General features: G+C 37.0%; 4 protein-coding genes and 1 long non-coding RNA gene across 9 annotated transcripts; 3 read left to right on the top strand and 2 right to left on the bottom strand.

Moving 5' to 3' along the window:
* Nucleotides 1-393: 393 nt before the first annotated feature.
* LOC138322895 (annexin A13-like) lies at nucleotides 394-29164 on the top strand. Its single transcript, XM_069267104.1, has 16 exons — nucleotides 394-510; nucleotides 6716-6753; nucleotides 7535-7613; nucleotides 8012-8064; nucleotides 8475-8576; nucleotides 8757-8882; nucleotides 10155-10416; nucleotides 14813-14907; nucleotides 15541-15654; nucleotides 16121-16211; nucleotides 16385-16485; nucleotides 17367-17621; nucleotides 17960-18025; nucleotides 18290-18308; nucleotides 24061-24173; nucleotides 24696-29164. Exons 2-16 carry the CDS (start codon nucleotides 6745-6747, stop codon nucleotides 24819-24821), a joined length of 1611 nt encoding a protein of 536 aa, XP_069123205.1. The 5' UTR covers nucleotides 394-510; nucleotides 6716-6744; the 3' UTR covers nucleotides 24822-29164.
* A 617-nt stretch (nucleotides 29165-29781) lies between these two features.
* LOC138322893 (protein N-terminal asparagine amidohydrolase-like) lies at nucleotides 29782-54913 on the bottom strand. The gene is made up of 6 exons (XM_069267098.1): nucleotides 54819-54913; nucleotides 52506-52559; nucleotides 51977-52054; nucleotides 51295-51395; nucleotides 50916-51029; nucleotides 29782-34817 (listed from the first exon to the last, which is right to left on the bottom strand). Exons 1-6 carry the CDS (start codon nucleotides 54841-54843, stop codon nucleotides 34647-34649), a joined length of 543 nt encoding a protein of 180 aa, XP_069123199.1. The 5' UTR covers nucleotides 54844-54913; the 3' UTR covers nucleotides 29782-34646.
* A 20691-nt stretch (nucleotides 54914-75604) lies between these two features.
* On the bottom strand, nucleotides 75605-84891 carry LOC138322896 (uncharacterized). The gene is made up of 3 exons (XR_011208500.1): nucleotides 84695-84891; nucleotides 79671-79717; nucleotides 75605-75742 (listed from the first exon to the last, which is right to left on the bottom strand). It is a non-coding gene; the product is annotated as an uncharacterized lncRNA (long non-coding RNA).
* A 4396-nt stretch (nucleotides 84892-89287) lies between these two features.
* Nucleotides 89288-114374, top strand: LOC138322894 (uncharacterized). Of its 5 annotated transcripts, none has more exons than XR_011208499.1 (8): nucleotides 89288-89431; nucleotides 98077-98169; nucleotides 99178-102300; nucleotides 102975-103112; nucleotides 106023-106153; nucleotides 107973-109117; nucleotides 109780-109842; nucleotides 113980-114374. XR_011208499.1 is itself a non-coding variant. In XM_069267100.1 (8 exons), exons 1-3 carry the CDS (start codon nucleotides 91591-91593, stop codon nucleotides 99340-99342), a joined length of 336 nt encoding a protein of 111 aa, XP_069123201.1. In that variant the 5' UTR covers nucleotides 91550-91590; the 3' UTR covers nucleotides 99343-102300; nucleotides 102975-103112; nucleotides 106023-106153; nucleotides 107977-109117; nucleotides 109780-109842; nucleotides 113980-114374. The 5 variants fall into 5 exon arrangements, 4 of the variants coding, with proteins under 4 accessions (XP_069123201.1, XP_069123204.1, XP_069123200.1 ...); XM_069267100.1 differs by lacking the exon at nucleotides 89288-89431 and adding an exon at nucleotides 91550-91668 and having other exon boundaries at nucleotides 107977-109117; XM_069267103.1 differs by lacking the exon at nucleotides 89288-89431 and adding an exon at nucleotides 91550-91668 and having other exon boundaries at nucleotides 109784-109842.
* Nucleotides 114375-125695: 11321 nt separating this feature from the next.
* LOC138324267 (uncharacterized) lies at nucleotides 125696-135801 on the top strand. Its single transcript, XM_069269346.1, has 7 exons — nucleotides 125696-125852; nucleotides 126923-128481; nucleotides 128746-128917; nucleotides 132183-132237; nucleotides 132332-132393; nucleotides 132976-134534; nucleotides 135426-135801. Exons 2-7 carry the CDS (start codon nucleotides 126941-126943, stop codon nucleotides 135598-135600), a joined length of 3564 nt encoding a protein of 1187 aa, XP_069125447.1. The 5' UTR covers nucleotides 125696-125852; nucleotides 126923-126940; the 3' UTR covers nucleotides 135601-135801.
* Nucleotides 135802-136051: the final 250 nt, after the last annotated feature.

The raw sequence follows: 136051 nt of genomic DNA, 5'->3' as shown, positions 1-136051 counted from the left end.
ATGCTACATTTATTTATGTTTATTTATAGGCCTGTACACATGTATGCTACATGTAGACTATACGAAATAAGTTGAAAACTAAATGTTTAGTTTTGAAAGAAAAGGTATTTAATTATAATCAATTGTAAACTGGTAAACTCATTATCTATCATAATTGGCAATGATAACGAGGTTAATGCGAATATGATAATTTTACATTTTGTGTATAAATAAATATTCAATCTAACCGTTACATCAGTAGGTACAATGTATATAAAGGAACTGTTGATATATATGGATTGACCACAGCTTTAATTAAGGTTTATTCTATGTCATAAAAGTTTCTTATACGCATTATTAACATAACGTCTTTGTAAGCACCGTGTACTTATTTAGCCTGTCGTCTTAGCGCAGCTCCTTAGCGACATATAAACAACGGACGAGCACATGCTGGTCATCTGGATGTTTGCATCGAACGTTGGTTTGACTTATCAAGCGTATTGAAGATAAGAACCCGGTGGTCCACGGAAGGTAGGAATGTTTAATGAGTTAGGCCTATCACTAATTAGCACACATTGATACACTTCTATGTCATATCGAGGACAAACTTAAATTGATATCAATTCATGTTTCTATTCATTTCAAAATGACAGATGTAGAGTCTAGTATGCATTATTGTCAGTGCATGTTGCTATGGACGCTAGACGCTGCATGCTGTATTTTTTTTTAATCTTTAAATTGTTTTCCCTTTTTATCTTGATTTTTCCTACTTTTAAGTATTAGGCTTACTGAGAATGTTTTGATTCGAATGATATGGGAACAGTCAACATATTTTAGGTAGATCTATTATTGATTTAATCACGAAGAGGAAAAATTATAATTGATGTTGTACATATTAATAACTGAAAACATACAAACCTCTAAGAAAAGTACCGTGACAACATGATCTTATAAAAATATGTCCATTTTCTGTTTCAATGGTATACTTTTTACCTACACACTGACCTTTATCAGCTGAACTTTTCATACCTGAAGGATTACTCAGTTATACATTTGTACATGTATACACATTGTACATGTGCTAGCTTTGCTAGGCCACTCTAATCTTCTTAGCATTGGATCCAATTCGCTTCAAAAACTAATACCAGTGTCTATAAATGGTTCCTAAGTCCTAAGATGGATTTTTATGCAAATGAGAGTTTTTTCCCTTTTGATTAGCAGTCCAGGTTAGGGGTCACAGGTGGGATGAGGTGGGGTAGGAGGGGTGGAGCAGTGCAGGTTAGGGAGTGGGGGTAAAGTGGAATAGGAGAATGTAGCAGTCCAGGTTAGGGCTGAGGACGAGTTCAGGTGGAAGGAATGTACAAATGTAGCAGTCCATGTTAGGGTGTGGAGGTGAGGTGGAAGGGGTGTAGTAGTCCAGGTTAGGGGTTGGGGGTGAGGTTGGGTGGGAGGGATGTAGTAGTCCAGGTTAGGGTGTGGGGGTGAGGTGAGGTGGGAGGGGTGTAGTAGTCCATGTTAGGGTGTGGGGGTGAGGTTGGGTGGGAGGGGTGTAGTAGTCCAGGTTAGGATGTAGGAGTGAGGTGGGGTGGGAGGGGTGTAGCAGTCCATGTTAGGGAGTGGGGGTGAAGTGGGGTAGGAGGGATGTAGCAGTGCAGGTTAGGGAGTGGGGGTAAAGTGGAATGGGAGAATGTAGCAGTCCAGGTTAGGGCTGAGGAAGAGTTCAGGTGGAAGGAATGTACAAATGTAGCAGTCCATGTTAGGGTGTGGAGGTGAGGTGGAAGGGGTGTAGTAGTCCAGGTTAGGGGTTGGGGGTGAGGTTGGGTGGGAGGGATGTAGTGGTCCAGGTTAGGGTGTGGGGCTGAGGTGGGGTGGGAGGGATATAGTAGTCAAGGTAAGGGAGTGGGGGTGAAGTGGGATGGGAGGGATGTAGCAGTCCAGGTTAGGGGTTGGGGGTGAAGTAAGGTAGGAGGGATGTAGAAGTCCAGGTTAGGGTGTGGGGGTGAGGTGGGGTGGGAGGGATGTTGTAGTCCAGGTTAGGGTGTGGGGGTGAGGTTGGATGGGAGGGGTGTAGCTGTCCGTGTTAGGGTGTGGGGGGTGAGGTGGGGTGGGAAGGAAGGATGTGGTAGTCCAGGTTACGGTGTGGGGATGTGGTGGGGTGGGAGGGGTGAAGCTGTCTGTGTTAGGGTGTGGGGGTGAGGTGGGGTGGGAGGGATGTTGTCTGTCCAGGTTAGGGTGTCGGGATGAGGTTGGGTGGGAGGGGTGTAGTAGTCCAGGTTAGGATGTAGAAGTGAGGTGGGGTGGGAGGGTGTAGCAGTCCATGTTAGGGAGTGGGGGTGAAGTGGGGTAGGAGGGATGTAGCAGTGCAGGTTAGGGAGTGGGGGTAAAGTGGAATGGGAGATTGTAAGCAGTCCAGGTTAGGGCTGAGGAAGAGTTCAGGTGGAAGGAATGTACAAATGTAGCAGTCCATGTTAGGGTGTGGGGTGGGTGGAAGGGGTGTAGTAGTCCAGGTTAGGGGGGGGGTGGGGGGGGGGGGGATGTAGTAGGGGTTAGGGGGGGGGGGGGGGGGGGGGGGGGGGGGGTGTAGTAGGGTTAGGGGGGGGGGGGGTGGGGGGGGGGGGGGTAGTCCAGGTTAGGGGGTAGGGGTGAGGGGGGGGGGATGTAGGTCCAGGTTAGGGTGGGGGGGGGTGGGGGGGGGGGGGGGGGGGTAGGGTCCAGGGGGGGGGGGGGGGGGGGGGGGGGGGGGGGGGGGGGGGGGGGGGGGGGGGGGGGGGGGGGGGGGGGGGGGGGGGGGGGGGGGGGGGGGGGGGAGGGGGGGGGGGGGGGGGGGGGGGGGGGGGGGGGGGGGGGGGGGGGGGGGGGGGGGGGGGGGGGGGGGGGGGGGGGGGGGGGGGGGGGGGGGGGGGGGGGGGGGGGGGGGGGGGGGGGGGGGGGGGGGGGGGGGGGGGGGGGGGGGGGGGGGGGGGGGGGGGGGGGGGGGGGGGGGGGGGGGGGGGGGGGGGGGGGGGGGGGGGGGGGGGGGGGGGGGGGGGGGGGGGGGGGGGGGGGGGGGGGGGGGGGGGGGGGGGGGGGGGGGGGGGGGGGGGGGGGGGGGGGGGGGGGGGGGGGGGGGGGGGGGGGGGGGGGGGGGGGGGGGGGGGGGGGGGGGGGGGGGGGGGGGGGGGGGGGGGGGGGGGGGGGGGGGGGGGGGGGGGGGGGGGGGGGGGGGGGGGGGGGGGGGGGGGGGGGGGGGGGGGGGGGGGGGGGGGGGGGGGGGGGGGGGGGGGGGGGGGGGGGGGGGGGGGGGGGGGGGGGGGGGGGGGGGGGGGGGGGGGGGGGGGGGGGGGGGGGGGGGGGGGGGGGGGGGGGGGGGGGGGGGGGGGGGGGGGGGGGGGGGGGGGGGGGGGGGGGGGGGGGGGGGGGGGGGGGGGGGGGGGGGGGGGGGGGGGGGGGGGGGGGGGGGGGGGGGGGGGGGGGGGGGGGGGGGGGGGGGGGGGGGGGGGGGGGGGGGGGGGGGGGGGGGGGGGGGGGGGGGGGGGGGGGGGGGGGGGGGGGGGGGGGGGGGGGGGGGGGGGGGGGGGGGGGGGGGGGGGGGGGGGGGGGGGGGGGGGGGGGGGGGGGGGGGGGGGGGGGGGGGGGGGGGGGGGGGGGGGGGGGGGGGGGGGGGGGGGGGGGGGGGGGGGGGGGGGGGGGGGGGGGGGGGGGGGGGGGGGGGGGGGGGGGGGGGGGGGGGGGGGGGGGGGGGGGGGGGGGGGGGGGGGGGGGGGGGGGGGGGGGGGGGGGGGGGGGGGGGGGGGGGGGGGGGGGGGGGGGGGGGGGGGGGGGGGGGGGGGGGGGGGGGGGGGGGGGGGGGGGGGGGGGGGGGGGGGGGGGGGGGGGGGGGGGGGGGGGGGGGGGGGGGGGGGGGGGGGGGGGGGGGGGGGGGGGGGGGGGGGGGGGGGGGGGGGGGGGGGGGGGGGGGGGGGGGGGGGGGGGGGGGGGGGGGGGGGGGGGGGGGGGGGGGGGGTGGGGGGGGGTGTAGCTGTCCGTGTTAGGGTGGGGGGGTGGGGGGGTGGGAAGGATGTGGTAGTCCAGGTTATGGTGTGGGGATGAGGTGGGGGGGGGGGGGGTGAAGCTGTCTGTGTTAGGGTGGGGGGTGAGATGGGGTGGGAGGGATGTTGTAGTCCAGGTTAGGGTGTCGGGGATGAGGTTGGGGGGGGGGTGTAGGTCCGTGTTAGGGTGTGGGGGGGAGGTGGGATGGAAGGGGTGTAGTAGTCCAGGTTAGGGTGTGGGGGTGGGGTGGGGGGGGGAGGGGTGTAGTTAGTCCATGTAAGGGTGTGGAGGTGAGGTGGGGTGGGGGGGGGTTGTAGTAGGGGGTAAGGGTGTTGGGGTGAGATTGGGTGGGAGGGGTCGTGGTGTGGGGGGGGTTTGGGTGTGGGGGGGGTGGGGGGGGGGGGGGGGGTGGGGGGGGGGGGGGGGGAGGGGGGGGGGGGGGGGGGGGGGGGGGGGGGGGGGGGATGGGGGGGGGGTCCATGTTAGGGGGGGGGGGGGAGGGGGGGGGGGGGGGGGGGTGGGGGGGGGGGGGGGGGGGAGGGATGGTGGGGGGGGGGGGTGGGGGGGGGGTTAGGGTGGGGGGGGGGGGGGGGGGGGGGGGGAGGGGGGGGGGGGGGGGGGGGGGGGGTGGGGGGGGGGGGGGGGGGTTAGGGTGGGTTGGGGGGGGGGGTTGGGGGGGGGGGGGGGGGGGGGGGTGGGGGGGGGGGGGGGGGGGGGGTAGGGGTCCAGGTTAGGGGGGGGGGGGGGGGTGGGGTGGGAGGGGTGTCGGGGGGGGTGGGGGGGGGGGGGGGGGGGGGTGGGGGGGGGGGGGGGGGGGGGGGGGGGGGGGGGGGGGGGGGGGGGGGGGGGGGGGGGGGGGGGGGGGGGGGGGGGGGGGGGGGGGGGGGGGGGGGGGGGGGGGGGGGGGGGGGGGGGGGGTGGGGTGGGGGTGTGGGGGGGGGGGGGGTGGGGGGGGGGGGGGGGGTGGGGGGGGGGGGGGTGGGGGGTCCAGGTTAGGGTGTGGGGGTGAGGTGGGGTGGGAGGGGTGTAGTAGTCCATGTAAGGGTGTGGAGGTGAGGTGGGGTGGGAGGGGTGTAGTAGTCCATGTAAGGGTGTTGGGGTGAGATGGGGTGGGAGGGGTCGTGGTAGTCCAGGTTAGGGTGTTGGGGTGAGATGGGGTGGGAGGGGTCGTGGTAGTCCAGGTTAGGGTGTGGGGGTGAGGTTGGATGGGAGGGGTGAAGCTGTCTGTGTTAGGGTGTGGGGGTGAGGTGGGGTGGGAGGGATGTTGTAGTCCAGGTTAGGGTGTGGGGGTGAGGTGGGGTGTGAGGGGTGTAGCTGTCTGAGTTAGGGTGTGGGGATGAGGTTGAGTGGGAGGGGTGTAGCTGTCCGTGTTAGGGTGTGGGGGTGAGGTGGGATGGGAGGGATGTAGCAGTCCATGTTAGGGTGTGGAGGTGGGTGTGGAGGTATGAGTCAAGGTTAGGGTGTGGGGCTGAGGGAATTGTGTCAAGGTTAGGGTGTGGGGCTGAGGTGGGGTTGGAGGGATGTAGTAGTCCAGGTGAGGTGTGGGGTGAGTGGGGTTGGAGGGATGTAGTAGTCCAGGTTAGGGTGTGGGGCTGAGGTGGGGTTGGAGGGATGTAGTAGTCCAGGTTAGGGTGTGGGGCTGAGGTGGGGTTGGAGGGATGTAGTAGTCCAGGTTAGGGTGTGGGGCTGAGGTGGGGTTGGAGGGATGTAGTAGTCCAGGTTAGGGTTTGGGGGTGAAGTGAGGTGGGAGGGGTTTATATGCTTTTATGAATTTTATGCGTACCAAACAAACTCTATAGTCATAACAATTGCTCACTAAACATCATCGATTATGGCACAAAGGACATGTTTACGATAAATTTGAAGCAGTAGATAGTTTTTGTTCTTTTCTAATTTTTTATTCAACAACTTACCTTATTGAAATGCACCAGATATCTTCGGATATTTTCATATTTTCACACATTTTTCTGTTTTGTACAGAAATACGATCCAAGTTACATGTTTGAATACAAAAAAGGAGACTTTATTTTCATTTTCACATACAGTTGTTGCATATATTAAAATTATAAGTTTTCACTATTCTAATTTTCCATAGGTTTTGATTAACAAATGAATAATATCAAGTTTTTGAGCGATTTAGCACGCGCGCATACTACATACCCCTCTCATATTTTTGGGTAAAATTTTTCTGGAAGTAGATACCAGACAGCCGGGTCCAGATCCCGTTACCATACAGTGGATATGGTGCAAAATATTTGACTTGTCGTAATGTGTGGTCTTGACCTTGGCACATAATGTTTGACATTGACCTTGAACAATATATCTAAGTGACCATAACCATACATGCTTTGTATGTGTAGTAATATCTGTGTGACTTTAACCTTCAATTGACACAGGCCTTGTCAATTTATACCTGTGTACATTTCATTCATATGACATTGATTATCACACTGACCTAATAACTCTGTATCAACATGACCTAATATGTATTTTCATTGACCTTGGTAAGGTATTGTATATGTGACTTTGTATGTAATATTGATACATGTACATGTATAACATTGTAGTGTTTGAGTATCTGAATGTTCTACATTAGGGTTTGTACATGGTAATAAGTTTTTACTAGAATCAATCTACAAAGAAACAGAATACAATGAAGACAGATTTAATTTCTGTTAGACTATAGTATATGTTACTTATGTATATACATGTTTACTTATTATGACAGGTTGCTGTGAAGAGAGACTTCCATCCAACATGGCGTTTGTAAGTAAAACATATTTTCTGACTTTTTACTACCTCGGTATGTATAATGATTGAAGCAAATAATCTGTAAGAACATTGATTATATTGCAGTCTGACATTTTCTTTTTCTCCCATACTTCACAAGGATATCCTGTGGTTGCTAGGGTAAAGATAACTCTATCTTACACATATTGTATTTCAGTATGACATTTTATCACTTCATGTGTTACATTGTATTTCAGTAAGACATTTTATCATTTTAACTATTATATTGTATTTCAGTAAGACATTTTATCCTTTCACCTGTTATATTGTATTTCAGTATGACATTTTATCCTTTCACTTGTTACATTGAATTTCAGTATGACATTTTATCATTTCACATGTTGTATTGTATTTCAGTATGGCATTTTATCATTTCACCTGTTATATTGTATTTCAGTATGACATTTTATCATTTCACATGTTGTATTGTATTTCAGTATGGCATTTTATCATTTCACCTGTTATATTGTATTTCAGTATGACATTTTATCATTTCACCTGTTATATTGTATTTCAGTATGACATTTTATCATTTCACCTGTTACATTGTATTTTAGTATGACATTTTATCCTTTCACCTGTTACATTTTATTTCAGTAAGACATTTTATCCTTTCATCTGTTACATTGTATTTCAGTAAGACATTTTATCATTTCACCTGTTATGTTGTATTTCAGTATGACATTTTATCATTTCACCTGTTACATTGTATTTCAGTATGACATTTTAGCCTTTCACATGTTATATTGTATTTCAGTATGGCAATCCGTACCAGCAGAGTAACTATTATGGAGGGGGATATACCTACAATAACGCTGCCTATACAGTCAATGCTGGTATGTACACTGTATATAAGTAACTGGTAAAGTGAAGGTTAAATTTTTATATAATATCTTCAATCTGTAACACAAAAACATATACTTTTAATCCAATGCATTATTGTAAATTACCTTCAATCAGAAACTTCACCCCCATATATATATTTAAATTTAAGGTTTTAGTATAATGTAATCTAATTGTAGCATGCATCAATGAAGGATTTTGAATTTTTTTTTAAATGAATGACCTTAACCTTCATTCTAGGTTATGGAGACCACATAGGCTAAATTTTAAATCTTAAATAACAACTTCTCTGTAGAAAGTACTAGGGTTGCCTGGTAGTAGATTAGCTAATCAGGCCAAATTGACAAGGTAGAATCAATCTTTACTAATACCTGTTGTCCTTACATTGCAGGTCCAAATCCAGCACAGATGTATCATCAGATGATGATGAATCCATTCGCCGGGGTCAGTATATATCAGAAAGATGTCTTTGTTGACTGAACACTGCACTTGGCTTCTGCCATTCTGTAAACAATAAGGTTCACATTCATGATGTTTATGAATTTAAAGTATTTTCAGACATTGTGTTAAATTGCGACCTTCGATGACCTTGTCCGTTGTTACCCAGTATGTAGGTGTCATATGCATTTAAGGATCCTTGATGACCTCAAACTTCTGTTTTTACTTTCTCTATAGATGCTATGCCCTATGTGCTCTTTGTTTACATTTGACCTTTTGTTGTGACCTTTGCTTACCTTTGACCTTCTGTTGTGACCTTTGTTTACCTTTGACCTTCTATTGTGACCTTTGTTTACCTTTGACCTTCTGTTGTGACATTTTTTTACCTTTGACCTTCTGATTTCCTTTCGGTATAGATGCCATGTCCAATGCAGCAGATGCCACCCACAATACAAACCAACATCAACATCAACAATACATGGAGTACAGACAGTGCTTTTATGGATGTAGCTCAGGAGGTAGGTGTCATTCAGGATTCCAGTAACTACCCCCTCACCCATGCTAACTGCTAAAAACTATTGAGAATCAACACAAACATATTTACTAAGAGTTTAACTTCATTATTGGTTATTGATCCTCTAACACCACCAAAATAAAAGCCTTAGCGTGAGTGATTTACAGTGGGTACTGTTTTATAGGCTGGTCTTATGGATGACGAGGAAGAGGAGGAGGAGGATGAGCAGGAGTATGAAGAGGATGAGGAAGAGGAAGAAGAAGTTAAAAAGTCACGCAAGAAGATCCGCAAGAAGGCTAAAAAGAAGGCTGTAAGTAATACGCAGAAACTGAATCTAGTGTAGGTAACTGTAGTCACCTACCATTAAATAACAGAAATAGTATCTATATAATGGTAGGTAACTGCAATCACCTACCATTTATATAACAGAAGCAGTATCTATATAATGGTAGGTAACTATAGTCACCTCCCATCAAATAACAGAAGCAGTATCTATATAATGGTAGGTAACTATAGTCACCTCCCATTAAATAACAGAAACAGTGTCTATATAATGGTAGGTAACTGAAATCATCCACCATCAAATAACAGAAACAGTATCTATATACTGGTAGGTAACTGGAGTCGCCCACAATCTAATAACAGAAGCTGTTCTATATAATGGTAGGTAACTGCAGTCACCCACAATCAAATTACAGAAACAGTATCTATATAATGGTATGTAACTGCAATTCTCACCAACAAAAAACAGAAACAGAATCTATATAATGGTAGGTAACTGAAATCATCCACCATCAAATAACAAAAGCATTATCTATATAATGGTAGGTAACTGCAGCCACCCACAATCAAATTACAGAAACAGTATCTATATAATGGTAGGTAACTGTAATCACCCACCATCAAAAAACAGAAGCAGTATCTATATAATGGTAGGAAACTGCAATTGTCAACCATCAAAAAACAAAAGCAGTATCTATATAATGGTAGGTAACTGAAATCCTCCACCATCAAATAACAGAAGCAGTATCTATATAATGGTAGGTAACTGCAGTCACGTACCCCGCAAATAACAGAAACAGTATCTGTATAATGGTAGGTAACTGAAATCATCCACCATCAAATAACAGAAATAGGATCTATATAATGGTAAGTAACTGCAGTCACCCACCCCACAAATAACAGAAACAGTATCTATGGTAGGTGAGTGCAAGTTTTCACATGCCACAAATTGCAAGAACAACACGTAATTTTATATGTAGCTACTGAAGAAGTCCCATAAATTATTGGAACAAAATTAGTACTCTACAGCTTACAGTATTCACCTATATCCACGAATTAATTCTCTTTTAATGTTTACATGATTATATAATTCAACTGAATTAAGTCAATGGCTAACCCAAGCATTGGAGAAATGTTTTTGCATTGATTCTGTACTTAGCACTTCTTACAATGAAAATGAAAAAGTTTTGTAGTTCTGGAAAATGTTCCATGGGTTTTTTTCAAAAGATACAAAGTAAAAAAAATTCAATTTGAATTCTTATTAGCTTATATCAGTTTATTTTGATTATGGTTATTATAGAAAATAGCAGAGAAGATAGCTGGTTTGAGTGACGAACAGCGAGAGGAACTGAAGAAGAAGTATGTGGCTAGACTGAAGGATCACTTAGATAAATACAACAGTCTCGAGCCAACTACCGGTACAGTGAAGGCTTACCTCAAATATACAGAGGATGATCCCGTGGTACCTTTTATAGATGAGTTTGATGGTACAAAAGCCGCAGGAGAATCATGGGATTCAGAATATGACTGTATATACCTGAAAGAGGCCATGGATGGTTTAGGTATTTCTCCATTTTTGTATGCTTTGGTGTGTTTGTATTTGTCATCAAGTGAATATTTAAATTGATGTGAAATATGATAGTATACTAAATCTTGCTGAAGCAAACTGTGTTTTAAAAAGTCACCTTAAATGACAGCATATATTCACAGTCAAAGTTTTACTCACACTCAAGTTTTACTCACAGGCAAGTTATACTCACACTCAAGTTATTCTCACAGTCAAGTTATACTTACACTCAAGTTATACTCACACTCAAGTTATACTCACACTCAAGTTATACTCACACTCAAGTTATACTCACACTCAAGTTATACTCACAGTCAAGTTATACTCACACTCAAGTTATACTCACACTCAAGTTATACTTACACTCAAGTTATACTCACAGTCAAGTTATACTTACAGTCAAGTTAACTTACTCACAGTCAAGTTATACTCACAGTCAAGTTATACTCACACTCAAGTTATACTTACAGTCAAGTTATACTTACAGTCAAGTTATACTTACAGTCAAGTTATACTTACAGTCAAGTTATACTTACAGTCAAGTTATACTTACAGTCAAGTTATACTTACACTCAAGTTATACTCACAGTCAAGTTATACTCACAGTCAAGTTATACTTACAGTCAAGTTATACTCACAGTCAAGTTATACTCACACTCAAGTTATACTCACAGTCAAGTTATACTCACAGTCAAGTTATACTCACACTCAAGTTATACTCACACTCAAATTATACTCACACTCAAGTTATACTCACAGTCAAGTTATACTCACACTCAAGTTATACTCACAGTCAAGTTATACTCACAGTCAAGTTATACTCACAGTCAAGTTATACTCACAGTCAAGTTATACTCACACTCAAGTTATACTCACACTCAAGTTATACTCACACTCAAGTTATACTCACACTCAAGTTATACTCACACTCAAGTTATACTCACAGTCAAGTTATACTCACAGTCAAGTTATACTCACACTCAAGTTATACTCACACTCAAGTTATACTCACACTCAAGTTATACTCACAGTCAAGTTATACTCACAGTCAAGTTATTCTCACACTCAAGTTATTCTCACACTCAAGTTATACTCACACTCAAGTTATACTCACAGCCAAGTTATACTCAAACAAGTTATACTTACAGTCAAGTTATACTCACAGTCAAGTTATTCTCACACTCAAGTTATACTCACACTCAAGTTATTCTCACAGTCAAGTTATACTCACAGTCAAGTTATACTCACACTCAAGTTATACTCACAGTCAAGTTATTCTCACACTCAAGTTATTCTCACACTCAAGTTATACTCACACTCAAGTTATACTCACAGTCGTTATACTCACAGTCAAGTTATACTCACTCAAGTTATACTCACAGTCAAGTTATACTCACACTCAAGTTATACTCACACTCAAGTTATACTCACACTCAAGTTATACTCACACTCAAGTTATACTCACAGTCAAGTTATACTCACAGTCAAGTTATACTCACACTCAAGTTATACTCACACTCAAGTTATACTCACACTCAAGTTATACTCACAGTCAAGTTATTCTCACACTCAAGTTATACTCACACTCAAGTTATACTCACAGTCAAGTTATACTCACACTCAAGTTATACTCACACTCAAGTTATACTCACAGTCAAGTTATACTCACAGTCAAGTTATACTCACAGTCAAGTTATACTCACAGTCAAGTTATACTCACAGTCAAGTTATACTCACACTCAAGTTATACTCACACTCAAGTTATACTCACAGTCAAGTTATACTCACAGTCAAGTTATACTCAAGTTATACTCACAGTCAAGTTATACTCACACTCAAGTTATACTCACAGTCAAGTTATACTCACAGTCAAGTTATACTCACAGTCAAGTTATACTCACTCACATACTCAAGTTATACTTACACTCAAGTTATACTCACAGTCAAGTTATACTCACAGTCAAGTTATACTCACAGTCAAGTTATACTCACACTCAAGTTATACTCATAGTCACACTCAAGTTATACTCACAGTCAAGTTATACTCACAGTCAAGTTATACTCACAGTCAAGTTATACTCACAGTCAAGTTATACTCACACTCAAGTTATACTCACAGTCAAGTTATACTCACAGTCAAGTTATACTCACAGTCAAGTTATACTCACAGTCAAGTTATACTCACAGTCAAGTTATACTCACAGTCAAGTTATACTCACACTCAAGTTATACTCACAGTCAAGTTATACTCACAGTCAAGTTATACTCACACTCAAGTTATACTCACAGTCAAGTTATACTCACACTCAAGTTATACTCACAGTCAAGTTATACTCACACTCAAGTTATACTCACACTCAAGTTATACTCACAGTCAAGTTATACTTACAGTCAAGTTATACTCACACTCAAGTTATACTCACAGTCAAGTTATACTCACACTCAAGTTATACTCACACTCAAGTTATACTCACAGTCAAGTTATACTCACAGTCAAGTTATACTCACAGTCAAGTTATACTCACAGTCAAGTTATACTCAAGTTATACTCACACTCAAGTTATACTCACAGTCAAGTTATACTCACAGTCAAGTTATACTCACAGTTATACTCACAGTCAAGTTATACTCACACTCAAGTTATTCTCACACTCAAGTTATGCTTACACTCAAGTTATACTCACACTCAAGTTATACTCACAGTCAAGTTATACTCACACTCAAGTTATACTCACAGTCAAGTTATACTCACACTCATACTAGTTATACTCACTCAAGTTATACTCACACTCAAGTTATTACACTCAAGTTATACTTACACTCAAGTTATACTCACACTCAAGTTATACTCACACTCAAGTTATACTTACAGTCAAGTTATACTCACAGTTATACTCACACTCAAGTTATACTCACAGTCAAGTTATACTCACACTCAAGTTATACTCACACTCAAGTTATACTCACAGTCAAGTTATACTCACAGTCAAGTTATACTCACAGTCAAGTTATCTCACACTCAAGTTATACTCAAGTATATACAAGTTATACACAGTCAAGTTATACTCACACAAGTTATACTCAAGTTATACTCACAGTCAAGTTATACTCACACTCAAGTTATACTCACACTCAAGTTATAATTACACTCAAGTTATACTCACACTCAAGTTATACTCACACTCAAGTTATACTCACAGTCAAGTTATACTCACAGTCAAGTTATACTCAAGTTATATCACAGTCAAGTTATACTCACACTCAAGTTATACTCACACTCAAGTTATACTCACACTCAAGTTATACTCACACTCAAGTTATACTCACACTCAAGTTATACTTACACTCAAGTTATACTCACACTCAAGTTATACTCACAGTCAAGTTATACTTACAGTCAAGTTATACTCACACTCAAGTTATACTCAGTCAAGTTATACTCACACTCAAGTTATACTCACACTCAAGTTATACTCACAGTCAAGTTATACTCACAGTCAAGTTATACTTACACTCAAGTTATACTTACACTCAAGTTATACTCACACTCAAGTTATACTCACAGTCAAGTTATACTCACACTCAAGTTATACTCACACTCAAGTTATACTCACACTCAAGTTATACTCACAGTCAAGTTATACTTACACTCAAGTTATACTCACACTCAAGTTATACTCACACTCAAGTTATACTCACAGTCAAGTTATACTCACAGTCAAGTTATACTTCAAGTTATACTCACACTCAAATTATACTCACACTCAAGTTATACTCACACTCAAGTTTAACTTACACTCAAGTTATACTTACAGTCAAGTTATACTTACAGTCAAGTTATACTCACAGTCAAGTTATACTTACAGTCAAGTTATAGTCACAGTCAAGTTATACTCACACTCAAATTATTCTCACGATATAGTGCTATCCTACTGAACCACCAAGGACTCCAAGCTGTCTGTCTCACTTTGTTACATTATATTGGTACTGAGCCATGTTGCCAATAACACTCATGGCGAGATACCTTAACAGGTCACACTATACTGACAATAATTATAAACCAGTTGTTACACCTCCAAAAAACCATATGTTTTCTTCAGTCAGCACTTAGCAAATTTTATATGAAATAGATAGTTTAGGATGTAAAACAAATTTTTAGTTTGATGGCATCTATCGTATTGCAATAACTTTGTATTTTATGACAAGATCTTTACCTCTGTGTTAAGAGTTTGAAAGCCATGTGGGGCAGTTGCCAGGTACTGACCACTGGTCGGTGGTATTTCTCTGGATACTCTGGCTTTCCTCCACTAACAAATATGGCAGGTCCTTAAATGACCCTAGGACATTAAACTAATATAACGAAAACCTAATTGCATTTTATTCTTACAAAGGTACAAATGAGGATGCGATCATACATGTTGTGACAACTCGTAACAATGAACAGAGACAGGAACTCAAGTCAAAGTTTAAGACTGCTTATGGCTTGGTAAGTTCAAGGATGAACAATGAAATAAATCATTTTAATTAATTATTGAGGATGACAGACTATTAGTAAACACAATGGAACATACATTAATTATGAAGGACAGTATAGAGAGTATGATGTTTACTTCTGAAGTACAGAAAATCAAATACAAATGTATAAAATTTCACTGTTATACAGGTGTAGTTTTTAGGTCATCTGAGGGTCAGGATGACCTACAGTCATCATGTTTCGTACATCATCATCCTCCCTGTGTTGTTCATCGTATGCAAAATTTTCACATTTTGAACTTCTTTTCAAGTTTTACCGGTAAGATTTGGCTGAAACTTGCCTGAAATGATCCTGACATGGTCCTGACACAGTGTTTTCATTTTTTGGGTCAATCTGAAATCCAAGATTGTCGCCACAGCCTCCGTCTTGAAATCACATTTTGAAATTCTTCTTAAATTATCTCAGTGCGATTTGGCTAAAACTTGCCTGAAATTAATTGTTAAGGTACATTTTAAGTTGATCCCAAATCAAAGATGGCCACCACGGCACCATGTCTAATTAATTTCCTATGCAACTGTTTCCAAGATAGTCAGATGACCAATATAATTAAGGCCCTTGGGCCTCTTGTTTGTTTTCTACGTACAGGATCTGATTGATGAGCTAAAATCGGAACTGAGTGGGGACCTGAAGGAATGTGTTATGGCTCTGTTTGTCAAACCCGCAGAGTATGATGCTTGGTGTGTCCGAAACTCTATTTATGTAAGTACAAGCATATGTCTCATAAAGTAACCTATCCATCGACACCTGTGCAGATTATAATGTTAAGATAAACATACATGCAGTGGTGTTGTAACTTTTCAAGAAATTCTAGTTTATGGTAACATCTGATATCAACAGCCAGTTATTTAAGAAAATGTCAGGTTTTGGAAATGAAAGAAAGTTAGAGTACTCAGAGAAAAATCTATCAACCTATGGTAACTTGTAGTGACTTAGCTATGGCCAGTCCCTAGCAAGAGAGGTGGAGATTAGTTGTAATATGATACACCTGTACCACACAGCCACAGTGCCTCCCCACCTTCCCTCCCCATTTAAGCAATGGGCTTGATGAAAAAAATAACACATTTGCCTGTTTAAAACTGAAACTCTTGAAGGAAAATAAAATGCATTAAAACTCCTTAAAAGCTGAATTAATACTAATTGTTACATTTTCTTTCATTCTTTCTAGGGTTTAGGAACGGACGATTCTGTGCTGTGTGAGATTATGTTTTCCAGAACCAACCCTCAGATCCAGGCTATGGTGGAAGCATACAAAGATGGTAAGCATGTTCCAAGTCCTGATAGATACTGCAGGGAATCTTTGTCACCTGTCAGAGAAAATAGTGATAAATGTAGTCTGCGTCATTAAATGCCAGGTGAACTGCACAATGTGCTCCATATATATTAACAAGATTATGCATTACAATACATTTGGCCTGTTTTGTTTCCGTAGTTACTTTTCCTGATCAGAAAGCCCCAGAATGTGCACTTGAGGAAGATATTGAGAGCGATACATCTGGAGACTACAAGCGCTTACTAATCTCAGCCTGTCAGGTATTACTTACTTGTGTATAGCATGAGTAAAGTCTCTGACTCAAAGGAAAATTCTCTAATAACACCCATTGTTATATCTATTCTTTAATCCTTTCCACCACTGTGGTTTTGAAGAATTAAATGCCTTTTCAAAAAATGTTTTCTTCCTATCTACCACATGATTTGATATTGCTTGAGCAATCTTACCTGGTAACTAAAATTCCCCTTATACCTATTAATTAATTTTTTTGTTTTCTACAATTGGGTAACATATGAAAAAAATCCGAAATGGCGCAAACCCGAGTTTCGTGACGTCACATAGGACTTGAGTGCGTATGATTCGAAAATCCCTGAAAACACTATAAGTTAATTAACATCTTTTTCAAAAAGAAATTCCCTATTTTTTATATCGGGTTATGACCTTTTGAGATATACGCGGATTCACACAGTTTGCAAACAATTTTTTTTTCATACCCCGATAAAATTAAAAAATAGTGACATCAATGCTTAAATATATATATATATATGGGTGTATTATACTGGTTTATCCCATGCAATACACTCATGTCGCAAAATTACTATTCTCTCAATGAATATTAACATTATTTTTAGAAATTATGCTGGTTTTTCTATAAAGAATGAAAAAAACAAAATTTCCGTTAAAAAACATCACACGATTTTCAATTTGGAGAATTTACATGTAGGCCAGTTGAGGTTTTCTTCAAATTCACTTCCCAAAAGGCTATTATAATTAAAATGTTGAGGTATGAGATAACAATACTCTTTCACATGTGGATATGAAGAGGCTCACAAAATGTTGTAAAACCTGAGCTTATTTAAACCCTCACCACAGTGAATATCTCAATACATACAATTATCCACAATGCTTGCATTTCCTGTAGGGTAACCGTGACACCATTGACTTTGAGAGGTTGGACGAAGCTGTTGAGGAAGTAAAGAACGATTTGGGCATGCCAACTGGAATGTTCGCAGTCAACCATGACAAGTTAGTTAATGTGGACAAAGCACAGCGTGAGGCCCAGAAGTTGTTTGAAGCAGGACAGGACAGTTGGGGTACAGATGAAGAAACCTTCAACAGGATCTTCTCCATTCGGGATCCGTACCAACTGAGGAGGACTTACGCGGAATATGTCAAGGTCAGTACTGTTGTGTGTGAGGACTCTTGTTAACAACTGATATCAATTATCTTTGAGCAGCAATAGACAATGCTTAACCATCTATTTGTAAACCATCAGCCAAAGTAATAAGTAAGGCACAGGGTCATTGTCTTGATAATCTTATTGATAAGTAGCATCATACATCTGTATCTTTGATTATCACAACATAATTATTGAAAAATCTAAACTCAATACCATGGCAAAGAGCAGAAACGAGTTTAAATTAATTTGTGGATGATAAGACAAGGTAATCCCTCCATGTGTTAAAGTTATATCTGTACATCTGACTGCCATAACTATTGATATTGTGTTACTAGCTATCGCAGTGCGACATTGAGAATGCTGTGGATGATGAAACTTCAGGCGACTTTAAGATGGCCACTGTTATTTCAGCCTTTACACTCTGGGTAAGTTATTAGCCTGCCTTGGGTATATTCAGCCTGTACTGGGTAAGTTAGTTAAGCCTTGTACACTCTGGGTAAGTTAGTTTCAGCCTTGTACACTCTGGGTAAGTTATTAACACCTGGTAAGTTACAGCCTGTACACTCTGGGTAAGTTAGTTAAGCCTTGTACACTCTGGGTAAGTTAGTTCAGCCTTGTACACTCTGGGTAAGTTAGTTCAGCCTTGTACACTCTGGGTAAGTTAGTTAGCCTTGTACACTCTGGGTAAGTTAGTTCAGCCTTGTACACTCTGGGTAAGTTAGTTTAAGCCTTGTACACTCTGGGTAAGTTAGTTAAGCCTTGTACACTCTGGGTAAGTTAGTTCAGCCTTGTACACTCTGGGTAAGTTAGTTAAGCCTTGTACACTCTGGGTAAGTTAGTTAAGCCTTGTACACTCTGGGTAAGTTAGTTCAGCCTTGTACACTCTGGGTAAGTTAGTTCAGCCTTGTACACTCTGGGTAAGTTAGTTAAGCCTTGTACACTCTGGGTAAGTTAGTTAAGCCTTGTACACTCTGGGTAAGTTAGTTCAAGCCTTGTACACTCTGGGTAAGTTATTTCAGCCTTGTACACTCTGGGTAAGTTAGTTAAGCCTTGTACACTCTGGGTAAGTTAGTTTCAGCCTTGTACACTCTGGGTAAGTTAGTTCAAGCCTTGTACACTCTGGGTAAGTTAGTTTCAGCCTTGTACACTCTGGGTAAGTTAGTTAAGCCTTGTACACTCTGGGTAAGTTACTTTTAAGCCTTGTACACTCTGGGTAAGTTAGTTAAGCCTTGTACACTCTGGGTAAGTTATTTCAGCCTTGTACACTCTGGGTAAGTTAGTTAAGCCTTGTACACTCTGGGTAAGTTAGTTCAGCCTTGTACACTCTGGGTAAGTTAGTTAAGCCTTGTACACTCTGGGTAAGTTAGTTAAGCCTTGTACACTCTGGGTAAGTTAGTTCAGCCTTGTACACTCTGGGTAAGTTAGTTCAGCCTTGTACACTCTGGGTAAGTTAGTTCAGCCTTGTACACTCTGGGTAAGTTAGTTAAGCCTTGTACACTCTGGGTAAGTTATTTCAGCCTTGTACACTCTGGGTAAGTTAGTTAAGCCTTGTACACTCTGGGTAAGTTAGTTCAGCCTTGTACACTCTGGGTAAGTTAGTTAAGCCTTGTACACTCTGGGTAAGTTATTTAGCCTTTACACTCTGGGTAAGTTAGTTAAGCCTTGTACACTCTGGGTAAGTTAGTTAGCCTTGTACACTCTGGGTAAGTTAGTTAAGCCTTGTACACTCTGGGTAAGTTAGTTCAGCCTTGTACACTCTGGGTAAGTTTAGTTCAGCCTTGTACACTCTGGGTAAGTTAGCCTTTGGTAAGTTAAGCCTTGTACACTCTGGGTAAGTTAGTTAAGCCTTGTACACTCTGGGTAAGTTATTTCAGCCTTGTACACTCTGGGTAAGTTAGTTAAGCCTTGTACACTCTGGGTAAGTTAGTTCAGCCTTGTACACTCTGGGTAAGTTAGTTAAGCCTTGTACACTCTGGGTAAGTTAGTTCAGCCTTGTACACTCTGGGTAAGTTAGTTAAGCCTTGTACACTCTGGGTAAGTTAGTTCAGCCTTGTACACTTGGGTAAGTTAGTTAGCCTTGTACACTCTGGGTAAGTTAGTTAAGCCTTGTACACTCTGGGTAAGTTAGTTACCTTGGTAGTTTCAGCCTTGTACACTCTGGGTAAGTTAGTTAAGCCTTGTACACTCTGGGTAAGTTAGTTAAGCCTTGTACACTCTGGGTAAGTTAGTTCAGCCTTGTATTGGTAAGTTAGTTAGCCTTGTACACTCTGGGTAAGTTAGTTAAGCCTTGTACACTCTGGGTAAGTTAGTTAAGCCTTGTACACTCTGGGTAAGTTTAGTTCAGCCTTGTACACTCTGGGTAAGTTAGTTCAGCCTTGTACACTCTGGGTAAGTTAGTTCAGCCTTGTACACTCTGGGTAAGTTAGTTAAGCCTTGTACACTCTGGGTAAGTTAGTTAAGCCTTGTACACTCTGGGTAAGTTAGTTCAGCCTTGTACACTCTGGGTAAGTTAGTAAGCCTTGTACACTCTGGGTAAGTTAGTTAAGCCTTGTACACTCTGGATAAGTTAGTTAAGCCTTGTACACTCTGGGTAAGTTAGTTCAGCCTTGTACACTCTGGGTAAGTTAGTTAGCCTTGTACACTCTGGGTAAGTTAGTTAGCCTTGTACACTCTGGGTAAGTTAGTTAAGCCTTGTACACTCTGGGTAAGTTAGTTCAGCCTTGTACACTCTGGGTAAGTTAGTTCAGCCTTGTACACTCTGGGTAAGTTAGTTAAGCCTTGTACACTCTGGATAAGTTAGTTCAGCCTTGTACACTCTGGGTAAGTTAGTTAAGCCCTGTACACTCTGGTGTAAGTTAGTTCAGCCTTGTACACTCTGGGTAAGTTAGTTCAGCCTTGTACACTCTGGGTTAAGTAAGTAGTTCAGCCTTGTACACTCTGGGTAAGTTAGTTCAGCCTTGTACACTCTGGGTAAGTTAGTTCAGCCTTGTACACTCTGGGTAAGTTAGTTAAGCCTTGTACACTCTGGGTAAGTTAGTTCAGCCTTGTACACTCTGGGAAAGTTAGTTAAGCCTTGTACACTCTGGGTAAAGATTTTTATACTGGTGACCGTTATATACATATATTTATATAGACATGGATTTTTATCCAGTTGATGTTTTAAGATAGGTTTATGTTATGTTTATAAGACTTTAAAGGCCCACTACCTTTTGGAAACAAAAGTAAAAGTTTCTTAAAAAACAGTTATGATGTACATTTGTATGAAAACGTATATCAATGGCGTAAGAGGATGTTATAACACCAACCATATGCAAGATTCCAAGCATTAGCTGTGTTAACAGTGAAGATTCATTTCCGCATTACTTTTGTTGTTAATACAGTGATGTATATCAAGTTCCCACATGTTACATTTTGTTGTTAATTAATACAGTGATGTGTATCAAGTTCCCACTTCATTACTTTTATTGTTAATACAGTGATGTGTATCAAGTTCCCACCTCGTTACTTTTATTGTTACTACAGTGATGTGTATCAAGTTCCCACTTCGTTACTTTTATTGTTAATACAGTGATGTGTATCAAGTTCCCACCTCGTTACTTTTATTGTTAATACAGTGATGTGTATCAAGTTCCCACTTCGTTACTTTTATTGTTAATACAGTGATGTGTATCAAGTTCCCACCTCGTTACTTTTATTGTTAATACAGTGATGTGTATCAAGTTCCCACTCGTTACTTTTATTGTTAATACAGTGATGTGTATCAAGTTCCCACCTCATTACTTTTATTGTTAATACAGTGATGTGTATCAAGTTCCCACCTCGTTACTTTTATTGTTAATACAGTGATGTGTATCAAGTTCCCACCTCGTTACTTTTATTGTTAATACAGTGATGTGTATCAAGTTCCCACCTCGTTACTTTTATTGTTAATACAGTGATGTGTATCAAGTTCCCACCTCGTTACTTTTATTGTTAATACAGTGATGTGTATCAAGTTCCCACTTCGTTACTTTTATTGTTAATACAGTGATGTGTATCAAGTTCCCACCTCGTTACTTTTATTGTTAATACAGTGATGTGTATCAAGTTCCCACCTCGTTACTTTTATTGTTAATACAGTGATGTGTATCAAGTTCCCACCTCGTTACTTTTATTGTTAATACAGTGATGTGTATCAAGTTCCCACCTCGTTACTTTTATTGTTAATACAGTGATGTGTATCAAGTTCCCACCTCGTTACTTTTGTTGTTAATACAGTGATGTGTATCAAGTTCCCACCTCGTTACTTTTATTGTTAATACAGTGATGTGTATCAAGTTCCCACTTCGTTACTTTTATTGTTAATACAGTGATGTGTATCAAGTTCCCACCTCGTTACTTTTATTGTTAATACAGTGATGTGTATCAAGTTCCCACTTCGTTACTTTTATTGTTAATACAGTGATGTGTATCATGTTCCCACCTCGTTACTTTTATTGTTAATACAGTGATGTGTATCAAGTTCCCACCTCATTACTTTTATTGTTAATACAGTGATGTGTATCAAGTTCCCACCTCGTTACTTTTATTGTTAATACAGTGATGTGTATCAAGTTCCCACCTCATTAGTTTTATTAATATAGTGATGTGTATCAAGTTCCCACCTTGTTACTTTTTTTGTTAATACAGTGATGTGTATCAAGTTCCCACTTCGTTACTTTTATTGTTAATACAGTGATGTGTATCAAGTTCCCACCTCATTAGTTTTATTGTTAATACAGTGATGTGTTTTAAGTCCCACCTCATTACTTTTATTGTTAATACAGTGATGTGTATCAAGTTCCCACCTCGTTACTTTTATTGTTAATACAGTGATGTGTATCAAGTTCCCACCTCATTACTTTTATTGTTAATACAGTGATGTGTATCAAGTTCCCACTTCGTTACTTTTATTGTTAATACAGTGATGTGTATCAAGTTCCCACTTCGTTACTTTTATTGTTAATACAGTGATGTGTATCAAGTTCCCACCTCATTACTTTTATTGTTAATACAGTGATGTGTATCAAGTTCCCACCTCATTACTTGTATTGTTAATACAGTTATGTCTATCAAGTTCCCACCTCGTTACTTTTATTGTTAATACAGTGATGTGTATCAAGTTCCCACCTCGTTACTTTTATTGTTAATACAGTGATGTGTATCAAGTTCCCACCTCGTTACTTTTATTGTTAATACAGTGATGTGTATCAAGTTCCCACCTCGTTACTTTTATTGTTAATACAGTGATGTGTATCAAGTTCCCACCTCGTTACTTTTATTGTTAATACAGTGATGTGTATCAAGTTCCCACCTCGTTACTTTTATTGTTAATACAGTGATGTGTATCAAGTTCCCACCTCGTTACTTTTATTGTTAATACAGTGATGTGTATCAAGTTCCCACCTCGTTACTTTTATTGTTAATACAGTGATGTGTATCAAGTTCCCACCTCGTTACTTTTATTGTTAATACAGTGATGTGTATCAAGTTCCCACCTCGTTACTTTTATTGTTAATACAGTGATGTGTATCAAGTTCCCACCTCGTTACTTTTATTGTTAATACAGTGATGTGTATCAAGTTCCCACCTCGTTACTTTTATTGTTAATACAGTGATGTGTATCAAGTTCCCACCTCGTTACTTTTATTGTTAATACAGTGATGTGTATCAAGTTCCCACCTCGTTACTTTGCCAATTGTTAATACAGTGATGTGTATCAAGTTCCCACCTCGTTACTTTTATTGTTACTACAGTGATGTGTATCAAGTTCCCACCTCGTTACTTTTATTGTTACTACAGTGATGTGTATTACAAGTTCCCACCTCGTTACTTTTATTGTTAATACAGTGATGTGTACAGTTCCCACCTCGTTACTTTTGTTGTTAATACAGTGATGTGTATCAAGTTCCCACCTCGTTACTTGTATGTTAATACAGTGATGTGTATCAAGTTCCCACCTCGTTACTTTTATTGTTAATACAGTGATGTGTATCAAGTTCCCACCTCGTTACTTTTATTGTTAATACAGTGATGTGTATCAAGTTCCCACCTCGTTACTTTAATTGTTAATACAGTGATGTGTATCAAGTTCCCACCTCGTTACTTTTATTGTTAATACAGTGATGTGTATCAAGTTCCCACCTCGTTACTTTTGTTGTTAATACAGTGATGTGTACCATGTTCCCACCTCGTTACTTTTATTGTTAATATAGTGATGTGTATCAAGTTCGCACCTCGTTACTTTTATTGTTAATATAGTGATGTGTATCAAGTTCCCACCTCGTTACTTTTATTGTTAATACAGTGATGTGTATCAAGTTCCCACCTCGTTAGTATCTTCGCACCTCGTTACTTTTATTGTTAATATAGTGATGTGTATCAAGTTCCCACCTCGTTACTTTTATTGTTAATACAGTGATGTGTATCAAGTTCCCACCTCGTTACTTTGCCAAGAGGTTGACAATGATGATGAAGGGACTGGGCACTGCAGACTCTGACCTCATTAGAGTTATCGTTTCACGGTCCGAGGTAGGTTTGTATACAGGATCTGTATTTCTTCATTAACTCAATATAATGACAAATGCCATTCACGTGCTGAAATTCATAAATTACTCCTTCATGAAAATTTACCTACCAGATATTAAAAGTTATCATTTGAGAGAAATATTTCATAGTTCTAAGGCTCCTAATAGATGCGCATTTGAGGAATTATTACCTTCGTAATAGTGTTTTTAAAGATACAATGTTACACAATGTTCTGATTATTTCTGTGGAAATGCAATAAGATTTACTTATTCAGTCACATAAAATCTCATGTTCTTTCTGCAATTATGAGCCAGCATGGCCTCTCTTTAACCACTTGTTGTATAGCTCTTTCTTATAACAAATGAGTGTCTCCATTCCTGACATAACTTGTAGTTACTGAACTGTTCATTATCAGACAAAATGGCTTCTGAATCAGGATCCGAAACTTTATATGGTAAATGTGTACACTGAGATATGCTAATTTAAGTGAATTATTCTTGAAGTATCAATCATTTTTGTCATTAGATTGACATGGAGCAAATTAAGGCTTCCTTCCTGGAGGAGAACAAACAGACCCTTTGGCAATGGATTAATGATGACTGCAGCGGTGACTACAGAAAACTGCTCCAGGCCATCGTAGGAAGAGACTAGAGACTATGGTTGTGAGCCTAGCAATCTAAAAACAGCATAATATTGAAGCGTTCATTTGGAACATGCAATTTTTATAATTTAATGGTATACATAAACTTAACACTCTATCAGCATTAATGCTTTGTTTTTGACACTTTTTATGTCATAGGTATATTGTACACACAATTTCTCCTTTTTTCAATTTTTTTTTGTATATATGTAGGTGTATTATAGTACACTATATCAATTATTTATATTTTTTCTATCTCAAGTAAAGCAATATTTACTGACATTGACTGTAATTTATCCTTTACCTGTTGTTATTAGCTATTTGATCATTTTACAGTAATACATCCAGCTACAGTGATCTCAGTGTTGGGTGTGTGTTAATTCTGGGAATGAAAGACATTCAATTTAATTTTGCTTCTGAACTAATGAATAATTATTTGGCAGATTAAAGGGTTTACGTCACTTTGGATGATCTCTCCTAGTATTCAGATATTGGTCGTGACTAATAAAATCTGTTACCTGTAAGTGAACGAGATCGGGTTATCTCAGTCGAGGGCTAAGATTTTGTAACATAATCCCAACCGAGGCGTTAGCCGAGGCTGGGATGTTACAAAATCTTAGCCCTCGACTGAGATAACCCGATCTCGATCACTTAAAGGTAATAGATTTTTTTTCTCGCACCTCTAAGATATAACAAAACACATCTATATACATGTTCAGAGTGTAAAACTATCCCGTCATGGGCCTCCTTGTTCAAAGCTGGTTAACCATTTCATCTGCGCTTCGATTTCAGTCATTCCGCATAAAACTGTAGTTCGGTTGTATCAAAGACAAACGATGATCAATCGGTACATACTGTTTTCATAAATAAAAACAACAATCAAACAATGCATGGTAAATGACTGAATGCACATATTTCTAATAATATTGATTATCTGACGCTTGTGACGTCACCGGTTTGAGAGTTTGACGTCACATGCGCGGACCGTTACATGAATGGTGTAAATTCCGCCAAAATTCGCGTAAAAGTACCAGACAGATCGGAAGAGATAGAAAAATCTAGCACCGGGTATCATGTGAGATTTCCCTGTCCGAAGTGCGAGAAATCATTTTCTAGAGAGAAAGCAATGTTAGTGAAGCTTCTTCCACAAAGTGATATGAACAACACATAACCTTCAAGGGTAGATAAATCTGTAAGACAGTTGATGTAACAGGGAATGGCCTTAAAACAAGCATATATTAAGTATTACAGCTGTATATTGAATCAATTGAGCACTCATGTCCCTATTGATTTAAAGGGCCACTACCTTTCCGAAACGGCTTTTAATTTTTAAAATAGGAATGTAAAACGAGATCAATAATTTTGTAGAGTTGCAGAAGTTATTAACTATACGTTTACTAGCACACTTATCATCACCTTCAGAACTGTTTAATTAGAATAAATAAAATGTTAATTTTCATAACGCGGGTCGTTTTATGTTTCCCACCGTTGTCCTAAATGCCGCGCGGTAGTTGACTATCACTGCGCCAGACGGCAAAACAGCGAAATGAATCTCCACTGTTATCGTACATTAGACAGGAAATCTTGCATATGTTTGGTGTTGTAACCTCATCTTAAGCCATTGATATATATTTTCTTTTGTTATTAATGTTTTTAAGAAACCTTTAAATTTTGCTCCGGAAAGGTAGTGGGCCTTTAAGACTGCCTTTAATTTTTAGGTCATCTGACCCGCACCGTCCGTCGTCGTGCGCCGTGCGCCGTGCGCCGTGCGTAAACTTTTTATTCAAACGACTTCTTCTCAATAACCGGAAGGCCCAGGGTACTCATATTTGGCCTGTAGGTTGCTGGGATGGAGGGCTACCAAGTTTGTTCAAATGAATGACCTTGACCTTCATTCAAGGTCACAGGGGTCAACAAGGCTAAAATCTTTAAACAACTTCTTCTCAAAAACCAGAAGGCCCAGGGTACTGATATTTGGCCTGTAGGATGCTGGGATGAAGGGCTACCAAGTTTGTTCAAATAAATGACCTTGACCTTCATTCAAGGTCACAGGGGTCAAATAGGCTAAAATCCTTTAAACAACTTTTTGTGAATAACTAAGAGGCCTAGAGACCTGATATTAGGCCTGTGGCATGCTGGGATGAAGGGCTACCAAGTTTGTTCAAATAAATGACCTTGACCTTCATTCAAGGTCACGAGGGTCAAAAAGGCTTAAATCTTTAAACAACTTCTTCTCAAGAACCAGAAGGCCCAGGGTACTGATATTTGGCCTGTAGGATGCTGGGATGAAGGGCTACCAAGTTTGTTCAAATAAATGACCTTGACCTTCATTCAAGGTCACAGGGGTCAAATAGGCTAAAATCCTTTAAACAACTTCTTGTGAATAACTAAGAGGCCTAGAGACCTGATATTAGGCCTGTGGCATGCTGGGATGAAGGGCTACCAAGTTTGTTCAAATAAATGACCTTGACCTTCATTCAAGGTCACGAGGGTCAAATAGGCTAAAATCTTTAAACGACTTCTTCTCAAGAACCAGAAGGCCCAGGGTACTGATATTGGGCCTGTGACATGCTTGGATGAAGGGCTACCAAGTTTGTTCAAATGAATGACCTTAACCTTCATTCAAGGTCACGGGGGTCAAAAAGGCTAAAATATTTAAACGACTTCTTCTCAAGAACCAGAAGGCCCAGGGTACTGATATTTGGCCTGTAGGATGCTGGGATGAAGGGCTACCAAGTTTGTTCAAATAAATGACCTTGACCTTCATTCAAGGTCACAGGGGTCAAATAGGCTAAAATCATTTAAACAAATTCTTGTGAATAACTAAGAGGCCTAGAGACCTGATATTAGGCTGTGGCATGCTAGGATAAAGGGCTACCAAGTTTGTTCAAATGAATGACCTTGATCTTCATTCAAGGTCACAGGGGTCAAATAGGCTAAAATCTTTAAATGACTTCTTTTCAAGAACCAGAAGGCCCAGGGTACTGATATTGGGCATGTAGCATGCTGGGATGAAGGGATACCAAGTTTGTTCAAATAAATGACCTTGACCTTCATTTAAGGTCACAGGGGTCAAATAGGCTAAAATCTTTAAATGACTTCTTTTCAAGAACTAGAAGGCCAAGGCTACTGATATTGGGCATGTAGCATGCTTGGATGAAGGGCTACCAAGTTTGTTCAAATGAATTACCTTGACCTTCAATCAAGGTCACAGAGGTCAAATAGGCTAAAATCTTTAAACGACTATGTTGTATTGTACTAATTGTCAGATGACCGTTAAGGCCCATGGGCCTCTTGTTTGTTCAGTAAAACACCTTCCAATTGCTACCCTATGATAACACACTAATCAAGCCAGAAGTCTGGGAAGCTTTACTTTCAGTGGGCAGTTATTTAAAGAGGTTGAAGGTTTTACATATTACTGAATAAAATATATCATAAAATACTGTTCAAACCAAATATTCTACTTCCCAAAGATAATGAAGTCCTTGATCAGTTCTAGTCAGAATGACTAACATTGTAATCACTAATCAATGAATATAATATACCTAGTTTTATTGTGATACTGTTCCTCAATTCTAAGTCAAATGTTTTTTGAAGCATCAATATATTTTAAGTATTATATATATGGCATTTTGATTTGCCAAAGTATTCAATATTTTCTAAATGAATTTGTTGTATTTAACATTGATTAATTTGTAATGTTTACAAAAAGTATCTCATGAGATTATCTTACAGATTAACTTCATGGAATGATTTTCCATTAGGAAGTATTATTGGAGTTAAGGGAAGTTCCTTAAGATTTTCTCAAATTATCTTCTGTTAAGGTATTCTGTGGAGAATATTAAGTTAAAGAATTATTTAGAAATAAAGAATGTTGATGAGACTTGGGGCCCATAGAATTGGTCTGATAGATTTGGATACCCTAGGTACTATAAACACACATACTGTACATATCTTAGCAGTATTCCTATTTTATAGCTTTTCACACCAGAAATCCTGTGCTAATTGCATTTTCTCTGTATCCTATTTATAGCTGTGGTGATTGCCCATTTAGCTCTAAAATGTTCAAGATCATTTTTACGCTAATTATGTAATTGTGTAAAAAAAAAGTACATTTCGAGTTCATCACTCTATAAAGTGCTACCAGTAAAGTAAAAGGAATGGCTCTATAAAAATCATACTGTGATAAGGCTTATTATTGATTGTGTACCCGTATTCTCAATGCTCCTCTCTTTTTGATGTACGTATAAAACAGTACTGACAGTACAAAGGCCTACGTTAAAAAACAGATATTAGCAACACTTAGACTTGCTGTCGTATTGTTGTCACATTTAATAAATACATATCATTTAGACTTCATTGTTTATTTATATTTTTAGCCCATATTATGGTGGAGAGTCTCCCACTGATACAAGCATCCCATGTGAAATACAAATTTTAGAAACAAAATAAAAATACTGGTACCCAGAACAAACTAGAAAACTGATACAATTAAAAACAGAGACGTCCCTGTATCATGTGCAAGTGAATGACAAAAGAGCACAGAGAGATACGCTGCTGTGCCTTTTATAGGGTGACCTATGAGCACACGTGTAGTTTGGCCTCGCACACCTTATTAAGCACCAACTGATGATGTAACCGGACAGCCGTAGGGCTGAATGGAAGAGAAATTCCAACCTCCTGCAGTCTCTCCACCTTTTTGTGACATAGAACTTGGGTGACTAGCAGCTATCTTGGATTTTCATAGTAAGCATTTAGTTTGATTCAAAAAGTACAAATACATTTCTCGCATTTCATTTGTAAGCTCTCCTTGCAAAACCTGGTATAGTCATAAATCATCTTACAATAACATTGGGATGGAAATCTACTGGACTTCAAAGGATGGGAAATCTTAATTACATAGACTTGGTTAAGGTTGGCAAGTTATTAAGATACTGTATCTGAAAAGATATTCCAAGGCACTCAAAGCACTTGAGCTATTTAAAAAGTTATTTATTTCACAACAATAAATAGTGCACTTATACACCAGTCATGACAAGCCATATTACTGAACATGTAGTTACTTGGTTCACCCAGCTTGGGACTATTTCTATAGAACTCTAATATCTAGAGAATCATGTGTTACATTGTTTTCCTTTCTGTAAACCAACTTTTGCGATTAATAAATTGTAAAAAATTGAATGAAAATTCTTATCAAAATGAATGTAAATGATTTATATATATCAATTCGCCGATATAAAACTTTCATGAATTTACTAAGATTGAAAAATTCACAACAGTACATTGTACGCCCACAGAAAGTTGGTTTACAGTATTATCTAGATTGTTTTAGAATTCCAGCTGTGGTCAATACTTTGCTGAAATGTTCAGACAGGCCTTTAGATTTATCATAAACACAAACAGACATCTGAAATTGGATGTTGGTCGACCACATCGTGTATATTCACCAGATAACTTAAATTACCAATTCCACTTTATATTATGGTATTGGAACAAATAACAAGAGTTTCAACATAGACTTTGATTTAGATACAAAATTAACATTTCCTGAAAGTCAAGTCGACCAGGTTCTGAATTCTCGAAACAAACTTTATGTCAAAATCTGACTTAAGTCATAATTTTTTATATAAGTTACAGAAGGAGACAAACTTAAATTTTGACTTATTAAAAAAGTCTGTATTTTTGTTTTAAGAAACTGGAACCTGATAGTTATTTACCTGATTTATCAGAGTTACTCCCCTTTGTTTCATTCCGTTAGTAACTTCTGGGAGATCAGTTTAGTTGGATTTGATTGGTTTAATGTATGCAGTGGCGTCGCTAGCAGCAATTTAATGTGCATGCAAAGTGGAGTCCGAGCACCGTAGGCGCAAGAAAATCGTTGTTTGGGGGGTCAAGGGGTGTTCCCCCCATGGAAAAAAAATACGATTTAGAATGACAGAGATGAGTTTTACGATGTATTTTTATGATTTTAAAACGTTCTTAACGAGAAAGTCATTGTTTGTGGGGGTCAGGGGGGTTCCCCCCCCTGAAAAAAAAAAAAAAAGATTTAGAATGACAGAGATGAGTTTACGATGTATTTTTATGATTTAAAAGCTTTCTTAACGTGGTAAAGTTGCGAAGAAAAAATAACACTGAAAAGGATTAATTCATATTATAGATTGAAAATTACCTATATTTAGAAATCATTATTGTAAATGTTGCCGAAGGCGTGGGAACTTTTGTGTTTTGGGGGGTCCCAAGTCCAACAATTTTTTTTTGAGAATTCATTGATGTGCACACAGTTGCGTTTTTGCGTCAATGGTAGCTACGCCACTGGTATGTGTCAGATTTAGGAGGTAGCCAGAGTACCCGAGACAAACCACTGACCAGCGGTCAGTACTTGATATCTGCCTAACACTGAAATCGAACTTGCGACCAAAAGGTGACAGTTTTGTGGTATTATGTCGGCCACTGTGGCTCTTTTATATATCAGAATGGCTATTAACTATAGCTTTAGTAGCTAGTTTACGGATGACTTGTGTACTAGATGTATAGGTGTGTGTCAAAGTTTGTGTCTATACCACAAGATTAAGGATGTTAGAATCCGCTACAGCGTACAGGGTATTACATAATCAATTTAATTAGAATATACTGATTAGTAGATATATTAAATTCAGTAACTTTATTGAAATTAACACTTTTGATTGAACTAAACCTGACAAGAGGCCCAGAGGGCCTGTATCGCTCACCTGGTTGGTAATGCCAAGTAATGTTCTGAATACAAGTTCATTGTTTATTTTCTGAAGGAATTTGAATATTAACCTCTAATTCCCCTATTGGGCCCAACTTTTTCTGCTCAAGGGGGTCAAAGCCAAAATTTATACGAATTCTGTTAACCCCAAGGATGTTTCTGGCCAAATATGGTTACAATCCATGCAGAACTCTAGGACAAGTAGCGATTTTTACGATTTACCTCTATTTCCCTTATCGGGCCCCGCCCCTCCTGCCCCCCGGGGGTCAGAGCCAAAATTTATACAAGTTCTGGTCCCCTTCCTCCAAGGATGTTTCCCAGGCCAAATTTGGTTTCAATCCATGCAGAACTCTAGGACAAGTAGCGATTTATAGAATTTACCTCTATTTCCCCTATTGGGCCCCGCCCCTCCTGCCCCCCGAGGGTCAGAGCCAAAATTTATACAAGTTCTGGTCCCCTTCCCCCAAGGATGTTTCTGGCCAAATTTGGTTACAATCCATGCAGAACTCTAGGACAAGTAGCGATTTATAGGATTTACCTCTATTTCCCCTATTGGGCCCCGCCCCTCCTGCCCCCGGGGGGTCAGAGCCAAAATTTATACAAGTTCTGTTCCCCTTCCCCCAAGGATGTTTCTGGCCAAATTTGGTTACAATCCATGCAGAACTCTAGGACAAGTAGCGATTTATAGAATTTACCTCTATTTCCCCTATTGGGCCCCGCCCCTCCTGCCCCCTTGGGGTCAGAGCCAAAATTTATACAAGTTCTGTTCCCCTTCCCCCATGGATGTTTCTGGCCAAATTTGGTTACAATCCATGCAGAACTCTAGGACAAGTAGCGATTTATAGGATTTACCTCTATTTCCCCTATTGGGCCCCGCCCCTCCTGCCCCCCCGAGGGTCAGAGCCAAAATTTATACAAGTTCTGTTCCCCTTCCCCCAAGGATGTTTCTGGCCAAATTTGGTTACAATCCATGCAGAACTCTAGGACAAGTAGCGATTTATAGGATTTACCTCTATTTCCCCTATTGGGCCCCGCCCCTCCTGCCCCCTTGGGGTCAGAGCCAAAATTTATACAAGTTCTGTTCCCCTTCCCCCAAGGATGTTTCTGGCTAAAATTTGGTTACAATCCATGCAGAACTCTAGGACAAGTAGCGATTTATAGGATTTACCTCTATTTCCCCTATTGGGCCCCGCCCCTCCTGCCCCCGGGGGGTCAGAGCCAAAATTTATACAAGTTCTGTTCCCCTTCCCCAAAGGTTGTTTCTGGCCAAATTTGGTTACAATCCATGCAGAACTCTAGGACAAGTAGCGATTTATAGGATTTACCTCTATTTCCCTATTGGACCCCGCCCCTCCTGCCCCCGGGGGGTCAGAGCCAAAATTTATACAAGTTCTGTTCCCCTTCCCCCAAGGATGTGCCTGGCCAAATTTGGTTACAATCCATGCAGAACTCTAGGACAAGTAGCGATTTATAGGATTTACCTCCATTTCCCCTATTGGGCCCCGCCCCTCCTGCCCCCGAGGGGTCAGAGCCAAAATTTATACAAGTTCTGTTCCCCTTCCCCCAAGGATGTTTCTGGCCAAATTTGGTTACAATCCATGCAGAACTCTAGGACAAGTAGCGATTTATAGGATTTACCTCTATTTCCCCTATTGGGCCCCGCCCCTCCTGCCCCCGGGGGGTCAGAGCCAAAATTTATACAAGTTCTGTTCCCCTTCCCCCAAGGATGTGCCTGGCCAAATTTGGTTACAATCCATGCAGAACTCTAGGACAAGTAGCGATTTATAGAATTTACCTCTATTTCCCCTATTGGGCCCCGCCCCTCCTGCCCCCGGGGGGTCAGAGCCAAAATTTATACAAGTTCTGTTCTCCTTCCCCCAAGGATGTTTGTGGCCAAATTTGGTTACAATCCATCCAGAACTCTATGACTAGTAGCAATTTAAAGGAAATGTTGACGGACGGACGGACGACGGACGACGGACGACGGACGACGGACGCCGCGCCATGACATAAGCTCACCGGCCCTTCGGGCCAGGTGAGCTAAAAATGACTAAATCATTCATATAGATTTTACATCCAATATTTAATGTATCATACAAATCCACACATTCCAATTGTACAGTGTATATATAGGGTTAATCTCACAGGAAACTATAAAAGATTCCCATATGGTCTAGTAAACTAGCATCAACTGGAGCTGTCTACATTTCCTAATGTAAGTTTTTGTAATCATGATTAAATGTATGTTCTATCATACACAAAGGGATAAACATGTCAAATCAATAAATTACATAGCATATTTTGATTTGTAAGTTACAAGAGACCATGTTAAAGATGAATTTCATAATTTTAAATTAAAACAAAATGGAAGTTTATGTACACATGTAACAAAATAAATGTATCATTCATTCATAAATTAATAAGTGTAGGACGGATCATTAAAACACCCATGACCATGAATATTTCTTTGACTTTTTCACACTGGAATTGTTATACCTTCCACCAAATGTTTTACTTAAATCATTATTCTATCTTATTTCACCATTTTATCTTATCTCACCATTCTGTATGGGGAAAAATAGCTTATATTAAAGTTGTTATTATAAAAACAAAGTACCCTGGTGTTCATATTTAGTGTAAGTTGCCATTTTTTTTGCATCATGTTGAAATTTCAAGACAAGGGGAGATAACAACAATTACATGCATAACTAAATCTGTATTACCTACTTCAAAGGTAAACTGTTAACTATTATAGTTAAGCTTTCCAATAAATGAAATTATGTATTCATAACAATTGCATGTCATATTTCCAAATAAGTCAGCAATCCACAAATGAAATATGGTTGCAATAAAACATATAGTTTACATCTTTCATAACTGTCATTTTCAACTAGACATTCATAATGATGGAACATCTTGTATGTGATCTAAGCATGATCAAAGTGAGTTGGCTACTACTTTAATCTATAGACACTGTAATATCAAATGCTCCAAGTAGGCCTAAATGTTGCTATATCTTATAGTAGTCCAAGATTTTGAGACAATGGAACTGCTATGTGCTTGATAATAACGATAGTAATTCTCATACACACATATTCTGATTTAATCACGAGTTGGGCACAGGTTTCCATTTTTTGTTCTCTAGTTTATAACAGTGAGGCTTGCCATCCTTAAATACTGTCTTCATGGGGTCCGGATGGTCCTTAATCTGTAACAAAGCGGCCCGCACTTGGTCCTCAAAATGTGGAGGTTCCTGTGCTGGGGATGTTGACAGATGCTGAAAAATTATGGGATAATATTAGAATGATTAACTCTAAAATCTCTAATAATGGCTGAAACGGCATAATATGTTACAGGATATAAAGCATCATACTACATGTCTATGTACTATGACTGGGATAAAACATCATACTAACATGTCTATGTACTATGACTGGGATAAAACATCATACTACATGTCTATGTACTATGACTGGGATAAAACATCATACTACATGTCTATGTACTATGACTGGGATAAAACATCATACTACATGTCTATGTACTATGACTGGGATAAAACATCATACTACATGTCTATGTACTATGACTGGGATAAAACATCATACTACATGTCTATGTACTATGACTGGGATAAAACATCATACTACATGTCTATGTACTATGACTGGGATAAAACATCACACTTGTCTATGTACTATGACTGGGATAAAACATCATACTACATGTCTATGTACTATGACTGGGATAAAACATCATACTACATGTCTATGTACTATGACTGGGATAAAACATCATACTACATGTCTATGTACTATGACTGGGATAAAACATCATACTACATGTCTATGTACTATGACTGGGATAAAACATCATACTACATGTCTATGTACTATGACTGGGATAAAACATCATACTACATGTCTATGTACTATGACTGGGATAAAACATCATACTACATGTCTATGTACTATGACTGGGATAAAACATCATACTACATGTCTATGTACTATGACTGGGATAAAACATCATACTACATGTCTATGTACTATGACTGGGATAAAACATCATACTACATGTCTATGTACTATGACTGGGATAAAACATCATACTACATGTCTATGTACTATGACTGGGATAAAACATCATACTACATGTCTATGTACTATGACTGGGATAAAACATCATACTACATGTCTATGTACTATGACTGGGATAAAACATCATACTACATGTCTATGTACTATGACTGGGATAAAACATCATACTACATGTCTATGTACTATGACTGGGATAAAACATCATACTACATGTCTATGTACTATGACTGGGATAAAACATCATACTACATGTCTATGTACTATGACTGGGATAAAACATCATACTACATGTCTATGTACTATGACTGGGATAAAACATCATACTACATGTCTATGTACTATGACTGGGATAAAACATCATACTACATGTCTATGTACTATGACTGGGATAAAACATCACACTACATGTCTATGTACTATGACTGGGATAAAACATCATACTACATGTCTATGTACTATGACTGGGATAAAACATCATACTACATGTCTATGTACTATGACTGGGATAAAACATCATACTACATGTCTATGTACTATGACTGGGATAAAACATCATACTACATGTCTATGTACTATGACTGGGATAAAACATCATACTACATGTCTATGTACTATGACTGGGATAAAACATCATACTACATGTCTATGTACTATGACTGGGATAAAACATCATACTACATGTCTATGTACTATGACTGGGATAAAACATCATACTACATGTCTATGTACTATGACTGGGATAAAACATCATACTACATGTCTATGTACTATGACTGGGATAAAACATCACACTACATGTCTATGTACTATGACTGGGATAAAACATCTCACTACATGTCTATGTACTATGACTGGGATAAAACATCATACTACATGTCTATGTACTATGACTGGGATAAAACATCATACTACATGTCTATGTACTATGACTGGGATAAAACATCATACTACATGTCTATGTACTATGACTGGGATAAAACATCATACTACATGTCTATGTACTATGACTGGGATAAAAAACATCATACTACATGTCTATGTACTATGACTGGGATAAAACATCATACTACATGTCTATGTACTATGACTGGGATAAAACATCATACTACATGTCTATGTACTATGACTGGGATAAAACATCATACTACATGTCTATGTACTATGACTGGGATAAAACATCATACTACATGTCTATGTACTATGACTGGGATAAAACATCATACTACATGTCTATGTACTATGACTGGGATAAAACATCATACTACATGTCTATGTACTATGACTGGGATAAAACATCATACTACATGTCTATGTACTATGACTGGGATAAAACATCATACTACATGTCTATGTACTATGACTGGGATAAAACATCATACTACATGTCTATGTACTATGACTGGGATAAAACATCATACTACATGTCTATGTACTATGACTGGGATAAAACATCATACTACATGTCTATGTACTATGACTGGGATAAAACATCATACTACATGTCTATGTACTATGACTGGGATAAAACATCATACTACATGTCTATGTACTATGACTGGGATAAAACATCATACTACATGTCTATGTACTATGACTGGGATAAAACATCATACTACATGTCTATGTACTATGACTGGGATAAAACATCATACTACATGTCTATGTACTATGACTGGGATAAAACATCATACTACATGTCTATGTACTATGACTGGGATAAAACATCATACTACATGTCTATGTACTATGACTGGGATAAAACATCATACTACATGTCTATGTACTATGACTGGGATAAAACATCATACTACATGTCTATGTACTATGACTGGGATAAAACATCATACTACATGTCTATGTACTATGACTGGGATAAAACATCATACTACATGTCTATGTACTATGACTGGGATAAAACATCATACTACATGTCTATGTACTATGACTGGGATAAAACATCATACTACATGTCTATGTACTATGACTGGGATAAAACATCATACTACTACATGTCTATGTACTATGACTGGGATAAAACATCATACTACATGTCTATGTACTATGACTGGGATAAAACATCATACTACATGTCTATGTACTATGACTGGGATAAAACATCATACTACATGTCTATGTACTATGACTGGGATAAAACATCATACTACATGTCTATGTACTATGACTGGGATAAAACATCATACTACATGTCTATGTACTATGACTGGGATAAAACATCATACTACATGTCTATGTACTATGACTGGGATAAAACATCATACTACATGTCTATGTACTATGACTGGGATAAAACACCATACTACATGTCTATGTACTATGACTGGGATAAAAACATCACACTACATGTCTATGTACTATGACTGGGATAAAACATCATACTACATGTCTATGTACTATGACTGGGATAAAACACCATACTACATGTCTATGTACTATGACTGGGATAAAAACATCATACTACATGTCTATTTACTATGACTGGGATAAAAACATCATACTACATGTCTATGTACTATGACTGGGATAAAACATCATACTACATGTCTATGTACTATGACTGGGATAAAACATCATACTACTTGTCTATGTACTATGACTGGGATAAAACATCATACTACATGTCTATGTACTATGACTGGGATAAAACATCATACTACATGTCTATGTACTATGACTGGGATAAAACATCATACTACATGTCTATGTACTATGACTGGGATAAAACATCATACTACATGTCTATGTACTATGACTGGGATAAAACATCATACTACATGTCTATGTACTATGACTGGGATAAAACATCATACTACATGTCTATGTACTATGACTGGGATAAAACATCATACTACATGTCTATGTACTATGACTGGGATAAAACATCATACTACATGTCTATGTACTATGACTGGGATAAAACATCATACTACATGTCTATGTACTATGACTGGGATAAAACATCATACTACATGTCTATGTACTATGACTGGGATAAAACATCATACTACATGTCTATGTACTATGACTGGGATAAAACATCATACTACATGTCTATGTACTATGACTGGGATAAAACATCATACTACATGTCTATGTACTATGACTGGGATAAAACATCATACTACATGTCTATGTACTATGACTGGGATAAAACATCATACTACATGTCTATGTACTATGACTGGGATAAAAACATCACACTACATGTCTATGTACTATGACTGGGATAAAACATCATACTACATGTCTATGTACTATGACTGGGATAAAACATCATACTACATGTCTATGTACTATACTACATATCTATGTACTATGACTGGGATAAAACATCATACTACATGTCTATGTACTATGACTGGGATAAAACATCATACTACATGTCTATGTACTATGACTGGGATAAAACATCATACTACATGTCTATGTACTATGACTGGGATAAAACATCATACTACATGTCTATGTACTATGACTGGGATAAAACATCAAACTATCTATGACTGGGATAAAACATCATACTACATGTCTATGTACTATGACTGGGATAAAACATCATACTACATGTCTATGTACTATGACTGGGATAAAACATCATACTACATGTCTATGTACTATGACTGGGATAAAACATCATACTACATGTCTATGTACTATGACTGGGATAAAACATCATACTACATGTCTATGTACTATGACTGGGATAAAACATCATACTACATGTCTATGTACTATGACTGGGATAAAACATCATGACTACATGTCTATGTACTATGACTATGATGGATAAAACATCATACTACATGTCTATGTACTATGACTGGGATAAAACATCATACTACATGTCTATGTACTATGACTGGGATAAAACATCATACTACATGTCTATGTACTATACTACATGTCCATGTACTATGACTGGGATAAAACATCATACTACATGTCTATGTACTATGACTGGGATAAAACATCATACTACATGTCTATGTACTATGACTGGGATAAAACATCATACTACATGTCTATGTACTATGACTGGGATAAAACATCATACTACATGTCTATGTACTATGACTGGGATAAAACATCATACTACATGTCTATGTACTATGACTGGGATAAAACATCATACTACATGTCTATGTACTATGACTGGGATAAAACATCATACTACATGTCTATGTACTATGACTGGGATAAAACATCATACTACATGTCTATGTACTATGACTAAGATAAAACATCACACTACATGTCTATGTACTATGACTGGGATAAAACATCATACTACATGTCTATGTACTATGACTGGGATAAAACATCATACTACATGTCTATGTACTATGACTGGGATAAAACATCATACTACATGTCTATGTACTATGACTGGGATAAAACATCATACTACATGTCTATGTACTATGACTGGGATAAAACATCATACTACATGTCTATGTACTATGACTGGGATAAAACATCATACTACATGTCTATGTACTATGACTGGGATAAAACATCATACTACATGTCTATGTACTATGACTGGGATAAAACATCATACTACATGTCTATGTACTATGACTGGGATAAAACATCATACTACATGTCTATGTACTATGACTGGGATAAAACATCATACTACATGTCTATGTACTATGACTGGGATAAAACATCATACTACATGTCTATGTACTATGACTGGGATAAAACATCATACTACATGTCTATGTACTATGACTGGGATAAAACATCATACTACATGTCTATGTACTATGACTGGGATAAAACATCATACTACATGTCTATGTACTATGACTGGGATAAAACACCATACTACATGTCTATGTACTATGACTGGGATAAAACATCATACTACATGTCTATGTACTATGACTGGGATAAAACATCATACTACATGTCTATGTACTATGACTGGGATAAAACATCATACTACATGTCTATGTACTATGACTGGGATAAAACATCATACTACATGTCTATGTACTATGACTGGGATAAAACATCATACTACATGTCTATGTACTATGACTGGGATAAAACATCATACTACATGTCTATGTACTATGACTGGGATAAAACATCATACTACATGTCTATGTACTATGACTGGGATAAAACATCATACTACATGTCTATGTACTATGACTGGGATAAAACATCATACTACATGTCTATGTACTATGACTGGGATAAAACTCCATATCATACATGTCTATGTACTATGACTGGGATAAAACATCATACTACATGTCTATGTACTATGACTGGGATAAAACATCATACTACATGTCTATGTACTATGACTGGGATAAAACATCATACTACATGTCTATGTACTATGACTGGGATAAAACATCATACTACATGTCTATGTACTATGACTGGGATAAAACATCATACTACATGTCTATGTACTATGACTGGGATAAAACATCATACTACATGTCTATGTACTATGACTGGGATAAAACATCATACTACATGTCTATGTACTATGACTGGGATAAAACATCATACTACATGTCTATGTACTATACTACATGTCTATGTACTATGACTGGGATAAAACATCATACTACATGTCTATGTACTATGACTGGGATAAAACATCATACTACATGTCTATGTACTATGACTGGGATAAAACATCATACTACATGTCTATGTACTATGACTGGGATAAAACATCATACTACATGTCTATGTACTATGACTGGGATAAAACATCATACTACATGTCTATGTACTATGACTGGGATAAAACATCATACTACATGTCTATGTACTATGACTGGGATAAAACATCACACTACATGTCTATGTACTATGACTGGGATAAAACATCATACTACATGTCTATGTACTATGACTGGGATAAAACATCATACTACATGTCTATGTACTATGACTGGGATAAAACATCATACTACATGTCTATGTACTATGACTGGGATAAAACATCATACTACATGTCTATGTACTATGACTGGGATAAAACATCATACTACATGTCTATGTACTATGACTGGGATAAAACATCATACTACATGTCTATGTACTATGACTGGGATAAAACATCATACTACATGTCTATGTACTATGACTGGGATAAAACATCATACTACATGTCTATGTACTATGACTGGGATAAAACATCATACTACATGTCTATGTACTATGACTGGGATAAAACATCATACTACATGTCTATGTACTATGACTGGGATAAAACATCATACTACATGTCTATGTACTATGACTGGGATAAAACATCATACTACATGTCTATGTACTATGACTGGGATAAAACATCATACTACATGTCTATGTACTATGACTGGGATAAAACATCATACTACATGTCTATGTACTATGACTGGGATAAAACATCATACTACATGTCTATGTACTATGACTGGGATAAAACATCATACTACATGTCTATGTACTATGTACTACATGTCCATGTACTATGACTGGGATAAAACATCATACTACATGTCTATGTACTATGACTGGGATAAAACATCATACTACATGTCTATGTACTATGACTGGGATAAAACATCATACTACATGTCTATGTACTATGACTGGGATAAAACATCATACTACATGTCTATGTACTATGACTGGGATAAAACATCATACTACATGTCTATGTACTATGACTGGGATAAAACATCATACTACATGTCTATGTACTATGACTGGGATAAAACATCATACTACATGTCTATGTACTATGACTGGGATAAAACATCATACTACATGTCTATGTACTATGACTGGGATAAAACATCATACTACATGTCTATGTACTATGACTGGGATAAAAACATCACACTACATGTCTATGTACTATGACTGGGATAAAACATCATACTACATGTCTATGTACTATGACTGGGATAAAACATCATACTACATGTCTATGTACTATGACTGGGATAAAACATCATACTACATGTCTATGTACTATGACTGGGATAAAACATCATACTACATGTCTATGTACTATGACTGGGATAAAACACCATACTACATGTCTATGTACTATGACTGGGATAAAAACATCATACTACATGTCTATGTACTATGACTGGGATAAAACATCACACTACATGTCATCTATGTACTATGACTGGGATAAAACATCATACTACATGTCTATGTACTATGACTGGGATAAAAACATCATACTACATGTCTATGTACTATGACTGGGATAAAACATCATACTACATGTCTATGTACTATGACTGGGATAAAACATCATACTACATGTCTATGTACTATGACTGGGATAAAACATCATACTACATGTCTATGTACTATGACTGGGATAAAACATCATACTACATGTCTATGTACTATGACTGGGATAAAACATCATACTACATGTCTATGTACTATGACTGGGATAAAACATCATACTACATGTCTATGTACTATGACTGGGATAAAACATCATACTACATGTCTATGTACTATGACTGGGATAAAACATCATACTACATGTCTATGTACTATGACTGGGATAAAACATCATACTACATGTCTATGTACTATGACTGGGATAAAACATCATACTACATGTCTATGTACTATGACTGGGATAAAACATCATACTACATGTCTATGTACTATGACTGGGATAAAACATCATACTACATGTCTATGTACTATGACTGGGATAAAACATCATACTACATGTCTATGTACTATGACTGGGATAAAACATCATACTACATGTCTATGTACTATGACTGGGATAAAACATCACACTACATGTCTATGTACTATGACTGGGATAAAACATCATACTACATGTCTATGTACTATGACTGGGATAAAACATCATACTACATGTCTATGTACTATGACTGGGATAAAACATCATACTACATGTCTATGTACTATGACTGGGATAAAACATCATACTACATGTCTATGTACTATGACTGGGATAAAAACATCATACTACATGTCTATGTACTATGACTGGGATAAAACATCATACTACATGTCTATGTACTATGACTGGGATAAAACATCATACTACATGTCTATGTACTATGACTGGGATAAAACATCATAACTACATGTCTATGTACTATGACTGGGATAAAACATCATACTACATGTCTATGTACTATGACTGGGATAAAACATCATACTACATGTCTATGTACTATGACTGGGATAAAACATCATACTACATGTTCTATGTACTATACTACATGTCCATACTACATATCTGAACTATGACTGGGATAAAACATCATACTACATGTCTATGTACTATGACTGGGATAAAACATCATACTACATGTCTATGTACTATGACTGGGATAAAACATCATACTACATGTCTATGTACTATGACTGGGATAAAACATCATACTACATGTCTATGTACTATGACTGGGATAAAACATCATACTACATGTCTATGTACTATGACTGGGATAAAACATCATACTACATGTCTATGTACTATGACTGGGATAAAACATCATACTACATGTCTATGTACTATGACTGGGATAAAACATCATACTACATGTCTATGTACTATGACTGGGATAAAACATCATACTACATGTCTATGTACTATGACTGGGATAAAACATCATACTACATGTCTATGTACTATGACTGGGATAAAACATCATACTACATGTCTATGTACTATGACTGGGATAAAACATCATACTACATGTCTATGTACTATGACTGGGATAAAACATCATACTACATGTCTATGTACTATGACTGGGATAAAACATCATACTACATGTCTATGTACTATGACTGGGATAAAACATCATACTACATGTCTATGTACTATGACTGGGATAAAACATCATACTACATGTCTATGTACTATGACTGGGATAAAACATCATACTACATGTCTATGTACTATGACTGGGATAAAACATCATACTACATGTCTATGTACTATGACTGGGATAAAACATCATACTACATGTCTATGTACTATGACTGGGATAAAACATCATACTACATGTCTATGTACTATGACTGGGATAAAACATCATACTACATGTCTATGTACTATGACTGGGATAAAACATCATACTACATGTCTATGTACTATGACTGGGATAAAACATCATACTACATGTCTATGTACTATGACTGGGATAAAACATCATACTACATGTCTATGTACTATGACTGGGATAAAACATCATACTACATGTCTATGTACTATGACTGGGATAAAACATCATACTACATGTCTATGTACTATGACTGGGATAAAACATCATACTACATGTCTATGTACTATGACTGGGATAAAACATCATACTACATGTCTATGTACTATGACTGGGATAAAACATCATACTACATGTCTATGTACTATGACTGGGATAAAACATCATACTACATGTCTATGTACTATGACTGGGATAAAACATCATACTACATGTCTATGTACTATGACTGGGATAAAACATCATACTACATGTATATGTACTATGACTGGGATAAAACATCATACTACATGTCTATGTACTATGACTGGGATAAAACATCATACTACATGTCTATGTACTATGACTGGGATAAAACATCATACTACATGTCTATGTACTATGACTGGGATAAAACATCATACTACATGTCTATGTACTATGACTGGGATAAAACATCATACTACATGTCTATGTACTATGACTGGGATAAAACATCATACTACATGTCTATGTACTATGACTGGGATAAAACATCATACTACATGTCATGTACTATGACTGGATAAAACATCATACTACATGGATAAATGACATAAAACATCATACTACATGTCTATGTACTATGACTGGGATAAAACATCATACTACATGTCTATGTACTATGACTGGGATAAAACATCATACTACATGTCTATGTACTATGACTGGGATAAAACATCATACTACATGTCTATGTACTATGACTGGGATAAAACATCATACTACATGTCTATGTACTATGACTGGGATAAAACATCATACTACATGTCTATGTACTATGACTGGGATAAAACATCATACTACATGTCTATGTACTATGACTGGGATAAAACATCATACTACATGTCTATGTACTATGACTGGGATAAAACATCATACTACATGTCTATGTACTATGACTGGGATAAAACATCATACTACATGTCTATGTACTATGACTGGGATAAAACATCATACTACATGTCTATGTACTATGACTGGGATAAAACATCATACTACATGTCTATGTACTATGACTGGGATAAAACATCATACTACATGTCTATGTACTATGACTGGGATAAAACATCATACTACATGTCTATGTACTATGACTGGGATAAAACATCATACTACATGTCTATGTACTATGACTGGGATAAAACATCATACTACATGTCTATGTACTATGACTGGGATAAAACATCATACTACATGTCTATGTACTATGACTGGGATAAAACATCATACTACATGTCTATGTACTATGACTGGGATAAAACATCATACTACATGTCTATGTACTATGACTGGGATAAAACATCATACTACTTGTCTATGTACTATGACTGGGATAAAACATCATACTACATGTCTATGTACTATGACTGGGATAAAACATCATACTACATGTCTATGTACTATGACTGGGATAAAACATCATACTACATGTCTATGTACTATGACTGGGATAAAACAACATACTACATGTCTATGTACTATGACTGGGATAAAACATCATACTACATGTCTATGTACTATGACTGGGATAAAACATCATACTACATGTCTATGTACTATGACTGGGATAAAACATCATACTACATGTCTATGTACTATGACTGGGATAAAACATCATACTACATGTCTATGTACTATGACTGGGATAAAACATCATACTACATGTCTATGTACTATGACTGGGATAAAACATCATACTACATGTCTATGTACTATGACTGGGATAAAACATCATACTACATGTCTATGTACTATGACTGGGATAAAACATCATACTACATGTCTATGTACTATGACTGGGATAAAACACCATACTACATGTCTATGTACTATGACTGGGATAAAAACATCACACTACATGTCTATGTACTATGACTGGGATAAAACATCATACTACATGTCTATGTACTATGACTGGGATAAAACATCACACTACATGTCTATGTACTATGACTGGGATAAAACATCATACTACATGTCTATGTACTATGACTGGGATAAAACATCATACTACATGTCTATGTACTATGACTGGGATAAAACATCATACTACATGTCTATGTACTATGACTGGGATAAAACATCATACTACATCTATGTCTATGTACTATGACTGGGATAAAACATCATACTACATGTCTATGTACTATGACTGGGATAAAACATCATACTACATGTCTATGTACTATGACTGGGATAAAACATCATACTACATGTCTATGTACTATGACTGGGATAAAACATCATACTACATGTCTATGTACTATGACTGGGATAAAACATCATACTACATGTCTATGTACTATGACTGGGATAAAACATCATACTACATGTCTATGTACTATGACTGGGATAAAACATCATACTACATGTCTATGTACTATGACTGGGATAAAACACCATACTACATGTCTATGTACTATGACTGGGATAAAAACATCACACTACATGTCTATGTACTATGACTGGGATAAAACATCATACTACATGTCTATGTACTATGACTGGGATAAAACATCATACTACATGTCTATGTACTATGACTGGGATAAAACATCATACTACATGTCTATGTACTATGACTGGGATAAAACATCATACTACATGTCTATGTACTATGACTGGGATAAAACATCATACTACATGTCTATGTACTATGACTGGGATAAAACATCATACTACATCTATGTCTATGTACTATGACTGGGATAAAACATCATACTACATGTCTATGTACTATGACTGGGATAAAACATCATACTACATGTCTATGTACTATGACTGGGATAAAACATCATACTACATGTCTATGTACTATGACTGGGATAAAACATCATACTACATGTCTATGTACTATGACTGGGATAAAACATCATACTACATGTCTATGTACTATGATGGATAAACTATATACAGAGTACTATGACTGGGATAAAACATCATACTACATGTCTATGTACTATGACTGGGATAAAACATCATACTACATGTCTATGTACTATGACTGGGATAAAACATCATACTACATGTCTATGTACTATGACTGGGATAAAACATCATACTACATGTCTATGTACTATGACTGGGATAAAACATCATACTACATGTCTATGTACTATGACTGGGATAAAACATCATACTACATGTCTATGTACTATGACTGGGATAAAACATCATACTACATGTCTATGTACTATGACTGGGATAAAACATCATACTACATGTCTATGTACTATGACTGGGATAAAACATCATACTACATGTCTATGTACTATGACTAAGGGTTAAAACATCATATTACACTAAGGGTTTACACAATGTACTATCTAAGGGTTTAAAAATTCACTGTCTACATGTCTATGTACACAAATTACTGTCTTAAAACATCAAATTACATGTCTAAGGGTTTACACAAATTACCTGTCTAGGGTTTACACAAATTACCTCTAAGGTCTATGTTACTATACTGGTTTAATCAACCTGTCTAAGGGTTTACACAATGTCTATGTACTATGTCTAAGGGTTTACACATCAATACATGTCTTGGGTTTACATCAAATTACCTGTCTAAGGGTTTACATCAAATTACCTGTCTAAGGGTTTACATCAAATTACCTGTCTAAGGGTTTACATCAAATTACCTGTCTAAGGGTTTACACAAATTACCTGTCTTAAGGGTTAACATCAATTACCTGTCTAAGGGTTTTACATCAAATTACCTGTCTAAGGGTTTACACAAATTACCTGTCTAAGGGTTTACATCAAATTACCTGTCTAAGGGTTTACATCAAATTACCTGTCTAAGGGTTTACATCAAATTACCTGTCTAAGGGTTTACATCCAAATTACCTGTCTAAGGTTTACATCAAATTACCTGTCTAAGGGTTTACACCAAATTACCTGTCTAAGGGTTTACACAAATTACCTGTCTAAGGGTTTACACCAAATTACCTGTCTAAGGGTTTACACCAAATTACCTGTCTAAGGGTTTACATCAAATTACCTGTCTAAGGGTTTACACCAAATTACCTGTCTAAGGGTTTACATCAAATTACCTGTCTAAGGGTTTACATCAAATTACCTGTCTAAGGGTTTACACCAAATTACCTGTCTAAGGGTTTACATCAAATTACCTGTCTAAGGGTTTACACCAAATTACCTGTCTAAGGGTTTACACCAAATTACCTGTCTAAGGGTTTACATCACCTTAATTTACCTGTCTAAGGGTTTACATCAAATTACCTGTCTAAGGGTTTACATCAAATTACCTGTCTAAGGGTTTACACCAAATTACCTGTCTAAGGGTTTACATCAAATTACCTGTCTAAGGGTTTACACCAAATTACCTGTCTAAGGGTTTACACCAAATTACCTGTCTAAGGGTTTACACCAAATTACCTGTCTAAGGGTTTACATCAAATTACCTGTCTAAGGGTTTACATCAAATTACCTGTCTAAGGGTTTACATCAAATTACCTGTCTAAGGGTTTACACCAAATTACCTGTCTAAGGGTTTACACCAAATTACCTGTCTAAGGGTTTACACCAAATTACCTGTCTAAGGGTTTACATCAAATACCTGTCTAAGGGTTTACATCATCAAGGGTTTACATCAAATTACCTGTCTAAGGGTTTACACCAAATTACCTGTCTAAGGGTTTACACCAATTACCTGTCTAAGGGTTTACACAAATTACCTGTCTAAGGGTTTACATCAAATTACCTGTCTAAGGGTTTACATCAAATTACCTGTCTAAGGGTTTACACCAAATTACCTGTCTAAGGGTTTACACCAAATTACCTGTCTAAGGGTTTACACCAAATTACCTGTCTAAGGGTTTACACCAAATTACCTGTCTAAGGGTTTACACCAAATTACCTGTCTAAGGGTTTACACCAAATTACCTGCCTAAGGGTTTACACCAAATTACCTGTCTAAGGGTTTACATCAAATTACCTGTCTAAGGTTTTATACCAAACTTCCTGTCTAAGAGTTTACACAAAATTATCAAGTTTTGAGCAGCTCTGCTTTTATATTTAAAAGTTCTCCTTACAATATTTGTAATGTTCTGTTGAACCAATGGTTTCACCTCAAGTATTTTAGTTAGGAAGGACCTTACATGAGTGGCAGTATGAAATCTTATCATACAAATAATTTGATATATCACAAGCCTTTAGGTAAGAGGCATATCAAATTATTGAACAAGCTCCACATACTTATAGCGGAGTATTCTGATATTGATATATTATGCATATGCGAGACATACCTCAGTACCATCTTATCCGATATTGCATTAGAGGCACTATGGTTATGTATAAAGGAGGGATAGAGATAACAACTTTGGTGGTGTACTTTTATATATGCTAAACATTAGACGCAGGTGAAATCTTGAATGTACCTAATAGTCTTGAACTAATATGGTCTGAAATCACAACACAAAATAAAACTATTCTACTTGTCTTTTTATATCGACCCCCTAATTCCTTAGTTATTTACTGGGACCTACTTGATAATAATATTGATAAAGTTATAGAAACACAAAAAGACATTATTCTTGAAGGTGATCCAAGATCTATCCAAAGTTAGTCTACATACAAAGTTTCATTAAGCTCTGTGCATATTTAATCAAGTTATCATGTTCACAAGGTCCAATAGCAATTTTATAAGATTCTATTTATCACATACACATGTAACTATAAGTATTTTACAAGTTAGGATTTGCTGTTTTCGTCAACCAAGCCACTTGTGTGATGTACGTATGATATTTTGATTATGATGTCATTTTTACCTGTCAGAATAGTGTTATGACAGTATGACATGGCAGAATGGACCATTATGTGATAACGTTAGTTAATCATACATGTCCACAATGTTAATGAGTCTGAATGTACTAGCTGTACCACAAATATCTACTATAGGTTGATCTTATGGTCAGCTATTACAAAACCTTCATCAAATATTACCTCTCGGAGGAACTCTTTGGGCAGTCCACATAAAAGACCAATCTCATCACTGGTAGAGTAGTTAAAGGGCCCAATGGTAAGCGTGTTACTCTTTGAATCGTATATGTTAAGGACCTGTAATGCAATCGGATGGAATTTATACCACGAATAAGGACTTCTAATCAAGTCACTGAATATCATATATTTTAGGTATTGTATTTCCACACATTCCTGGTGTTCAAACATCGATCATGAAAATATCACATTTTCAGTTCTATATCATATCATCAAAACTTTAAATGAAAACCTCTTTTTTTAAAACGGATACTGATACCAGTTTACAAAGGTCAAAATCTGGATCTTAAAAACATACAAAGGAGTTTTCATTCAAATCTTTTACCTCCTCTGTGCCTGTGAAGTGTCGAGCACATCTCAGTGACTGTTCAGGACCATGATCAATGAAATTTGCTTTACATATCTCCCCGGTCTTAACGTCGACAGCTGTAGATATAACTACATTGTTACTATCACACAAAATAATGAGACATATCAAATACCATAGTTTTACAAGGTTTCCCATCAAAGACATGTGTTGGGGAACTTGTTTATCCCGTAACTTTAACACTATATTTATAACATGGTAATTATCAGTTGCTTCTGACATCACATTCAGGGAAGGTAGCCACCACATATCGCATCATAATATATTTCAACCATAAATTATTAAATACAATGAATTACCCAAATATAGAGTCAAAATTCTGTTTTTTTTTATACTTTAAACAAGCAAATTTAATGCAATTTAAAAGAAAATGCATTATAAACAGTAGTCCAAAGTTAAATGCAAATTGGAATCAAGAGATATTGGAATTAACCAGAGAGAGTTGCCACAGGTGTTTTACACACTGGAGTGTGTACGTTTAACATACCCAATAATCAACTGCTATGGAATTTATCACATATTTTACCCTTGTGAAACATACATAGTTTTGGGATAAAAGCATTTAATATATAATTTAATTCCAGCAGTCATAGCATCATCCTTCATCTGAGAGAAAAATGGTATCAATAAGTTTACTTACCGATACCATATATATTTGGAAACGGAAGAGATATTGCCCTGCCTTTGTCTTTGACTGTTTTTCTAATATTGTTCATATCTGCAAGAAAAAAAAAGTTTATAAAACAATCTTCTGTATATCCATCACTTCAACATACATTATGAAATCAAATTTTAAATTTATACAATAGAAAAAAAGTGCAAAAGTCACAGAATTCAGCTTTAGGATGCAGAGAACTGAAGGATGAGTTAACAGCTTTGACATTGACTTACAATATATGTGGTAACAATTTATACATTTCACTGTAATGGTATTTTGACCCTGTGGTCATAATTCGATCCATACACTGGTAACTTATCTTACAGTAGTTTGTTCACCTACTAAAATGTATGTGATATAACCTTTATGAAAGATCTAACTTTTTTTCCCTTAATATTTCATTGTCATGGGCACTTTTTGTTTGAATACAGTAATTAAGGATTAAGTATAAACAGAGCCGTTATATGTACGTGGATATGTGTGGTAAACAATGGATTACACGTAGTTTTACCTGTGATACAGCAAGTTTCCAGGTAGAGATCCTCCTGTATGTCATGGAATGCCTCTGTCAAATACAGATTCAGTATATTAGTCAGAGTGTATATGATATAAAAAAATATCCTTGTACTTTTATCATACAACTAGTAGTTCAGAAGACTTGCATACTAACAAAGATCGCAGCAATAACACGAAGACCACATGTACCTCCCACTCCTGAACATTCTGTTGGAAGCATGTTCATATCAATATAACTGAGATGTCAGTCAGAAATGTCCTGCTCCCTGCTTTAAGTTGACCCTTGAGCTACAGTACATGAGGCATACCAAGTCTTTCCAGACATCTTCAAAACTATAACCATGGTATTCAGTGACACACCCCACCCCCCCATAAAAAAACAAGAGATCCCAGAGGGATCTTGGCGCCCACCAAAGAAAGATCTGTCTGACAACAGAAAGAGGGATCTTTTCCCTGCTTTTCAAACTTTTACTACATACTATATATGAAACTTGAGAAAGATCCTTTCAGTACTTCCTGAGTTATGTAGCAGTAACAAACTTCAATTATCAAAATCCAAGATGGCTACCTGTCAATCATCTTGCTGACCGATAAGTTCGAAAATGCACGAGACCCCTTCAGGAACCTGCACATGAAATTTGAGAAAGATCCCTTCAGTACTTTCTGAGAAATAGCGGAAACAAACTTTAACTATCAAAATCCAAGAGGGCCGTCATTCGGCCATCTTGTTGACCGATCTGTCCCAAAATGCAATATGCACAACAAGGGTCCTAGGGGAACCTACATTTGAAATTTGAGAAAGATTCCTTCAGTACTTTCTGAGAAATAGCGGTAACAAACTATCGAAATCCAAGATGGCCGCCAGTCGGCCATCTTGTTGACCGTTTGGTCCCAAAATGCAATATGCACAACTAGGGCCTTAGGGGAACCTACATGTGAAATTTGAGAAAGATCCCTTCTGCACTTTCTGAGAAATAACGGTAACAAACTTTAACTATCAAAATCCAAGATGGCCGCCAGTCGGCCATCTTGTTGACCGATTGGTCCCAAAATGCAGTTTGCACAACTAGGGCCCTAGGGGAACCTACATGTGAAATTTGAGAAAGATCCCTTCAGTACTTTCTGAGAAATAGCAGTAACAAACTTAAACTATCAAAATCCAAGATGGCCGACTGGCGGTCATCTTGTTGACCGATTGGTCCCAAAATGCAATATGCAGAACTAGGGCCCTAGGGGAACCTACATGTGAAATTTGAGAAAGATCCCTTCTGCTCTTTCTGAGAAATAGCGGTAACAAACTTTAACTATCAAAATCCAAGATGGCCGACTGGCGGCTATCTTGTAGACCGATTGGTCCCAAAATGCAATATGCACAACTAGGGCCCTGGGGGAACCTACATGTGAAATTTGAGAAAGATCCCTTCTGCTCTTTCTGAGAAATAGCGGTAACAAACTTTAACTATCAAAATCCAAGATGGCCGACTGGCGGCCATCTTGTTGACCGATTGGTCCCAAAATGCAATATGCACAACTATGGCCCTAGGGGAACCTACATGTGAAATTTGAGAAAGATCCCTTCAGTACTTTTTGAGAAATAGCGGTAACAAGAATTGTTAACAGACGGACGGACGGATGGACTGAAGAACGGAATGACGGACGGAAGGACGGAAGGACGGACGGACGGACCACGGACCACGGACGAAAGGCGATTTGAATAGCCCACCATCTGATGATGGTGGGCTAAAAAGAAAAAAAAAACTAAAAAAATTCCAATTGAAATCAAATAATTTTTTAATTTGACCTTATAAAGTCATGCTGGTGGCCATTTCAGAAGAAAAAAATTACCCTCTAATGCATATTGATATATTTCCAACTATTGTCATGTAATTTCAAAACAGCTTCAGAAATCAAAAACTTGAAACCAACTTTTATTCGCGGCCACTATATTTCGCAATCTCCATTTCAAAACAAGTTCGCAAGATTTACATTTGCAGATTTAAAAAAAAATCCTATCAGAATCAATTATATACATGCTAATTCACGGAGATAAACTTTTGCAAATTTACTTGGATTGCGATAATTTGCAAAAGTAAATTGCACACAAAAGAAAATTGGTTTACAGAGACAGACGGACAGACAGAAGAGACAGGCGGACAGATGGAAGAGAGACAGACAGACACTGATTACTATAGGGCTTCCACACCACAGATGCTCTGAGATGAGGGTCATAATAAACACAACTTATAATATTTCAAGGAGTTGAACGAATTTAAGATGATATATAAGTAAGATGTTTATAATAACTTACGTAGTGTTTTCATAGACAGCTCCATAGAAGTCTTTTGCTCATCACAAAACCCTCCAATCAGGTGAAGCTCCAGTCTGGAATCATAACAACAATATATGCAACAATGTCCCTGATTGGTGTAAAAGTATGGATATCATATTGCTAAATCATGGTGATCTATACTCCTGTCACAACCTCAGTTGTCTCCCTTCTTGTAGAATGACACATCAATATTATGGACCTTTATTAAGCTAAATACTGACCAAATCAAAGGTCCACAAAAATAGGTATGGAGTTTCTCTAACTTATGTCAAAAAAACTATCTGCATGATGTACATATTTATTACAAGAAAAACAACAGCCATAGGACACTACCCTGAAGAACTCAATGTTTGGGCAATGGAGTTCACAATTATATCAATAGAGAGACCTGTAGGATACTGGATTGTCCCCTTAGCTCCATGTCCCCTGAACTATCATAGATATGTATAGCAAAGTTTCCTTCTCCTCAATATCAAATTTAACCTGAAATCGTCTGAGATTTGTTGTGAAATAGAGTCCATATTTGTATTCCTTGACCTCCATTTCCTAACATAAATGCCTCAATCTCACATCATACTTTCATATATAGTTAAAAACAAGATGTGAGCTAGGGGATAAGAGGATTTGATGGGAGACAAGCAGGACCTCCCATCCCTAAAACACTACCCTTCCACTGCCAGAGACAAGCAGGACCTCCCATTCCCTAAAACACTACTCTTCCACTACTGGAGACAAGCAGGATCTCCCATCCCTAAAACACTACCCTTCCACTGCTGGAGACAAGCAGGACCTCCCATCCCTAAAACACTACCCTTCCACTACTGGAGACAAGCAGGACCTCCCATCCCTAAAACACTACCCTTCCATTACTGGAGACAAGCAGGACCTTCCATACCTAAAACACTACCCTTCCACTGCTGGAGACAAGCAGGATCTCCCACTCCTAAAACACTACCCTTCCACTGCTGGAGACAAGCAGGACCTCCCATCCCTAAAACACTACTCTTTCACTACTGGAGACAAGCAGGATCTCCCACTCCTAAAACACTACCCTTCCACTGCTGGAGACAAGCAGGATCTCCCATCCCTAAAACACTACCCTTCCACTGCTGGAGACAAGCAGGACCTCCCACTCCCTAAAACACTACCCTTCCACTGCTGGAGACAAGCAGGACCTCCCATCCCTAAAACACTACCCTTCCACTGCCGGAGACAAGCAGGATCTCCCACTCCTAAAACACTACCCTTCCACTACTGGAGACAAGCAGGACCTCCCATCCCTAAAACACTACCCTTCCACTGCTGGAGACAAGCAGGATCTCCCACTCCTAAAACACTACTCTTCCACTGCTGGAGACAAGCAGGACCTCCCACTACCTAAAACACTAACTTCTGGAGACAAGCAGGACCTCCCATACCTAAAACACTACCCTTCCACTGCTGGAGACAAGCAGGACCTCCCATCCCTACTGCTGGAACAAGCAGGACCTCCATCCTAAAACACTACCCTTCCACTGCTGGAGACAAGCAGGACCTCCCATCCCTAAAACACTACCCTTCCACTGCTGGAGACAAGCAGGACCTCCCATCCCTAAAACACTACCCTTCCACTGCTGGAGACAAGCAGGACCTTCCCATCCTAAAACACTACCCTTCCACTGCTGGAGACAAGCAGGATCTCCCATCCCTAAAACACTACCCTTCCACTGCTGGAGACAAGCAGGATCTCCCATCCTAAAACACTACCACTGCTTCCACTACTGGAGACAAGCAGGATCTCCCACTCCTAAAACACTACCCTTCCACTACTGGAGACAAGCAGGACCTCCCATTCCTAAAACACTACCCTTCCACTGCTGGAGACAAGCAGGACCTCCCATACCTAAAACACTACCCTTCCACTGCTGGAGACAAGCAGGATCTCCCACTCCTAAAACACTACCCTTCCACTGCTGGAGACAAGCAGGATCTCCCACTCCTAAAACACTACCCTTCCACTACTGGAGACAAGCAGGACCTCCCATCCCTAAAACACTACCCTTCCACTGCTGGAGACAAGCAGGATCTCCCACTCCTAAAACACTACTCTTCCACTACTGGAGACAAGCAGGATCTCCCACTCCTAAAACACTACCCTTCCACTACTGGAGACAAGCAGGATCTTCCATACCTAAAACACTACCCTTCCACTACTGGAGACAAGCAGGACCTCCCATCCCTAAAACACTACCCTTCCACTGCTGGAGACAAGCAGGATCTCCCACTCCTAAAACACTACCCTTCCACTGCTGGAGACAAGCAGGACCTCCCATCCCTAAAACACTACCCTTCCACTACTGGAGACAAGCAGGACCTCCCATCCCTAAAACACTACTCTTCCACTACTGGAGACAAGCAGGACCTCCCACTCCTAAAACACTACTCTTCCACTACTGGAGACAAGCAGGATCTCCCACTCCTAAAACACTACCCTTCCACTGCTGGAGACAAGCAGGATCTCCCATCCCTAAAACACTACTCTTCCACTACTGGAGACAAGCAGGATCTCCCACTCCTAAAACACTACCCTTCCACTACTGGAGACAAGCAGGACCTCCCATCCTAAAAACACTACCTTCCACTACTGGAGACAAGCAGGACCTCCCATATCCTAAAAACACTACTCTTCCACTGCTGGAGACAAGCAGGACCTCCCATCCTAAAACACTACCTTCCACTGCTGGAGACAAGCAGGACCTCCCATTCCTAAAAACACTACCCTTCCACTGCTGGAGACAAGCAGGACCTCCCACTCCTAAAACACTACCCTTCCACTGCTGGAGACAAGCAGGATCTCCCACTCCTAAAACACTACCCTTCCACTGCTGGAGACAAGCAGGATCTCCCACTCCTAAAACACTACCCTTCCACTGCTGGAGTCAAGCAGGATCTACTCCTATAAACACTACCCTTCCACTACTGGAGACAAGCAGGATCTCCCACTCCTAAAACACTACCCTTCCACTACTGGAGACAAGCAGGACCTTCCCATACCTAAAACACTACCCTTCCACTGCTGGAGACAAGCAGGACCTTCCATACCTAAAACACTACTCTTCCACTGCTGGAGACAAGCAGGACCTTCCATACCTAAAACACTACCCTTCCACTACTGGAGACAAGCAGGACCTCCCATCCTAAAACACTACCCTTCCACTGCTGGAGACAAGCAGGACCTCCCATCCCTAAAACACTACCCTTTCACTGCTGGAGACAAGCAGGATCTCCCACTCCTAAAACACTACCCTTCCACTGCTGGAGACAAGCAGGATCTCCCATCCCTAAAACACTACTCCTTCCCATACTGGAGACAAGCAAGACACTTACCCTTCCACTGCTGAGACAAGAGGACCTCCCACCTAAAACACTACCCTTCCACTACTGGAGACAAGCAGGACCTCCCATCCCTAAAACACTACCCTTCCACTGCTGGAGACAAGCAGGATCTCCCACTCCTAAAACACTACCCCTTCCACTACTGGAGACAAGCAGGACCTCCCATCCCTAAAACACTACCCTTCCACTGCTGGAGACAAGCAGGAATCTCCCACTCCTAAAACACTACCCTTCCACTGCTGGAGACAAGCAGGACCTCCCATCCCTAAAACACTACCCTTCCACTGCTGGAGACAAGCAGGACCTCCCATCCCTAAAACACTACCCTTCCACTGCTGGAGACAAGCAGGACCTCCCATCCCTAAAACACTACCCTTCCACTACTGGAGACAAGCAGGACCTCCCACTCCTAAAACACTACCCTTCCACTACTGGAGACAAGCAGGATCTCCCATTCCTAAAACATTACCCTTCCACTACTGGAGACAAGCAGGACCTCCCATTCCCTAAAACACTACCCTTCCACTGCTGGAGACAAGCAGGACCTCCATTCCCTAAAACACTAACCTTCCACTGCTGGAGACAAGCAGGACCTCCCATCCCCTAAAACACTACCCTTCCACTGCTGGAGACAAGCAGGATCTCCCACCCTACCTCTAAAACACTACCCTTCCACTGCTGGAGACAAGCAGGACCTCCCATCCTAAAAAACACTACCCTTCCACTGCTGGAGACAAGCAGGACCTCCCATCCCTAAAACACTACCCTTCCACTGCTGGAGACAAGCATGACCAGGATGCGATCCATTCCTAAAAAACATACTACCATTGCTTCCACTGCTGGCATAGGCAATGCCTCCCACTGCCTGAAACAAGGCCCTCGGCGGGGACCTGGATAGCGCTTCCCATAACCTTGGTCGTAAACACTATCCATCTTCCACTGCTCATCTCCACTCGCTAGCTCCGCCCCCAGGACCCCACACACCCCAGGAATCTCCTTAAAGCAAGAAAGCACTCTAAAATTACCACGACTGGAGACAAGCAGGATCTCCCACTCCCTAAAACACTACCCTTCCACTACTCCGAGACAAGCAGGATCTCCACTCCTAAAGCACTACCCGTCCACTGCTGGAGACAAGCAGGATCTCCCACTCCTTAAACACTACCTTCCACTGCCGGAGGACAAGCAGGATCTCCCACTCCTAAAAACACTACCCTTCCACTAAACACAGGACCTACTCCTTTAAACCCTTTCCACTACTGGAGACAAGCAGGACCTTCCATACCTAAAACACTAAAACACTACCCTTCCACTGCTGGAGACAAGCAGGACCTCCCATACCTAAAACACTACCCTTCCACTGCTGGAGACAAGCAGGACCTCCCATACCTAAAACACTACCCTTCCACTGCTGGAGACAAGCAGGATCTCCCACTCCTAAAACACTACCCTTCCACTGCTGGAGACAAGCAGGACCTCCCATTCCTAAAACACTACCCTTCCACTACTGGAGACAAGCAGGACCTCCCATTCCTAAAACACTACCCTTCCACTGCTGGAGACAAGCAGGACCTCCCATACCTAAAACACTACCCTTCCACTGCTGGAGACAAGCAGGACCTTCCATACCTAAAACACTACCCTTCCACTGCTGGAGACAAGCAGGACCTTCCATACCTAAAACACTACCCTTCCACTGCTGGAGACAAGCAGGACCTCCCATACCTAAAACACTACCCTTCCACTGCTGGAGACAAGCAGGATCTCCCATGATCCTAAAAACACTACCCTTCCCACTGCTGGAGACAAGCAGGACCTCCCATCCCTAAAAACACTACCCTTCCACTGCTGGAGACAAGCAGACCTCCCACTCCTAAAACACTACTTCCACTACTGGAGACAAAGCAGGACTCCCATTCCTAAAACACTCACCCTTCCACTTGCTGGAGACAAGCAGGATCTCCATCCCTAAAACACACCTTCCACTGCTCGGACAAGCAGGACCTCCCATACCTAAAACACTACCCTTCCACTTACTGGAGACAAGCAGGAACCTCCATACTCCTAAAGCACTACCCTTCCACTGCTGGAGACAAGCAGGACCTCCCATCCCTAAACACACTACCCTGCGGCGACAAGCAGGACCTTCCATAAAAGACACTACCCTTCCACTGCTGGAGACAAGCAGGATCTCCACTCCTAAAACACTACCCTTCCACTACTGGAGACAAGCAGGACCTCCCATACCTAAAACACTACCCTTCCACTACTGGAGACAAGCAGGACCTCCCATTCCTAAAACACTAACCTTCCACTGCTGGAGACAAGCAGGATCTCCCACCTCCTAAAACACTACCCTTCCATGCTGGAGACAAGCAGGACCTTCCCATCCCTAAAACACTACCCTTCCACTGCCGGAGACGAAGCAGGACCTCCCATCCCTAAAAACACTACCCTTCCACTGCTGGAGACAAGCAGGACCTTCCCTACCTAAAACACTACCCTTCCACCCTTCCCTACTGCTGAGACAAGCAGGACCTTCCATACCTAAAAACACTACCCTTCCACTGCTGAGACAAGCAGGACCCTCCATAATCCTAAAACACTACCCTTCCACTGCTGGAGACAAGCAGGAGACCTTCCATACCTAAAACACTACCCTTCCACTGCTGGAGACAAGCAGGATCTCCATCCCTTAAAAACACTTACCCTTCCCACTGCTGGAGACAAGCAGGACCTCCCATTCCTAAACACACTACCCTTCCACTGCTGGAGACAAGCAGGATCTCCCATCTCCTAAAACACTACTACCCTTCCACTGCTGGAGACAAGCAGGACCTTCCACTGCCTAAAACACTACCCTTCCACTGCTGGAGACAAGCAGGATCTCCCACTCCTAAAACACTACTACCTTCCACTGCTGGAGACAAGCAGGACCTTCCTACCTAAAACACTACCCTTCCCACTGGCTGGAGACAAGCAGGACCTTCCATACCTAAAACAACTACCCTTCCACTGCTGGAGACAAGCAGGACCTTCCCATACCCTAAAAACACTACCCCCTTCCACTGCTGGAGACATGTAGACCTGGTGTAAAACACTACCCTATGAGACAAGTAGGACTACAATATGACATGTAGTCCATACCTGTATAAAACACTACCTTCCACTGCTGGTGACAAGACAGGACCTCAGCTAAAACACTACCCTATGACATGTAACTATTATTACCTTCCATGGATGACAACAGTATGACTTCCCATGACCCTAAAACACTATTATCCACTGCTATGAGACAGGCAGGACCTCCCATCCCTACAATATGACATGTAATACCTACAATATGACCTTACACTGGGAGACAAGCATGACGTAGTCCCATCCTACTACAATATGACATGCTAGAGACAAGCCATTACCTGTATAAGACACAATATGACCTACCCCACTGTATGGAGACACACAGTATCCACGCTACTAAGGAGACAATAGGACTTCCATAGTGGTTCAAGGACCTTATACCTAAAACACTAGGACCTTCCACTGCTGGAGACAAGCAGGACCTCCATACCTAAAACACTACCCTTCCACTAGTGGAGACAAGCATTACTACCATATAGACAACTACAAATATGACATGTAGTGGTGTAAATTATTACCTGTATGACACGCTGGGACTACAGGACCTCCATACCATAAAACAGTGGTGTATTTACCTGTATGACTGTAGGACTACAATATGACATGAGTCCATTACCTAAAACACTACCCTTCCACTGTAGGACAACAGGACCTGACATGTAGTGGTGTATTATTACCTGTATGACGTAGGACTACAAAACATGTAGTGGTTCCATTATTATTACCTGTAGGACCTAAAACACTACCCTTCCACTACTGGAGACAAGCAGTAGGACTACACTATGACATGTAGCTACCATATATGTGTTTATTATTACCTGTACTGATGACGTAGAACTACAATATGACACATGTTAGTGGTGTATTATTGAACCAGTATGATGTAGGACTACAATATGACATGTAGTGGTGTATTATTACCTGTATGACGTAGGACTTAACCCAATATGACATGTAGTGGTGTATTATTTACCTGTATGATGCGTAGGACTAACAATATGACATGTAGTGGTGTATTATTACCAGTATGATGTAGGACTAACAATATGACATGTAGTGGTGTATTTATTACCTGTATGACGTATGGACTACAATATGACATGTAGTGGTGTATTATTACCTGTATGACGTAGGACTACAATATGACATGTAGTGGTGTATTATTACCTGTTATGACGTAGGACTAACAATATGACATGTAGTGGTGTATTATTACCTGTATGACGTTAGGACTACAATATGACATTGTAGTGGTGTATTATTACCTGTATGACGTAGGACTACAATATGACATGTAGTGGTGTATTATTACCAGTATGATTGTAGGACTACAATATGACATGTAGTGGTGTATTTATTACCTGTATGACGTAGGACTACAATATGACATGTAGTTGGTGTATTATTACCTGTATGACGTAGGACTACAATATGACATGTAGTGGTGTATTATTACCAGTATGACGTAGGGACTACAATATGACATGTAGTGGTGTATTATTACCTGTATGACGTAGGACTACAATATGACATGTAGTGGTGTATTATTACCTCAGTATGACGTAGGACTACAATATGACATGTAGTGGTGTATTATTACCTGTATGACGTAGGACCACAATATGACATGTAGTGGTGTATTATTACCTGTTGATGTGTAGGACTACAATATGACATGTAGTGGTGTATTATTACCCTGTATGATGTAGGACCACAATATGACATGTAGTGGTGTATACTTATTACCTGTATGACGTAGGACTACAATATGACATGTAGTGGGTGTATCTTATTACCTGTATGACGTAGGACTACAATATGACATGTAGTGGTGTATTATTACCTGTATGACGTAGGACTAACAATATGACATGTAGTGGTGTATTATTACCTGTATGACGTAGGACTACATATGACATGTAGTGGTGTATTATTACCTGTATGACGTAGGACCTACAATATGACATGTTGTGGTGTATTATTACCTGTATGACTAGTGACTACAATATGACATGTAGTGGTGTATTATTACCTGTATGACGTAGGAAACCACAATATGACATGTAGTGGTGTATTACCATTACCTGTATGGACTCGTAGGACTACAATATGACATGTAGCGGTATTATTACCTGTAATGACGTAGGACCTACAATATGACATGTTGTGGTGTGTATTATTACCTGTATGACTACAATATGACATGTAGTGGTGTATTCATTACCTGTATGACGTAGGACTACAATATGACATGTAGTGGTGTATTATTACCTGTATGACGTAGGACTAACAATATGACATGTAGTGGTGCATTATTACCTGTATGACGTAGGACTACAATATATGACATGTAGTGGTGTATTATTACCTGTATGACGTAGGACTACAATATGACATGTAGTGGTGCATTATTACCTGTATGACGTTAGGACTACAATATATGACATGTAGTGGTGTATTATTACCTGAATGACGTAGGACTACAATATGACATGTAGTGGTGTATTATTACCTGTATGACGTAGGACTACAATATGACATGTAGTGGTGTATTATTACCTGTATGACGTAGGACTACAATATGACATGTAGTGGTGTATTATTACCTGTATGACGTAGGACTACAATATGACATGTAGTGGTGTATTATTACCTGTATGACGTAGGACTACAATATGACATGTAGTGGTGTATTATTACCTGTATGACGTAGGACTACAATATGACATGTAGTGGTGTATTATTACCTGTATGACGTAGGACTACAATATGACATGTAGTGGTGTATTATTACCTGTATGACGTAGGACTACAATATGACATGTAGTGGTGTATTATTACCTGTATGACGTAGGACTACAATATGACATGTAGTGGTGTATTATTACCTGTATGACGTAGGACCACAATATGACATGTAGTGGTGTATTATTACCTGTATGACGTAGGACTACAATATGACATGTAGTGGTGTATTATTACCTGTATGACGTAGGACTACAATATGACATGTAGTGGTGTATTATTACCTGTATGACGTAGGACTACATTATGACATGTAGTGGTGTATTATTACCTGTATGACGTAGGACTACAATATGACATGTTGTAGTGGTGTATTATTACCTGATATGACGTAGGACTACAATATGACATGTAGTGGTGTATTATTACTACCTGTATGATGACGTAGGACTACAATATATGACATGTAGTGGTGTATTATTACCTGTATGACGTTAAGGACTTCACAATTGACATGTCATGTAGTGGGATGTATTATTACCTGTATGTGACGTAGGACCTACAATATGACATGTAGTGGTGTATTATTTACCTGTATGACGTAGGACATACAATATTAGACATGTAGTGGTGTATTATTTTCCTGTATGACACTAGGACCACAATATATGACATGTAGTGGTGTATTATTACCTGAATGACGTAGGACTACAATATGACATGTAGTGGTGTATTATTACCTGTATGACGTAGGACCACAATATGACATGTAGTGGTGTATTATTACCTGTAGGACTACAATATGACATGTAGTGGTGTATTATTACCTGTATGACGTAGGACTACAATATGACATGTAGTGGTGTATTATTACCTGTATGACGTAGGACCACAATATATGACATGTAGTGGTGTATTATTACCTGAATGAGGTAGGACTACAATATGACATGTAGTGGTGTATTATTACCTGTATGACGTAGGACCACAATATATGACATGTAGTGGTGTATTATTACCTGTATGACGTAGGACTACAATATGACATGTAGTGGTGTATTATTACCTGTATGACGTAGGACTACAATATGACATGTAGTGGTGTATTATTACCTGTATGACGTAGGACTACAATATGACATGTAGTGGTGTATTATTACCTGTATGACGTAGGACTACAATATGACATGTAGTGGTGTATTATTACCTGTATGACGTAGGACTACAATATGATGTAGTGGTGTATTATGTATGACGTAGGACTACAATATGACATGTACGTGGTGTATTATTACCTGTATGACGTAGGGACTTACAATATGACATGTAGTGGTGTATTATTACTGTATGACGTAGGACTAACAATATGACATGTAGTGGTGTATTATTACCTGTATGGCGTAGGACTACAATATGACATGTAGTGGTGTAATTATTACCTGTATGACGTAGGACTACAATATGACATGTAGTGGTGTATTATTACCTGTATGACGTAGGACTACAATATGACATGTAGTGGTGTATTATTACCTGTATGACGTTGCTAGGACTACAATATGACATGTAGTGGTGTATTATTACCTGTATGACGTAGGGCATGACAATATGACATGTAGTGGTGTATTATTACCTGTATGACATAGGACTCACAATATGACATGTAGTGGTGTATTATTTACCTGTCTTGACGCTAGGGACTACTCAATATGACATGTAGTGGTGCGATGTATGTACCTTACCTGGTACAAATGGCGTAGTAGGACTACACATATGACATGTAGTGGTGTATTATTACCTGTATGACGTAGGAATCTACAATATGACATGTAGTGGTGTATTATTACCTGTATGACGTAGGACTACAATATTATGACATGTAGTGGTGGTATTATTTACCTGTATGACGTAGGACTTCACAAATGATGAATGTAGTGGTGTATTATTTACCTGTATGACGTAGGACGACAATTTGACATGTAGTGGTGTATTATTACCTGTATGACGTAGGACTACAATATGGACGTAGTGGTTGTTTTATTACCTGTATGACGTAGGAACTACCAATATGACATGTAGTGGTGTATTATTACCTGTATGGACGTAGTGGACTACATTATATGAAATGTAGTGGTGTATTATTACCTGAATGACGTAGGACTAACAATATGACATGTAGTAGTGGTGTATTATTACCTGTATGACGTAGGGACTACAATTATGACATGTAGTGGTGTATTATTACCTGTTTGACATTAGGAATTACAATATGACATGTGTGGCTGTAATTATTACCTGTATGACTTAGGACTCACAATATGACATGTAGTGGTAGTATTATTACACAGTATGACGTAGGACTACAATATGACATGTAGTGGTGTATTATTACCTGTATGACGTAGGACTACAATATGACATGTAGTGGTGTATTATTACCTGTATGACGTAGGACTACAATATGACATGTAGTGGTGTATTATTACCTGTATGACGTAGGACTACAATATGACATGTAGTGGTGTATTATTACCTGTATGACGTAGGACTACAATATGACATGTAGTGGTGTATAATTAACCAGTAATGGACGTAGGGACTACAATTATGACCATGTAGTGGTTGTATTATTACCTGTATGACATAGGACTACAATATGACATGTAGTGGTAACCGTGTATTTATTACCTGTATGACGTTAGGACTACAATATGACATGTAGTGGTGTATTATTACCTGTATGACGGGGACCACAATATGACATGTAGTGGTGTATTATTACCTGTATGACATAGGACCACAATATGACATGTAGTGGTGTATTATTACCTGTATGGACGTAGGACTACAATATGACCATGTAGTGGTGTATTATTACCTCGTTAATGACATAGGACCACAATATATGACATGTAGTGGTGTTGTATTATTTTACCTGTATGACGTAGGATCTTACAAATATGGACATTGTAAGTGGTGTATTATTACCTGTATGACGTAGGACTACAAATATGATCATGTAGTGGTGTATTATTCTACATGTCTGTATGACGTAGGACCACAATATGACATGTAGTGTGGTGTATTTATTACCTGTATGAAAGTAGGACCACAAATTATGACATGTAGAGGGTGTATTATTACCTGTCATGAAGTAGGACCACAATATGACATGTAGTGGTGTATTATTACCTGTATGACAGTATAGGACCACCAATATGACCATGTAGTGGTGTATTATTCACCTGTTATGACGGTAGGACCACAATATGACATGTAAGTGGTGTATTATTACTGTATGAAAGTAGGAACCACAATATGATGGACATGTAGTGGTGGTGTATTTTTACCTGTATGACACGTAGGAACTACATTATGCACATGTGTGGTGTAATTATTACCTGTTTGACGTTAGGACTACAAGAGGACATGTTAGTGGTGGCATTATTTACCTGGTATGACGTGGTGTTATGGACCACAATATGACATCGTAGTGGTGTATATTATTACCTGTAGACGTAGGAGTACAATATGAAAGTAGTGGTGTATATTACCTGTATGGCGTAGGACTAACAAATGAATGTAGGGTGTAATTATTACTGTTTGACGTAGGACTACAATACGAATGTAGTGGTGATTATTACCATATAGCAAATAATTAGAACTCAACCTCTTTACAAATCACATATAGCAAATAATTAGAACTCAACCTCTTTACAAATCACATATAGCAAATAATTAGAACTCAACCTCTTTACAAATCACATATAGCAAATAATTAGAACTCAACCTCTTTACAAATCACATATAGGGCAAATAATTAGAACTCAACCTCTTTACAAATCACATATAGCAAAATAATTAGAACTCAACCTCTTTACAAATCACATATATGCAAATAATTAGAACTCAACCTCTTTACAAATCACATATAAGCAAATAATTAGAACTCAGACCTCTTTACAAATCAAATATAAGCAAATAATTAGAAATCAACCTCTTTACAAATCACATATAGCAAATAAATTAGAACTCAACCTCTTTACAAATCACATATAGCAATATAATTAGAACTCAACCTCTTTACAAATCACATATAGCAAATAATTAGAACTCAACCACTCTTTACAAATCACATATAGAAATAATTAGAACTCAACCTCTTTACAAATCACATATCAACCAACCTCTTTACAAATCACATATAGCAAATAATTAGAAACAAATATTTACAAAATCACATATAACTCAACCTCTTTACAAATCACATATAGCAAATAATTAGAACTCAACCTCTTTAACAAATCACATATTATCGCAAATAATTAGAACTCAACCTCTTTACAAATCACATATAGCAAATAATTTAGAACTCAACCTCTTTACAAATCACATATAGCAAATAATTAGAACTCAACCTCTTTACAAATCACATATAGCAAATATTAATTAGAACTCAACCTCTTTACAAATCACATATAGCAAATAATTAGAAGAACTCAACCTCTTTACAAATCACATATAGCAAATAATTAGAACTCAACCTCTTTACAAATCAATTAGCAAATAATTAGAACTCAACCTCTTTACAAATCACATATTACAAATATTAGAACTCAACCTCTTTACAAATCACATATAGCAAATAATTAGAACTCAACCTCTTTACAAATCACATATAGCAAATAATTAGAACTCAACCTCTTTACAAATCACATATAGCAAATAATTAGAACTCAACCTCTTTACAAATCACATATAGCAAATAATTAGAACTCAACCTCTTTACAAATCACATATAGCAAATAATTAGAACTCAACCTCTTTACAAATCACATATAGCAAATAATTAGAACTCAACCTCTTTACAAATCACATATAGCAAATAATTAGAACTCAACCTCTTTACAAATCACATATAGCAAATAATTAGAACTCAACCTCTTTACAAATCACATATAGCAGATAATTAGAACTCAACCTCTTTACAAATCACATATAGCAAATAATTAGAACTCAACCTCTTTACAAATCACATATAGCAAATAATTAGAACTCAACCTCTTTACAAATCACATATAGCAAATAATTTAGAACTCAACCTCTTTACAAATCACTATGCAATAATTAGATCATACAAATCACAGCAAATAATTAGAACTCAACCTCTTTACAAATCACATATAGCAAATAATTAGAACTCAACCTCTTTACAAAATCTACATATTAGCAAATCCTCAACCTCTTTACAAATCACATATAGCAAATAGTTGGCTGAAATAATTAGAAACTCAACCTCTTTACAAATCACATATAGCAATAGTTGGGCTGAAAATTAGAACTCAACCTCTTTACAAATCACATATAGCAGATAGTGGGCTGAAAATTAGAACTCAACCTCTTTACAAATCACATATAGCAGATAGTGGGCTGAAAATTAGAACTCAAACCTCTTTACAAAATCACATATAGCAGATAGTGGGCTGAAAATTAGAACTCAACCTCTGTACAAATCACATATAGCAAATAATGGGCTGAAAATTAGAACTCAACATCTTTACAAATCACATATAGCAGATAGTGGGCTGAAAATTAGAACTCAACCTCTTTACAAATCACATATAGCAAATAATTAGAACTCAACCTCTTTACAAATCACATATAGCAAATAATTAGAACTCAACCTCTTTACAAATCACATATAGCAAATAATTAGAACTCAACCTCTTTACAAATCACATATAGCAGATAATTAGAACTCAACCTCTTTACAAATCACATATAGCAGATAATTAGAACTCAACCTCTTTACAAATCACATATAGCAAATAATTAGAACTCAACCTCTTTACAAATCACATATAGCAAATAATTAGAACTCAACCTCTTTACAAATCACATATAGCAAATAATTAGAACTCAGCCTCTTTACAAATCATATATAGCAAATAATTAGAACTCAACCTCTTTACAAATCACATATAGCAAATAAATTAGCTACTAAATAATTAGAACTCAACCTCTTTACAAATCACATATAGCAAATAAATAGAACTCAACCTCTTTATACAAATCACATACAGCAAATAATTAGAACTCAACCTCTTTACAAATCACATATAGCAGATAATTAGAACTCAACCTCTTTACAAATCATATATAGCAAATAATTAGAACTCAACCTCTTTACAAATCACATATAGCAAATAGTGGGCTGAAAATTAGAACTCGACCTCTTTACAAATCACATATAGCAAATAGTTGGCTGAAAATTAGAACTCAACCTCTTTACAAATCACATATAGCAGATAGTGGGCTGAAAATTAGAACTCAACCTCTTTACAAATCACATATAGCAGATAGTGGGCTGAAAATTAGAACTCAACCTCTTTATAAATCACATATAGCAGATAGTGGTGATGAAAATTAGAACTCAACCTCTTTACAAATCACATATAGCAAATAATTAGAACTCAACCTCTTTACAAATCACATATAGCAAATAATTAGAACTCAACCTCTTTACAAATCACATATAGCAAATAATTAGAACTCAACCTCTTTACAAATCACATATAGCAAATAATTAGAACTCAACCTCTATTTACAAATCACATATAGCAATAATTAGAACTCAACCTCTTTACAAATCACATATAGCAAATAATTAGAACTCAACCTCTTTACAAATCACATATAGCAAATAATTAGAACTCAACCTCTTTACAAATCACATATAGCAAATAATTAGAACTCAACCTCTTTACAAATCAATATATAGCAAATAATTAGAACTCAACCTCTTTACAAATCACATATAGCAAATAATTAGAACTCAACCTCTTTACAAATCACATATAGCAAATAATTAGAACTCAACCTCTTTACAAAAATCACATATAGCAAATAATTAGAACTCAACCTCTTTACAAATCACATATAGCAAATAGTGGGCTGAAAATTAGAACTCAACCTCTTTACAAATCACATATAGCAAATAGTGGGCTGAAAATTAGAACTCAACCTCTTTACAAATCACATATAGCAGATAGTGGGCTGAAAATTAGAACTCAACCTCTTTACAAATCACATATAGCAGATAGTGGGCTGAAAATTAGAACTCAACCTCTTTACAAATCACATATAGCAAATAATTAGAACTCAACCTCTTTACAAATCACATATAGCAGATAAATTAGAACTCAACCTCTTTACAAATCACATATAGCAAATAGGGCTGAAATTAGAACTCAACCTCTTTACAAATCACATATAGATAGTGGCTGAAAATAGAACTCAACCTCTTTACAAATCACATATAGCAAATAATTAGTGGGCTGAAAATTAGAAACTCTCAACCTCTTTACAATCAATATCACAACTTTACAAATACATATAGCAAAAATTAGAACTCAACCTCTTTACAAATCACATTATAGCAAAAAAATTAGAACTCAACCTCTTTACAAATCACATATAGCAAATAATTAGAACTCAACCTCTTTACAAATATAGCATATTAGAACTCACTCTTTACAAATCATATAGCAGATAATTAGAACTCAACCTCTTTACAAATCACATATAGCAAATAATTAGAACTCAACCTCTTTACAAATCACATATAGCAAATAATTAGAACTCAACCTCTTTACAAATCACATATAGCAAATAATTAGAACTCAACCTCTTTACAAATCACATATAGCAAATAATTAGAACTCAACCTCTTTACAAATCACATATAGCAAATAATTAGAACTCAACCTCTTTACAAATCACATATAGCAAATAATTAGAACTCAACCTCTTTACAAATCACATATAGCAAATAATTAGAACTCAACCTCTTTACAAATCACATATAGCAGATAGTGGGCTGAAAATTAGAACTCAACCTCTTTACAAATCACATATAGCAGATAGTGGGCTGTGAAATAATTAGAACTCAACCTCTTTACAAATCACATATAGCAAATAGTGGGCTGAAAATTAGAACTCAACCTCTTTACAAATCACATATAGCAGATAGTGGGCTGAAAATTAGAACTCAACCTCTTTACAAATCACATATAGCAGATAGTGGGCTGAAAATTAGAACTCAACCTCTTTACAAATCACATATAGCAAATAGTTGGCTGAAAATTAGAACTCAACCTCTTTACAAATCACATATAGCAAATAGTGGGCTGAAAATTAGAACTCAACCTCTTTACAAATCACATATAGCAAATAATGGGCTGAAAATTAGAACTCAACATCTTTACAAATCACATATAGCAGATAGTGGGCTGAAAATTAGAACTCAACCTCTTTACAAATCACATATAGCAGATAGTGGGCTGAAAATTAGAACTCAACTTCTTTACAAATCACATATAGCAAATAGTGGGCTGAAAATTAGAACTCAAACTCTTTACAAATCACATATAGCAGATAGTGCTTTAATTAACACTGACTTCAGATAACTGATTCCCGCCTAAAATTGACACTCATCAATATCTAACATTCCTCCAATATCAATGGTGGAGCACTGTAGAATTGTTAGTATTGTTTCAGGTCCGAAACTCTATCTGCCAGTGTCTTTAGTTAAACAATATAACCTGGAGTCGCGTCTGACTCGTGCCTGTCACATGTGTACAATCATTACCTACCACAGATCACAGAGATGTAACAACTCACCTTTTGTACGAGGGTCAACATCTAATATGGCATTGTGTTAATTTACAAAAATCTTTTTTTAATGTGAAGAAAGATTTCAACAATCATAAATCAGCTGTTGACCAACTTTGAATGAAAAGAGGTAATTTAGATAAAAAAGACACACATCTTTTATCCAGAATATACAGGTCTAACTTACATCTACAGAACTGATGATGATCACAGTGTCACGTGTAAACCCTCTTATGACAATCCACTTTAATTTATTTATTTCCATATCAAAAAATAAATAGATGTTTAAGCCTTCCCAATCTGTAAAAGTTTACTGTTGGAGTTTAGGGATAGAGTTAAAGCCAAATTTTAGTTTTTCTAATGAACCTGTGAACGGGGAGGTCTTTTAGAAATATATTTTAATTCTCATATTTGAATAAAAACAAATGAAATATGTCATCATGTGTAATGATTATGGTTGAGTTTTATGGGTTGATCTATAGTTGTCACTGTCACCGATGATTGACAAAACAAAAAAGAATCCAGCTATGTTTGGAGGTCCTGGGTTTGAATTCCAGTCTGGTTGCTACATTTTCTCTAATCTGCTCTTACATTATATATTCCTTATTGTAACTATAAAGGTGGAAATTACCATTATGTCATAATGACTCCATTGTACTAGACAGGTCGAGTGTGACCTTGATAAACACAAACTTATTAATCTAAAGGCTCAAGTTTCCTATCTAAGTACAAATACAATCAGATAAGTTACAGGCAGAATAAGTGTGGATATACTTTATGATTAAATCATAGCTGGCGGCCATCTGATACATGTATCAGTATAGTATAGAGAACTAGGCTTAAGTCCTAAACAATACACACAGGCATGTCAAGTGTCCAGAACACTTATAAGTTAATAGCCCTATTATACATTTGTAGATACATGCATCAATAGGTAGTCTAACAGCTCACTTAAAAACAAGGTATTACTGTAATAATAAGTTTACGTTTCAGATTGTTTGCCAGCCAGTGACTTGGTAAGCTGAATCTGTCATCAAATTTGATATTGTTTCACATCAACAGCTTCTAGGGATGCGCCAGGCACCAATATATTGCAGCTTACCATATATATATATAATAAGTATCCATGTGTTTGTAGCCTATCAGATATCAGTATTTTCCAAGTCACATGATGTACAAGCAAGTACTTAATGATATTATATGCATAAGTACTTTCCTTACCAAAGCATGAATGTGAATATGGAATATGAGCAATCAATTCAATCTGAGAGATAACCTATATTTGTTTACTGTAAACAGTATTTAATTGACCGTCCTCTAATTCCATTATTCGTGGGGTATTTAAATCTATCACCACCAACCATATTATCCTCAAGTTTTAAATATACTCAGTGTTGATTCACAGGCCTGACTTACTGACTATAGCTTATACCTATAGATAATTGCTGAATCAACGTTTAGGGGAGCCTAAAGTGAAAGCTATCTAATTCTATAGATAAAGTATTTATATACCCGAGTTCTTATAGGTTGTCACTCAACACAACCTACCTGACTTACTATATGTAGGTAATGGAGGGCTTGGTCCATAGAACTACTAGGTGGATCATTCTAACAACACCCCAGATTTCATCTAATTTTATTTCTTCATACAACCAGAAGACAAAAGATATTCAAAATGTACACACACATATAACTTCTATAGAAAGTTGTTAAAAATCTACTCTTTTATTTTATTATCGTCCCCTCTCCCCATTTTTCGCATATAACACATTTACAAGTACAGGAATCATAACAGTATGATTATAGCCATATGGATAGCTTATAATCAAATAAAAAATAAACGAAATAAAAAAAATAATAAATAAACACTAATGCATAACATATAGCATACTGTAAGCTATGAAAAAGCTTAGAAAAAAACAAACAGTAGTTTGAAATATTTAATAATTGATATATTTAAAAATTTGAAATCTTTGAAAAAAATTACTCTTTGGAAAAATCATGAAATTAATTTTAAAAAGTTTGAATTTTGCTTTGAAATCTGTAAAAGTAAATAACATATTCAATGAGGTTATCCTTCATTTGCTATATCGAGTTGAAGGGTTGGCTGGGTTGAATTTCTCACCCTTACACATCAGTTTGTGTTGTTATTAACACCACACTTAACACACTGCTACTATTGTTATTATCCTAAGCGGGTTTTAATCTCAAACTTTCTATAAAACATATTTAAATCCATAAATCTAATTATGATCTCAGTACTATAAACAGCATGGTATATGAGCCATATAATGCTATAGATTAACTCACAGGAGATTGTCTATAGCAATACACCACAGGTACATGTGGTATATCTGTGCAATATTATAGCATTTTAATGTTTGGGTCCATATAACACAAACTATAGGTATTAGGTAATTAAAACCATGTCAGAAATTTATAAAGACTTTATCTCATTAAGCAGAATATCAGTGTGAAATAATGTTTTAGTACAAGAACCATGAGGTTGACTCATCACATTCATTTTGTTTATCATAAAGGTAAAACTTCTGTGATAAGTCTTAACATTGGTAGATTTGCATCGTCAACAGAGTCTTAACCCAAAGTGCCAGAATATACTTTCTTTAAGACATATACTTTCATGACTCATGGATATTGGCATTTTAGCCGCATAGTCCAACAGCTAGCCTTGCCTTTATGGCTACGCATATGGGTGTCGATCGGTCTCGATTTACCATGGTGAAGTAATGTCGAGCACGGCCCACACTTGGATGGGTGACCCCTCCGTTGGTTCTAGTTCTGGCCTCCGCACATTACAATTGTACTATAAAGTAACCAATTCAACACTTACCCTGAAGTCATATCTGTCAAAGAATTCCTGGAGACTTCTGGGAAGTTGTCCAATAGAATTTCCATTGATTATTAAAGGCATGTTTTCACATCACAAACTTTGGACACAATTGTTAAATCTGAAACAGAGAAAAGTTGTGACATTGAGCATTACCTGGTCAGTGTTTATTACACAATGTACATCTACAGCTCAGCTCTATATTATCTTATAGGACTCAATGTCATGTTCAGTCTCCCTATTGATGCAGGTTTCTCAGTTCTATCCTGTATGAGGTTAAGGTCACAATCTTTAATTCAGCAATGTGTAGGTAGGTTTATTAGGATGTGTATGGTACATTATTTAGTTACACCCCATTTCTCATGAAAGGCGATATTTGTCTATATTAAAACAATGGTTTTATTATTTATATGGCAAATTCTACGACGGATTTATTGAACTCAAAAAATTCAAAAGGTCTTACTCCATATAACTACAGCCATTTACATTGTACATCAAGTCACAGAAAGTAAAACTGCAATGGCAGATCGGTTATCTGATATGATGCTAATTGCTTCCATGTGCACAAATAAATATACATATATTACTATGCATTCTACATATTTCATTGTAAATTTTAAGCTTTACAAATCTATTCTGCCGTATATAAACCGGTCTACAACATATACAAATCTCATTTGTAATAACATCTTGAATATTGTACTATTGAGAGTTAAGGTGTAATAGAATTATGGTTTTATATTTCCTGTGTAACATGAAAATTATTTCATATATCATTTCAAATACCATATTTAACTTTCACCTTTATCATTTTCTTTCACATCTACAGTGACTATAGAAAAACATTTATACATGTACATACAACATAATAGATAGAAGCTGACTGTATACACATACCGTATTTGACCCAATAATCGCCCCCCCCCCCCCCCCATCCCTATAAGTGCCCCTATCTCTATTTAAGGTCTCAATTTCACCTATCTCTAATTAAATGCTGATCGACTGAAACTATGAAAATTGTGTAGGTTTCTTCATCTGGTTTCTTTTGCAAATTGATTAATGGCTTTCTGTACAATATTTTTTATGGAAGACTAGTCCAAACTTAATTTTGTTAAACGTCGTCCCTTTTTTTCCCATTTTTTTTCAAGGCCCTGGGCACTTATTAAGTCAAATACAATATAGTCTTCAAAGTCTTCAAGCAAACATTGACATGTTCTTTGGACATCATAAATCTATATTAGTATGAAATTACATATGATATTCATTATTATGTTTGGGTGCCATTTGACCTCTGAACTTTGACACAAGCTGACTGTGGGTATTATTCTTCTAATCATAACAGTACATGTATTTCATATCCGCTATTCATATCAATAACAATACCAACAACGAGCAATACAATGGGCGCCGACTTTAACTGTCAGAAGGGTTCTAGTCCAGTACTTGGCCTAGTGTCTATTGGCAGCGGAATTCATACACGGACGGACATAAATATTTAAAGTAGACTACAACCATTTAAAGCACTATGCTTCATAGGCTTTTCACAATATTGAAAAGAAATCATTAAAATGCCAATATATATCAATCACATAATGGTTTTTAATTCTGGAGAAAACTGAATGAAACCTACCCAATATAGATCACAAACTTACAGCCAGGGGCAATGGGGGGGGGGGGGGGGGGGGTGAGCTAATTACAGTGTTCCAACATTTTACTACTAGTCCCTCACCTCTGGGTTTCGAATTTGATTCCCAAGTGGGGCAATTATTAGTCAGGTAGTACCGACCATACTTTAAGGTTGTTTGTTGGTTTTTCTCCGAGTACTCCGGTTTTTATCCACCTTCTAATACAGACATTTAAGGAATGATTCTTATTTTTTGTTGTTGACTGGTGTGTAAACTGCATTTTTTGTACAGATATTTTAAATGACGCGTGTCATGTTGAAATATTTGTACAAAAAATGCAGTTTACACACCAGTAAACAACAAAAAATTAAAAACATTCCTTATATTTACATTTCGACCGACCATTTCATTTAAATTTAGTGTTCCGGTGAAATAAACTTTCGTTTTTTCAACGTTATACGATTGATGGAACAGCTGAGTAATTGATGGAATCGGGAAACAGCTGGCTCCAATTTGGCGGGAAAATGTGTCAAGTTCCGGGAGTAAATAAAATATAGTTCCACAATAACTTTATCATTTTAAATCCATTTATTCCATATGATTTCATTTTTATATTTTTTAATATTAACACAATGCTTTCCATTGCATTCAAACTGATGTTGATATCGAACCTATGGCATGGCATATATTTTTTGGCCTAACCGGATGCGCATTCACATAAGGTCGGTTAAGTCAGTGTTACGGTTTGTGTTCTTGCGCAGTGTAAACAATTGCTCGGTTAGTAAGGTTATATAGGAAAGTGACCTATCCTACAATATAGGATGTTACAGTTTTAGACCTATCCTACAATATAGGATGTTACAGTTTTAGACCTATCCTACAATATAGGATGTTACAGTTTTAGACCTATCCTACAATATAGGATGTTTCAGTTTTAGACCTATCCTACAATATAGGATGTTACAGTTTTAGACCTATCCTACAATATAGGATGTTACAGTTTTAGACCTATCCTACAATATAGGATGTTACAGTTTTAGACCTAGCTATCCTACAATATAGGATGTTACAGTTTTAGACCTATCCTACAATATATAGGATGTTACAGTTTTAGACCTATCCTACAATATAGGATGTTTCAATGACCCTATAACACAGACATGGTGATAGTGGAGAAATTGAAAGATCAGTCCAATACGGATATAAATTCTAGCATTCTATGGTATGTCATATTGACACAAATGATATATGTTACTCAGAATGTACAAATCAATGGAGATCTGGAGATCTGGAGTTCCTGGAGAGTTTCCGGAGAGTTTCCGGAGAGTTTCCAGTTCTCTGGAGTAGATCACTATGTCTATAATGACTGCATGCATGAACAGATTTACTTAGGAAAAATCAATTTACAAACAATTCCACTCTATCTAGCAGATATGTAACAGTGCATGTCCAGATAAATATTACATAGAGCAAAGTCATGATCTGTGACGTCTAAATCTACACAGGAATCCCCTTAAGCTTAGACTTATAACTATCTATCCAATATTCAGCTTGTTTACTTTGCCTCTAATTAACAGTTGTTATATATATAAATATATAACTCTGTGTAACCCTCCTTTAATATCATTATAATATACACTGTGAAAGAGGTTTGATTTAAAAATGAAAAATATTGTCTGTACCGGTAAATTCTTTCTACTCAGGGAAAGAGGTGCATATAAAAGCCATACTGGCAAGTTCTTCTCATTTGAAGTTCAGCAGGTTTTAGTTGTAAATAGTGTACATAAGCGATAAAGTCATCTTCTAGTCTCACGGGAATTTCCCATTAGCTCAGTCAGCAGAGTGGTGGACCACTAAGTCCGGGGTCGCAGGTTCGAGCCCGGCGGACAGCACACTAAACTCTCACCTTGTATTTGATGCCACAGATCACTCTAAGTGGAGGCTTCCTTGGGGAGTGAACCTCCAGGGTTGGTGCATGTTTGAGTGTGAACATATTTCAAAGGGGAGGGCGAGGGGTTACAATGAAGCAGATTTTAATTGTAAATAGAATACATATGAGACATGGTCACCCTAGGCCTATCTAAGCTTTGCACTATAGAGAAAATGCCGCAGTGCGGTGGACCAATAACTGCATGATCGCGAGTTTGATTCTGGCTGGTAGCACTCTCATTCTGTTACAGAAGTATAATGCCAATGGAAACAGACAACTGATAGTAAAATCTGCATAATTGCATGCACTTATGAAATACCAAGTGACACACTGTCCAAATATAAAACTACCTACAGTATATATGTTCTAAATAAACAGTACATTGTCATTTCAAAGAACAAAAGTTTGCATGCATAAAATGCATAAAAGAAAATGAAAATATATATTGTAATCTATTGGACTTTTCTAAAATGGTCATAAATGATTATACTTACATTACTGTTGAATGGCTACACCTCTGATGTTGGGAGTCCGTCACCACCTATAAAACATCAACGATAAGCAACTAATATCGTTAAATCATCAAATTTCATGCATACAATTTAACTACACAAATATTTCCAACAAGGACACTGAGAATAAGTTTCACCTGTTAAACGAGCAAAATCCAATTTCTAAACAAACAGTGTGAAAGTGTCAATAGTGAAACAGCGTTGACAATTGACATACCTGTGACAGGTACAAATATGGTTCCAGTTTATAGGGCAGTTCTGTAGTACAGGTGTATACACATACCAGTCTACTGTACCTGTCTTATCTCTGCTACTGTACTATACCTACCCGCTTTACAATCTCGTTACTTACCTGTTCCATACAGGTGATTGATTGATTTAAAACTATACAGCCCAACAGCGGCAGACTTGAACGCTACTACACTGGTCAGGACTGTACACAATATAGCAATCTATTTAGAAACTATCAAATATTTTCAGGTGAAAACATTTTATTTTGACCATATATAACTAAAATATATTTTCTAAAGTCTTTACTTCCAAAAAAATTATATCTATATATATAAATATAGGCAAATCTTGCTTTTAGGTAAAAAATATTTCATCGTCAAACTTTAATGTTCTTTGGAAGTGTCCCAATTTCGAACCAATCAGGTTTTTGTATGCACACAAATTCCTAGCAGTAACATACATTTTACCAAACGTTTACTTAAGCAAATAAGAATGTTTGTATTGTGCACTGAAATTCTACTTTCCGTCAATCAATGAAAGTTAAAAGTGGGAATTTTTTGGCAGTCTTCCTGAGTTTGTATTATACTAAATCCCGTGTATATATACACACTGTATATGAAACGGGCTTAATATTAAATGTCTAATTCTTTAGTACAATCATATATATATGTTTTATCAAACGATTATATTTTTAATAACAGTCTTCAAAATTAACCATCTAAGGTAAATACCGGTAAGTTTATTTTAGATACAACATTATAATTGTGTTTTCAAGATGACGGCTATGGTGGCCATCTTTGATTTCTGATTGACCCAAAAAATAACAACACTCACTTGCTTGGGACCATATCAGGATCATTTAAGGAAATTTTCAGCCAAATCCTGAAGAACTTGAGAATAAGTTAAAAATGTGTTTTCAAGATGTTGGCTGTGACAGCCAATTTAGATTAAGTGTAATGGCCCGAAAAATAACAACACTTAGTCAGGACCATGTCAGGATCACTTCTGACAAGTTTCAGCCAAATCGCACTAGTAGAACTTGAGAAGTTCAAAATGTGTTTTCAAGATGGCATCTGTGGTGGCCATCTTGGATTTTGGATCGACCAAAAAAAAAAACAACACTTGGTCAGGACCATACTGATAGAACTTCGGAAAAAGTCCTAAATGTGATTCCAAAAGGCGGCTGTGGCTTTATGTAATGAATACTTTTTGATAGTTGTTTTGACACATAGACAGGACATATAGATGAAATGGTTTTCTCTATTAGACCTTTCACAGTACTGCTCAACCTAAACAATTAGTATGGGTCTTGGGATCAGGAACAAGAGGTCCAGAGGGCATGTATCACTCACCTGGTTTGTTGTGCTAGGAAATGTTCCTAATACAGGTTCGATGTTTATTTCCTCAAACATTTACATCTAATTTTCTGCCCCACGAGGGGTAAGAGCCAAGATTTATATAAACTCTATTCCCTTTTACCCAAGGATGTTCCTGGCCAATTTAAAGGATTTACCTCTTATTTCCCCTATTGGGTATGACCTCTCCTGCCCCAGAGAGGGTAAGGGGGAAAGATTTATACAAACTCTGTTCCTCTTCCCCAAGGATGTTTCTGGCCAAATTTGGTTATATTCCATGCAGAACTCTATGACTGACTAGTAGAGATTTGATTAAAGGATTACCTCTAGCCCAAATTGGAACTCCTCAGATGTAAAACATTACCTTGGATGTGATAGGTGTAAGAATATATAAGAAAATCAAACATACACAAACGTCGTGAAACCTATGATTTATACAAATTCTGTTCCTTTTCCCCAAAGAATGTTCCTGGCTAAATTGGTTACATTCCATGCAGAAGTCTATGACTAGTACAGACATCTCGAAATTTGCCGGTCGGACGGAAATGTTTGGCAAAATTTGACTCGGACCAGTCAGTCCGAACTGACTCAGGCAATTATTGATCGAGCTCCAGAAGTTGGTAGAAATGGCATCTGAAGTATTATGCAGGTGGCGCACCTGGCAAAAACGTAAACTGAATAGGATAATCATGAAAACAGCAGCCTGGATACTAATAGCAGGAAGTTTTGTTTACTTCAAAAATTCACATTAATGTTCTGTCCAGCAAAATCTTGTTCGGTCCGGCTTACTCACAGTCCTTGCCGGTCCGAATATTCAGCCATTTTTTTCAACTTTCGCGATGTCTGTAGTAGCGACTTAAATAAAATATTAATGACCGGGCCAGGTTAACAAAACTTATGTGAGTAACAGATACTAAAGTAGACTGAACCTTAGTGAATAAATCTACAATGTCATTAGAAATACTTAAATAAAAAGACACAGATAAAACAAACGCAAACTGCAAAATGTACATACCGTAATATGTTGTACTGTGCCAGACAGAGTTGAATTTCGTTTATACATGTATATGGTTGGCCTAACTAATAAACTAGCATTTACATGAAGAAACATTAGCTTAACAGTATTTAGACAAAATTCAGCTCCATTTTTTAATTCATCAATTTTTATTTAAAGTGAAGGGCAGGAAAAATCTTTACTTTTATGTACAATAAACAATATATTGCCCTATACGTGTAGGGAGACATGAAAATTCGTTCATCCAGGGCATGTCATATCTTAAGTGACATCACAGGTAATATTATCATGACATCATAATCAAATTCAAAATATGACGTCATGGCATGTAAATGTCTCGGTGAATAGAAACTTCATATCAAAGCTTAGGATTTTTCCTCACAGAAATAAAATGGAAAATTTTGTCTTTAATTCTTACTGAGATGTTAAATAATTTGATATATCATGAACCTACAGACCTTATTTATTAAGTTCCACATTATATTGTAACAGGAGAGGAGAAAATGTCAAGACCAGGATTCCAACTTGGGACCTCCGAACATTAGCCGTATGCTCTACTGATGAAGCCACCTGTGGTCCCAGTTAATGATTCAATCTCTCCCATATTATATAGTTCATTGCGGTCCCCACATTCACCTCTGTCAACGGCTCACGGATTGGCCGTCTGTTAACAGAATATTACGTCATGTTAATTGTTTAATACATTGTGTCCCCTTTATATATGATGTCGAGGTAATTGTTTCTGAAACGCTGATGTCATATGTAAATCGTGACTTTTTACTTACAAGTAAATCTTGTGTATCTGCAAAATAATCCATTTGTTTGGTTAATACTATTGAATGATCAAATTATAATATTGTCAGAACTGACAGTCATTTACAGGAAAATAATACAAAAGGAAACTTCGGTTACATTATGTAGTAAAGAATATAGCATATGTCCGAAATACGTTTTTCAAAAACCTTGAAATTTCCATGGGCCAGACAAATGTGTGGATCGCAATATTATATAATTACTAATTGCACTATGAGATAGACTGATGAAGATTGACACGCAGTCCAATTCTGTTACAGGCCTCCCTCCCTTGTCCAAGTCTTTGCCTTCAAATACATACAAGACCCTTTACCACCACTGTTGGTATTTGAGTTGGGGTCCAATGTAGAACAGGATTGATAGATAAATATAATTCTGGTGCCCCAACCACCAGGAATCAAATGTGGGTCTACGGCATCCAAATCTACAACTCTTCTAGCTGAGCCAAAGAAGTGTGCTCCATCATTTGAGTGTCATAGAGAGTATTTAACAATTAACCCCTTTTACAATACATGCATGATATCGGCATGCATGTTCTTGAGTGTACTAGAGATGTATATTTTAGTCAATTTTAACTCCTCAATTTATTCATTTGGATATTTTGTTCCAAATTGATTTATTATCTCCCTGTATATATATATCTTATACATGTATTAAATGAGTGAGTGTTATGAATCATGTTCACACCTCCTGTGTCAAATTCCAGTTTTGGCACGAGCTTGACCTGTCTGTGGGGTGACCTCTATAATTAGCCTAGGGATTTCATTGGTCATTCCTATTGGGCGCCTTTACTCTTGTTTAAATTGTGTATCTCATGTCACTCCTTTTTTTAATCCTGAGTTGTCAGGACGTATGATATTTGTCAGAAATCTTCAAAAACCCACCCACCCTCCCTAGAGGAAATTTAAGTTATTTTTATTTGTTGTCCTCAGATTGGTTTAATATTAAATTCAGAGAATTATCCATTGTATGTAATAGTAGTAGTTCGAGATATTTGGGATAGTATGTTTGATGTGCTAATAATTAATATTAGAAATTTAATTTATTGATTGTCTGCCTAATTTAGCAAGTTATAGGGCTCGTATGTAAATTAAAATTATTCTCATAATTGTAGACCTTTCAGCCTGTTCAGAATGTATAGCAATTATCATGAATGGACTTTAAAGTGACAATATATTTCGATTTAGGGTGAAAGGGCTTTTTGTTATAATTGTATATATCTATTTTCACTAAATGCCAAAACTTTAAAGTTGTGATGTCTTATATATAAGGGAGATAATTATAACATTTATAAAGACATTTCCTGGTCTGTTTTGAATGAAGTGGACTCAGCGTTGTATGATAAATTGATCAAATAGCTTTATGTTCAGATATTCAATCATCATGTAAAAATTATCATTGTATTAGTCAACAATTTTTAGGTACATCAACGCTAACGTTAGACTGTCGTGTAATAAGCTTAGGCCTGCGTATACGCTATCCGTTCAGTCTTGAGCAGCTAACAACACACCCATTTAGATTCAGCTCAAAGTCATTTCATTATCGTAATAATTAAAAAATGATAGATAAAAATTAAAACTGCAGCAACTTACAATATGTACTTGTATGTAATCCAATAATATTAGATCTCGATATTGAGAAACTTCTGATGTGCAATACGACGTAATGATCAAAAGTGTCTCATCGTGCTATACCTCTAACATTGTTGGAGTAATTTGTATGTATCCATGTTGTTAGTCCACAACTAGCATTTCTTACTTTCACTTTCAACTTATTAGGTCACTTCCGGTTAGAGGTATGGGTAATTCTAAAAGTAAGATAAAACCGCGGAGTAAAACAAGTCCGGATCTGGGATGGGGAGACTCAATCGGAAAACCTATCGGTACGGTGGCTGATTTATGCCATTTCTGTTTTTTCGTCTTTTCGCCCCGAAAAGGCGAAAATTAAATATCTTAATTCTCTTCTTTTCGTCTTTTCCCCCGAAAAGACGAAAATTAACAAATTTAAATTTCGTCTTTTCGCGGCGAAAAGACGAAAAGACGAAAAGTCAAACACGAAAAGACGAAAGTGAAGCACGCTAATTAGCGCCTTTAATTTTCGTCTTTTCGCCTTCAAAAATCTCGTCTTTTCGTTTTTTCGTCTTTTCGCCCCGAAAAGACGAAAAGACGAAAATTAAGGTTTGTTAGATTTAGTCTTTTCGGGGCGAAATTAAGAAAAGTTAATCGGGGCGAAATTAAGGTTTGTTAATTTTCGTCTTTTCGGGGCGAAAAGACGAAAAGACGAAATTTAAGGTTTGTTAATTTTCGTCTTTTCGGGGCGAAAAGACGAAAAGACGAAAAGATTAAATGGCACAAATCAGCCACCGTATATCGGGCCTTTCCGCCATATCTTCGGAAAATATGACGGAAAGGCCCGATAGGTTTTCCGATTGAGACAGGGTTATCTTCAGATGGATTTGTATGCATCAGAATTCGTTTCAATCTTGAAATGTTTAACTGGTATTGTGATGATCCAAAATAAGTTGATCCTCGATTTTAAACTACAAATGTACTTTGGTTAGTACACAAACGATATAAGTTACCATGGTAACTGTTGAGAACACACAAAGCTAGCACTGATTAACATTGTTTTAACTATCATTAATACATGTTTACTAGAGTCATATTCAGTATTCTCAATAGAAACAAGATACTCCTGTAAAGCAGATATCAATTCCAGTAAATCAGATGGAATCATGTATGAATCAAGAAAAACTTAACTTGCATTACTTACCCAGCAAGACAAGAAATTTGTAGAAACAAAGTACTAATAGCCTTTCATGATTTTTATTGTGAGTGATTGTATACTTTTTAACTACTACAAGTTAAGTGTGAAACCCTTCTGTAAGAAATGTTTATAAATCAGTCTACTGTATGCAAGGTAAATTATAGACTTTACTGTGTTAATTATAAATGGCCCAGTGTTCATAAACATAGTATCTTCAGTTCTCAATTTGAAATTAGAACCGAGGATTTGTGAACTTTTCTTACAACTGTTTTACTGTAATATGTGATATTATGTTTTATTATATGACTGGTGCTTTTGCTGTATTTTGATTGGTCAATACGTTTCTCAGAAGTATTCATCAACTGCGATATATCAACCCCGAAATCGGCGGCAAAAAGCACGCGAGGTTACTGGACTCAGTCCAGATACCTCTCGCGAGTCCAGTAACCTGTGTCAAAAATAGATCGAGGAAAACTCCCTTGAAATGTGACGTCATAATCACTTTTGACGTCAAGTCGTACCCAAATATAGCGTAACAGGAGTTTCCCTCATTCAATGACGTCGGGATAATCTATTGTGACGTCAATATTATAGTCGGCAACATATATGGCGGAAGGCACCAAGTTTACTGCGATCAACGGTGACAACTGCAAACTTCAATTTATGGAAAACGTTCAAGAATGCCAGACGGGCTGCAGTTGATACAATATTCCAGTTTTACCAGTCTAAACCGTTAGCAAGAAGCATTTGGATATTTACCATATATACTACTTGTAATTGCTTTTGTAAACAGAAAGTTTGCAAATATCATCTTGTTTTTTTGTAGATTTTAAAGTCTTTTTGAAGAACCGGGTTAATATCATGTAAGTTTCATATAATAAAACAGTTATCGACCTATTTTCAGGTGGATACGGTAAGTTATCAACCCTCGAAAATGATATGACCCTCGGCCTCCGGCCTCGGGATATATCACTTACTCGGGTTGATAACTCACCGTATCCACCTGAAAATAGGTCGATAATTGTATAATACATGTATGTATGAAGGGGTTGTCTTAACAGTTAATACATTTATAAGGTAACATACACAAGCTTACAGATACAACGGCAGCTGAGCCTGCAGTCTTGTAAGGGGCGAAAAGACGAAAATTAACAAACCTTAAATTTCGTCTTTTCGTCTTTTCGGGGCGAAAAGACGAAAATTAACAAAGCTTAATTTTCGTCTTTTCGTCTTTTCGCCTTTTCGCCCCGAAAAAATACAAATTACAGATATACTTTAATTTCTAATGTACAATTACGATGAAGACCATGTCATGTATGTAGTCAAAATGTCATTTCAAATAATACACAGTACATTGTACCTACTGATTGACTGTTATGATTAACTGTATTTGAGCAATTTCTTGGTACAAGTCCTTCCTTTAAACTCAAAGTCTTCACGAGTTGTCTTTCATAAATTATTTTGTTAACAAGTTTATCCGTGGTTCAAACGCTTTCAATTAATACCCGCCGACAACTTTTTTTTCCAAGTTGTGTAGGGGAGGCAACTCCTATAAGTGCTATGTTTAGCATCTTAAGTTCATTATGGTCCTTACATATACACGGCAATGTTTTGATTAGCGTAATTGCTAAAGAGGGCGATTAGAACACAACAAATAAGATATTAATGAATTTTTAAAAAAATGTATCAATCACGCTAAAGGATTTGCGGAATGATGAATCTGTTAGTGGCACGTGGCATATGCCACGTGTGAGAAATCTACGTAACTGCTGTAAACAAACATGTTGACTTCTGTTTTAAAACTTCTAATCTTAGTTATTGATGAAGATACTTGTAATACTATCAATTTAATAAATCGATTGTTATCATAAACTACTTTGATGCTTCCATATTGAACAATTAAGTCAATATTAAGATAAAAAGATTTCAAAATGACTTCCACACCAGACCGGAAGGCGAAAAGACGAAAAGACGAAAATTAAGGTTTGTTAATTTTCGTCTTTTCGGGGCAAAAAGACGAAAACACGAAATTTAAGGTTTGTTAATTTTCGTCTTTTCGGGGCAAAAAGACGTAAAGACGAAATTTAAGATTTGTAAGTTTCGTCTTTTCGGGGCGTAAAGACGAAAAGACGAGATTTTTGAAGGCGAAAAGACGAAAATTAAAGGCGCTAATTAGCGTGCATCACTTTCGTCTTTTCGTGTTTGACTTTTCGTCTTTTCGCCGCGAAAAGACGAAATTTAAATTTGTTAATTTTCGTCTTTTCGGGGCGAAAAGACGAAAAGACGAGAATTAAGATATTTAATTTTCGTCTTTTCGGGGCGAAAAGACGAAATGGCATAAATCAGCCACCGTATCAAACCATCGTAGTATGTCCCAACTAAACCGTTTTAGAATGTTTTTGCTACTCCCTATCACAACCACAGGGATCTGAGATATAATATGCCTGAGCGAGGCTTCGGCTGCAATCTTATTGGCCGGTTATAAAAAGTCTCTCTTCTCGGGACGTTATATATGGATTTCGTCGTTACTATTCAAACATACATCTATGGACTTTTTATAGCCGGCCAATGAGATTGCAGCCGAAGCCTCGCTCATGCATATATATATTATATCGGCCACGAAGCCAGTATGAATTTTTAATTAGATGGCTTCACGATGTTTGTCATAATGGGGCTTATATCGTCTTAATGACGGCACTTTGTACAGATGTATAGGATGATTTTGAAAGGAAAATTATCGCTCTTTCCAACGGTAGTGACCGTTTTTATGACGATGTACTAGAAATGTGTTTTTTTTTATAGCCGCTAAAGGTAGGCGGGTTAGAAATTTTGATTATAGTACCATGTAGAGTATGATTTTTATCGTTTTTTTTTTATCTAGACCTCTAATACGTTTAAAAATGGTCTTAGGGCACTCTGGTGGGTCCATGATTATATAATCTGTAACTAATTCTCAGATCCCTGTGGTCCCGTATTCGTTTGGTGTTGGTGCTCGAAATGGCAAACCTGTAGTCAAGTGATAAGAACAACTTTGCAAGCATACTATATCAAAATTTCCTTTCAGTTCTAATCACGTGTGGAATTATTTTAGTCCTTGCTTCATTATTGGGCATTTTGACATACTTTCCCTCGTTCAGATTTCAATATTGTGATTACTAATAGAACCGATTATCCGTGCATGTTGTCATACTTGAACAAAAGTTATTTTGACTCATTTTTTTCAATCAAGTATAATTAATGACTTTATTATTATATATATTCATGAGATTTTTTAAATAGTCTGACATTTAAACCCTCGCTTCTATGTGACCCTGTGACTCAGTCTTGCAATGTAACAAGCCCCTGTGGTCTCGGTTATGTACTATCATATAGCTATGCACGGACTCGCGCACGTGCTCCAAACTGGTTAGTATTCTGGCTACTAACCCATGCTCGTGCGTTGTAATGGGTAATACATTTAGTAATAATTCCAATCAAACAAAGGAGTTACATGTAGCCTGATTTCGTACAAACGTTCACGAGTGGTGGTTGCCCAGTTCAGGAGTTGGTGGACATACACACAGGTATGTGGTTTTTGAGATATTATTCTTTATTTAACATAATTATGTACAACCGATATGATCAATGGTTCGATATCCGATAATACACAATGTTACACATATTTCATTCTGAGTTATATATACATGTATATATATACTGTATGACACGGAGTTACCTAAACGATAAAGCAGTATTAATTCTGAAATGAGCATGAAAATGATGTGGATATACGAGAGTACCCGAGTCTATATATGGTGGCTACATAATCACTATTAATTCTGAAATGATGTGGATACACGGGAGTACCAGAGTCTAAGGTGACTACATAATCAGTATTAATTCTAAAATGAACATGAAAATCATGTGGATACACGGGAGTACCGGAGTCTATGGTGGCTACATAATCAGTATTTATTCTGAAATGAACATGAAAATGATGTGGATACACGGGAGTACCGGAGTCTTTGGTGGCTACATAATCACTATTAATTCTAAAATGAACATGAAAATGATGTGGATACACGGGAGTACCGGAGTCTATGGTGGCTACATAATCAGTATTAATTCTAAAATGATGTGGATACACGGGAGTACCGGAGTCTGGTGGCTACATAATCAGTATTAATTTTGAAATGATGTGGATACACGGGAGTACCGGAGTCTGGTGGCCACAGGGACCTGGCACGAAAATTTTTAACCAATAGTATACATATATATATTATAGCATCATATATATATTTATACTATTGGTTAAAAATTTTCGTGCCAGGTCCCTGTGCTGGTGGCTACATAATCAGTATTAATTCTAAAATGAACATGATGTGGATACACGGGAGTACCAGAGTCTATGGTGGCTACATAATCAGTATTAATTCTAAAATGATGTGGATACACGGGAGTACCGGAGTCTGGTGGCTACATAATCAGTATTAATTCTAAAATGATGTGGATACACGGGAGTACCAGAGTCTATGGTGGCTACATAATCAGTATTAATTCTAAAATGATGTGGATACACGGGAGTACCGGAGTCTGGTGGCTACATAATCAGTATTAATTCTGAAATGAACATGAAAATGACGTGGATGCATAGCTACATCATCATGTTGTATGAATTAATTAACTGAACATAAATTGTCCTGAAACATTACATCTTTACATGGACACATATGTTTGTGTTTGAATCTTTTAATACTAAAGCCGTTCTCTGTATTTATATCTTGAAATATTTGACCAAACTGTCAGTAAGCGGGATGGTTCTGTAACTTTCAGAGACACATACACATAGCAATGATATCTAAATTTCTGCTTTAATAAATAAACATTGTTTAGCAAGGTTCGATCAGAAATTATAATATAAACCTTCCTATCAAGGAGAACTTTTCATTGCAATCAATAATCAATTTTTTCATTCCTCAAAGATATTTACACAACAAAATTGATCAAAGTTATGTTTGAAAAGGTTTTACTTTTGTTCTTCTACATTATATTCGTTGAACGTTGTAACTATGTTTCTCTATACAATGTTCTTTGTAAAGAGATAGAATTAATTTTAAAGTAGGCAATTGCAAAATCTATACATGATTTTTTTTACGCTGTAGTGCTATTTCTGCGGCATACAGTTGTAAAATTAATAAAAAAATGGCAAGTAAACAAGACAGTGAAAGGAAGTATATAAGCAACAATACATATATCACAGACGCATACATAATTAATTGAGTTAGACTTAGCTCAAGTCATATTAGTTAAAACATGAGCAAAATAATAGAAACCAGAATGTACCCTCCACGAGCCCCATATTTGATGATAATCTAAATAATCGTTTGTTTGACGGATAGTTACCGATAGTTTATGTATACATTTGTGTTTGGATATATCCTAGTGACCTCCATCCTCGATATTTCAGGGGTTACTAACTTCCATTGGTGTGAATTTATATTATAACGACTGTGATAGTAACCCCTGGAATATCGAGGATGTATGTACATATAAATGTAAGTAGACTTATTAGTGGTGTAGCGCGGAGTTGATTACTTTTCACCTAGTTGGAAGTTGCCCCTATTGGCTGACACGACTATACTGGTCACATGACAGTATTGGTTCAGAAAATTTTCTTCAGCTCTCGGCCCAGATCTCAGAAACCTTCTCAGCCATACGCACGCATTTTTGCATCGATCCAAGAATGGAGTCCTTTCTCTCGTTTGTCATTGCTATGGAAGTTGTCTTTCATTGCATAAGCAAGGCTTTAGCTCGCGGGCAGGTATGTAACCTAAGGTTTGTTCCTAGTCCAGACTAATTAATTAAGTTAATTTTAAGTTACTATTGACTTTAAACATAATTTACTGTCTGAACAAAAAAAATCACGGGATTAGCCACAAGTTATTACCACTGATGAGGTTTTCTCCAATGAATATGTTAATTAACAATAATTTGGATTGAGAAAAAATATCTTTCTGAGGTGAAAATCCCAGAATTTGAGGTTTAATACTCTTTGACTCAGTCGGAAACTTAGTAAACGAGGCCGCGAGGCCATGGACAAACGATTAAATAAGATTAATTGGTAGCATGTTTGCATGAAGGACTACCTCAAGCTATCAAATGACCTTAATATTCACTGAAGGTCACAAGGGTAAAACAGACAAACCCTTAGCATACCTCTATAGACGCCACATTTTCCGAAAATGGCGGGAAAACTAGGACGTTACTTAAAATTTTTTGTCTCTTCCTTATATGGTAATTCAGTCCATCTGATAATCCTTACACTTTCAATTCCAAATCATTGACTTTCTACTGCAACAAAATCCTACTTTCCCAACTTAGATGGTAATGTTAAATTCCTATTGTTTTCTTCTTTGAGACTATATCTCTTCCCTAACCTATTTATACACGTGAATGTACTCTTTCCCCTATAAATTTGACACCAGAATATTTGTGGTAACTGTGGCAACATTTATGAAAATGCTAACCATTTCTTTCTTGAATGCCGATCAGAATTCGGCTACTGCCCGTGCTGATATGGCCCAAGTTTTTAATGACCTGAACATAAAAGTAGATTTAAATTTGTTACATTATGGAAATGAAAACTTGGGCAAGAACGTATATGAGAAGAAGTCACACGGGGTTTTGGGCCAGTACGGCGCAGGAGCTTTTGTGTTTGTGCACTGACTGTGACGCTGGTCGACCACTAATTTTCCTTTGATATCCGCCGCGCAGCCTTTGATGTACATGTAGCTTGTAGGTTACTTTCTGAAGCGGGCCGTCATTTTAAGACATTTCTTCTAAATATTCCGTCCGTAAAGCAAGTACTAAACGTTGTGAAATTTTATTAACTTTACATTGGTGTTTCGTTTGACTCGATAAGACAAGTATTTGTTGAGAAAAATGGTTTTTATTCCCGTTTCATAGGCGTCTGGCGTGGTATTAAGTAGTGTAAAGAGACAGTGACGAATCCTTCTCACTTATAAATCCTTGATTTGGGTTTGTAAGTTAATTGTTATTTATTTGAACTTGTTCAGTCATTTTTAAAGTCTAGCAGAATATTTGAACATAATTGTTGTATATCTTGTTATTATGTAAATAATATGTTAAATTCAACTTATTTATACCTATGCCATCACTTGCAAATATTCCATTGGGATTTTCTTTTTCAATTGACACATGTATACATAATATTTTATCATTAGGAATAAAAAAATGATCACATCTTCATATTCATTGTCCAAAATTCCAAGAAACATATTAATTGGAGTCCTAGGCACTTCTAAGTGATATTTTGTTCTAAAAAGGTATAAAAGAAAAATGATAAAAATGATTGTACATGACAGCATTCCCAAAACAGGTGCATTAAAGTTTCTCTTCCCTCTTCGCAAAACGTGCACCTTTCCGTCTCGCTCATTTTAATTTGCATAGATTTGGTATTTGTATATACTATTCTATGATGAAGTTTGAATTGAAAATTTTGCAATATTGTGTCATCTGTAATATAACTTATAAAGTAAAACTTAGACCAAGACTCTTTGGGAATATTGACATGTAACATGTCCTGCCAGGAATCTTGACTCTTTTTTGGTACTTCTTTAACTTTTGTCTGTAAACATATACTGTATAAAAAAATTGTACCCTTTTCATGACTTTTTTAAGTATTGAGTATATATGTTTACATGGTTCCATGTCCAGTGGTGTATTTTTTTTGTACAAAATATGTTTCCAAGATCTAGGTATTGCATTCAAAATTCCATAAAATCCATACAAAAGTTATCGTGTAACAGAAATTCATTATTTTCAACAAGGTCTCCAATAAAATATACACCTTTTTCACATCATTGTTTATATAATATTATGTTGTTTTCAATTTTTATGTAATTATTATACCAGATTTGCTGAGATGCAACTTTGCCAGAGGTTGTGGGGAGTTCATCACCACACAGATCTGCCCAAATGTTTATAATCTCTTTCCAGAAAATATTTAGGGAATTTGGAATTCTTAAAAGACCTTCTCTCTTGATTTTGAAAATTTTAACTCCACCATAAGTTTCAATTTTATCCAGAAACAGTGTTTTCCAAGGGAGGAATTCAACGATTTTTTTTTATCAACACGTTTTTAAAGCATGACAAAAAGAAACAATATGTGGTACTCGAAGACCTCCTTCATCATAATCGCCATACATAACGGTGCACTTAAATTTGTTTGGGAGGATCTGGTAAGATAGTAAAAGTTTGAATAAAAATTGGTAATGCTAATGATTTTATAATAGTTACCCTCTCTATATACGTGAGGTTTCTGAATGACCAATCATGTAAAAGTTTTTTAACAGCTGTTACTTTTGTCTGAAATTATCTTCAGAAATATTTACCGACTGAAGGTTATAAGATATACTTAATAGTTTGAATTTACCAGAATGGTTCCAACTCAAATTCCTTTCCGCAAGGATTTCTTCACCACAACCCCGTTTTGCCCCAATCCAAATTGTGTGTGTTTTTTCAACATTTATTCTAAGACCAGAAATATTACCATTGTGTTTCACTTATGATACTGTCTAAAACTGTTTTGATTCTATTCAAAATAACTGAGGAAGCTATTTTATAATCTACATTCAATAAAGTTATAGGCCTCCAAATTTTTACGTATAATTTTGATTTACCTTCTTTTGGAATACATGTAATCAGACCTTGGCGTTGTGATATAGAAAGCACTCCCTTGTCATAAGCTTGATTTAGAGAATTAACTCTTGATATCAGCCCAAAAGAATTTATAAAATTCAACAGTAAATCCATCCATTCCAGGTGACTTATTGTTATTCATATTTTTTTAGTGATTTCATACATTCCTGGTAATTTATTTTCCCCTCAAATTTATTACTTTATTCATTGGTTAATTTATTTAAGAAAGGATTTTCATCATCAAAAAATGTTTCATTAACAGTATGAACTGGAATATAGTGATTGATAACATTTGTTTTGCTCTTCTAAAATATCTTGTATGTTTGTAATTTCCTCACCTGTTTCTATAATTAGCTTTGGGATTAACTTTTCTTACAGTGGTGCCTCGCCAGGTCAACGAGGGAATTAACGATATAACAACAACAACAATGCTGTTTTTCTAAATTGTAAAAAAAAAAAATGGAACTTCTCTCACCTTCAATTTTCCATCTTGATTTAGCTTTCAGTATAATGCCCTTAATTTTGTTTTCTCTTATCAATTTCAACTCATTTACTACTTCTTCAATTTCATTTAGGTTCCTATTTTCCTCTTGCTGTAATTTCCCTAATTTTAACTCCAGTTCATTTTCTAATTTATCCCTTTCACGCTTCTTGAATGTTGAGTAGGCAATAGTTTTTCCTCTAATCATTAATTTTAAAGTTTCCCAAAATAGTTGATCACTTATCGATAAGATACATTGTTAATGTTGTCTTATTCAAGATTAATAGCATATTGTTCGACAGTATCTCTAATACAATTTTTGACAAGATTTACATATGCAGTATCATTTAGTAAACTGTTATTGAACTTCCATGTTCCTTTTCCTTTAGGCTGGTCAATGAATTTTATGATTAAAGAAATTGGCAGTGATCAGATCTATAACTTGTACCAATATCAGCTTTACATACAAAAGGAATTAAATCTGATGTAATTAAAAAATAATCAAGCCTATAAGCTTGTTTTCTGTGGGGACCGTGTCATGTAAATAATTTTTATCAGGATTATGCTCCCTCCATATATCTACTAAATCAAATTTTTCAATTTCATTATTCCTATTTACATAATTTTTTGTGTCAGTTCTTTGGAACATTCCAGTCCCCTCCTAAAATTACAGATGTAGAAGAAGAATCATGAAGAAGAAGTTGATCTAATAGAAAATTATAGAATTCACTATCTGTTTCACTCAGGTTGGGGCCATAGACTGCCACTAGTGTCAAATTTTTATTACTTGAGGTGTAGCCCGATATACTCTGATCCTGACACCAGACTTAGACATTATGACAGATAGATGTCTGGTTTAGGGCCAGAGCGCTGCGCTATATTAAGTAAACCACATGGTCTGACCGTACTCATTTCACTGCACCATATATGTTTATATGATGATTTTTAGCAATACTGCGTTAAGTAATTTCCAGCTCTTATTGGCACATTTAAATCCAAAACCTACATGCAATGTAAGTATTGTAATTCTCAAAAGGCTGATGACTTCTGATGATGAATCAAATATTAAAAATTCTTCTTCATTGATGTGTAATTATATTATACATGTACTGTAGTATCAAAGTTGTCAAACTTCCCTAGTAATACATGTAACTAGCTCAATAGAGACTTGATATTGGCCATATGAGCCTGTAAAGTGTGCTGGGATGAAGATCTATATATATATATATAGAGCTATCATTCTTTCAAGGTCACAAGATATCAAACAGGTTAACATCTTCCAAAACGTTCTCAATAAATGAAAGGTTAAAAGTATCAAGTACTCTTGATGATTGATGAATCACTTTGTTTTCTTGAATGACCATGGCAAATACTTTCAAGGCCACATTGGTATATTATAAACACTCTTCTAATGGTTTGCTATTTGATCTAATCAACAACTTGGGAGTGATCTCCCCTTGTCTATAAATCCACTATATTGCCATTCTGTCATTACATGTACCAAGGTAGACTATCAATGATACATGTATATAAACCCTAGCTAATGCTCCATGTATACAGATTGATATAAGTACTGTATATTTTTGTTCTTACCTTGAAATTGTTTTTTAATTTGTATTTAAATGAAAATAATGTAAGGTGAAGCTGTTTTACTTAAATAACCGTCAGATGACGTTTAAAGGCCCTTTCCTAATATATAATAGGCTTTTAATTTTTTTAAGTGTGATTGTAAAATGAGATCAATAATTTTGTAGAGTCACAAAAGTTATTATCTTACCGTTAATGCTACTATCATCATCACCTTCTAAACATTAAATGTTAATTTTCAAAACGTTGATCATCTGATGTTTCTTGCCGTCGTCCTAATTACCGTACATTAGTTTGAATTGACTATCACTGCGCCAGACGACAAAACAGCGATATGAATCATCGCTTTTAACAAAGATGACAGAGGGAATCATTTATCAGCTCACCTGGCCCGTCCGTTCCTTTAAATCGCTACTAGTCATAAAGTTCTGCATGGAATGTAACCAAATTTGGTCAGAAACATCCTTGGGGTAAGGGGAACAGAGTTTGTTTAAATTTTGGCTCCCCCCCCCCCCCCCCGGGGGGGGGGCAGGAGGGACAGGGCCCAATAGGGGAAATAGAGGTAAATCCTTTAAATCGCTGCTAGTCATAGAGTTCTGCATGGAATGTAACCAAATTTGACCAGAAACATCCTTTGGGGAAGAGAATTAGAGTTTGTATAAATTTTGTCTCTGACTCTCCGGGGGCAGGAGGGGCAGGCCCAATAGGGGAAATAGAGGCAAATCCTTTATATCACAATTAGTCATAGAGTTCTACATGTAATGTAACCAAATTTGGCCAGAAACATCCTTTGGGGAAGGGGAACAGAGTTTGTATAAATCTTAGCTCTGAACCCCAGGGGTCAGGAGGGGTGGGGCCCAATAGGGGAAATAGAGGTAAATCTTTAAATCGCTACTTGTCATAGAGTTCTGCATAAAATGTAACCAAATTTGGCCAGAAACATCCTTGGGGTAAGGGGAACAGAGTTTGTATAAATTTTGGTTCTGATCCCCCAGGGGACAGGAGGGGCGGGGCCCAATAGGGGAAATAGAGGCTAACAAATATTTCCTTTGAAGACTACAGAGAGACTACCAGGAGTGTAGAGATCATAAGTGATCGGAACCGCTGGAGTATCAAGAGTGCTATATCATATATGGAGAGGAATGATTTTAGGATACTTTCATCTGTGTATATGAATGATAGACATTCTACTCTCTGGGTCACAAATACAATGGATTATTATATACACATTTGAAATATGACCCTAAGGTAGATTATCCCGACTTCTCTATCCACTTAAAAAAGAGTGTTATTTTACTGATATCAATTAATCTTATTCAAAAAAACATACCTGACCAGTTTGTTCGACAAGATTTTTACTTTAATATCTGCAGAATATTGTGTACAGTATTATGTAACTTTATTTGTTTACCTGAAATTTTGTCACTTTTAATCTTGTAGGCTGTGTCCTTCCGTGGCTTTAGCCTGGTTAGCCGGGTAGCGACATCGATTGCTGTTGCGGCTGGCCAGCGTTTGTCTCTGTCGGAGGCCGTGGTAAGATGTTACATTTTAACGCTAAGTGTAGAATACATTATTTTCTCCTGTGAAAAATTGTGTCTTTAAGCATTAATATTGTAGCTAGAAAGATTTCAAGACCGATAATGTTGTCTTCTTTAAAGTATAGTCAGGCTGGGTACGCACATGTACATATACCATAACAGTTTTCTTACTATAATTGAACTCTCCTTATTACCATATTCAACCCAATAAGTGTCCATGTCCCTATAAGCGCCCTCTTTTCGAGGCCTCCATTTCAATTGCCCAGGCATAAAAAAGACCAGAACTATGCAAAACTGTTTAGATTTTCAATAATTTCGTCTTATTATGAGCACCTTTTTGTTTTTAAATTTGTTAAACGCCTTATTGGGTTGAATAATGTATCGCTCTGTTTGATAAAGGATCTGGCAACAATCCATTAGGGATGACCTTCTAGTGACCATCAGAATTGTTCAAATGTCCAGCTTCTAGAAACTGAAAAGTGACTTTTCAGTTTTCATTTGTGTAACAGAGTGATTTTAAGAATCTGTATTTTAATTAGATTGACTTGGCACCAATGTAATTTGTTATTATTGTAAAGTAGGCGAAGAGTTGGACTCTTGTTTAAAATATATTATAAAAAATAGCCAAAGTTCATATACACTGTAATAGACATATAGGTAGTATATTCACTATCTAAATCTCTGGCACTGTACTGTATTGATACAGGAAGAATTATGGATATTCTGCACTCTAGATCACAAAATATATATATATAATAGTAATACAATGCGATATACAAATAAGTAAATAATATTTTTGGCCGTCGGGTAGATTATTCCTATCCTTCATATCCACTAAATAATCATAAATATATATAATATATATATAAGGGATATCGGTTAACCACATGCACATCAACATATCTGATCATTGTTTAGGCCAGATTCTAACTTGAATATCTACCAAATATTGTGCATTATGCACTTTTATTTGTTTACTGAAATGTAGCTTGTGTCTTTGCAGGTTGTGTACTTCGCTGCTACGCTCGACTGCCGAGGGGAGGATAGCCTTAGCCTTGCAGATGTCGATGATGAGCCAGCCACACCACCCGCTCCGACCCCTGTGTCTGTCCGTAGGTCTGGCCGTGTGAGGAGGGCACCAGCTTGGCACAAGGATTACATCATGTGATGTACTGTAATATCCTTGTAAAGTCCATGGACTGATGTGGCTTGAGGAAGTGGTAACCCCTCAACAATCGTCCCAATCCCAATCCCTCACCCAAAAATCTATACACTGTTAATTAAACCACATGCAGTGACACATGTGTGGGGTTGTTTGAGGTACATAAGGGTTTTGAGAAACTTGAGAGACATACTCGTTGGAGTGTGCATAAAGGGTTTTTCGGGATAGAAAATCCAAGATGGCTTCCAGGGTCCACTTTCTGTTCTTAGATTTGGGTCTCCGATTTTGGTCTACATTGGTAAATGGGGGTTTAAAGGGATGCGGAACAGCATTCCTATGTTTTTGGATACTGTGATAAACGAAGGCCTCTGACTGGTCAAAATTTATGAGTTGCTAAAAAAAGGTAAAAATTGGTACTTAAAGGTTTTGGGGGACAATGAATACATGCAGTGATAAGACTGCGTAGTTGTTTGAGGTAGATGTGTAATGGTTCTCATTACAATCAGTACTTGTGTACAATATTTATGTTGGATTTGACTCAACTGAAGTGTACAGAAAGTAGTTAATAAGTATTTTTTTTTTTTGTCCCTGGCCCTAACAATACTCACTTTACCCAACCCATATACCCCAGCACAAACACAGCACGCATTTAGTATTTAACATTCTAACCACTACTTTCTACTTGTACACTCTCAGTTGAACTGTTAAAAAAAATGTAAATAATTGATTTGATTTGTTTTTATGTATTTATAATTATTAACAACCAAGGTCATTTATGTACATGTACATGCCAGGGTCAAAGGTGGATCGAGAGAAAACCCCAGCCAGCGGCTAGTACCTGGCAACTACCCCACATGGGATTTGAATTTTTTGCAAAAAAAAAAAAAAAAATCAATGGCCCAAATTAATGGTCATCGGACAATCTTGGCACCGGTGAACTAGAAAAAGATTTTAATGAAAGACTTTCAAGATAGTGACTTTTGCGCCCATCCTTGAAGTTTAAAATGTGTTTCAAAGAACATTTGGTTGGGACCATTTCAGGATCATTAGCTTAATTGCATTGATAGAACTTGAGAAGAAGTTCAAAGTTTGCTTATAAGATGGGGGTCAAAGAGGGCATCTTTGTTTTTTTAGATTAATTCCCAAAATAACAACATATGTTCAAAACCATGTCAGGATCATTTCATGCAAGTTTCAGCTAAATTGTACCAGTGGAACTTGAGAAGTAGTTTAAAATATTTTAGATATGGATGCTGTAGTGGCCATCTTGGATTTCTGATTGACCCGCAAAATAACAATACTTGGTCAGGACCATATAGGGATCATTTCACACAATTTTCAGCTGAATTGCTCTTGTAGAACTTGAGAAGTTCAAAATCCTTTTTCAATATGACGGAATTGGTGGCCATTTTGGGTCTCGGATAAAATTGAAGAATAATAACTCTTGATAAGGACCATGTCAGATGATATCAGACACGTCTTTAGCTAATTACATTGGTAGAAGTTCAAAATGTGTTCAAAATTTTGTTTACAAACAGGGTATGACAAACAGCGGATAAAGCATGATCTTTATCCTGACCATTGGGGTCAACCTAATAAATTATCATGTTAAATTAAAGTAAATAATTAATAATTTCCATTTGCCCTTCTACCGCCCCCTCCCCTCCCATTACAAACAAATGATAAAGCATGATCTTTATCCTGACCATTGGGGTCAACCTAATAAATTATCATGGTAAATTATAGTAAATAATTTCCATTTGCCCTTCTACAGCCTCCCCCCCCCTCCCCCTCCCATGACAAACAATGGATAAAGCATAAAGCATGATCTTTATCCTGACCATTGGGGTCAACCTAATAAATTATCATGTAAATTATAGTAAATAATTTCCATTTGCCCTTCTACCGCCTCCCCCCCCCCTCCCTCCCATGACAAACAACGGATAAAGCATGATCTTTATCCTGACCATTGGGGTCAACCTAATAAATTATCTTGTAAATTATAGTAAATATTTTCCAATTGCCCTTCTACCCCTTCCCCCCCTCCCCCTATTGCCACTGGTAATTCCACTCCCACCCAGAGCCATCCAAATCTTGGGACGACAGGAAGAGACATTGTAGAATTAAATTGTATGTAAAAAAAGGAATGAAAGGGAGTATAAAAGTGCCACATGTATTTAAATACATGAAGAAAGAAAGAAGAAAAGAGAGAAAGTGAGAAAGCGAGAGAGAGAAAGAGAGAGAGTGAAAGAAAGACAGAGAAAGAAAGAGAGAGAAAGAGAGGGAGAGAAAGAGAGAGAGAGTGAAAGAAAGACAGAGAAAGAAAGCATTGTGCGTTGAATGAAAGCCCCCCTGCGAGGGGACATCTGTTTATATTTAAAAGGCTGACCCCAAGGCCCCAACCTTGGCAGCCTTCAAATGTTCTGGGGTATTAAAATATGTTTTTATAAAAAAAAAAAAAAAAAAAAAAAAAAAAAAAATTAAAAAAAAAAAAAAAAAAAAAAAAAAAAATAAAAAAAAAAAAAAAAAAAAAAAAAAAAAAAAAAAAAAAAAAAAAAAAAAAAAATTAAAAAAAAAAAAAAAAAAAAAAAAAAAAAAAAAAAGTTTGTAAATAAAAAAAAAAAAAGACTGTCAAGATGTCATAGTTATTTCAAATATTTGCATATTTTCAGGGTACCATGAAGATAGTGACAACCATCAGGACAGTGACACCCGAGAGCAGACATTCCTGGATAGTGTGATTAGCAGAGCTTCATCAAAATTTAATGATGGGTGACTAGACTTGAAAACTCCATTTAACCTGGACAGTGGCAAACGTTATCATTGTCGTCTATGGAAAATCATTTGGTTCTGCGGTCTCTATAGGATGACAACCAGATATGATGTTTTCTTCATTCAGCGTCCCTGGACACCATTTGCCTGAACCCAATCTGCATATTTTTGACTGGAAATCGAATGTTAAAGGTAATTTGCATGTACTTATACATACATTTGGTAGTTATTTTTAATACGGAGGCCTTCCTTTCTTGATAACGACAATGTAAATTTGGGGGATTTTGGTAAAAAAGTTCACATTACACATATATTAATATAGCTAAGCACATGAACCAATATCCTAGAAAGTGATAAATACAGAAGATGTGTTCGTCACAATTATGGCAGAGGGGCGAGGGGTCCTGGCAGAGGAGAAGGGGGTTTGGGTTTAAAGAAGTCTGCTGACTTAAAATAGGTATTTCAATGATATTCATTAACTTCTCTGAATCCGTGTGATACACAATGATTAGGAGTTATCCAAACCTAATACATTATGTATTAGGCTTTAGGCATTATCTCTTTCTCTTTATCTGTATCTAAGATATCTTATGTATATAGTCATCAAATGGGTAGTGCTTGGTTCTGTAAGACATCCAGTACAGTCTTCTTTTTCAATCTTTAGTGTTTAAGACCGGTCAGGAATAGATTATAGGTTCAAGCTGTAGGTCGGTGGTTTTTATTGGGGTACTCTGGGTTCCCACAGCTTTAATGACCATGAAACCTTATTAATCTATATAAAACACTTTCTGTTTTTTTGTGATCATTAATCAGCTACTTTCACTAAATCATTTTAGTCATTTAATCATTCATTTCTTCTATTTCAGCTGTGAAAATTGTATCTTTTTGGCCGACAAGTTTTAACAGCCTATTCCCAACTTGGAGACACCGCCAAGGGAAGTTAACTCATTTCATGAAAACACTAGACAGAGTTGCCTTTCCATAAATGACCTGAGTATTTATTTGTGAGTATAATTTGTCTTTTTATTTATATATATATATATATATATTACTCTTATATACTTCTTTGGTTTCATTATCAGTGGTATTATTTTTTTCAAGTGAATAGTTGAGCGAAATTGGAGTTATCTCCCTTGCACTGTCTGTAGGTCTTTGGTGAAGGGACTGATTTAGAAGTCAGATGTGATTTGTGTAATGCTTTCACTGCCAGATCATGTAATTGGCTAGTGTAAGATAAGTTTTATTTTATTAGCTCGCCTATTCGAAGAATAGGGGGGGCTAATGTTGTCACCCCGGCATCGGCGTATATTAGAACGGCTAGGTGTTGATAATAATATATATATATATATGTATATTTGTGTAAGGATATTGATGTGTACAAGGGGTGTATGAGGGACTGCAGAGTGAGTGTTGGAGTGTATGCCTTTAATAATGAATTTGTTCATGTACATATTGTAAATAAATGTATGTATTGTACTCCGTACTCAATGTAGTGATTTCACAAAAATGCAGCATCACTATACTTCAGACTTACTCCCCATGACAAACTGAACTGCTATTTATAAGCTCAGTATAATAGGTCAGTTTTGTAGCAGTCCGCGCACACAAGATTTAAGTCAGTTATTTAGGCATTTCTCCCTCAGCAGTTTACAGTTTATAGCAGTCCACGGATAACCCGTAAATATTTCACCATACTCATGATTATAAAACTGCTGGTTGAACAGCTAACTAAATTTGTAAGGCAGTCCATTGACTGCTTATCATAGTACTGAAAGCTGCTTGTCAGTGACAGCTTATAGACCCGTAGCAGTCTAACTTAGATGCTGTTCACATACCATAATGGACATAGGCAGAGATTCGAGACATTTATGTTATATTCTGGATTATTTATTTCATCTTTTTTTCTATAATTTCGCAATTTTTACAATTTCGTTTGCAATTTTTACAATTAGTTTGCAATTTTTACAATTCACATACGTTTGCAATTTTTACAATTCGAAGAATAGGGGGAGCTAATGTTGTCACCCCGGCGTCGGCGTCAGCGTCCCATTTCACGTTAAAGTTTTTGAGCAAGTTTCTGTTTCGTCAATTGTTTAAGCTTAAGTCATCATAAATGTTTATGATTTTATTTTCCTAATGTGTATGGATGCTGAACGTGATAATACAACCAATTTGGGGCCCTTTAGGGTTTTTTTTAGTCTGTTAATTTGTCATATTTCCATGTTTAAGTTTTTTTAGCAAGTTTCTATTTTGTCAATTGTTTAAGCTGAAGTCAATACAAATATTTCAACACAGGCCTTCATTCTCTCACACCAGTACATGTAGTGTATTTCTAATTTTGAACTCGCTAATAAGATACCTGAAAAATTCATTAGCAAAACTTAGTAGATTTCTTCCTGTACAATTTCAATTTTCATAATTGGGAAATAAGTGAACATTTTCCACAGTATAATTTTTCAGTAAATTAGGTAATAAAGTGTCTGGCAATTCCTATTTTAAATTTGTGGCAGTTTATTTTTAAGTGCACCATAATTTCTCTGTGTTATATCAGATATATATGACATAATATGTTATAACCATTTCCTTATGATATTGTTTTGTTTACTAAGTTATATATCTATAGTATTGAGCCAGTTCTGGAACATTGCTTTGCTTAAATATTCAGTTCTGGATATTTTTTGATAGAAATTCCAAAAATGTCGGGTGGGGATCGAGAATATGAGTTATCTTCCCCTGATCTTAAAGTTTATTTCAGTTGTTCACATTTCCATGTAGTACACTACCTATATGTACTACAGTTATAAGTAAAAGTCAAGAGTCTAGGTACAAATTTTATTTTGATATTTAAATTTTCATTTCAAAATTGTTTCAATTCTCTACTATGACAACTGGAAGAGTTGTGGTAAAATCGAGAATTCTTTTTACAAGAAAAATATTCATTTTCAAAATAAATCAAATATTTAAATCATTTAGGTCTGAAATTTTGGAAGAGGAAAGATAGGTTTAAAGTTATATGTGCCGTATTTTTCATACTCACGAATCAGCACCAAAATTAAAATTACCAACTTTTTGAAAATTACAGTGCTTTCAATGCATAGGTTTTAATTTTACATGTACAGATAAGTGCTGAAAATAATTTTTGGCAGTACTGCCAAAAATCATTTATTTACATCAATGGTGAAGTGAAATGAGTACATACGGTGAGACCATGGAGCCAAATTGTGGTCTACAATTTCATTACACATTTTTACAATGTTTTTAGTAATTGTAAAGTGACTTCTGCAGGTATGTTTTCATTTAAACATATTTAAGGCATAAAAATAACAATTTTACAGTACAAAATTCTGTGTTATTACTAACGTTTATAAGTCATCTGAAGCCATTTGAATGATTTTTACAGCTTTATTCATCAAACCTTATGGTTTTTAATAAATCAAAGATGAAAAAATAGCATGTCAAAATTATCGCCCAGTTACGGCACATATAACTTTAAGTGAAGTATTTGAGGGAAATAAAAAGATATACATTTCAACATTTTAATAGAACATTAACTGTAAAAATAGACAATGCATTGGATGGTTTTATTAGCTCACTTGACTTCGTCATAACAGCTGGTCGGAACTTAATTCTCAAAATTTGGCTGGTAGCATCCTTATGGGTTACTTGTACAAATGGTTGGGCTGCAACTTCTTAGCGTTAAATAATTCATATTCATATGTTTTTGATAGCATCTTTATATGGTGAAGATTCAATGTTAAACAAATTATGGGGTCAATTTTTTTTCTACATTTGTGTATTATTTGTACTTGTACAAAAAACCCAGATGAGCAATACAGGGCCTTTGGGCCTCTTGTTTTTTATATCATATGTTTTCAACCATACTAATGATATCACTATTTTAACCCGAATAACAGCTCCAGCATCTGGACGTTTTTGATCCATCAGGATAGCCACAACCATCTGGATATCATCAGGATAGTGACAACCATGATGGAAGACATTCCAGGAAAGTGACTGAGTGATCAGCAGCTGCAATATCATTCAGGTACATTTACTATTAAACTCAAATGAAAAGTTTGAATTTGAATTGTAAAATTAAACTGCATTTTTATTGCTCATGTGCATTTTTGCCCACTATCATCAGATGGTGAACTGTTCAAATGGCCTTATATCTGTGGTCCAGTGTGTCCAAATGTTCTTTTGTCCATTAAGATTTATTACCCTGTTTAAGCTAGTGATATTTTGTATGCCTATATATCCCTTCTTAGGTATACCGGTACTTGAATATAACCATATAGAAATGTAAATTGCTGTTGACCAGCAAGGAACATTTGTATGTGCTTAGTTCTTATCATAGTCATAACCAATTGTTGAAATCATAAACACTGGCGAGCTGGACCCAGCGAAAACGAAAATCTTTCTCGCCAGAAGGTGTAATTAGTTTAAGATTGTGGTTCAGGTAACAAAACATTTGTTTCGTGCCTTATCAGTCAACAGTCAAAACTATTTCCTCCTCGGTGTTGGGATCAACCCCTCCAGGGGAAAAGGAGTTCTGACTGTTGACTGATAATTAAAAAAGGCATAAAACAATTGATACTGTTTACTCGAAGATTGTTGTGTTGTTTGTAAATTTTGGCAAAATAAACAAAAATATTGTACATATCAGTTTAGTAAGTCCACAGGATTCGGTACATGTTATCTTTACTAGTCAGTAGTGTTAATAGCTTGTACTAGGAATGCTAGTTTGACCAGTTTCGACTTTACAATGACATACACATCAAGTCCTCTTTAACCAAAATTGGCCTTAAACATCCTTGGGGAGGGGAGAGGTGAGGCAATTGGTAACTCCTTTAAATCGCTACTAGTAATAGAGTTCTACAGATGGTTTTCCGAAGGACCAAGCTGAGCTTATGTGATACCCTGGTGTCCAGTGTCCAGCCATCAACAATTGACTTCTAACAAATGACTATGTATGGTTTGGGCCCTGTTTGGCCCCGAAATTTGTCGGTTTTACAAAACTGTTAAGAACATGTATTTTAAATTGTTGTATTCAAACTATGTAGTACATCTATGATTGAAAGGCCCACTACCTTTCCGAAACAAAAAAAAATAATATTCTTAAAAACAACAATAACATCAGAAAATGTATATTGATGGCCAGAGATGAGGTTACAAAGCAAAAAAAATGCAAGATTCCTTTCGTAATCTATGTTAACAGTGAAGATTCATTTCGCTGATTTGCCTTCTGGTACAGTGATAGGCAACTAACATGAGGTAATTAGGATGACAGCGGGAAACATAAAATAACAAAAATATGAAAATAAATATTCCCATTTTAAAAGTTAAAAGCCGTTTCGGAAAGGTAGTGGGCCTTTATTTGTAATGAAAGTTTTCTGATTTTGCAGGTTTAGCTGCCATGGTTGCCATCCAAAATATACATAAATAAGGAAAATGGGGAAATTTTGACAATTTTGATAATTTTTTGCTAGGTTTTTGTCTAAGAAACCATAATGCGCATCCTTGAACAAAATTAATATTTACTGAGAATATGTATGTATTTCTGATACATCTTTTGAAGTAATATAAAGTTTACTCAAACATGTGATCTATGTTTTTTAGTAAGAGGGTTAAATACAAAAGGATGGTGCTGATGTTGCTGTGTAAATTTATCATTGTTTTATAGCTGTCGCTGCTGCTGGTTAAATTTATCAATATTGTCTGCTTCAAAGCATGTACTTATATATATATACTTGTATATATATATATATATATATGTTAATGTTTGTGTCTTAAGATGTCACTTTAAGTCACAAGGCCACATGTATTCTCTCAAGCAAAGATGACATTACTACTTTTTCTGTTAGACAGGGAACCCCTCCTACCTATTGATGCCTCTTCTTGTGACGTATGAAATTCTCTCATCGAATAAATGTTGTGTTGCCATTTTTGCCTCTTTATTTTCTACTTAGATTGGCCATTAGGTTTGACTTGTGACTAAAGCTTTGGTCACAGGTGCCACAATGATAATTCAGTCGGGTTTGGTGATGGCATTTCAATTTTCTGAAGAACGGAAGTTCAAAGATAATCGCATAGTCAATTGCATTGTTTTTGTCATCAACAGTGGCGTACCACTCCGAAAGCGTCCACATGAACTAGGGTGTACCGATTTAGGGTGGGATTACTGTTCTAGACGGAAAGAAAGAAAATGAGTAATCTGTCCCCGCAATTATCGGCAACCTTTCCGACTTATAGTTCATGTGGACACTTTAAGGGTAGTGCTGCACTGTAGGTAACAACTGCATTGAGTTGATTGTGCAATTGCAGAAGAGCTTTCGCCCTTCAATAAAAAATTGAACCGCCATCAGAAAAAGCCCACCTCGATCATCATTGTCACAGCGATAATCCAGGCAGGCTTATTGATGGCCGTTTCATTTGATTGAAGAATGGTTCTATGACAATCACAGGCAATTTCACAGCTTTTGTCACTAACAGCGATGCTCAACTCCAAAAGGATAAACAAAAACTAGAGTGTACCGGTTTAGGGCGGGGTTGCTTTTCTTGACGGAAAGACAGAAAATAAGTAATCCGTCCCCGTAATTATCGGCAACCTTTCCGACTTATAGTTAATGTGGAAACTTAAATGGGTAGTGCTGTGCTGTTGGGGACAACTGCATTGATTTGACTGTGCGATTGCTGTAGAACTTTTGTCCTTCAATCAGAAAATGGAACTGGCATCACAAAAAGCCTGCCTGGATTACCAATGGGGCACCTGTGACCAAAGTCCACAAATCAAAGCTGGTAAGTTGGCATTGGTCAGCTTCCAGTGCCAATTGAAGCAGAAAATTCATATGCAAAAATTGCAACAACACATACTCGATAAGATAAGTATCTACTGAACAAGAAGATTGTTATCAGATGGTGAAGTAGACAAGCCTGTAGCAATAGAGAACACATGAAGACTCGAGGGAAGAAGAAATAGCCAACAAGAATCCTTTGATACCAAAATCAGGTAGGCCAGATCTTGCTAAGGAGGAGGAATATTTTAGGAAATATGAAAAATTCTCCAGCATAAGGACCTCTTTTGGTGACCTGTGAGGCTCTTGACTAAGTTTCAGTTTGGTGACACTTGCTGGCAATCCAAATAAATATCTTTTTTCCCAAAACCAGAACAGATGCTTGTGGTGATAAGCAGACCTCATTCACTAAAAACTGCCATGAAAATTTTTATTTGAATTTTTTAATTAAACTGCAGTTCTTTCCGGAAAACACCTTGCGGGTCAACCAACAAAATGTAATAAAGAATCATGATGATGTTAAATTATTTTCCATTTGCAATTAGGTCGAATATTGGAAAGAGGAAGGATAGGTTTTAGTGAAATATTTAAAAAACAAACCTTTTGAGAAGAATAACTATATCAATAAACAATGGATTGGTTGGTTTTATTGATTTTGAATTATAATTATTGTGATGGCTATGGACAATCATTTATAGGAGAAAAATGCTAGATTTTGAAAATTTCCAAGAGGCCCAATGGCCTTGCTATATTTGATAAGGCTGGTTAATTACCAAGAACCTGAATTAACAAACCTTCAGATGTGAGCTCTTTTGTTAATACTGTAATAATAATGATTTTCCAAATTATTAAAATTTTGATTTATTTGTTTTATAAGATAGAGACAACCACCAGGATAGAGACAAACACCAAGATAGAGACAAACACCAGCTCCATTCAGGTAATAATAATAGTCTTTATTTCCTCAAAACTGAAGATTACAACAACTCATTATTATAATGTTTATCTAATACAGACATAATATGCAAAATTAAAATCATGAGAAAAATACGCAAAACAATTTGCAATTGTTATTAAACATGTAGTTTTAAGTACATCTTTTGTATATTACATTCAGTCAGATTGTAGTTTTAATGACAAATGACTTTCAAGTACTTGGTGAATAAATAACTTTGTTAGTAATAGACATTCACAATCTATTAGGGTTAGTTATTGTAGACAGAGAACATATTGTAAATATTTATAACACAGACAATTCTAAAATCTTCTAAATCTTTCTTCTGTAATCATTTACTGTAAAACTCCCATGAAAAGTTATAGTGTAAATTAAATTAAACTGCAGTTTTTATATAGGGATCCGAATTTTCTCTTCACTTGGTTAATGGTTTTCCTGAGGCGGTGTTGAATTTTGTGTTTCTTCAGATCTATTTTTCATTTTCTACACCTACATCAATTATTTCGTTTCAGTAAATATGTATTTATTTGCACACATTTAGCTTGAAACTATTTTGTCTCTTTAAATTCACTTTCAAAATTTGATTGGCCAATTTGAAAGGTCACCAGAACATGACCCTAATGGGATGTTGTCAGATCCTTTGTCAAATGAAGGGATGATAAGGCAATTAAGGAAAGTATTTTCTTGTAGCTTTTTAGTCAAATCATTCCTATTTACCATTATTTAAAAAAAAAAAACTCACCTTATATTGAAATTTTATTAATACTTTGTCAAGTTAGGAACAAGAGATCCAGAGTATCTGTATCACTGCATTTCAAAGGTTTTAGTTGTTTGGTTGGCTGATTAGATCTATGTCCTATCCACAGCCAGGTTCAAGCCTCTTGGTAAATATTCATATTAATATTACAGAAGATAAAATTCTAAAGTTTTTCTCTGCTTTTATTTTCCAATTTCGAACCACGTGTACTGGTAGTAGTGTTTTCCAAATAATTCAGAATTTTAGATTATAGTAATTATGAAATGTTTGCTAATGCTATGTTTTAGCCTAGAGGAACCAGTAGGATCATTTTTAGCTCTTGCATAAACCAGTATAATTTTGAAAATAATTCTTATAACCTTCCAAATGCTCTTCATAATCTATGTTATGCAAAATGTATTTTTTAGTAAAGATAGCCATTGGAGTAAACAAACTATCTGATATCATTCAGTTTTCTGTGTAATTTGTTTTCCAAATTCGCTTTATAGTACTCAATTGAAGAATATAGAAAAGTAAAGTTCTTTAATCCTTATACTAACTCTACCAGACATTGACGAAAAACCTCCCAACTGACAGGACGCAAGCGACTAGACAGGACTGACATGGGAGGCGCGTACGAACTGACCCTATCATTAAAACTACTAATTCACATTCTCACTCAAAGGACTTCTCTCCTATATTCTTTAGTTAATGATATTCCCATTACATATATGTAATTCAAAATTGTTTATATTCTTTAGTTAATAATATTACCAAAAATTCAAAATTGTATCATTTAATAAATAATCTTAAGTTAAATAAGATAAAGTAAGTTAATTGAAAACAAATAAAATTAATTGAAAATATTGGAATTAAATTTTCAAATTTTATTCTTCTACAAATACCGGCTTGAGCTATTATGACCATCTGTCTTGTAGGCCAGAATATAACTTTGTTTTTAAAACAAAAATAAAATTTTCCAGGAAAATTATGCGAATATATAATCCTTGAATAATTAAAATGATGGCAATTTTGACACAAAGAAAGTAAGGATTAACACATTATGTCATTGATAACGATTTTCAATTAAGGAGTTATCTTCCTTAATTTCTAAATATCACTTCAATGTCAATATCTTTAATCCTAAATTAAATAACATTATTTAATCTACATATTGTGAACAAAATTTTGCAAAGTTAGATTATAGAGGTTACGGTAATTGTAACTGTTATTTTGAAATAAGAACAAATTTGATTTATACGAGTTGTCTCCCTTTTCATGAAGCTGCCATCTTAAGGAATCATCTTAATTTATTTTCAATTTTCTTTAGAGGGAAACAGCATCATGGTAGTCTAATGTATATGAGCAATGAGTGAGAACTTTGAGGCAGGTTCCATACAGTACTAGAACAGTATTTGTAATAGGAATTTCAGTGGTACATATATTCTCTGGGTCTCTTTCATCATTTAACTATTTTGTACAATTGGTACTGTCTCCACAATAATTTTGTACAAAATCTAAATGTTTTAAATTACAAAATATTTTGTTGATCTACTGTCTCTTATTCCATGAAGCTTACATTTTTAGGTCATCTGACCCTTCGAGGATGACCTATAGTTGTCATGTTTCGTCCGTAGTCGTCCGCCGTGCGTTAACTTTTCACATTTTGAACTTCTCCTCAAGTTCTACCAGTGTGATTTGGCTGAAACTTGCCTGAAATGATCCTGACATGGTCCCGACAAAGTATCCTTATTTTTCGGGTCGATCCGAAATCCAAGTTGGCTGCCACAGCCGCCATCTTGAAAACACATTTTGAACTTCTTCTCAAGTTCTACCGGTGCGATTTAACTGAAACTTGCCTGAAATGATCCTGACATGGTCCCTACAAAGTGGTCTTATTTTTCGGGTCGATCCAAAATCCAAGATGGCCGCCACAGCCACCATCGTGAAAACACATTTTGAACTTCTTCTCAAGTTCTACCGGTGTGATTTGGCTGAAACTTGCATGAAATGATCCTGACATGGTCCCGACAAAGTGGTCTTATTTTTCGGGTCGATCCAAAATCCAAGATGGCCGCCACAGCCGCCATCTTGAAAACACATTTTGAACTTCTTCTCAAGTTCTACTGGTGCGATTTGGCTGAAACTTGCATGAGATGATCCTGACATGGTCCCGACAAAGTGTTGTTACATCTCTGGTTGATCCCAAATCGAAGATGGCTACCATGACACTATATCTTATTAATTTCCTATATGATTATTGCCAAGGTAGTCATGTAAAGATGACCGTTAAGGCCCTTGGGCCTCTTGTATTACTTGTTTCCTAATTCTATCAAGTACAAATCGTTTCCTGTCACAGCATTAATCAAAGAGTTTTTGTAATTTTTGTGTCTCTATTTGTAGCAAGTGAAATCATAACCTATTGGGATTTAATTTTTACATTTCTATGAAGTAAAAAGTATTTTTTATTTTTAGCAAGAAAAGCTGACAGAAAAAAATAACAAATTTTGTATCTTGACCGTGTATTTTCATGAATGTTTTTGAAACAGCGATTTGTTTTCTTTTGAACTGCAAATTTTTTTGTGAAGAGCTGAATCTGTGAATATGTCACCTTGCATATAGTGGAGAGGGAATCGCTTTTATATAAATTTGAGGTCTTTTTGTTTTGAAGTTTTGAAGTTCCAAAAAATAAAACATGCTTAGTCTTCCATAATAATATTTCAGTATAAAATGAAATTTGTCTTTAATGTACCACCACAGTTCACGACATATAAGTATCCCATTCATACATCGTAATTAGCTCAAAATCAAGCACACAACCATATTCTTTTTATTCCATTTTCAACCTTGATATGAACTCCTATTTCCAGAAATCTATATTAGAAATAAAGTTAGTCAAAAGGAAAAATTGCATTTTTCACCAGAGCATCATTAAAAACTGGTAGATATATATATTATCAAATCATGGTAAGATTAGAATGGCAGTGGTCTGACGTCCGTGAGAAATCGGGCTTGTTGTTAAATATTCGGACACGTGGCAAATTTCTTGATTTCTACAAACTCCAGATTGCTATGTACATGTATGGTGTTATATTTAGTTCTAGATATACAGTCAATAAATTTTGTTTTGTTATAATTTAATTATAATGAGTCTGGTAGATGTATGCATTAGACACATGCAGTTTGTGCATTTGTAGGGTTCATGCAATCAACATATTCATTTTATTATTTCTTCAGAATGTTTGTTTTATATGAATGTGCTAGTGTTCAAGTTCAATTTCAAAAAATTTATTGATACATTTCCTATATAGTTCTTCTCCCTATTCAGTTTCAGTTTTGTTTATAAATAATTTGTGCAGGAACTAATGATGTTTTTTCTGTTGTAGAATTTGGAATGATTTCTGTGTATATAAGTTGCAGCGTTCTAGTCTTTGTGTAGGATCCTGGTGGACCAGCATATATTGGACCTAGTGATACGGAGATGTCCAATTTTGGAGGTTACAGTGTATATACGTGCCACTGGATGTTTTTTCATTTTAAGACTGTTCAATGAAGACTTAGTATCTTATTCGGTCATTCGATTCCACAGCCTTCTTAAATCCAGTATTTGAAACCTTAAGCATTGAGTGCTGGTGCACCTCCTGCTAACCTGCACTGCAGGATTTTTCAGGTTGGGTGGCTCGCTTGGTTTCACAAAAGGCTATTTCAGGACTTAGATATGTACATTTTACGCGTCCACTAATACCAGTCCGGCAGCAAAATAATACAGTCTTCAAAAGAATATCAGTCTTATGTTCTTATTTCAAATGAAATACAATGTATTCAGAAATGAAATATTTATGTAGGGATAAGTTTTGAAGCAGAACAAACATATCTTGTCTACACTGTTGGAGTAACTTCTTTGCCCAGTATTTAATTTGCCAGTATTTAATTTGCCCAGTATTTAATTCGTATCTGAAAGACATTGCTTATAAGGATCCAGTGTAATATTGATACGTCATTCTTTAAGTGAATAGTCGAAAGGCTAAAGTCTGGTTCTTATGGTAAATAGAAAAAAAAATTTCCTGTCAAAATCAATCTCCTTGGAAGAAGTTAATTATATTACAGGAATCCTAAAACGTCCAATGTCCGTCTTGACATTTCCACACAACCTCGCTTTCAAAGAGATAGGCAAATTTAGTTTTACAACTGCTTAATTTACATGGGGGTTTTCCACTGGACAACATAGCAGAACTTGACTGTCGTTTTGATATACAAGGACGCATTTAGACCTCGGGCATTTGCAGACTAAAAAGATAATCTGATAGCATGTCTTACAATTTAATGTAGTGTTACACGACTATTCACTTAAAAGGTGGGGTTCATTCAACTACCTATTGCAGTGTTATATGTCTAGGTATATTTATCCTTCATGTGAGATTTTTTATCTATTTTGCCTTTTTTTAAAAAGGAATAAAGGGCCTAAAATGATAATTTCTAACATTATTCTGGGTATGTGTCGAGGGGTCCCCTTGCATCCACCTTTTGAACATATTTTTGATTTAAAAAAAAATATTTTTGCTGATGCAAATGGTTTCATTCTTTATTTGATATCCATTTTTAATGTATTTACAAATTAGCTTGACTACAATTTGATTTTTCAAGCAAAGTATTTAAATTTTTTTAGGGTTTTTCGCTTCACATATTTGGCATGTTATCGATTTTTGTCCACACTTTTAAATTATCTAAAAAAAAACCTGGCCGTAGGAATAATCTTTAGCAGATACTTTTTCAAAATAAAAAAAATTCAAATCCGGGAAAGTAAATTTTCAAATGCTGAAATGTAATCAATGAGATTTTTTCTAAAAAGTCGACATTTGCCCCAGGTGACATTAAATTCAAACTTGACCATAGGTACCCTAATAAAACAACAATTAGTGATAGAATTATGTAAACTAACATATTCATACACTGAAATTAGTGCATTTTAATTATTGTATTTTCCCTAGCAGTATAAAAAGCTTAACTAGAAATGCTCTTTTTTAATATCAGAAATAATAATTGGGAAAACATGTATTTTCATCAGCTATTTAAAGTCAAAAGATGATGTTTTCCTCTATGTCGATAGAACTTGTTCAAATTGAATTAAAGACATATATATTAAAGAGCGAAAAAGAAAAAGACTTTTAAATGAAAATTAGTTACAATCTTAATTTTAACCAATTAGGGACATTGATTTCTTTACCATGGCAGCAAAGTATTTCAAAACTGCTAAGTATCTAATTCATTGTACCGTATTTGACGAAATAAGTGCCAAGGACGTTTAAAAAAATTGAAAAAAAAAGAATGAAAAGGTGCTGATAAGACGAAATGATTGCAAATCTATACAGTTTTGTGTAGTTTTTGTCTTATTTATACAGTTGTACCTGGGCAATTGAAATGGAGTCCTCAAAAACGGGGAGGGGCGCTTATAGGGACATGAACGCTTCTTGGGTCGAATACGGTACTTCAAATCCCAATATACCAAATTTCACTTGCAATTGTAAATCTGATAACATCTAAATTGTAACCAAAACGGGCCCTCTATTTTGTTTCCATGGTGACCAATCTTTTTTTAAAGTAATACCTTGTTATACCAATTTCTCTTAATTTTGACAATTAATATTTCAGATAATCCGAGGACTTCTTTGTTACCTTGGCAACCAATATTTTTAAAGGTGTTACCATTGTATTTAGCGAGTGAAATTATTACTATACACTAATTCTAACTGGAATCTTAAAATGGAAATGTATATCTAGGTATACATACAAAGATGTGATCCGTAGCTAACTGCCCTCAACATTTTCAAGTCACCCAAAAACTGTTTTCCCACATTTTAATTTCGAAACTAATTTCCACATACAGATAGAAAATGTCCTGAGAGTAAAATTATAGACAAAAAGAAGGCAAAGAGCAAGGTTTCATTTTCACATTTTTCCCCAAAAAGCGTAAATTTTTTGCAAGAATTACTACAAAAGTTTCCGTTAAAAAATGTAAACGAAATGGCTCGGATGTAGACAATCTACCTAAATAATTTACGAATTAAAAAAAAAGACCTATTTTGCATTTTTGTGCATTTAGTTCTAATGATAATGAACACAAAGATTTCAGGTCTTTTTTAAGATCTTTAAAAGAATAAGAAGTGTTATTTTGAAGGGACAACTGGTAGTTCATTCGATATGAAAAGTTCAGGGTGTGGACAATTTCTATTGGATTTTTAACATAGCTCGAAAACCACCTTTACACCCAGCCTTACCAAAATTTCTGAAAAAAATTTAATAGTCAACTTCAATGCTCAAGTTATAAACCAAACTAAGGCAATTAAATATACTTTTTAAACCGTAAATAATTGAAATAATGCGTTGAGATTGTTGTTTGTTCTGGTGAGCTTTATACCTCCTGTACTTCTATACCTACAAAATACAAATGAAAACATCTTCCCAGTCATGTATACCCACATGATAGGGAACTTTCGACACTGTCCGTAAACAAATTTTTCGTTTACAGAAAGTACCGACGGAAAATGAATCTTTAACAGCTCTTTCAAACTATTTTCCCCCTGAAATTCACTTCCAAGATTCTGAAAGCACAATAATTTGATTGGCCAATGCGAAAGGTCACCGGAATGTGACCCCTAACATTATGTTGTCAGGCTAATTAATTTATAAGGGGACGTTAAATTAGCTATATGGTCACAGCATCTATATTTGTTAAAGGGTAATTTTCACACTTAATTTGTCTTTAAGTTAAAATTTCTCTTGCTTGCACACTATGGCAGAGTTAACTAGTTTTGATATGTGTATCTTTCTGATGTTTACCGGCCATTACTTGAGTTGATTCTTTGCCATCTAATGAGCCTCAGAATGTTTTACTGCAAATGTTCTGCTCTCAACACCTGATCATTTGTAATTTATCTCCACTTATTTAGTCATCTCCATAGTCTCAAAACTGAAAATTTACATATCTTGGAAGCTATAAGTAAATTAGTAAGCTAAACCTGCCTTTGTTATTAGGCTTTTTTATTGATTTTGTTTGCCTAATTTATTAGAAAAAATAAAATAAAAAAAGCCTAATAATATTGGCAGGTTTTAGCGGACTATAAGTAAATATGCTTGCTTAAAATACATATAATATATATGTTTGTACATTCTTGAAAGAAAAAAATGTTAACTGCTTAACCATAGCAAGTGGAAAAGAATAAACTACCGTTTATTTAACATTCTCGGCCCCCATCGGCTGTCAAGCTATCGCTATACCAACTGACAGAGTGAAAGGAAGGGGAGTAACTCTGATAGATGAGAATGTTTATTTGATAACATCTATAATTTACCATCATATCACAATTGATATTTTCAAAGAAAAAATATGATTCAGCAAAGCAAAATATACTCTGTCGTAATTTTGTAGACTATCAATGAATAGATCTAAAGGTGACACTGTATTTTATAGTGATTCCAATATTTTATTAGGAGTTACTGTTCTTGTTTCAGTTACTGAACACTTAGATATTTACGATACGAGAGAAATTTTTCATTTTTTGTTTGCAAGCCTTTAACTGATTCTATCTATCATATGAGAAAAACTGTTTTGAGGAGCTTATGATGCAGATGCACAGATACAAGAGACCAAAAAAAAAATAAAAATAAAATAATGATATTTTGAAAAAAACAGTGAAATGACATTCCACAAAGCGAAGAGGAGACACCACATTCTCACCAGCAAATGGCAAGAAATCACCGGATTCACATACGCGTACACAGTATCCCAGACCTGAAAATTATCCCAGACAAAAAATCTTCCCCGCCGATTTTTTTGGCTAGAAATTATATTTAAGTCCCCCAAACGGAATGGGGAACTTATTGTGTTTACTCCGTTTCTTATTCTTCTTCTTTTTCTTCTTTTTCTGCCACGACTCTGTCCGACCATTTTCTCAAATCCATCGTCATGGAATTTTGTGAAGTAATTTCTGGTCACCTGAAGATGTGTCGACCGGTTTAATTTTTTTCTGACCAGCATCCAAGATGGCCGCCGCAGCCTTTCATTGTTCAAAATTGAACTGCTTATAGATAAAATTAACTACTTGTTCGATTTGCCTGGAATCGGTTTCAGTATGTAGTTTAAATCCAAATAAAAAATTTCAAAGTGATAAATATCATAATCATGAGTAAAAAAGCAAATTATCTCCCTTATCAAGTTATCTCCCTTTATTCACTGGTCAGCAGGGATCCATTTTAGGTCCAAGTGCATTTTTGTTGCATTTTTTAAGTTGTAGATATTTTTGGGGCAACTTTTTTCTTCTGCGAAATAAAATTTATTTACCGGTAAAACAATGTCACGTCATCATTCAGGGGAGGTCACCCGTGTCAAATTAGGCTCTGCATGTTGAGATTGGAGAACTTTATATGACGGCACCCGTCACAATTAGATCTTGCTCTAATTAGTCGCCACTTTAACGATTAAAAAGCACGTTTATTCCAACTAACATGTTACAAATTATAAAATTTGACAATGTTTTCTCAGATTTCTCCAGTTGTGTATAAATTTTAGCATTGAATGATTTGTTTTAAATGAAAGATAAACATTTCCGAAATATGGTTGTGTATAATTTGTAACATGTTAGTTGGACTAAATGTGCTTTTTAATCGCTTAAAGTGAAGTGGAGTGCCGTTGGTCACGTGACCAAATTGCCAACCCTAATAATATATTATCAAAAAATCTGTCAGATTATTTATTTAAGTCTGCAAATGCCCTTGTTTTAACCAGATCTGCATAGCCCTTGCATGATATCGTTGATGTTTATTCCAAAATGGTTACAAATATATTTTCTTTTATTGTGTGTGTGTGTTGTGTCTGTGTTGGGGTGGGGAATATTTACTACATTAAGCAGGTAAGCGACACAGGCCCACTAGATCACAGGGACTTGTAACAAGAGTTTGGGGTATGTGTCTGCTGTAGGTATCTTGGTGTCCACAATTTCATTGCACATTTTTACAGTATTCTTAGTAATTGTAAAGTGATTTCTGAAGGTATATTTCCATCTAAACATGTATAAAGCATAAAAAACAAGAATTTCACAGTGCATAACCAATGTGTTCTAACTAACGTTTTTAAGGCATTATATATGATTGTCTGTCCATTTGAATGATTTTCACAGCTTTATTCATTAAAACTTATGGTTTTAAATAGATAATTGAAGAAAAAATAACATGTCCAAATTTTCGACCAGTTACGGCACATATAAATTTAATTAAAGACTGAAAACGACCAAAACTTCACTAGACAACACATTATTCCCTTTCATTTGTAAGAGATGGCAATGCACTTGCAGATGTTATCAATGGTATGGTAATCCATGTTCAGAACTGAGCAATGATCTTTTACATACATGAGATATTGAAGGCGCAATTATCGAGTCCATGCAAACAATGGAATGCATTGTTGAAGGGCAGTATACCCTTGTCAGAAAATGGCTTATTACTGAAGATAAATCAGTCGATAACAGAAAAGGTCGACACATTATTCCCGTTCAGACATCTGCTGCTGAAGAAAATATAAATTTCAAAATAGCTTCCCTGGAAATATAATATCACTTAATTGGGCGTTTTCTTGGAGAAAACACATAAGTCAGTTTTGTTCGAGAGTGACGTAAGTGCTTTGGGAATCGATGATTTTTTTTAACGGACATTTTACGTCTATTTGGTCTTATTGGAAACAAGAAACTTTACTTATTAATACTATTATGTTAAATAAAGAACATAAGCTCCGGGGAGCTTGTGTTTTGACATAAACATATATCAGAGTTATTAACTACATTATCAGAACACGCAGTAATTGTAACTGGAGAGGAAAAATGTAGAGGCCAGAACTGGCTCCGAACACTAGCCGAATGCCCTACTGATTGTTTGCTTTTACGGATGTGGCACTTGCTTTGTGCCTGTACTTCGTACACTAATTTTGTGCGCAATCTTTGGTTGCATCTTGACAACTTACTAGAAGTTTAGCCGAATTCTCTACTAATCGTTTGCCTTTACGTCCTGGTGATAAACATTAGGTTCTCTCAATAGCGATCAGATGGATGAGGAATTCAACTTACTACTTTCATTCAATTGTATTGTTCTGTGTGCCTATTTGGTAAAAATCTGTATACATTCTCTAGATTTTGATAAGCCATGTTGAGATCAAGAATCAGTAGTACTGGACTCCGACAGGGAGGGAATTGTTAGGGTTTGATAAATTGTAGCGGATTCTCCAACAGAATATCGAAAGGTTTCGTTTTTATGGTGGACCCGTATCTACAAAAGTTCATTAACCTCATTATACCTTAGTCATTTCTGACATTTTTGATAGAAGATATATCCCTGGTCTCGTTATTGTTTTCTTCTCCTGCCAATATTGTATTTATACCAGTATGATCAAAGTAATAGTTTTGGGCCTTTTATTCTGGTAAAAATTGCAAAATGTTTTGCATTATCAAGTTTTCCCACTTTTGCTTTAATTTGTAGAAAAGTGTTATATTGTCAATTTGTACGCAGTCCAAGTTTGTTTCGGACTCCGTACAGGCGGTGTTATGGCGTTTATATTTGTTGATTGGATGTCCACTAGTTCTACACAGGGATTGGATTTCGCTTTTATGTTAACCATGCTTGTATGGAGCAATTCCTCTAAGAATATATTCTATGGGGCGCGTAAGTGCCCCATATTGAATATATTCTTAGAGGAATTGCTCCATACAAGCATGGTTAACATAAAAGCGAAATCCAATCCCTATATTTACACACACACGACTTTTTATTTATATTTTATGCAATAAAATCGTCATTTGAATGTGACGTAATTATTCAATAAAAGTCGGTCAAAAGTGGGAGGAGCTTACTCAATTGAACAGCGAATGATGACTCTTCACGTAAGGTAGAATTATTAAGTAAATTTCAGAGATAATTTTAGTTAATCAGATCAGAACTTTATATATATATTTAATTTTGCTAAAAGTTAATATATAGCGTAATAACATAAAGAATTTGTACTCGGCCACATGTGTGAACTCGGTGACCGTTATTGTGCAGCGAGGTGAAGCTGACGCACGCTTACACACTGGAGTTTGCCGAAGTTGTCAAAACACCGGTGTTCAAATAGCTCAATGTGTTTGAGATTGTCGTCTGACTTGACGATATTATACCTTGGGAGCCATGTGATTATATAACCTACGCTTAGATCCATCGTCATCGATAGAGGGAACAATTTCACTTGTGTTCGATGGATACAATATAGATCTACAATGCATTTGTGGTGACGCGCCTAACTGCCAATACGTGGATTACTAGCGGTGCATGTTTCATAATACACATGATTAAATTCTCAAAAAACAAAGACAAGAAGATATGTTTATAACTGACCTCTGTCAGTCCACCACAAAGACTCGATCGTAAGACGAACACAGACTCAGAGGTAATGTTTACATTTGACATCCATCATTTTTAACAAAAATGAAAGCATTGCACGTCGCCCCGGTCGGGATTTTTTTCCCATTTCTTTATACAATTGTTAATTGAAAAATGTTTGTATCATATATAAATATAAAACATGTATATATTGTTTACATATTTCCAAAATTCTATGAAAAACAACAATATACACGTAATATTGCGTCAAATTTAAAACAAAGCCATGTGTTTCTTTAAAAAAGTAGCCCCTTTACGTTGCATATAGAACATTTTCATACGCAAGTTCAAAGTTCAATGTTACCATGCAGTTATGGTAAACAAAATATTGGCTAGTAAGTGTAAATATAGAGCCATGACAGGATGATTGGCAACTAGAGTGTGTTATTTACATCATTAGGAAACAAGAGATTATGAGGACGTTTAGATAAAATTTGCAGAGTTAATTATACTATTGTAATATATTGTAATCGAGGTGATGACTGGTTATGGAAGTAAGAATGTTATAATTGTATGTTATATTCACGAGATGATGTTTCCATTCACATGAGCATATTAGATTCTTCTGGTTCTTTTAGGGATGGTTTTATTGCTTCGTTGGTAGATTACATCTTTAACGTTCTAACAGCTATTTCATTTAGGTTGGCATCTCCGCTGTGCAATTGGTTTGTGTGAATATCTGTATGGTTTGGGCATCACTTACGATCTCTACACCCCTGGAATATCTCATAGTGAAATTGAAGGCAGCTCAGCGGAAAACATTTGACCAATCACAGACCAGCAAATATTTCCTTTGAAGCGACGCCTAACATCAAAGCCACACAGTCAACCACAGTGTACCTCTATACGGCTCTTTTGATGTACATCAAAGGACTAAATTACCTGATATGTTCTGTTGCCTCCAGTTTTACTATGAGATAGTCCAGGGGTGTAGAAATCGTAAGTGATCGGATCCCCTGGAATATCGAGGATGTGGTTTGGGAGGCTGCGGAATAGTTGTATGGTGTCTCCTTGTAACTTCATAGTGGAACTCTTGCAAATAATGTAGTATCTCACGCATGCAGCCAAAAATAAAATACAACACTCCCTATCTAGCAACAAGCAAACCGAACCCCTTGATTCTGAGCGTTAAAGCAGAAGTACAAAGGACAACATTTATAGATTATGGTTTCTACTACCAGAAGACAACGTGACGCCTTCCTCACAAGGGCGAACACTTTACTCAAGTCAAAGTAGGAGGTGGTGTCATAATGAAGACGAGAACACCAAGAAAAGATAATATCAAAGTATTTTATTATATTTTTAAAGAAGATTCTCGATGCGTTACATATAGTCTATCCTATTTAACTTTCTATATTGATTTAGAGAATACATGGTCAATGTCTCAGATAAGGCGTACTTTGGTTAGGATTAAAGACAGACAAAAGTGGCGAGCCTCTTTGTCTTCCTAATCCGAACCACCAGAAGTCGGCGTGGCAGTTTGGAAAGACGAATAGCTTTATCAAAATGTTTGAATATGAAATACGAATGTAATCAAATCTGATTAAAACTGGATCTTCATAACAGCCAAGATGTACAGGATTATCGCCCTTCAAAGCGTTCTGGTTTTAATATTAGATGATAAGGAATAACATCAGATTTGATAGTAACTGTCATGTGCCGCTTTAACGCTAGAATAAGTGAACCGATAGGTACGTGATATCTAGTATTATAGGTGTAATTGCATGGGTATGTAAACCTGTGAATAATGATGTAGTCTATTGTTTTACTTTAGTGACTGATTAGGCTTGACTATATGTATCTGTATTTTACCTTCTATGGTCCTCTCTTCACAATCAACCGGCTACATGGATGTGGGGGCAATATTTGTTACTGTAAAACACAATATCCCCAACTTTACTTTCCACGTAATGCGTTTAAGAAAAGATAGGTGCAATATACTTTTGTCTTTTATATAAGAGTTACTTCCCCTTAACAACACCAAGAGGACACACATAAATATTAAAATGATTGTTAGATTATAATATCAAATTTTGATATCGATACAGTAAGATTTGATAAATAATTAATAAAGTCACGAGTTTTAACTGGAAGTTTTCCCTTTACAGTAAAATACAAGAAACCTGATACTCAAATTAAGTAGTGTTGATTACTTGAAGGACACTTGAGTAAGTTTCTTTTCTTCTGAATTATACAACCCACATCTTAAATAAAGTTCCGGTGTTTACATTCTACAGAATAACATTTTCTTTTTCTGGAAAAATTTCAGCGAATATTATATTATTACCTTGCCTTTTTTAAATGTCTATACAAAACGTAAGAAAAAGAAAAAAAATCAATACTTCTTCGATACTAACGATTTCACATTATATAGCGGGCTGAATCAAGCACAATGTAAATAAGTTAATATATTATGGACAAAACGACACATCTGCATCATCAGATAATCTTTTACAATAAATTCAGGTATAAAGGCAAACGGTGTCCAAGTAGAGTAATAACAGGAAATTATTTACTAAGGGATTATCAATAACGTCTGAGTGAGACAATAAGCTTTATACTATACTATTGATCCTTATTTTAGTAGAAGATGCTAGCCCAAAATAACACACACATTGATTTGTTCAGACCGAAGTTTAGTGCGCATTACATAATCATAACACAGCATGCAGTTAGCAATACATTTATTTTTTATAGAATAGAAACCTAATTGCATTTGATCCCCCAACTACATAAAAGATACAGAATATTTAAATTAAAGAAAAATATATAAACCAATAAAAAACAAAAAGAGAAACTAGGGTGACTTAACTTGAAAATAGGAAGATGGTACGTGGCACCGCCTGGCTTGATTACTTTACTATGGTAGACGACATTACTTCATTCCTGTACATTGTAAATATCCTACAATGTTTCAGATTGGGGCTAAATTTAGGCCATTTTGCCGGCACTCTTTCAAAATGTCCTAAATTTTTTGAAAATCCTTAATCATTCCAATAGAGAATGTACTAACAAAATTTTGTAAAAACTCAAAATGTCCTAAAAATTTTGAAATCAATCTGAAGCACTGATCTTAGATCACTATTGATAACAATGAAGACATGACATTAACTTAGAAGAACAAACATATTGGTTTTGGTGAGATTCAGCCCATAGTTTATTGGGCATTACATAATCATAAAATATAACAGTTTATGAATACAGTTATTTGTTATAGAATAAGCTTAAACTATGATCCTCCAGATCACACAAACCAAAATGTAGAAGCATACAATTACGAAGCTTAAATATATCTAGAATAAAATTAAATTGCCTATGTTATCATTTAATAAGTAATTATGAAATATCAGTTAGATGTTCGACATCCCAGATCATTGAACACATAAAAAGTCCTTTTGTGCTGCATGTAAATCAGTGTCTATGATGAATACATAGTAGGCCTACAGGTCGAACATTAACTAATGCAAGAGCATAGTAGGTATTGTAATAGCAGGGAATTTCAAGAACCTCTCCTTTCCCGTTACCCCCTCCACTTTCAACACAAGTATCTATGTGAATTCCGTGATGGGACGCTTGTCCATCATCATTGTCATTTAATGTGAATATACACTGAAGCCACCAATCATTCAGGCGGATTAGTATATTTCTTTTCTTCGTTTGTTTGGGAAGAGAAAAGGATCCGTTCATATCAAACATCCCGGAGACCGAGCAGCTATGCACAGATTACACCAAAAGCACGTGTGTAGAGTTTGAACAGTCCACTCTGACGATAGGCGGATAAGGAGCAAGTCGTGTACTGAAGGTAAAGTATGTTTTCGTTTATTGATTTACGGAGTTTACAGTATGATAATGTACTATATACACCTATTGCACATGATAAAATGGTGATAAAATGGACAGATTATATGCATGATAAAATGTCGGATAGTTGACTGTACGATAGATATCCGAGTAACTACAGTATAGGGTTGTAGAACGGGGTCAATGTTTGTAATACTGTATACAGGGTGATATCATATCCAAATAAAATATTGATCCATGTGTGGTTAAAATAGCATCGGTATCTTAGTGAGTCTCGCCGAGAAAAATTGTCACATATGTTTCATAAAATAACGTATTTGATTTCTTCAAATACGTTTTGGCTTCCTCAAATACTGTTGTTATGATGAATGTATCATGAGACATGTTTCTGTTCACGTACAGCTGACAGTTAATGTTATGCGTATGACTTAGTAAACAAACAATCTGTCCAATATTCAATTTAAACGTCCGCGGTGGCCGAGTGGTTAAGATGTCCCGACATATTACCACAAGCCCTCCACCTCTGGGATGCGGGTTCGAATCCCATGTGGGGCAGTTGCCAGGTACTGACCGCTGGCCGGTGGTTTTTCTCCGGTACTCCGGCTTTCCTCCACCAACAAACCTGGCACGTCCTTACAACCTGGCTGTTAATAGGACGTAAAACTAAACAAACCAAACTGTCCAATATTCAATTTAAACGTCTTCAGTAACCAACGTTATTGTTCTACTTACTCAAATACAAAATTTTCGCCGTTTTATTTGGACATAAATTGAAAATCATATCTCTCCATTAACCGTTAAAACAAACATATCCTTATTATGATGTCATGATATTTGATTTGAGTTAGGCCATATGTGTAATTAGTTCGCCAACTAAGCTTTAAGGCAGTATCCACCGGACACCAAACAAATAATGTGACTAAAGCAACATTTAAAACATTACGCGATTAAAAGAAAACTAGTTTTAAATATTTGTCAGAAATTGAAAATAAATTTAGACAAAATGACGAACTTCTCAGAATATCATTTTATTGGAGTCATTCTATTTTTCATTTTTTTTTCTCACTGCAGTACCACGAGATTACAACCATGGCGCTGTACCAAGTAGTGCTGCTGGCTTCATTCCTGTATATGACTTCCGGTCAATCCTCCCCGATAGTGGAAACTCCCTCTGGTCCTATTAAGGGTATAGTCGTTCCGGCACTTGGAAAGGATACTGTACAGTTCCGGAACATTCCGTACGCTAAACCTCCGGTCGGTGACCTCCGATTTGAGAAGACTGTTCCTATTGAACCGTGGACTGAGACTTTAGACGGCACGGTGTTTGGACCATCGTGTATTCAAGACACCCGAGCGTTACCAGAACTTTGGAAATATGCATATAACAATATTACCTCAGAAGACTGTCTACAACTTAATGTATATGTACCAGGATCTGTATCGACAGCCACGAAAAAGCCAGTCATGTTCTGGATACATGGAGGTGGCTTTCAGATAGGAAATGGTTGGTCAGCCGATCCGTCTTTCTTAGTGCTCAAAGACGTGATTGTTGTTACCATTAATTATCGTCTCGGAGTGTTTGGGTTCTTAAGTACGGGAGATTCCTCCTTACCTGGTAATTATGGACTCTGGGACATGATCGAAGCATTAAAATGGGTAAATAAAAACATCGCATCCTTTGGGGGAGATCCTGGAAAGGTGACCATTTTCGGAGAATCGGCAGGAGGTTTTTCTGTATCCTACATGTCAGTGATTCCTAGTAATGAAGGTTTATTTCAGAAAGTTATTTATCAAAGTGGATCCGCTGTCTGTGACATGTGGGACGTCAGTAATCCATTCAAATTTACTAAAGCAATTGGTAAACACGTTGGCTGTATTACTGAAAATGACTCGACTATCAATAAAGACGCTATGGTAGCATGTCTTAAAGAAATATCTACGGACGATTTATTCGCCGCTCAAACCGATCCTAGTATCATGGAGTGGGAGGAAATCCCAATGACAGCAATACTATTCCCAACCATCGACGGTGAGCTGTTGGTTAGAAGTCCTTTACAGAGCTTAGAAGACACCACATCCAAGGAATCCGAATTCTTTCGATCACTTGATGTGATGGCAGGAACCACGGATAACGAAGCGTCAATATTTCCATATATCCTAATGCGACTACAAGAGTCAAGGAACTTTAATTTATCGGAAGGAATTCCAAATTCTATTTTATGTAACGATTTAGCCCCAGCCATTGCACGGGCGGGATTCAAGGACGATGCCATCGCCCCAGAATTACTATGTCAGGCTTATACGAGGGAGGACCTGGCGGAACAATCGCAAAGCACTTGTGATTTGTGGGGTGACATGGCCTTTGTTGCTCCGACGGTACAGTTACTTGATTTCCATTCTCGGGGGAAGCCTAACCCAAACACCTACCAGTATCTATTCACACAGACCATTTCATTTCACTTTATGGTCCCTAGTTATTCGTGGTCTAAAGGTGTCGGACATGGCACGGAATTGTTGTACTTGTTCGGACCAGACCTCATGAATAAGCTGGACGAATCATTATCCAGTCCTGAAGGGAGGAAATTGTCCGAAATTCTCGCAAGCTACTGGACCAACTTCGCTAAAACAGGGTAATTATTTTTATTTTTATATCAATGCTCTAAATAAATGTTCCATAGATGTTGTGAATTTCTTTAGTTGATTTTGGTGCTAATGCATTGTCATCAATACAAATGTTAACCTTTCTATTGAGTTCAATCCACCCACGTCCCCTATGACCAGGAAGTTAATTAAATCGTGTTGTGTTATAGTGAGTCCTGTTGGATGTGGAAACAAAACCGCTGACCATTTCGTAGTTTTAATGATGACTCAATCAATGTTTTCATCATTTTCAGAAATCCAAATGGTGATAACCTCGTGGAGTGGAAGTCGTTTGGTTCCGATGCCCGTTACTTCATGAATCTAAACGTAGAACCATTTTTGGATAAGGATGCATTTGGAAATCGTATGAAGTTGTTACTTGAAGATATTCCAAATAAGCTGAAGAAAAGAGCTAAAACAGAACTATAGAGTCTAGATAACACGAACCTTTAACTAATGGTTTGTGTTTGGTAGGACAATTTAATTATAATGTATGCGTTAATGACTTAGTGTGATACTTACAATTAGGGACGTACACGCATAACATAATGCTTATCGGACTTAGTGGGGGTAATTGTGCATCATGTATGCATAAAATAAACAAGCACATGGTGGACTGTGACTTTTTGAGAGCTTTCAATAAACAAACGTCTTGTATACCGAGAGTATGAAAAACAAAGAAAAGTATTAGAAGCTTTAACGAGACGAATAGCATATACTAAAATGTGTGATAATGTCTTATTTCGTACATGATTGTTTTCTAAATATACTGAAAATTTAAAAAAAAAATGCGTAATATTGTCATCCCTTGCATGTATCGTAACGCTAGTATAACAAATCACCTGAGTTTGAATTGACAGAAAATTGACGCTGGTTCGTCATTGTTAATATTGATGTATGACCAGGCGTACATGATTTCTTTGCTATATATTTATGGATACTAAGAGTTCAAAATATAGGTTATCAACGCATTTCTAAATATGCCTGAGTGACACTTGAGAGCCATAGTTATTTTAATATTTAATGAAAAGTTATAAAACCATCGCCCCTTATATCAGCAGATAACATGCATTTATTTATATCAGGCATTCTCAATTTGCTCTGACTTATTTAAACTGTTTAGCCCGTTTCACTTCCTGACGAAAATTGTTAATGAGCCCCTTTTTTATTCTGAACAGTGAATTTGATTTACACAATAGGAACAGCTGAGTGAAGACCAAACACACTAGGATACACACATGCCTAGGATCACCGAATATTTATTACTAAATGTAGCAGTGAATATCATTGCGAAGGACTATCGTCAAACTCAGTATTTCTACAAAATACAAAAACTTTAAAAATGTTAAATCATAATCTAAATATAAAGATATATCAACACCCCTGTTTCACTATAAATTGTCTTCCCTGTTACGCTTTCATTTACCAAAAGTTAGAATGCAGAAGTTATGAAGAGTTACCATATCTCACAGTTGGATAATCAGTGACATTTTAAGCCAGTGTGGACACCTTTACTGTACAGTAGTGTATATATTCGGGTGGGAAGAAAATCCTTACTATCTGTTTGATAAGAACATTTTCATTCTATATTTTGCACCTTTCGACATTACACATGCCTTTATCTCAATATCGTGTTACTATGAGAAGCGTATTTAGCCATTGGCTGTTGTTCAACCTTATTTATCACACAAGAGATAAAATCGTCTATACTGTAAGCCTGTAACATCCTCAGCGTTCCCTGCAACTTAGAATCTGTATCAATATGTAATCCTCCTGATGAAAAATCGGGGGGCCAGACCAACGGAACAAATGAAGCTTCTGTCTCCATTGTATGACTGTAAAAGGCAAATACAATTCTCGGGGTCGGAACAGCCTCGTTCAGATTAAAAAAAATGATTGACCTCTTTGAATAATGCTTCACACCAATCCATGCAAGCACCAAGATGGAATAGCAATTTAAAGTCAAATCCAACAAAGTTCCAGTTTGGAACCCTATCGTTCTGTCTTCGAGGGTAGGACCAAGTCTGATTTATCAAAAACGTGATCGTCCTCTCACTAAAATAATACACACATAATTTGGGAGTAATTTGTATTGTTGTTAAGGAGTATGATGAGTATGCTTTTGTAATCGAATCCGGTCAAAGGAACTATCTTTGTACCTGCTATAGACACTAGTAAACATAATAGCATGGTTATTTGGTGACAGAAATATGTACCGAACCATGTCGACTTGTTATCCGGAAATGTACTTGTTCACGTATTTTGCCAAAATTTACAAGTTACACAGCAATCTACAAGTCAACAGTAACACCTAATATTAGACCTGACGTACACCTATTTTACCAACTTAGTCATGTTCATGTGCATCTAAAAAGTGATACATAGGCATGAAAAATATGACTAAACAGGGGTTATTACCTTAAGTGACGTTACCCAGTATAACTCATAACATTTAATTATCATTAACCTTATATATAGCCTTATTCGGCTATAATAGCCATACAAGGACTTCTTTCCGACCAGTTCAAACATCAACAAAACCTTGGCGCTGCACGATAACGTGCGTTCCAGTTGTACAGGTACGGGTTTGCTGTATCTGTAATGGAACGCGCTGTACAAATGGTTCGTTCCTTGAAGCGTACCACCTGGATCCATGAAGATGGACTAGATATTTTTCATTTTGTCATCGAAATTTTTTTTTGATGAAAACAAGATGTAATAGATTTATATTCGCTGGATTTATTATGTATATTCAAATGCATTTTGAAACTTTTCATGTATTGCTTTTATATCCCTAATGCTCTAATATAAGTATTTGTTTATTTCGAAGCGTATCTTTCATATGAATGCCATCATTTTGGAAAACCCAAAACGCGTCTCATTAGGCGGTTCTGTATCAATTCAGTACAACTGGTACGCATCTGCAAAAGGAACGCACGGATTGTCTCCAGTAGAGCAGTCGATCTCCATGACTTTTCGTGACGTCACAATAAGGTTAGATTTAAGTTCAATATATGTACTTCAATGTGATAACAACGATGATCTAAATACTGACCTATTTTATACCACCCGTGTGTGATGTTTAACTGTCAGTAGCATGCATTATAAACTTATTTTACAACATACGTTTATTTCCAATTACATTTACTTTGCACTGTTTGAAGTTGAATTATGACGTACAATGTATGTCGGTATCGATATCATTATTAAACACACAGGGTATAAAACGATCAGCAAGCTCTCAAAAGTATGTTATGCCCATAAGCTAATTGATAACAAAGATGTTGCTGGTGCAATCAGTGATCACCTGACTTATACACCAGACGTTTGTACAAGAAATGTTGAAGATGTGTGAACTGTGGGTAGGAACATTCGTTATGCGGTATATGTTTTACCTATTCAACAACCAATGATTGACAATACACTCCAGTGAAACCATAAGCCATGCCAATGTAAATATTATATAGCCGGTCGGGACACTACATTGCCTGATAAAGTTAGCTTAGCTGTCTACAAACAACCTCTGTTGTACTGAAGCTTCGCCGACCTGGAGTGGTGATACAAACGAGGTACGTGGAATTATTGTATACTTTGATTATGTCATTCTATTTTGTTATGCCAGTACCAGTGTCATTACGAACTCAAGGGATACATTTACATGTATTTGTAATAGTAGCTGTCTGTACTACAGAGTCATGATTGTAACATTGATATAGCATTCCGAGCAATCCGCAAGTATTCTTGGAGTAAGCAAGATTAACAAACCTTTGTTTCCGATTTCTGCTAGTTGTCCAAAATGTTTCTAGTTATTCTTATCAGAGTTAATCTCCTTCCTTTTAGAAAATCGACGACAAAATGTTAGAGTGCCTATTAGACAAGTTTTAGGGTTCTGGATAAAAAAGGTAAATGTATTCTACATGTATTATATACGAAAAGGGTGGAAAGCTTGCCGAGACAAAAATTCTACCTCACCTAGATTTAACAACGAAAATCCTATTTCTAGTAATTCTTGATAAAATAGTTACTACCGTTAGGAAGAGTGACAATATTCCCTTCAAAATCATCCTACACAACTATACAAAGTGTCGTCATTAAGACGTTTCAACAAAAATGACAAAAAAAATGTCTTCGATCGGTTTTGGGAATCCAAACTTGCTTGCTTGCTTGATATAATATATTGGCTGAACAAAACATTGGTTGAATAATCAATACTAAATATATTGTAGGAGAGGTGTGAATAAGTATGTTGCCTGTTGCCCAATTCCGTCTTTGTCAATGTCTTTAACATCTGACAATAAAATATTCTGAAATAAATTAAATGAAATATAATGTTGTTTACATTTAAAGATCACGTTGACTTTATAGATCAACAAAATTGATATATATGTTCACAATTTGTAGATCAATGGAATCTTTTTTTTAAATTTAGATAAAACTAAGGTAATCAAAATTCTAATATGTATATTTTTTTTCTAATTCCACAGTCCCACGTGACTACAGCCATGGCGCTGTACCAAGTAGTGCTGCTAGCTACATTCCTGATTATGACTTCCGGTCAATCCTCCCCGATAGTAGAAACTCCCTCTGGTCCTATCAAGGGTATAGTCGTTTCGGCACTCGGAAAGGATACCGTACAGTTCCGGAACATTCCGTACGCTAAACCTCCGGTCGGTGACCTCCGATTTGAGAAGACTGTTCCTATTGAACCGTGGACTGATACTTTAGACGGCACTATGTTTGGACCATCCTGTATTCAAGATACCCGTATGTTTGCAGACTTTCAGGAATATGCATATAACAACATTACCTCAGAAGACTGTCTACAACTTAATGTATATGTACCAGGATCTGTATCGACAGCCACGAAAAAGCCAGTCATGTTCTGGATACATGGTGGCGGGTATATGATAGGCAACGGTTGGTCATTCGATCCGTCTTTCTTAGTGCTCAAAGACGTGATTGTTGTTACCATTAATTATCGTCTCGGAGTGTTTGGGTTCTTAAGTACGGGAGATGACTCCTTACCTGGTAACTATGGACTCTGGGACATGATCGAAGCATTGAAATGGGTAAATAAAAACATCGCATCCTTTGGGGGCGATCCTGGAAAGGTGACCATTTTCGGAGAATCGGCAGGGGGTCTCTCTGTATCATTTTTATCCGTGATTCCAAGTAATGACGGTTTATTTCAGAGAATTATTCCCCAGAGTGGATCTGCTATCACACAATTTTGGGACCCAATTGAGTCATTCACAGTTGCTAAGAGATTTGGTAATCATGTTGGCTGCATTACTGAAAACGACTCGATAGTACATAAAGATGCTCTGGTAGCCTGTCTCAAGGAAATACCGGCTGACGATTTATTTGCCGCTCAAATTGATCCTAGTAACATGTACTTTGAGGAAATACCGTTGTCACCAGTGTTCTGGCCAACCATCGATGGCGAAATGTTTGTTAGAAGTCCTTTACAGAGCTTAGAAGACCCGACGTCTAAAGAATCTGTTTTCTTCCGATCACTTGATGTGATGGCAGGAACCACGGATAACGAGGGGTCAATCTTTCCATTCTTGATGATAGGGCTACAAGAGTCGAGGAACTTCAATTTTTCAGAAGGAATTCCAACTTCTGTTGTATGTAACGATTTAGCCCCAGCCATGGCACGGGCAGGATTCAAGGACGATGCCATCGCCCCAGAATTACTTTGTCAGGCTTATAAAGAGGACAACCTCGCAGAACAATCGAGAAGTGCATGCAATATGTGGGGGGATCTTGGTTTTGTTGCTCCGACTGTACAGTTACTTGATTTCCATTCTCGGGGGAAGTCTAATCCGAACACCTACCAGTATCTATTCACCCAAGCCATTTCATTTCACTTTCTGGTCCCTAGTTTTTCGTGGTCTAAAGGTGCTGGTCACGGAGTGGAACTACTTTATCTATCTGGACCAGACCTTTTAAACACCATGGAAGAATCGTTATACAGCCCTGAAGGGCGAAAGCTGTCCGACACCCTAGCAACTTACTGGACCAACTTCGCTAAATCAGGGTGAGTGATATATTTCCTTAAAAGTCTTGTCATCCATTTTGTACAACATAGGTATAGTTTCACTATCCAACGATGGTAATTGGATAGTTTACTATCCAACAGTTTTACAGTAGGATAGTCAAATATCCAACAGTTTCGATTTCGTGATAAATATACATGGTTTTTAAGCATTGAGAACAATAAAAGACAATGGAATTGCAAAGGTTCATTTTACTCTGTTAGACATACAAATGTATACGTAAAATATATAACAGTTGTACATACATAGATATTGTGTTACAAAAGAAACCCCAAAATAACTTTCGCAAAAAAATCGATTGGTGTGTTTTTTTCTGGCCTATTCTACACCAACTTGTGATTTGTCCTATACAAGAGAGCAACCAACTAAATAATTTTACATAGACCACAGTGTTAAACTTTGTTAAAGTTTTGTACTGTATTATTAAAACAAAGGAATATTAGTTAGCTATTGTGTTCTATAATTAAAGTCTAGGTTCTCATATAACACTAGATAGAAAAAAAAGTTTGGGTCCTTCTGCTCAAACTCCAACCAGGGTAGCTTTATTGAAATCAGGCGCATTTTGCACTAAAAAATCCTGAAATTCTAATGTTTTTACCTATTCATTATCAAAATTGATATTTTGAACCTAAATCTCAATATGAATTTCCAAATTCATATCATTGTTATCTAGGAATAATTACCTGTCAGAAAACATTTTTACTTTTGAAATTCATAATTAACCAAATTATTTTTGTGGTGTTACACTGCATGGCTTGTCAGCTTAAGCATAACTATGATCTATTAGCGGGTTATTTAATGTCATGTTGAGTTAAACGTTTATCATTTCACTATTAGAACAGTTACTTAGTAATGTTATATCTCATTTTCAGAAATCCAAATGGCAATAATATTATGGAGTGGAAGTCTTTTGGTTCTGATGCTCGTTACTTCATGAATCTAAACGTAGAACCATTTTTGGATAAGGATGCGTTTGGAAATCGTATGAAGTTGCTGCTTGAAGATATTCCAAATAAACTGAAGAAAAGAGCTAAAACGGAACTATAGAACAAGATTTGAGATTATAAAACTAAACGATGTCATGGTCAATTGCTTATTTGCTTGTGTATATATTTGAAGTAAGAATATGTTATGTAATGTCTGCTGACAGTAGCACGCCTTAATTAGTTTGATTCACTAATGTCTGAAAGGCAAATAGAAATGTTAACGATTGTAGCATTTATATACTAATAAAATGTCAGAAAATATTGTGTGGATCCAAAAGACAACCGCACCAAATAGGCATGTGGCCACATCTCTACTGCAATAATAAAATCGTCTACACGAAATAACATACATGTAAACGATTAATGACTAAGGAACCAGACCAAATAACTTATATTCCTTTTGTAATTTGTTTTGAGGTAAAAAAAATAGCTGATCGTTTATAAAACGACGAGGAAGAAGGCTACATGGGAATTATTAAGGTGCAGCATACCCTCGGATGATGTTGGTATCG

Source organism: Argopecten irradians, chromosome 5 (genome assembly GCF_041381155.1).
Source record: "Argopecten irradians isolate NY chromosome 5, Ai_NY, whole genome shotgun sequence".
Classification (NCBI taxonomy): domain Eukaryota; kingdom Metazoa; phylum Mollusca; class Bivalvia; order Pectinida; family Pectinidae; genus Argopecten; species Argopecten irradians.
The sequence above is the reverse complement of the archived record's forward strand: the minus strand, read 5'-3'. Positions and strand labels throughout refer to the sequence as shown.

What these genes read in the sequence shown, in the direction of transcription:
- LOC138324267 (XM_069269346.1), top strand. Translation starts at nt 126,941, where the DNA reads ATGGCGCTGTACCAAGTAGTGCTGCTGGCTTCATTCCTGTATATGACT. An exon ending in TAGGGTTCTGGATAAAAAAG is followed by an intron (nt 132,394 to 132,975) that starts GTAAATGTATTC and finishes CTAATTCCACAG; the next exon opens with TCCCACGTGACTACAGCCAT. An exon ending in ACCAACTTCGCTAAATCAGG is followed by an intron (nt 134,535 to 135,425) that starts GTGAGTGATATA and finishes TCTCATTTTCAG; the next exon opens with AAATCCAAATGGCAATAATA.
- LOC138322893 (XM_069267098.1), bottom strand. Translation starts at nt 54,843, where the DNA reads ATGGAGCTGTCTATGAAAACACTAC. An exon ending in GGAAACTTGCTGTATCACAG is followed by an intron (nt 52,055 to 52,505) that starts GTAAAACTACGT and finishes TTTTTCTTGCAG; the next exon opens with ATATGAACAATATTAGAAAA. An exon ending in CCAAAGAGTTCCTCCGAGAG is followed by an intron (nt 34,818 to 50,915) that starts GTAATATTTGAT and finishes ATAATTTTTCAG; the next exon opens with CATCTGTCAACATCCCCAGC.
- LOC138322894 (XM_069267100.1), top strand. Translation starts at nt 91,591, where the DNA reads ATGGAGTCCTTTCTCTCGTTTGTCATTGCTATGGAAGTTGTCTTTCAT. An exon ending in AGGCTTTAGCTCGCGGGCAG is followed by an intron (nt 91,669 to 98,076) that starts GTATGTAACCTA and finishes TTAATCTTGTAG; the next exon opens with GCTGTGTCCTTCCGTGGCTT. An exon ending in TGTCTCTGTCGGAGGCCGTG is followed by an intron (nt 98,170 to 99,177) that starts GTAAGATGTTAC and finishes GTGTCTTTGCAG; the next exon opens with GTTGTGTACTTCGCTGCTAC.
- LOC138322895 (XM_069267104.1), top strand. An exon ending in CTTACGCGGAATATGTCAAG is followed by an intron (nt 17,622 to 17,959) that starts GTCAGTACTGTT and finishes TTGTGTTACTAG; the next exon opens with CTATCGCAGTGCGACATTGA. An exon ending in TTATCGTTTCACGGTCCGAG is followed by an intron (nt 24,174 to 24,695) that starts GTAGGTTTGTAT and finishes TTTTGTCATTAG; the next exon opens with ATTGACATGGAGCAAATTAA.